The sequence below is a fragment of the Struthio camelus genome, chromosome 2 (assembly GCF_040807025.1).
Source record: "Struthio camelus isolate bStrCam1 chromosome 2, bStrCam1.hap1, whole genome shotgun sequence".
Classification (NCBI taxonomy): domain Eukaryota; kingdom Metazoa; phylum Chordata; class Aves; order Struthioniformes; family Struthionidae; genus Struthio; species Struthio camelus.
Window position 1 is genome coordinate 154235379 of NC_090943.1, and position 144179 is coordinate 154379557.

The 144179-nt window shown below is 37.9% G+C and overlaps 1 long non-coding RNA gene across 1 annotated transcript; it reads left to right on the forward strand.

Moving 5' to 3' along the window:
* Positions 1-16782: 16782 nt before the first annotated feature.
* LOC104144198 (uncharacterized) lies at positions 16783-114023 on the forward strand. Its single transcript, XR_694073.2, has 4 exons — positions 16783-16999; positions 18004-18221; positions 112095-112216; positions 113173-114023. It is a non-coding gene; the product is annotated as an uncharacterized lncRNA (long non-coding RNA).
* Positions 114024-144179: the final 30156 nt, after the last annotated feature.

A 144179-nucleotide genomic window follows, 5' to 3' on the forward strand; every position in this document is an offset into this window, starting at 1 on the left:
TTGCAGTATCTGTGAGCTCTAGGTACAGACCCCAGCATTGATAGTGCTGCACACTACGAACAAAGAATGCTCTTATAATGAACAGTATGCATGCATATATGTTGCAATGCTTGTGAGTGTCTTTTAATATTAACATATTTCTCCTATAAGGCAGGTTTTTTAAGCCTTACAGGAAGGTAAGTTTTATGCTTTAGATGTTGAACTGGTTTATGCTATGCATGCAAGAAAGAGGCATCCAGAGCAAGAAGAATCAAAGGAAGGGGTCATAGAAGAGAATTAGTGTAAAAATCAATGAAGCTTTCATCTATACTGCTTGGGTTTTGGTTTTAACTACTAGACACAAAATCAAGCTGATTCAGGTAACCTGCAGCTTAGCAAAATAAAAACCAAGTTTAATCAAGTCAGACCAAAGGCAAGCGATACAATTAGGAGGTGGAGGTCCTCACTAAGCATCTGGAGGACAAGAAGGTGATCCGGAGTAGTCAGCATGGATTCACCAAAGGGAAATCATGCTTGATCAACCTGACAGCCTTCTATGACGGAATGACTGGCTGGGGAGATGAGGGGAGAGCAGTGGATGTTGTCTGCCTGGACTTCAGCAAGGCTTTGGACACTGTCTCCCATCACATCCTCCTAGGTAAACTCAGGAAGTGTGGGCTAGACGAGTGGACAGTGAGGTGGATGGAGAACTGGCTGGATGGCAGAGCTCAGAGGGCTGTGGTGAATGGCGCAGAGTGTAGCTGGAGGCCTGTGGCTAGTGGTGTCCCCCAGGGGTCAGTCCTGGGTCCAGTCTTGTTCAGTGTATTCATCAATGACTTGGAGGAAGGGACAGAGTGCACCCTCAGCAAGTTTGCTGACGATACTAAACTGGGGGGAGAGGCTGACACACCAGAAGGCTGTGCTGCCATTCAGAGGGACCTGGGCAGGCTGGAGAGATGGGTGGAGAGGAACTTCCTGAAGTTCAACAAAGGCAAGTGCAAGGTCCTGCCCCTGGGGAGGAATAACCCCATGCAGCAGTACAGGCTGGGGGTTGACCTGATGGAAAGCAGCCCTGCAGAGAAGGACCTGGGAGTCCTTGTGGATAACAAATTGAGCATGAGGCAGCAATGTGCCCTTGTGGCCAAGAAGGCCAATGGGATCCTGGGGTGCATGAGGCAGAGTGTTGCCAGCAGGTGGAGGGAGGTGATCCTGCCCTTCTACTCAGCCCTGGGGAGGCCACATTTGGAATGCTGTGTCTAATTCTGGGCTCCCCAGTACAAGAGGAACATGGCACTACTGGAGAGAGTCCAGCAGAGGGCTACAAAGATGATGAGGGGCCTGGAGCATCTCTCCTAGGAAGAAAGGCTAAGGGAGCTGGGCCTGTTCAGCCTGGAGAAGAGAACGCTCAGGGGGGATCTCATCAATGTGTACAAGTATCTGAAGGGGGAGTGTCAAGAGGATGAGGCCAGCCTCTTCTCCGTGGTGCCCAGCAACAGGACAAGAGGCAAGGGACAAACTGAACCACAGGAAGTTCTACCTAAACCTGAGAAAACTTCACTGTGAGGGTGACAGAGCATTGGCACAGGTTGCCCCGAGAGGCTGTGGAGTCTCCTTCCCTGGAGATATTCAAAACCTGTCTGGATGTGACCCTGGGCAATATGCTCTAGAGGTCCCTGCTGGAGCAGGGAGGTTGGACTAGATGATCTCCAGAGGTCCCTTCCAGCTTAAGCCATTCTGTGTGATTCTATGTGGTTAACTTGCTATGTTTGCACAAATGCAATCAGCAGTTAGATGATAAAAGGACCCTTCTTGACAAAGTTGGGTTTCCCTGGCACTCAAGTCCTATTTCTAATGAGATGCTACTTCCAGATGTTAAGAAGTTCAGATTGGAAAAAGCTGACCATCTGCTAGTTGTTGTTGTTGTTTTTTTTTTTTTTAAATGTTAGAACTTGATATGTGAATTAAAATTCCTTTATTTCTGTTAAATGTATGCATTACTGTAGGCATAAACTTCTTATATACTATACTTCATTTTCTCCCTTTGTATTCAATATTTTCAGGAAAAATGTTTAATTCAGTACTCTGAGGTACTTGTTTACCTGGGACAGGCTCTTTAAACTTCTCAACTCCCAGATTGCAACTGTTGTAATACTCATGCAGCTGACAAAACTTTGAATAATGCAGCTTTTCAAAACAATTTTGAGTTTTTAGTACCGCCTATAATTTAGGGCCTCTAACATTAGCATCTAATATTAGCCTCTAAAGGCTTGGTATTTTTTGTATTTGTGCCTGTTAGAGGCCTACTGGAGCTTTTCTGGCAGGCCAAGGATAGTGGAAAGCAGAATAGCTAACACAAGTGCTCTTCCCAGAAACTCAAGAAAGGCTGGACTCCTTCACATAACAGATTCATATAGTGGCCTGTTTGGTCTATTTCAGGGTTTTTTTTTTTTTTTTTTTCCCCCCCCCTCTACCAGAGTCATGGAGTACAGTCAGTGCAGATCATAACTTAGCAATAAAGAGCCTTTCCCTTAATAATAACAGTCAGGAATTCCTCTGAATTTGTAATGAAGTAGTTCTGCATACAAGTTCAGAAGAGATTGTGCTCCAAGCTAGCTACTTCAATTGTAATCTAAGTGCTTGTAGGTGAAGTTAAGTCATCCATCATATTGCAGTATTCTGGCATTCAGATCCTGTATGGAAATCTCAGTGCATAGGAACGACTGTTAAATTAATAACTTAATCATGCCCTTAATTAACTCTGGCAATGTAATCACGCAATCATCTTTATAAATTTGTGCATTCACATTACTCTTTGCCTTATTTTAAATATTTTAATTTTTACTCTGAAAAAGAAAGATGAAAACAAAATACCAACTCACTGAATCGTGACCAACCTGTAAATGAAGTGAATGAAAGTTAATTGGAACTTTTCACAAAATATATTGCAATATTTCTTTATAAGACACAACAGCAAGATTATGCATGCCCACTTTGCTACTTAAAAATGGGACTTGATGTGATTAGCTTTTGTGCTGAGGAAAGTGATCAGAAAAGCTACGTCATATTCATTAAACAATCTCCTCAGACTCAACGTTCCTTAGATACCTGCAGTAACTAAGTAGCTCAGTATGAAGAGCCGAATGTTTCCCACCTAAGCTAAAGCATGACTAGTAGCCTAAGCGGAAGGACATTTGAACTCCTTCCAGATCATAAAGTGTGCCTGGCCATTAGCAGCTTCTTCTGCTCATCTCTTTTTAGATAAAATACCATATCAAATAAATTATTCATATATAAAGCAGTTAGAGCATCCATCCAGGTAGCAGAAGGTCTTGCTTAATTTCTCTGCTTAAGTCCCAGGAAAATCAAACTTAGAGCATCCTACTCATAAGAATGTACAATAGCATAGAGGGAGAACTGCCTGGGAGTAGAACAGAGAGAACATTTGGCAGGTTATCAGCCTATGCCACTGTGCAGGCGTGGATACCAGACTTTTTGGCTAGAGGGAAAGCAGGCGAGCAAGAGCCAGATTTGGTTGTCCAATAATCAGAGCATCATTATTATCATCGAAAAAAAAAAAAAAAAGAAAGAAAAAGCAGATCACAGGCTCCCTAGGTTATTCTGATTTTTTGTTTTGTTTTTCTTTTTCTTCTAACTTAAAAGGAAAAAAAGTACAGGTAGTCCTATGAATGAAGGCCAAATCTTAACTTCAACTACTAAGCTAGAGGACACGCACTGCTCAGTTACTACTTAGTCATTCCATGGATCCTGGAATATCTTAACTCTACGGAGCTGAGAGTATGTTACCCTGGAACAAGTGTCAACCAGCTGGTTACAGCTGAGAGGAAGGAGATGTTCCCCTCTTTTGGGGAAAGGAGGGCTCTAACCCAGATCTTCCACATCCTAGGTGAGTGCTTCAACCAGGAAGAACTGAAAAAAGCAAAGGAACATTTTCTGTTTTTGATTGTGCTGGATATGAACTCAGCACAGAGCTCAGCCCTCAGTAAGCAAAAGGAGGACAAGTCTGTTCCTAAAGGAACAGACAAAAGACATATTCGGAGACTTTTGTCCCTTTATCCACCTTCCTGAAGTAATCTCCCAGAACAATCAGATTTTCTTTTCTGTCCTCACACTAAACTTAATAAACCAAACTATTTTCGCCTTGTTCTGTAAGCTAAGCCTCTTCTGATCAACCTGGCAGTTCAGCTTCTTGTGTTCCTAATGAAATTCGTCTTTCTTAGATGGCCACAGTTGCACACAGGATTTCAAATATAGTCTTGTCTTTTACAGATGCCTATTAATACTTCTATTTCTTACTCGGAGCATTTTTTGGATTAAATTTTCCCTTTTCTGGCTATTACCCTGGGAGATCACTGTCATTCTGTGACTGACTAGCATATAAGGTATTTCTCTTCTGCTTTAATGTAATAACTCCTAGGTGAAAACAGAAGTTGTTTATATTACCTACATTTGTGATATTTCAATTTATAATAATTTAATCTCATCTTTATTCTTCTGCTCTTCAAGATGATCTAATTTTTAGTGTCTTGTGTAGCCCTCTCCATATTGACTTTTTTAAATAGGAAAAAAAAAATCCTTCATCATATGCCAATTTTATATCCGTTTACTTTGTAAGTTTTTTTAATGATTTATCAAGTCACATAAACTTTTATTTAGCATAGTCCTTTTTATTTACCATGTTAATAAGAAACATTTTAAGATCTCAAATACTTCTGAAATCTTCTTCCTAAGCAAACCACACTGTTCCCAAATAGAAACCACCGAGTGAATGCAGTAAGAGCAGTCTTGCAACACTGACCAGAGAATTCTGTCAGTACTCATATTGTGTATTCTTCTCAGCCAAACAAGGCAAAGCCATTGAACCTAGGACATATATATTTAAAAAGACATGCAATAGAATTAAAACATCCAAATTACAAGCATTTGTCAAATCTTTTAGCAGTTTGTTCCAAGGGTTAACCAGTGTTATTGTTAAAATGTTACATTTATAGTCAGCTTGAATGATTTTCCTATTAGCAGATACAGTTTACATATTTTCCAGAACAGTTTTCCTGTTAATCAGCACTACTAAAGGTTTAATAGATTATCTCTAAGAGTTATGGAACAAAAGCAAGAGATATTGAAGGCAGGTTTAGCAATAGTAAATCCTTGGGGATAAGAACTTTAAGAGCACATTTTAAAGTGTTTGGCGGGAGGGGAAGTGAACACAAGAAGGAAAAAAAAAAAAAAAATCTATTCTTAGTACTTCCATAAGCTGACAAAAAACTCTTTGTATTACTATGAGGTTTATTGTTCATTGTTTGACACTTATTTTCCTGTAATTCTAAACAGAAAAATTTCTTCTTACCATGACTAAGTTCTTGCTGAAATGTTTATTTACTGTGCAGATGTAAAATAGCTTTTAAAGTTGTTGTGCGAGGTTTGACTTTCTCTATGGAATGGAGACAAGCAAGTAATTTCCAATTGGACCAAGTGACTAGGTATTATAGACTCAAAATTCCTTAATTTAAATGTGATTTTAAAAGTTTGCCTTACAAATGTCTTTGGTTTTCATTCCTTAAAGGAAAGAATGAAGATGCTTATGCACATGCAAGAAATCAGGAGTTAAGATAAGAAAGTTATTTGTAGGGGTATAAAAATACTCTTACTTGGACTTCCTTTCAAATAATTGCATTTTATAGTAGAGAAAAATCTTGATGTATGCAGAATTGGAGAGACAGGAGTCTGCTACCAGTCCCACTTTGGAGATTGCATGACAGTAATGGTATAAAAAATATATTTATTTTTGCACATGCTAGGGGAAGGTCCATTTGAGGGTCAATAATTCTGATTCCGGGAAACTTACTTACAGACTTGAAAGAGCCTGTGGATTGTTTGATCCTGCTTGTTCTAGGTCAGGAGAACAGACCTAAGGGATCATACATAGATGATGAGTTCTTGCTAAATAAAGATGAAGAAGATCATGCATTGGTCTAAGAACTTTATTGACACTCAATTTTCTTATCCATTTTTCTTTCCAGTTCCACTGGAAGAATTTGGGTGACATACATTCCTCATATGGAGGAAAACTATTGCACTGAGAGGGTGCAACTCAAGTAATGAGACTTTATCAGGTAGTTTCAGGTGTTTGAAACTCTTATCAGACACTATTAATGTACCTATTACCTACAGGCTTTCATTTCTGATTTCTGCTTTATGTACTTTCATCACACACTCACATATACTTAAATAATGATATTAGCAGGCCTGATCCCCCCCACCACCTTTCTTTTCAAGTAGGTACAGGCAACATTTCAATGGCTATAATGTTGTAACTCATTCAGATAGTCACTTACCAGACCTGAATTAACACAGAAACAAATTTCACTGTTAAGTGCCATCACAAGGTAGCTTACTGCTTTTTTTCCTCCCTTATGAGCAGTACTGGGTCTCTATTCAATAGCTGATCCACATAACCAGCATCCCCTCTTTTCCTTCCTACCTTTTTTTTTTTCAAGTAGCCTTCAGGCACTTTCCAGCACCTATGTCTTGGTGTGTCTCCCTAAAGAAGAGATATAGAGGCCTTATGTGCCTCAGGCATCTTGTGCTCATCAGTGCTTACAGCTGTGCTGCTTCTTGACTCCACATGTGCCTTTCAACACTACAGACCATGGCTTGCATATATCCACAGAAACAAACAGATTCTGGCATTACTCTCATGTTAAATCCGAAAGCTTTCAAGAGCATCTTCCATTGAAATACCTCCTGGGATAACTCAGAGGGATATTTTGGAGCTACTTATCTTCTAATATCCTCAGTGCTGCTACATTATTTCAAATACAAAGTGAAATAAAACTATTTAATAGTCAAGCCCTTGCTACACATTTGCCAAAGTTAATACATTACTTTCTCAGTAGAAAAAAAAGAGCATTCCAATTAAATCCATTTTTAAAAAGTAATGTAAAAGCACAGACTGCTACTAGTTCACATTTATCACACATTAATTCAACAAGAAATGTATTTATAGCACCCTTCTGAAAACAATACCATAAAATCACTCAAGTTGGAATAACCTCTTTGATTGACTGTAGTGGGCTCTGGAGCAAGTTCTAAATGCATTGCTGACAAAGTAGAGTTAGGAAAAAAAAAAAAAAGAGAAAGAATTGGACTTGCCTCCAAGACTATCAGGACTCTGTTAAATGTACCATTCAAAATGTTTCACTACAGTAGTAAGAGAATGTCACTGTCAAACAATAATGAACTGTGTGACCAACCTGTTCTACTGCAAAGCTTGCAAGAGTGTACATGACCGTGCCAGGCATTCTGACAACTTGGTTTCATTGTTGTGAAACTAATTTCTTTGTACTTATAACAAAGGACGGCATTTGACTAATATCTGTCGAAGAGTAAAGCTCTTAATTTGTCATGTAGACAAGGACATATTTTAGAAGCAAACAAATAGCAACAAAGCAGATAGATATGTGTTTAGCAAGTCTGCATAGAAGCAGCAAAAAAAAATGCATGCTTCTCAGGGAATTGCAAGACTGTCATAGTATCTCAACCAAACTAGAGCAGAATATTCCAAAGCATTTAATCTGAAATTTTTAATCATATTTTGTTGAGATATTTTATAATGCCTTATATTTTTCTTATAGCTTCCTATAATATTCAAAAGAAAAAGTAAAACAATAAATTAGAATAAAAAATAAAGTGAAAATCTTCATTCTTTTCTATCAAAAATACTGAAAAAAGAAGTCATTTGTAAGAAATGCTTTGGTTTTATAGAATCATGAGTTTCTATAAAGTTTTAACTATCTTTAGTTTGCAGTTATTTTATCTTTGGAAAATATATGCCTTATTAAGGGTATTAAAAATAAAAGTAATTTGCTTTCAAGAGCAAACTAGCTTGCTTTTGGACTGTTAAAAATATGTCTTTTTTCTGGCTAATATGCTATATTGTATCACCTTAAGACCAATTTATAGCTTAATTGTCTTGTATTGGAACACTTAATAACAGCAAATATTTTGATCATTTTAAGTACTATATTGAGTCAATGTAAAGGAAATACTGCAGGATGTTTCCTGTAGGTTTTAAAACAATAAATATAGTTCATATTTTATAGAGACATAGCTAGGTTATCTTTTAAATAAAACTAAACCTGCACCTTCATTAAAGTAGGTATTTAACCACTTTTTAAATCAAAATATTAGAAGGACTCATGTCAAGTCTGGCCTTTAACTTGTATTTGTAGCCTCTATCTCAATCAATTAATGATTGTTTTCCTATGTATCAAGACAATTCTACCAATGTTGATCAAATAAACACCCTTCCTATTGCTCTGAACTCACCAGCTCACCGGCCACCCCAAAGACCCCTCGCTCAGCGCATCCATCCTCCGCTATTAAATAGAGGGTCAAAGTTGCATGCTGTTTTCCTCAGTTTCAAAGTCTCATAATTGACTCTCCTAAATTGTTCAAATGACTTCTATAAAGTTACTTATTACCTTTGCTTTTCTATAATGACACTACTGTCAGTCTTCAGAAGGACAGTTTTCTTAGTGCCCAGCCAGCCAGAATTTAGGAAATGGATGGTATGAATGCTTTCCCAGCTGCGTAACTTCATCACACATGCACAGTGTCCATGGTACACTAGAGAACTGAACCTGCATTTTTTCTTGATTAGTGGGCGTTTCTCTCTGCTCAATAGAAATATTCATCCCTATATTGTTTTTTATTTTTTAATAAATTTTCACCATATAGGGCAAATGGAGAACAAGATTCCACTAAGGAAAGCGCTATGCAAAGATAAAATTAAGAGAATCCCTGTCTGAAGAGCTTATCATCTAAACAATAATAGAAATACAAAATAGGATGAAGATATAAACTATAACAGCGCAGTAAACTAACTGATATCCCACTAATATCACATTAGTTCCTCAAGGCTTTTTGACTGAGGGAATGGTACAAGGAATAAGAAGGAAATGTTTTAGATGGAGGAAGGAAGAGACTGACCATGAAGGAGAAACAGGAAAAGAAGAAAAGTAAGGAAATATGGAAGAGAAGAGAGGTGGAATAAAGCAAATCTGGAAAATTTGTGACAAAGATGTCTGAGAAGACTGGGAGGTAGTGGTGAATTATACAAGGGAGAGAATTTTTCGTGTAAAACCCATAAATAACTGATGTGTTACTGATGGGAACAGAACACTCCAGCGGTATTTTGAGACTAGCTCTGTGATGTAATTCCGCGGTAGTTATCCTGAAGCATGTTCTGCTGTTCTCAGATCAAGTGGTCCCACAAGCTCAAGTTCAAACTGGTCAAGTGTCACGGCATTTATCCTATATCCAAAACAGTAGGAGCACACCACAGCATAAGAGCTTCCCCATAGGCCTTTGTATCTCAACAACATAATCCTCCCTTGTTCACTTTAACTCACTTGCCTCTAACACAGTTTATGGCCCAAGAGAATAGGATATAAGCAAGAGCAGGTGAGAACAGTATGTAAGTATGTAGGTGCTTAGGTCCAGCATTGCCACTTATCCTTGCCTTTGTACGTATGTAATATGGTCACATCTTCTGTTAATAACTATGGAGAAGATTGGAGTGTGGAGGACTGCCTTGGGGGTCATTCACTTGCTCTAAGATAGTGTAAGGTGACCATAATGGGCTAGGTACACCTTGGCATCAAAGACCTCTTTCCCATCCTAAGGCTGAGGACACGTACAGTTGGCTTTCTCAGTGCATAGCTTTTTACTTTCCTTCCTAGGTGCTGGCCAGGATCATAGCTGTGTACCAGTCTTTGGTAGTGTCTAGAAGAATAATACACTGAACCACACCCAAACTTAACTTCCAGAGACATATGCTGCACAAGGTGCTTCGCATCTTTCTAGGGGTATTTAGGCTATATCCATTCCTTCAAAAACTGTATTTCTGGAGAGAAGTTTGGCCCCTTGACAGTATGGCACAGCAGCTCCTAGAAAATGCCAGAGAACCTAGAAGAGATGATAGGGCCCTGAAATTAGCATCTTCAGATTTTAATATGAAACATAGGAGAAAGGGGAACTGAAAAACATTGGCAGGGGATCAAGAGAGAGGAAGAACGTTTTCCTGCTATGTTACTGGAACCTATTCCAAGCCAAAAGCAGCTCAGGAATTGCCTTTCAAGAGTCCCGCTGGAAGGTAGATGGGCCATTTGAGCTTTACTGAGTAGTTATTTCATGTTATTCTGCTCCCATCTGGATCCAAGTTAACCGTTGTAGAATACTACCAGGGGTCGGTGCCTTCACTGGATGAGAACTATCCAGAATGCCTACAGTATTAGGAGTCAGATTATATGTTTTGTTCTGAGAGGGATCCTATTACACATGTCGTAAGCAGCATTTCCGGGTAGATAGCCGAGATCCGGGGAATCTCAGAAAAGGTTATGAAAAAGTGTCCTGGCCATGGAAAGCTGTCCTGCCGCTTTGCCTTATGTCCTGATCCTGCCTGCATGAAGAAATCCCTCTCACTCTGGTATCAGCATGAGTATCTCCAGCTCAGACTACAGAGAACTGTGGACCAAGAGGATCCATTTTGCAGCCTGGCATGTAAAGGACAGCTGTGCTAGCTGTGGCTGTGGCTCAGGATACTGTTCCCCAGATGGATATGTCTTTTAGATTTTTAAAATTTGAACCATGCTTGCTAGTTTATATGGAGTTTGAATATACCGGGTCCTTTTTCTGTTTCTTCCTTATTACTGCTTGAGCAAGTTACTTTTGGGAAATGCTTGCTTGTGATTTCAGTTGTTGACCAGGTCAGTGGTCTTCTGTTCCTCTGATACATACTTTTGAAGGTGTATACAAATGGGAGAGATGTAAAGAGAGCTAGTTAACCACACAGAGGCACCCATGTGTGACCTAGTGTGCCTACTGTGAGGACTGAAATGCAGGAAAAAGCTGACTGTCAGCAGACGCAGCTGTGTCTGCTTCGTTCGTTAAGGTTGTCTGCCATTACTTCCAGTGCTGCTGCAGGATTTCAGCTGGGATTTTCACTGAAGTCTGTGCCAAGCCAAGCATTGAAAGAATAATATATTATATATTGTATCACCTGAAAGAATCTGATTCTATGCAGAATATAAAGGGCCTCTTATTCTGCTGAATATTCAAAGGTTCAGAAAGATCCTATGGTGAGGCCATTTTAACGACTGTTCCTTGAAAAGCAGAACTAACAAAACCCAGTTGTTCATAGTCTTTTTGTCTTATACTCCTGCATCAGTACAATAAACACATAAGCCCAGTGCTTCCTACATCTTAGCTCCTCCTTTCCTAACCCTTTGTGAACCCCTCCTCATAATTTCTTCCCCAATTTCATATTGTTTGTCATTTGCCATTGCAGAGTTCTTATCACTGAGGACATCAGTTTATGTCCCTCTATTCCAGCCATGAGAAACCCCTACTGTAGGCAATCATCTGACATTTCAGGATGATCTAGAGAGGCCTATTTCTCTTTAGTGACAATAAAGGGAATCTAGACAGCCAACTTTGATTTCAATATACAACTCCAGATGTCTAAATGGGGTGAGATGAAACCCATCCTAGGTTGAGAATGTATATATTAGCTGCTAAATGCATCTACTTTCAGTAATTTGGTATATTCTGCTGTCAGCAGTGAGATTCTTCAGTGCTTTGCAATTTAAGCAGCCATCTCATTTGTCAGAAGTTGCTGTGGGCCTGTTTATGATGTGAGCTTATGAGCCACAGCTTGATCACCCAGTCGTAGATTTTTAAGGGGGTGAGACATGTGATCAAGGGTTTCAGTTCTGTCAGATGGCACTTGTGCAGCCTGGAATAATAGCTATAATAATCTTAATAGATTCCCTTTAACAAAGAAATAAAAAGAACATTGAACACGCATTTCATAATGTGAAGTTTGAAATGGGAAAAGCACAGAAATAGTTTTCTGTCACAGTGTGTGGCAGAATGCTGTAAACTATATGAAATAGATGGATAATTACTGTGTACTACAGATGAATAACCTCTAATGAAGGGACTGTAGGTAATATTTCTATTTGGCTGACTGGATGAATAGGGTGGTAGAAATCTAGTTGCCAGATATAATTTTACCTGACACTTGTATTTTGTAATAAAAGCACCATTGTGGAGACCAGTTCCCTGTCTGCCAGCTAGATTTTTTTAAAGTTAAATTGAAGTGACTGACTCTACTGCAGATGGCTGCAGGCTCTATTTCTACTTCCTGCTAGAGGACTGAGAAGTATACACTACCACAACCTGCAAAGCAGCAGATTGATTACACTGGCAAATCAGTTGCTAGATTTCTGTTTGTACCTGAACTATTCTTGTTGAAGCCTCTTGAAGGAATTCATTTGAAATCCAGCTTTGTTTAATGCTGAAGTTTATCTAGCTGAAATCTCTGGAAAGAGTAACATTTCTTAACTTTTAATATTTAAATCAGTCAATCACCTATTTCCCCACTGCATTTTTGACCTGGAGATCAAAGAACAGCAGCTTACAAATAACAGCAAGTAACCTACATCTCCAGTAATGTGAAGTGAAGTAAGGCAAGTGCTCATTAGGCCTATTACCATTATTGACAATGAATTCTAATGCGTCTATGAGCAATGGTTTTAATTATAAGACAGTGTAGATTTCTTTCTAATTTTGGCTCCAAGTGTAATGTTCTCACTTATTAACTCTAGTATTGATCCAAAGCCCATTGCAGTATTTTCGCAGGAGTGATATATATCTGATATCAACTGCCATGGGTCCATTGACTTCCATGAAGTCATGATGACTCATCCAGCAGATGGGATCACTGACTTTCATGGGCATTAAATGAGGGCTAGGTTCTGCGACTGACAGTAAGCAAATGGCATCACATGGGCAATACTAATTACAAGATCAAAGTCAGGTACTTAATCATTCAAAATATTCAGTCATTTCTTTCTCTAGCACAACTGTTCCAGATCTCAAATGCACTTTTTAATGACCTCTTCACATCAAAATAGATCTGCAAATGTAAACTATGCAAAATGCCCAACTCTATCCCTAAATTCAAGATAACTGTGTTACCTAGCAGGTGATCTGATCTATAGGTATTGCTGTGCAAAATAGTTTTTCTTTGCAGCTCTTTCTTCTGCAATGCATTACTCAATTATATATTATGTTTTTATTATGCTATGGAGGAATAATTATTAAAAAACAATAATTCTTAGCATATTATCAATGTTCTGGTCGTATTTACTTGGCTCACAATTGTGCCAGTACTTCCATTAGCAATTATAGCTTACCTTGTTCTTTTATTGCTACCAGAGGTGAATGACTAAGTAATGATAAAGACTTACTTCACCTCAGCTTCCTAAAAAAGTCAAAGATTAAGTGTGGATGCTTCTTCAGCTTCAGGTTCTAACCTATAAGTTTAAATATTAACAGTTTATGTTTTACCATAGCCTGCATATCATTGTGTGTCACTCAATCAGAAATCCCAGGCAACTCCAAATGAATTCTCCTACAGTATCTTTGGCCTGATAGAAAATAAGCTTTATTGAAAATCTTACTGTTACACTAATCAGCCAGACTTCTAGATCAAAGATCCTCAAATAAATTAAAAGAAATACCTCTGGCTACTGGAATACTTCTTTAGTGCTTGCACCTAGTATGGTCATTTACATCTGAGTTAAAAGGGAATAAAGTGCTGCTAAATTAGTAACATTTATATACAGATATAGTATTTTATTCATATCTTGCTAATAGTATAAATTAATACTATGAATGCTTTCCAAGAGACTGTACGCATTTAAAAACCGCACCCACTGTCTGACAGTGACCAATGAATCATTAGGATTATGGAATAAATGTACCATGTCCATGCCTTATTTTTTTAGGAAAAAAAAACAGTGGAAAAATATAGCTGTTACACATACAAATATAAAGCCATAGAGGCTGACATTTCCAAAATGTTAAAAAAGGACGAGGAAATTCTTATCTGAATGATAGCTACTGATGTTACATTTGAGAATAACATGTCTTTTCCTTGGAGATCAAACTGAAATGTATCCACAACCCCCCCATGAAGTTCATAAGTAACTTTATATTGGCAAGGTGTACGCTTTGGAAATTTCTTATGTATAATGTAGCTCCTTCTCTTCAGGCTATGATGTCTCCTTATCCTTGATATAGTATAGCTGTGGAGGCTGATATATAATGGAGATATGATGTCTACCTCTTCCTTTGCCTCTTTTTTGCTTTATCATCAGAGGTACTACATGGGAAAAATCCCTTTTACCAAGAGAATCTGGTTATATAGCACATGTGGTTGCTTTCTCGCATCCTGAGAACAGTAGTACTTCTCTCCCAAGAGAAGTAACACACTTTCTAGATCTTGGAAAATAACGTGCCTGCATTCAATAAATGGTATGGATTTTAAAGAAAAGATCTAGAGAGAAATTACACTTTGCTTTAAAAAAATTAAAAAAAAAAAGTGGCCTAAGGAAAATTACCAGATGCAATAAACTTAATTAAAATAACGTATTTATTAGACTCTTGCTCTCATACAAAGATCTTGCACAAAATTAAATTTGGATTATATACGGACGGGCTGCTGTGGGATAAATAGCACAAAATTCCACTACAGATTTTCCCCAAATGTCCATTTCCACAGGAAGACAGAGAATACTGAGTGAGTGGTAGAAGACATATCATTAATGATAGAGAGACAACAAATAAAGATAAAAAGATACAGAGATGCTACTATATTGCCTGGCATTTTAAGCATCAACAGCAGCAGAAAATGCAAAGGGATCAGTAAGGATTAGCAACAGGGGAGCTCAAGTCAGTAGCTCTGGGAGAAAATGCCACCCGAAACACAGAGAGGAGACACTTAGGAACTGTAATGTCAGGAAAATCCTTGGAGCAATAGAGGCAATCAAAGTAGGTATAGGTCCAAGGGCTAGTGACCCATTAAGCTCAGAAATATTACCAGAACGTATGAAGTTAACATTTCCTTTCTTTGGGGTGTTCTGTATCTATTATAATATATACAGATTTACAGTACCTGCAATACCAGGTGTAACTCTGGGCACCTTATTAACACAAAATACAGATAAACACAATAATGATGGGTGATGAACAACAGTAATAGTGAAGGACTAGTTTATGAGAAAGGCTAAGTACTACAGCTTGGCTAAACAGCCACTAACAGTAAACACGCTAGCAGCCTATTTCTGAAGTGTGCAGTCAACCAAGAGCCCGGTCAAATTTCATAGCGTAATAAAAAGAGGTGTAAAAAAGAGCAGAGGGATGAAATTATGAAAGGGAAAATTTAGGCTGAATATCAAAGAAGAGATTTATTGGGAATAATCTCACAAAAAATGCAGTAGGAGCTCTATAGCTGGGCAAATTTAAATGAAAGTGGGCAAAATGCTAGTGCATATACAACAGAGAAAAATCTGGCAAAGAAATAGATTGAATAGCTTAAGAGGTAGATAACTCATGTTTAGATTCTAAATTACACTGGCATAAATAAGTGACTGTTCTGTGCCACTCTGCAGAACTATATATGTAAAACAAACTGATCAGAATCTATTCGCAGAATCTATTACTTAAACTAAAGTGGTTTTGCTAAAGAGTTTAATGGTAATCTATCACCTTTTGAATTTTTCTTGTCATACAAACAACTCTTTACGTTACTGCAGCAGAAAATCAACACCGAAAATCTCTGTGCATGGAATATCCTCACCTTTCTACAGAGGCCACAATTCCTTGTGTAGTTTTGAGGAAATAGATTACCTCAACTGTAAGAAATTTAACCTAGGCTTTATGAAAATCTGCCGTACTGTGACTATTGAAATGAAGTATTCTTTATCACTTTTTCACAACAGTCACAGCACTGGCATGTGCAATGTGTATGATTTTTCAGTCATAGAGATGTATTTTGCAAAGAAGAAATATGGTATTGGAAGAGGACTAGCTGAGCCGTCACGTCCCGCTCACTTCCCATGATTGCAAACTATAAAACAGACATTTTGTTCAGGAAATGCACAAAACATTTGCTCCAGACTCTGCACTAACCAATCACAAAACACTTCCAAAATTCGGTGATAGACTTTTGGTCTAGTAAGGAAAAGAAAGGTACTGGGGCAGAGAAAGGAGACCTGGGCCATTGCTGGTTTCTGTGGTCTCTGCTGCAGCAGAGCTTCCCAGACACTCAGGTCAAGAGAGTACAAATTAGTTCGGTTTGCAGGGGCTAGCTCTAAGCTTTCACTGGAAACAAAGATGGCAGATATCCATGATTAGGACTGGAATATGATTGCTTAGATAGCAATACTAATCTCTCTCTCTCTTTTCATGTTTTACCTAGACAGTGCAGCACCCTCATGTTATAGACAGAAAGCTGAAATATCCAAATTCACACACAGCCATTTGAAAGCATTGCCAGGAGTAGACTTAGGTCTCTTGGATCAGATTTGCAACTGTTGTAAATTGACGTAGCCCCACAGAGACAGAAGAGATGTAATAGAGATGCAATAATTTGTATCAAGTGAGGATCAGCTTCGGGTCTCACGTTCCATGCCCTGTTCACTAGCACATGTTGCCTCACTTAATGACTGCTCTCCTACTCTCTGCAGTATGTGTAGTCTCCAGGGAAGCAAGTGAAAAACATATGCCGGTGCTGCCTGTGCTATATTTGTTTTCTGGTCAGAGAACTGTAATCTTCAGGGCTGCCAAGGCTTATATAACGTCAAAATTCATGACAAGTCCCTCCTGCTCCCCCTTCTCCCCCATTTCACTCTCCCTATTCCTTTACTTGAAAGGGCAAATTTGAAAGGGCATTTTTTTTCTTTCTTTTTCATTTTATTCCTTTCAGCATGCTTTCTGTTACAAATACATCTGGAGTAGTTACATGGACACAGTGCCAGTAACATGCCCTATGTGGCTGCAGAATTAAGGAAGAAACATCTGGAATCAACTTCTATTTCCTTCAGTACTTCCAGAAATAACCATGGACCTATATGACGGCCAGAATGGTAAGGTACGTCTGCTAATTTACAGGATTGTTGTAAACCTTCAAGATAGATATTTCTTTTGAAAACATCCTATTTTCCCCGTGTTATGAACGTTAAAACCTTTGTTACTTATGAAAGTAGTTGTTAATTAGGTCTGAAAAATACTTAGCAACTTGTCTATGACTTTTTTTGACTGATGCTTGAAGTGATACAGATAACCCTGTTTTTCTTGCTGCAGGCAATTTATGGCACGAGGCTTTTCGGGCTCTTCAGCAGTGTCTCGGTAGCAAACACAGTTTATATCTTATATTTATTTTACCTTCTGACAACAAAAAATCTTCCTAGAGACATTTATTTTTAAGTCCCAGAGCCTCCCTTAATAAGACATAAAAAGATGTGCAAAGTCATATTTTTAGAATAAAACGCTTAATGCCTTGTTTAGGCAATACTGGGTCCTTAATCTTTGAAAAAGAAGCACAAATAATGACTGCTGTCATGATGATACGTTATCATAATTTTTGAGTATTATTCCACAGTATAAATGTTGTTGCTTGTAAGTTTTCATGAGATTAATCACAATAAATCTGCATAATGATACAGAAGAGGGTGGACAAAACTGTATCTCCCAGCTAGTCACCTGTAGACGCATGGTTTGATTTTGCTAGGCTTCTTGACATTGAAATACAGTCTGCATACACACCCCAGGGAGTGATCCGTATCAAGTATTTTTATGTTAATAAGACAGAAATATTTCAAATTAGAAGTATCAGACTTTTCTTCCTCGTTGCTATCACTACTTTCACATTATAGTTATCTGCAGCAAACCTTAAAATGAATTGTGCTGCTGTAGAAAAACAATTTATCCAGCAATAATGTCCCATCAAACACAATTGGTTGACAGCTCTTGAGCTATTATTTCAAGGACAACAAGTTGCCTGTGAATGGCATCCTGCCAGGTACTGTCTGAATGAGAACGAAAACTACAAATTAGTATACTGATTTCTTTATTGTTCTGTTCTGACCCGGTTAGGAATAAACGTAGAGAGCGGGTATAAAAGGACCGAGAGACTCCAGGAGTGAGCATGGGATGTGACTCAGAGGAAACCTGGCTGGGGATAAGAAAATGGGACATGGAGCCATTCAGTCTGATTATTTGGGCCTGCAGTCACCAACATAAGTGCTAAGGGATGGCCTTTCCCTGACTTATGTGAAAGAAATGGATGGACTTGGTAACCTTCTATTGTACAGGTAATTCTCTGGATCCTTAAAAGCAGTTGTGGAACTGGCATTGAAATGTTGGGGAGTGACCTATTTTTTTCAAAACCGGGTTAATCCAAAGCAATTTTAAGGTGGGTGACTCATGCTGGTGCTTGGAGGAAGGACAAAGCTTTTAGCAGTTTAGGGACGTGAAATTAGAAGGAAATTAATGAATCAGGTCCAGTGCTTACACAGACATATTATTTAGTCTTTGATAAATTTAATGGTGTTAAATTAATTCTCTGATTGAAAAAGTCTTAATTCTGACTAAGAAATTAATGAACGGGCACAAGCTATACATTTTTTCCTGCACATTAGGTCATGGAGGAAAGAATGTCAGTCATACAAAAAATATAAGGAGAGGAATCAAGCATACCTCATGATCCTTTAAACATTCTCCAGATCCTCTCCATTTTTAATGCAAGCCACCCTCTGCCAATAACATAGTGCGGTAGGGGTGGATTAGAGGGCACAGATCAATCTCTGACTGAAATGTTAGAAAACTGCTTCTGTTTGTTAGACTGAAAACAACAGTAAGACTTTTCAAGGAGACTACATCTGTGTCTTGCTCCCATTTACAACAGCTACTCAACATGAAAGCCTAGATTAAGCCTGATCCAGAAACAAGAAAAGTTTATTCTCTCCCTGCTTGTGACATTTATAATTTATATCTATATACAATCCATCTGAATAATTCCATAGATTAGTTCCTATTTGCTCTCATGAACATTTAATGGGTTATTTTAGTGTGGACAGCAAAATACTAGGGTTTATATCAGGATCTGCTGGTAGCTGAAGACCTGTGGCAGAAGCATCTCTAATAGTGGTGCCAATTCAAACAAATAGACTTCAAAAGTATGTAAAATATGCTCTGCTACATCATTTCCTGCTTGTAAAAATAACTGGCAATCCAGCTTCAATAAACATGTCTGTGCTCTCATAATGGTAAAAATACCTGAAACAAACAGTTCACTTTTCCACTAACTGTATTTTTGAAGTCAAAATTATATTTCTGTGATTTAATAAGCTGAGGTACCTTTCAATGTCTTTTGCTAATCAAGCACATTGCTGATCTCAGAGTCAAATATCAATTTATATGTGATCATTTGTTTAATTTGAAGACCATTAATTAATAAATTAAGGGATCAAACTGAAGCCTTATCAACTCATGTACCTACATGTAAATCTACTCATGTACATGTATCGTGAGATACTATGACTTTCTAAGCATAGGTGAAAACAAACCTAGGAGAATTAAATATCTCAAAATAATGTTAAAAGTATAGCTATTAGGGTATGTTTGAGGATTTTTTTATTTCAGCAGTGAAGTTAAATTGCTTCGCCAGAAGGTGCCAGTCTTGATCCATAAAACAATGCAGTAATTGCATTTCTGTAAATTCCATTATAAGGATTTCAGTGGAAACTAAAGGCACAGAGTTCTGGTGTCAAAGAAGAAAGCAACTAATGAACTCTGAAGGCGGAACACTAAACAAACTCCAGAACAACCATAACACGCCATAACAAAACTAGGAAAAAGATTAATCATCCTTTGCTGATTTTTTACACTGATGTAAAAGTAATATTGTCCCCATGAAGGAGAAGATGGGGGAAATGGTAGGTAGTAGGTGGCATACACCGAAGATATTTGTCTCTTTAACTTCATTTGCTTTTCATTCTTATATTTTTTATTGTTATATTTTGATGGATGTGGAAGAAATGTGGATCGTTACAGGCAAGATGGCATAGACTGTGAATTAGTGAATTGAAAAAGCTTTTAGTTCTTGATCGAGCCACCAGAGACATGCATCTAACTGTCCACTGCAATATATGTAAAGTGATGTATCTTCCTTATGGATCCTCTCTTTGTTTTAGGTCTGTTGAAATATATACCTCAGGCCTGTGTGTTCTAAAACTGTTCAAATGTAGAGTGAACCCGTTTTCAACAATACTTTACATTTATCAAGGGCTGTTTTCTAGCCATGCACAAAAAATGTTTATTATTGCTAAATTCTTAGAACTTCGTTTATTGGAAAGTCATAATGGCACTCTTACATACCACATTTATGCAGTGCAGTATTTGTACTATTTTACAGTGGTATAGCTTCAAGACCAATTGTTTACCATGCCAATGGCTTGCCTGCTTTTACAGCCTAAATTATACTCTGGGACTTGCTCCTCGTTTTTTCCTTTCTGTGGATCAGGAGAAAGCAGTCTGCCTTAATGCAAGAATCGCTGAGCTATTTCTTGCACTGCTACTTCAGTCTAAGTGCTCTACTACCCTAGTGAATCGTATAGTGAAAATACCTAGGTAGACAAACAGATGCCAGAAATTTCCTATGATTTGGAGTCCATCACGTAGGCTGTCACAGAGTCTGGCAAAGGCTGAGAGTTGCAGCATACAGTAACAGCTTCATCCTGAATTTATTCCAGTAATTAGACTATCACAGCTACCGCATGTCATTTCCCTGATTAAAAAAATAGGAGAACAAGGGGCTGTGAAGAGAAGAGGAAAAAATATATTCATCCTATTTTCTCAGAAACATTGAATAAACCATGAGAAAATGGATCAATTTTTGTACTCCAGCAGTAAAAGAAATAAGAGGCTGTGAAAATAGCTGCTAAACATTAAAAAAAAAAAAAAAAAAGCAAACACAAAATACGTATCTGAGTGCTTAGAAATAGAAAGGATGCAGGCTAGTCTGGAAAACTAATTTAATTTGAGAATATAGTGACGCTGAAAGCAGTGTATTTGTCCTAGAACTTTATGAAACCACATGTTTAAATACTTTCCTGTGTAAATAACCGGGGCCAGGTCATTTAACAACTTTGTTATGAAACATCTAAAGAGCAGCAGGTGGTACTTCCCTTTGTTAGTGCTGAACTAATAGTCACGGCATGGTGTTAGGGGACGTAAGGTGCCTGGAGGGGCTAACTTTCAAATGAGATGTAAAATTGAAGCCCTCAGTAGTTGGAGCTCTGAAAGAACTTAAGATCTTACAAATGGCCTAAACAAATTCCTTCTTGAGTTTTTTCTCTTGCTTTCCTTTGTAAAGACACAGATGTGTCTGTGCGAATCCCTGGGTCTGTTAGCCTGCCCCAAACAACTTCTGACAAATATCTGCTAGTAAATTTTGGCTAAATTTGGCAGAGCAGGAGAGGTCTCAAATTCCCTATGCATTTCATGGTAATATGTGTCCAGGTAAGGAAAGGAGATCTGACCAACACTTGAATGGGGAGAAGAATTTAGCATCAACTTTGGGCTTATTTGAGGGGTGAAAGAGAGAATATATACTCATATCACAGGTAAAAAAAAAATTCTTTCTTACTAGACAACAGAGAATCAGCTCTTTAGACAGTACTTCTTTCCTGCGTGGTTTCTCTAGTGTCTAAAAATGCATGTCTTCTCAGTGAAGCTTTTCCTGTGCTTGTGGTAATCGTAACAGTTTTCGCCTCTGCAGATTCTCTGACATCTAATAAGAAGTAAGTTCCAATAGCAACCTCATTATAATTCACTTATAAAATAAATCAACCACGAGACACAAATCCATAGGAACCTAAGCTTCATTAATTCCACTTCCAATAGAACTATTTGTTTGCTTACCATGATTTCCCTGCAGTTTCAGCCGCTTATAGTTTTTTGCAACTTCCTGGGGCTTTGGCACATTTAATTAAACTTTATATAGCTCCTTTAAATTCTGCAGAAATAAAGGATCAGCACGTAAGTATTGCTTTGCTACTTACCACTGATTTCAATGGGAAAATTCAGGCAGGAAAACACTACTTATTATCAGATTGGGGCTGGGATTCATCTCACCAAACTTTGTGCATTTACAGTATAGATATTCACATCTGAGCTAATTATCTAAACTCCCTTTATAGCCGGAGGGAAAAAATAGACACTTCCAGAGTGTGATTCATCTCCTCCCAAGGTTGACATTGAAAATAGGCCAGATGAATCACCCTTTGGAAGTGCTCTTTTCTCTCCACTGACTATAAAGGGAGTTTAGACAACTATCTTGGATACAGATGTCTGCTTCTGCAGGAGTCTAGAGTTAGGTGGCATGGCAGAAGCTTATATGTCTAACCCTGCTCTGAATTTTACCAGTACCACTGTGGAGTCTCTAAATTGGAAGTAATAGTCTGGAATAACGATTATGGATCTTAGAAAGCACCTAGCTCTCAGAGATGCATTTTAACTGAAGTTTTAATGCAAACATTTGTGATTCAAGAAGCAACATTATCCTGTGAAATAAAATGATATTTATATTTCATCCCTGTGGGTGAAATGTATGAGCCATCATGGCATTTCCCATCTAGGGGAATAATTAGGCAATTGGGTTTTGGACCTCAGATTTGGGAGAACTGATATTGAATTTTTTGATCTTCTTTCCTAGCTGATTTGCTATGACTCAAATGGTTCAAGCTCATATATTTCTAGTAGAGCTCAAACTGGGGCATGAGTCTTTGGTGGTTACAGTTACTATGAATTACTTTGACTTTTCCCCTGTATTTTTCCTGTAAATAGAAGCTCACTATCTGAAGAATACAGACCTCTGTACGCATAGCCTCCTAAATGTTATTTTCAGTCCCTCTAAAAAAGCACTAAAGAAGCACTAAAGAGTACCAACTCCCTCTGGAACTCAAGGAAACAACTCATTTCAAAGTGCTAAGGTTCCAGTAAAAAAATTAAATCCTTATCTTTCATTTAACTAAGACCCCATTTTACAGCAGTGAGCAGGGAGATGGCTCTGTTCTCTTCCTGCCGCAGCATTCATTTCTGTTTTTATCTACCATACCAAAACATTTTTTGCCTCAAAAAGTGTAATCGATGCTATGCATTGCACATACTTGAAAATCTACTGGGTAGTACATTTTTATTTTGGCTTTGTTTTCAGTAGTTATCTTTGATTTATTCATCTTTTATACATTTAGGTTTATATTTAATTTTTATTTCTCTTATGACTTATGGAAAATGCTGCGGCATTACAGAAATTCTAATACGATGAGGATAAATTGCACAAAATCTCCATGAGAACTGTGTAAACGTGGAGAATATAACTGGCCCAGTGAGCATCATTCTTGTGATAAAGTGACAACTATTTGACATAATGCTCACATAGGTCTTTTCTACTTCTCCTTTCCAAATTTAACATGGAGAAAGGGATATGACCATAGTTAGAATTTACAGCTCTTAAAGCTGTTTTCATCATGCAGCATAGCTTCTTGCCAGAACAATGCACCACTGCATTTTTAGTCTCCTAGGACCAAAAGAGATGGGCATATTTTACAGCGGTCTTCATCTACCTGAACATACAGATCTCTGAATCCCCTTTTTCAACCTTATACCCACCACATTCCTGCAGACTGAATGTGTTTATGTAGGCAGGAAGCAAAATGTATGCCTTATATGAGACAAAAGAAAAAAAACCCCTACAACCCTGAGCACGATTCTGTAGTATAGTACATGTGGGCAGACAAAGAGAATGGCAGACATAAGAACATCTAGTTAAAACAGCATCCTTTTAACACCCTGGCTTAGCTCATTGCCACGAGCATGATTGTGCATAATCCTATTGATAGGCATATACATCATACAACATTATCATTTCAAGTAATTCCGCAGCAAAGCAAAATGGCTTATAAAAGCAAAGTGCAGCAATAGAGCATGATATTGCTACTGCTTTACCTCGTTTACTCTTGATGTGGCAGTAAGTACAGAGGATAAAACTTTTCTCTTATGAGTTGGCACATTTTAACACTGGTGAAGAGGGCAAGGTCTGGCTTACTGCAAGCTTTTGGTGTCACTGCCCACTTCCAGACAGATACAGACCCTGCCATGGGGCTGGGTAGAGGTGTGCTCTACGCTGCGGCATGCAGCCACACAAATCATATCAGCTCATTAGGAGCCGGAGGTTTCGCAGAGGTGATACGCGGTCTCCGAGGCAGGTGACGTCAGATTTATTGCATGCGCCTAAAACAGGAAAGAGAAGAGCCCCAAATTTTCCTTTTGACGGACACAGTCACTTTTTCTCACATCACACCTCAAATTTATTTAATATTTGTTGGGAGCTGCTGAATCTGGTAGCCTGATAGAGGTGAGGCTACTGCAGCTCACTGTCCCCAGGTCCAGCCAGTAGTGAGGGTGAGCATGTATTCCCAGCAGGTGTGCGTGCACGCGCACACACACACACACACGCACAGACGCACAATCCCCCCAGCAGCTGGTCTCTGGGGGCCCTGGGCCTCCCCTTGCCTCCTGTACAAACATATACGCAGACAGGTCTCAGTCGACTGCAGACCCCACAGCCTCCCCATAGCCAGCTTGGACTTCCTGGCCCCCCCAGTACCAACCTGCAGACCCTCTGGTCTCTCTTGAATCCAGTAAAAAATTCCAGCTGCTTTGACACCTGGGTCCCAAATCTCTTATCCCATTAGTCAGCTCGTCCAGCGTGATGTTTGCCACTGACCATAGCGCTGGGGCTCTCCTGGGACCACCTGGGGGCTGAGCAGGGGCTGCTGGCTCTGACAGGGCTATCGGGGCTCCCCCGCCTGCCCCCGAGCCGTGGTGCTCCGGAGCTCTGGGGGGGTGTGTGGGGGGGAGCTTTAACCTATATCTTAAGAGAGCCATCTTAGAGAGCTGTTTTTAAGTTTATCATGTGAGAGCAAATGTTCATCTAGCATATTTAAACTCAGGTAAGGAAGGGAGAGACAGTCAAATAGGCTTCCTGCACAGGGCAAGTGCTGAACTCAATCCCGTGCTAAATCTGGGAATTTGTTACTGCTTTTCATTTTACTGCATTGCGAGGCCACTGTGCCTCAGGGCTCCTGTGCATGTGGGGTGTGAGCTTTAGTCACACACCATAACAATAGTCTTTTTTTTTTTTGGGGGGGGGTGTCAGACTAAGATATACCATATTATAAAATAAATTCAAAAAGAAACAATGTTAACTGTCAGAACTGGATTAATCTTTACTTCTCCTTCTATTTTATTTATCATCTTTTCTGTTGTCAGCATATATTACAATGATATTAAGGTCCAGAGTAGCATTTCAAAGTAAAAGAGACAACAAAATATAAGATAAGACTCTAAGATGCCCCAGCCACCCATTGGAAAGGTGCCATTAAACTATCTAAGCATATAGTTGCCAGCCCTTCATTGTGATTCACCCCCTTCCAGAAGTGTGTGGGATCCTTCGCATGATTACTGCTTTCCCCTCACTTTCATTTCCTGTAAAAGCTGGGTGCACATTAGGTAAAATTGTGTAGTGTTAAACACAGCTAAAGAATACTTGCTGAGCTACAAAACAGTCTTTAACAATGGGAACAGTGTCACAGAAAGTCGCGTGACATCCAAAGCCCTAATTACAGATTGAAAAATCTTCTGAAGTAAGAGCCTGAATGTCGAGTATCTTTATCTAATCTTAAGTAGATACAGTTATAGTTTAGGAGACAAATGACCAGTCCTGGTACCCTTATAATGTAATAGAAAGTTTAAAATAAACAATTACAAAGCATGGGGAAAGGCTGACCTTTGCATGAAGCATTGAACGGAAGGTCTGGTTTGCTCACCATTCAACCTACACTCTGTCCTTGTAGAAGGTTAACTGGTAAGTTTTTTTATGCTCAGGTTTCACAATTCAGTGTTGGGGAATCAAAGTATTCTACCAAATTGAGCTAATCAAAGAAAAACACATTTAGAAATGTCTAAAAACAATAAAACAGAAGGCAATCGACTTAGGCCTTAATTTTCACGGTGATCAGAATTTTTCGGAAGCTGTTCTGGATGCTACTGCAGGTTCTGAAGCATAAAATAATCTGACTTCCTATTCTAATAATTAAAAACAGTCAGTGATTCCTCTGGCATGCATGGTAGGAAAGGTTAGCAGATATACCTGTTTTGATGACGGTGGCTTAACATTCTATTTGAATAATAGTTTTGGCTACCAGAAAATATCCCATAATTGCCTGTGAAAAATTTGAATGCTGCTGTAAAACCAGAAGCCCTGGAAAGAACACCAAGACACCTGCACACAATGGCATATAATTCAACCGCTGCGTATTTTCATTTGTGTCATAGCTGAAGGGAAGTTGTTTGAACATTAACCATCATTTGCCTATACCGTAGCCATCATTTATCTATAGCTGCTTAATGATAGCAGTATAAATTACACCAGGGGGGAAAAAAAGAAAAAAAAAGAAAAGAAAATACAGACTTAGAAGTTAACTGAAACTTAACATGAGAAATTTATGCCTTGAAGGACATTATGGGTATAGGTATTGGGTGATGGGACGGTACATTGCGTTGTCTGATGGATGAGCCTGAGGACACATCAGGTCACGCATAGACAGATACAAAGTAGTAGGTTGCTGCTGGGGGATTTTTTTTTTTTTTTTTCTGCTGATTGCTTTATTTTTCTTCTGTTGCAAAAGACATGCTTTAGGTTGCTTTTAGTTTCAGGTGCCATGTGGGGAACATGAGGTAGAGACCCTGCAAACCTCCTTAGTTTGATACTTGACAAATCTGCAAATTGTGTGAACGAAGCTAAACATTTAGCTACTTCTTCATCTCTGCAAATCCCCCTGAATTTAGAGCTGTATACTTTTTCTACAAGTTTGCTCAGTTAAAATAATCTTGATGCCCAGTGCTGAGAAATTAGTGGAGGCTTGTTGTTCTTATGCTGACACTTAGTCTTGGTGTAACTGTCTTTCAGAAAACTGTATCTATTGCTTTTGGCTAAGTATACTGAAACTTTGGAGTACCTTTTAAAAATGCTGATCCTATACTTAACTCTGCTTGTGTTCTTCTAGTGTCATATGCTTAGATACCTGCAACCATCTGGAGAAATGAATGTGATTAAGCACTGTTTCATTGTAAAATTGTACAGTTCTTTTGGAGCACTTAAAAGCCTGCTTGAACCAACTGAAGTCTACATTAATGTGGCCATATAAATTACAGGAGAATGAATTAGCATTGAAGGCATTATTATTCACACTTTAAAAGTGTTCTTTGATATAATATAGGCTTTTTAATAGTTGCATGATAAAGATATATTTCTATTGCATTTGTAGTTTATTGTATTCATCCATACATGACTTATAACTCACCTTTGGGAATGGGTGAATAATTCCTCCTGGAAGCAACAAAGGTGGTTGGGGCCAATTCTTTTCTTCTGAGGTATGCTCCACTCCCGTGTTTGGGACAAATCAGAGCATGGCACGAACAAGGCATGTAGAGCTAGGCGTAAGTCATACTTAGCAGCAAAACAAGGCACTGAAAATTTAGGTCAGTTACAGTGCTTTTTGCTCTGATTCTCTAAGTGAGTGTCTTTATCACTGATTTTCCCATAAGATTTTGTGCATGTAGTTTGGGTAAGAGGTAAAAGCAATTATTCTATGTGCCATGTAGCGTTCTCTGTAACGTGACTCATTAGTCTACTGTGCAGAACAATGATAGCTCAACCAGGATGATATTTTTAAGGCTAATGAGCCACTGATTAGTATCTGAAAGACTGGAGCTAACAAGATACACTCTCTTCCAGTGATTCATAGTGATTAATTAATTCCAGAATTCCATCTCCAGCAAAAGATGTTCCTTTCCTGCTAGCTTTATAACATTGTGTGCAACTGCTGAACATATAGACTGAATATGAAGCTTTAGTAATGGTGCACCAATCTTCTTCAAATGATACACCTCACGTGTTCATGCACATGTACTTTAAATACAAAAGTGGATTAAAAATACTAGAAAATGAAAACTAGTAACTGGATTCTGTGTGCATGAAATGTGGAAGGACTACAGAAGTAATATAGTTGTTAATATATAAATAAATGATATATGTCCTTAAACAGTAGTGAATGGACACAATTTCTAACTTCCTCTTCCCTTAAAAAATGCTATTTTAAGAATGATAGTTGTTCAACCATTATTACTTTGAGCACTAGTATTATGCTCTCCTCAGTCTCACTGGGCAAATCTGGTCCACGTCATATCTGTTAAACCAGCCTGCACAAGGCAGGTCTGGAGACCGTTGCCAGGACACTCAATTTGCATGCATCCTAGCATTGATGTCTGTGCATCTCTCACCTGGTGCTGCTCTGACTACAGGCTATATGAAGTAAAGGCCACAAAGCTTTCACCCTAGTGTGAAAATAACATTGAGAATGTGAACGGGAAGAAAGGTTCTTGCTTTAACAAGTGTAATTTAAATTATCACTGATTCTTTTTTCCTTTCTTTTTTTTTTTTTTTTAATTGCAGGCATGTAGTTGATAAAGGCATAGCTGTTTCATTCCTAAATTACTGCTGCATCATCCCCAATTTACTCTGCAAACTATTGTGTGACACATCATAGCATGAAACTGAATATGTAGACAGAATACAAGCTAAAAGGACTCAGTGTGCTAATAATATAAAGGTCTAGAGATGGCAATACTGTTTAAAACATTTGAAAGAGGGAGGGCTGCTCCCTCCCCCTTTAAATACTTTGCAGTCTTTTGCTTTATTTTTTCCAGGAAGAAAAAAGTATTTTCATAGGTCACACAGCATTTTATATTATAAGCATAATTCTGAAAATATTTATGCTTTCCATACCTCTAAACTGATGTCCTTATGGTATTAGCAATTTGATAAAGCCATTCATCTTGCAGGCCACTATGAGGTTAATACAAAAATATCACAAAAAATACTGAACAACATTCATCAATTACTTTGGGATTTTGTATTAGTTGTACAACTTAGCTCAACTTTCTGATTTCCCGTACTTGACTATTCATTGTATTGCAGTACTTTGAAAATGGTATTTACTTAAGCTATGATGCTGGAAAATATAGTCATGAACAACTCAGTATTAAGCATCTGATTAAAGTAGTTCCATTTTTTGTCTCCTCTGAATCCAAGATTAACTGGAACATTATGGATGATTGATCATGGTATTTTTCATACATAACTTGACAGCATCTGAATGAAATTGGATATCCTTTATCCAAAGCTTTTCTGCATAATTATAGAATTTTTCTATAGCAAACATTCTAAGGGATTATTTCATCAAAATTCCAGGGCTGCTCTATCACAGAAATTTATCAGGAGTTTAAATTTTAAGAGTATTTTCTTGCTTTACTTCTTAGCTTCTGGTGCTGAAAAGCCAGGCATGAATCTAAACTTTCCCTAAAGAATTTTCTGGCTGTCATGATTCTAGAGAACAAATAGAAAAAAAGATGCCTAATACACAAAATTAATAATGAATTTAACAGATGGTATGGTAATTTAGTTTAAAAAATGAGGTTTTTAAAATAAATCTCTTGTTTGTAAGATTTCAATTTTTGCATATTTGGAATGGAAAGGTTTGAGATTTAATTCTGTGAAATTTTACTTTTCTTGTTTTCACAAAGTTAGTGATAGCTTAAGGTCTTAAACTTTTTTTCCCATTTATTTCTGGATCTGTTAAAATATTTTTCATGAGAAATAAAATTTGTTGGAGAACAGTCTGTCAGGCAGACACCTTCCTATCTTTAAAATTAACTACATCAAAATGAAATGTAGATGCAGGTAAATATCCATGTACGCATGTACGTGGACACTCTCCCCTTTATTTCAGAAAATTTAAACAAAAAAAATCCCTAGTCCAAGCAATCATTGCTCTGTATTGGGAACAGAAAGTAAAATAAAAATCTCTTGGTAGACATTGCATTCTGTAAGGTGAGAAATAATAAATCATTTGGCAGATGTGTCTCATGACTCTGAACACTAACATGAGTGAAAGAACGCCCAGTTAATGCGGTGTCTTGCTGAGAATTAGCTATTTTAAAATAGATGTAACGGAGACTGGATTTTATTCTGTCTTTTCAATGGGCAAAAACAAATAAATAAATAATTCAATTTCATTGAATGTGGACACAGACACGAAATGCCAGGAAGCCAGTTATTCCCTAATGTGCTTTAATTACAAACTAATCTTATTATTTAGTTCACTGAAAAGCAGTGAACGTAAGTTACTTAACCTTTTGCGATATAGTTTGGCTGAATTCCTTCCCTCCTCCCTCTTTTAAGATAAATCGTTAGGATATTTTTCTTTCTTTTAAAATGTTACACTTTGAACGGGATTACGTTAATTAAATTTACAATGCACAAAACAAAAATTAATAAGGCTGCCAGGAAGCCTACAATAACTTCTTTTGTTCTTAATTCTTTCTCCCTCCCAATCCCCTTTTAATGTTTTCCATTTTCCCCCTAATAAATTCTCCTCTATATCGTTTCCAGGATCTTCGGCATTTTGTGAGCATGACAAAAATTAGCAAAACAATCCCTACTCCTTTTTACCTGATCATTAATGCACCTAATTAAGTTGAGTTTAATAGATTACTGTGAAAATTTATCCCCTGAAGCTTTTTGTATTAAAAAATACACACAGCCCCACTTTCCAATTCATTTGAGCTAACGAGGTCAGAAGATGTCTCACAAAGGTCAGATATCTGATTGCAGTTCATAAGTAATAACAGTTAATGTTCCTCGGAAATAAAGAGTTTCCTGAGAAGACAGCCCTTGGACTTAACGAAGTCTACTGAAGGTGTGGACACTGCAGTAGGTTTACTCTGAAATTGTCCCACGAGTTCTAGGTAAAATCTGCCCCATGGATATCACTAGCTTTTTGCTCTGAACCGTGTCAGAGTAGAATATCAGCCTCCAAATAAAAGAATTAAAAAGTAAAACTAGCAAGTTACAAGCTGCTTGATTCAAGGAGTGAAATTTAATATTTACATAAATTAGAAGTAAGGAATTTCATTGCAGATTTCGGGAGATGTATCTACTCAGAACCCATTATTAAAATAAAGCAAAAAAGTCTAGATTTTGGTCACATCGTGCTTGATTAAAAGTGAAGAATTTCACTGATATCAGAATTTCTTTGAATTTATACTGACGTGAGGGCTTGTTCGGATAAGGAAATAGAAATATATGAGACTAGACTTGTGATCTGTGCAAGTGTTAAGTTAATTTTAAAACAAAAATCTTGGATGAATTTGTCTTTAATACAGTTACAAAAAGAATGATTATGTATGTCTGTGTCTTAAATTAAAGTAACATATTAGGTTTGTTTCAGATTTTCAATGAAAGAAAAGCCAATCTTGTATCTACTTTTAAAATAAATGGAGAAATAACTCTGGATAGGCAACTTTTCCTTGCACTTTTTGTTCAACCTAATTAAAAAATGAACTACATGCTTTAGCTGTACTGGAAAAAGCTATTTTTTTTTAAATAAAGGAGGAATGATTGAAATCTGTTTTTTTTCCTTCACTCCTGCATCCTTCAAGAATCTGCACATTTTGAAAGTGTAATCAAAACCTTATATAGACAGGTTGTACTCTTCTTTTTGTTACCATATTAAAATATAGGAAGCAATGTTAGTCAAAAGGTATTCATCTGCGACGGTGAGTTGGCTAGCCAGTGTCTTAGGATGGAGCAATTATGAGATATAGCAATTTCTGCACAAGACTGCTAAAGTGCTGTCAGTCCTATTCTTTCAAAGAAAAAAAAAAGATTGCAAAGCACCTCCATCTTCTCCCATTTTCTTTTTTTTAAGGAAGTGAGCAGCAACTACCTTTTTTTTTTTGCTGAGGATGCTATAAACAACAGAGATAATCTAATTATTTTGCATTAAAATGAACTTTTTGAATATTAAAAAAAGAATGTCAAGAATAAACGGCAGTAATTAAAATCTGAAAGAAATAATCTTTGAAAATTTTAAAATATTTTCAATTTATTGAAATACTGAGCACTTTTGCTGTGGGAAAGAGGGATGTTTGTTTTTCAATAGCTGGGGCATAAGTGATACTTTAAAAGGCAGAGAGCAGTGATGGGGAGGGTGCCTATAACGTATGCAGTCTTTAATTGCCTCAACTCTACAGGCAGGCAAAAGAAATTATTTGAAAATTGGATTAGGAGCTGCCTTCCACCTTCTCACGCCTTGGGGCACGGCAGGCTAGTGGATGTGTAAGTCTTCCTGAGCAGAGAGTCTTGACTTAGGCTCTCATAAAAGGCTGAAGGGACCTGTCTATAGCTCACATAAATTACTGAGCAAACGTTTCAGTGTACTCAGGACCATGAAACTAGATTTTCTAATTCTGCAGGCATTACCAGAGATATGCTGAAAAAATACAGATTGGTATCTTGATAGGACATTTTTGTCCTGTTTCCTTTGGCCTAAAAGTGTTTTTGTATTTTTCAGTGCAGCCAAGTACCTTTCCGCAGCAATTCTGAACTAATATGTCTAGCTTAGGTGTTAGATCAGTCCCTAATGCTATCAAACACTGCTTCTGATACTTGTAATCCATTAGCATGAGTAGGTCAAATACACCGTTTTTTTTTCACAAGGATTGAAGCAAAGTGTAAAAATCTTGAAAAAAAACATTCAAGGGGCTCCAAATGTGAAAGTCACTATTCTGACCTATAAGCTTGTTTTTCAGCCTATGTCATCCCACCAATACTTGAAAAATCCCAGCCAAACCGAATTTACTAACGTTGTGGTTTTCCTAGAATCAGCAGCTGTATCAGTTTGTATCATTTTTCCACACTATTTTTAAAGGAGTGAAACTGGTAACTTTATATTATGCCATCACCGGTAGCTAATATCTTTTCCATTTTCCACCCTAAAACGCTGAGCCAGTGCAATTCACATTGCAGGCCTTAGTTGCATTTTACTTTTCAAAAAACTAGAAACAGACGCCTTGGGAGTATGAAATATTTTCATCTTCCTTTTTTACGCTGAAAAAGTATTCCACAAAATTCTTGTTTGTTGAGGTGTTTCATAATTTGTTGAAGTGGAAGATGGAGTTATGCCACGAAGTTACAGTCAGGCATAACCTTTTTTTTCACTCCTTTTGTTCTCTTTCTTCGATTTTACACAGAGAATCCTCTAACGAGTGCAGAATAAAGAAACGTTATTACACTGACGACCAATATCAGCTTTTATGGGAAGACAAGACATACACGTAATGCATTGTTTTATTTTATTTTTGTACTTTATAGGTGATAAAGGTACATACGTTTTTGATTTGTTCAGTCAACAGAAGTGGCAAGGGAATACTTGAGTTTGGTGAAGTCAGTGGAACTTAAACATGTGAATAAGCATTCTGTAAAACAGGACAGCTCACAGACTCCTAAAATTGCTTTTATACTTCATTTCTAAGTGACATAATAATAAATGAAGCTCTCTAATGAAATTTCAGAGCTCAGCAAACAGATTTATTAAAAAAGCATTATGATTGCAAGAGCCTGAAACAACAGAAGAACTTATTGGCAGAATAATTTTTTTTTTCTTAAATACTTTTTAAGAGGGAAAACGACAACTACGAAAAGGAATGAACATGTAGAAGAGTAACAGAATCATACATAAAGCTAGAACATGGTTTTACCTCTATCCTAAGAATTCAGAATGGTTATTTTCTTAATAGGAAAGCTCACGCACACAACAGTTAAATTGAATAAACACACTTTTCTCTGTTTTGGAAAGAAGGTAATATTTTCTCTAGTTTGGTTTAAAAAATAAGGATTATGTTTAAGGGAAGAGAACGATCCTTACTTTACAAATCAGATCTTGATATTCTGTTTCATACAGCATGCCGACTCATACTGTAAGCTTATCTGTTGAAGAGACGTTGATAATTTTATTTCTTTGATTTTAACCGCTCAGAAAAAATACCCCCAGTAAACAGCACAGGTAGTTTTACACATCTAGTACTATTTTTATCCCACTTAGGCTTTGCAAGAAGGTGAATAATACATTTTTTGTAAATGAACTTATTTTAATCTAATCTCTGGAATCTGTTTTTTATTGAAAAAAATACCATTTTGTATAATGCAAGAAAATTTTGTGTTTTTTTTTTTTCTTTTCAGTCACATTTCTTGCGAAAAAAGAACAGAATTGAATAACCAACTAACTAATTTACTCATTAAGACTCTGGTTGACAGGCTGGCAACATTTTTCCATTGAGATGATCCACTGAGAAAATAGAAAAAGCTCAAAATCTGACAAAAACTACAGAGTAAGCAATCATATAGATAAACCTAAATCCTTGCAGCACCAAAGGCATATTTTCTGTAAAGAAGAAAACAAAATTGTCTTTAGTAAGGAAGAAAAGCTTGTAGTTCTTAGGTACGTCTATTTTCTGTAATACTTCACAGGAAACATATTTTGAGGGTAGAAAGATCAGGTGGCACAATGACCTACGGGAATTTACCCAGTCTTTGTTTACAGAACACGTACTCCTAAGTTCAGATACTATCAATATCCTATTAACTTATGTCCTGAAGCAAAATGAACTAAAATGTAGATTCAAATAACAAACATTAATCTGTCACATATTCTATCACTGCAAAAGTTGTTGCTATTTTTTTGTCTATCATTGGCATAATAACTTGAAAAAATGTGATACTTCTACGACTTTTTTATTGTTTTCTTTTTTTGAATATCTTAACTTTATGTATATGTTAAAAAACTGCAAACTTTCAATTTAATGAGCAAAGTAAGTGTATCAAAGAGCACTTGTTCTTTTCAAGCACATCTTTAATGCCTTTCCTCCCTGGATGTTTTATATTTCCAACAGGAAAGGGAAAAAAGAAATATAAGATGAATGAACAGATAAACTATAAATGACAAATTGGTCTCTGCTGTAACAAATCTCAGACAGTATTATATAATACCGCCACTTCTTACTAAAGTACATAATCCAAAATTTAACACATTAGGCGGCTTCAGAAGTGATGGAAGTACTATTTTTTTCCGTCTTGGAATTTCAGCCTTCTCCATTGCGCTCTTCTGCAAGCTTTAAAGAGGGGAGTGGTGAGTTAAAACTGTGAAGCAACAAGAGACAGAAAACAAAAAGTTCTGCCAGAACTGCACAAGTCAGACTCAAAAGCCATAAGTTCTTCTGTTCTCTTTCCATTTTGATAGCTATTGTAACATACAGCGTTTGTGAACTAGAAGCTCAGCACATGTTTAAAATAGATGTAGCTTTCAAACCACGAATACTAAGGGAGAGTCTCTATGGAGTAACAAACCTCATGAAAATGGTGGGGATAAAAATTTCACAACTGACAAAAGTACCAATATCTGTGGTACAATCAGGGAGTGCCTCAAGGACTTAACACAAATCATACAAATGTCATTAAAATTAAAGGTACTCATAAGCCATTTGAACGAGAAGGAATTATAAAGATCAGACTACAGCTGTGTTAATGTAGGTGCGTGAGAAGCAGGACAAGCATGAGAAGCAGGTATAACGGTCCTAGGGCATTTTATGAATGCTGAAAGGTAATGTGATTGCTAAAAAATGAATATATCTAGGAAGGGACAAAATCATATATACTGTCCTTAGATACCTTGAAGGAGCAGCCCTTTGTCAAGAGCTGCATGGAGGCGTAACTAGCATTGTATAACTGGAAGCTATTAAACACAAAAGACAACTCCTGTTGGTCTGGATGTCTCTGAGCTACAGATTACTAGGGGCTGGAAAATATTTCAGGAAAGTGAGGAATCAGCCCACTCTTGCCCTATTCTGCAGGCACCTTCTGTTATTCTCTCTTGAGGACAGACTTCAGAAACAGGTAGACCTCTGATCTGGCATGACCAGATCAGCATCAAAAGCAAATCAGAAAGATCTGGGCATACATACCTGGATAAAAATGGCCTAATTATCAGTTTTTCGTTTTCACGCAGACTCTGTGCAGGGCTGTTCCCCTTACAGTACTTAAGAATTTCTCTTCATCTTTGTTGTCACAAACAGCCTGAAACATGAGGATTTAGGCTGCTGTAATCCTGTATAAAGGAAACATTTTTGCACAGAAACAGTATTAGGAATGATGGAATGTCGCCTTTGAACATACAGCTCCATTCTCCAAGAGAAATAGTGTTGACCCCAGGATATAGCCCACAGATGAGGTCCAGGTCTTTGTCATTAAACTTTAACTAATCTTGATGGTTGGTAGTCTGTTGGCAGACCCTATTTGACTCTTTCAGTTAGTGTTTCCATCTAAATGACTGCTTGTCACAAATGGACATGATTTTTCTTTTTCCAAATGATTTTGAATTGTTAGGAGTAATTGTCTGCTTACCAAGGTCAGCTAAGCAAGAATACATTCAGCAACCCTGCAGCAGACTGTGTAACCAAATAGCTGTACGCAGCTCGGTAGTTTATATATTTAAAACGCGTAAGCATTTCTCAGTTACATTTTTATAGGAATATTTCAATAATGTTCTATTTCGGTTAAATCAGAATATCCTTAAAAATATTTAAAGTTCATCCCCCTTCTATGTTAAGCATTGAAATATTATCTAAGGTACAAAGCACTCTAAGAACTTCTTTTTTGCAAAAGAGATGTTTTATGACAGTAAAATCCTCAGAACAGGAAACAGCTAGAGACAGGATTTTGTATACAACATTCTACTACTGCAGCAACTGAATGAAGTTAAGATTACCACCTTTTTTTTTTCTTGTACTCATGGTGTTGTATTTGTCTATGTTGGAACACTTAACAAAGTCCTTATAAAAAGATATCTTTTTTACCTCTTTCTGTTATTATGAAGAATCCAGGTGTATTGCCTGGGAAATTCCAAGATAATAGGAATATAGATTGACAGCTACCCGGCAATAGTACATGAATTAAATTCTTGCATGTCGGTAGGAACATGCTGTAAGGGCACTTAAAACCTGGGCCTTTTACCTGTTTCTAGTGTAGGCAACTAAATGGCCATTATATGTTAAAAAAAAAAAAACAACACTTGAACATCCTGAACAGCCAAAAATACCTAATTTACACACAGTCTATGTCTGTATTATTTCCATTTCTGAGTTGTATGGAAATGTCCGATGTTTTATTTGATATCTGATATCTTTATTTGAAAAATAAAGATTGCTTTAAAATTAGGTAGTCAAATGTAACAGGACCTGTAAATGCATATAACGATGCAACAGACTTCCTTGTAATTTAGGTTAGGATCATAATAAGCAGTGATGGAAGTTTTAAGAGAGCATTTCCTGAATAAGGACTGAATAACAGTTTTACCCCATAAACTGTACATACACTTTCAGTTTGAATCATAAAACATCACCATTTTTTTCCTAAAGTAAATTCTCTCATTTAACAGGTAGTGGGGAAAATCTACGGAGTAAAGAAAACCTTTGGAAGAGAAGGTTTCAAAAATAGCTATACTCTCCACGGAAAGCAGGCTGCTTAAAAAAGGATCATAACTGTGAATTGGAATAATTGTCAAATCCTTCAGCTTCAAACACATGCACTGCTATCTTTCATACAGTTCATAGATCTAGGCTGAAACACTGGAGGAAATATAAACTCACACAGGTTATCAACCTAAATAATTACACTTACACAGAAGACAGGGAGAGTGTGAAAGCAGTTCCTCAATGTCTGGCTCCTGATATAGTTTTGACTAGTAGCTATAAAATATGACTTTTATATATGACTTACCAGATGAAATTACCTAACATAAGGCTTCAGTTCATATTCATTAGACTGAAGTATATGTTTCAGAACACCTGCCATGGATGAGGCAGTCCATTTAAGCTGGCTGTGCCCCTTCCTCTGCTGTATATAAAACCCTCCATAGAGTGAACTACTTCAAGTCCATTAGGTGACCACTTCTGCTATGGAGAGTTTTAGGGAGCTACAAGAAATGTTAGATATCTCTACCTGTTTGAGAATTAGCCCACTTGCCCTTCCTTTGAAGATGAGATTGACAGGGCAGAAGATTGATGACAACTTTGTGTCTGGACCCAACAACTGAGGATATATACGAGTTATCATCAGTAAAAAGAAAGAAATAGATGTTCTGTAGGCAGGAACCAACATCTAGGGTAGAATTCAGCTTCAAGCTAGATCACCCAAATTAGATGCTGTTCTACTCAAAATCTTGTTTATGACCAAAGAGAAAATACACCCTATATATAAATAAAGCCAAGAATTTATTGTTAGTATGGCTGAAGTCTTAACAATATAATTCAAGAATCATTATGAGTCTAGTTCTATTTATTATAGAAAAATGAAGAATAATAATGCAGTTAGAATACATCTGTATAGAAGAAGTCCCAATAATAGTAATAATAAAATGAAAATTTTAACACACACACTTCCTATTTTCAACCTCTTTGTGTAATGCTCATCCTTCCCTTGCTCCTGCGGATCTAAAAGTTGCTAACTTTGGACTGCTGGAGGGTAGCACCGTAGATGATTGGCTTTTGGAGCTCTTTGTTGAGAAGAGTAGGATGTTGGTGTTGCTGGGTTCTTCCACACTCCAGGATCCACTAGGGGTCATTTTTATGTTTGTCAACACGCTTTTACACCTTTCTCTTTCTAAATAGGTCTACAGGTCCGTGTTACATCCAAATTTACTATATATGGTGCTCTTTATGTAAGTTATATGCTATTTATTTATTTTCTTTGTTAGCCTTAAAACTAGTTTTATCTGGCTCCGGCATTTCTTTAGCTGACCTTGAGTGAGTTATTTACAGTCGTGGAGTCGCCAGTGCCGAACCTGTGCCCCATCTCTTATCACTCCCTGCCTGCACTCCTCTATGCTGCATCCTCTCTCCACTTCTCAGGCCTCTGCTGTCACCTCAGACATGTATTTCTCTGCGCTACATCATTACATTAGGATGATAAATACCTCGTTCTACATAGAATAACTGCTTGTTACTGTTGTCTATATAAAACCACGATTCTACCATACAAAGACAAACAAAAGTAAAACAAATTAGCTTTAGATATGTAACCAATAAGTGAAATTGCTGTCACAGCTAAACCAAGTAAAACAAAGCTGCAGTCAGGTCAAGAAAAGTTCAGACAGAGGAAGCCTGGCAAGCCTCAGTCCTGAGGCCTTGCCAGTTCAGTGCAAAGCTGGTGACTTGTTACTAGCAACGGCAATATGGTGTTACAGGCTGCATAGGTATAACACCTATGTGAGCACTTGGAATATAAAATCCTACTGCAGCCCGTGGAGAAGTAGTCAGTACAATCAGCGGAGCTGTGAAAATGATTCCTCTCATTCTACAGCAGACATCTTAGTGACTGGTCTGCTTAGCTGCTTTTCACTAAGTGTATCAACTAGATCTCCATAGGCTATAATGGAGCTTAGACAGCTGGCTCACATACGGACACAGACAGCGGGATAAATTTAGACGTCTCAAACTGAGCCTCATCTCTTCTGATGCAGCTAAAAATTCTAACTCATGGATTAATGTCAGGTTCACTTTTTCCCTTTCTCCCTATGGTCTAGGAGTTTTATATTCTTAGATGCTCAGTGTTCAACTAGATGTCCTAGACATTCAGCTTTAACAAGAACAGTGAAGAAAGGAGGTACCTGGGATGCACTGAAACCTGCTAGTAAGGGAAGATATAAGCAGGGAAGATATAAGATATAAGCTAAGATATGAGCAATTTAGAGTTAAACTCCTTCAGATAAGTAGTCCATACAGTTCAGAGTATTTACCTTTTGAAGGCTCCAGACAAGAGACGGGCAAAAGAGGGACAGCTACAACATACAATTTCGGCTGAATTTAGGTGTACTGAATCCCGAGAGGACTATTGGTTTCTTAAACTCTTCACAGGGGTGGACATGGCCACTTACGTGAACTGATGAGCCTCTGAAGATGCCTCACTTCATCTTCTGTGGTGCTAAAACAGCCCTAAGAAGCAACAGGCAAATGAGATTAAATCCTAAATACATTGCACAAGTTCCCATGGGAAGTCAGTCTTGGGACAGAGGCTTGCCTACTGTCTTAATCACCAGAGAGTTTTTTTCATATTATTATACCTGTAGTATACAGCTTTGTGGAGAGAGGGTGAGTCTCGGCACCTAAGTCAGCTTTCCTCTTGGAATTAGACTTTATCTTTCTACGGTGAATTTCCTGGGAGGCTAGTCTTCTCACTAGGCATCTGAATTGTGAGACTGAATGTAAGTAGGGTGAATGCCTACTTTTACCCCACACCTAATAACATTTATAGGACAAATACCAAACTTTAAGCTGCTACACAATTAGCAAACACATATCAGCCCCCAAATAGATTATAACTTTTAGTCTTGAAAAGTGATATGGTTTATGGTATCCAATATTTGCTGGATTTTTGAAAACTGTCACTTCCTAAAAACTAAAATGTAAAAGTATTCCGAAAAAACAAAATTTCATTGTTTTAGTCACTGTAAGAAACTGGTATAGACAACAGGTTTAAAAGTTTACTGTTACCTCTGATCAGGTCGTTGAAAGAAATACCATTGGTTTTCAAAAGAAGAAAGAAATAAATATTAGAGCTCATATGTTATCCTACAAGAGGAATTTTGTTTCATTGCCTTGACCATATGGGGATATTAAAAGGTTCATGAAAGCAAAGAGAATAAAGTTTAAGAAAAGGAAAGAGGAAAAAGGATGTGAAGAGTTTATTTCAGTGAAACAGAAAGATAGAAAAAGATCATTATAAAAAAATCAATTAATAGGTCTTACATAAAGAAGGGAGCAGATTAAGATTTGAATCTTATCAGCTATGAAACTTCATAAACAATTGTAAACTTTTGGAAAAGCTTAAAATCATTCAAGCAATCTGCTAAGAGGCTTGATAGTCATGACTGAACATTTTTAAAGAACTATAGTCTTGTTCTGAGATTGCCTAAGGTTTTGTCAAGTTACATCAATCAGTCTGAACCTCAAACCCAGCTGAACTGAACTCAAATTTAAATAAGGAGGTTTTTCTGGGAGTATCTCTAAATGACAAGAATACCTGTTTCAACACAACCACTTTAAACTTTATATTCAGCTAATTTCCTATGAATGTTATAATACTTAAAAAATATCTCATTGTGATGGCAGAGGTACCAGACTTACTTTGCTTAAAAAATCAAGGAACAGTATAAAGAAGGTGTGTCATGATTTCCATAATTAAACCAGTATTTCATTTTGTCTTATTTTCCATGTATCCATCATTCTAAAATAACAGTAAATCCTATTGATGATTACTCATAATATAACTAATATCTCTTCAAATTTAAATTTCAATCTTATCTAAATTCATAGTATTGTTAAATAAGCTTGTAAATGTAAATACATGTATGTAAATACAGTTCAAAATTTTTGAATAAGGTTAATACAAGGTTAATCTATAAGGTATAGATTATACAACCATATAAAAGACTTTGTATGGACTATAAGAGAATATTGGAGTTGAATGAATTTTCAGATAATTTATATAGCATTAAGTGTAGCATTGCTGGGAAACATTTGGGAATATTTTGCATGCCATAAGCCATAAAAGGCAAATCTGCACTCACTTTCTCCCAAGAGGGAGGGGAAATAATCATCCAGGATAGTAATGAACATGAGTTCAATTCATTAGAAATCCAAGAAAAAGACTATTAGTTTGTGAGTTATCAGAAATTAACATAGTAATCAGGTATTGCCAGATGAAATCTTTAATTACTGATTTATGTGACTGACAGTTTTGATCCTTATGATAATACTTGATTTTACATTAAATGTTTTTCTTAGCAAAAAAAAAAAAAAAAAAAGCCAAAAACATTAAAATCATAAGGGCATTTCCCAAAGTGCTTGCTTTGCAGTTGTTATATTCCAAAGATGTCTGTAAAATAAATTGTTATTCTAAGTGTTTCTGTTTTGATAGCCTCAGGTTATTTGAAAGCTGGCCCAACAAACAAGCATATTACATTTCACCTGAGTAGGTATGGCAAGATAAGCAAAACAGGGTTAAGCAGCATAAACCTGCACGTTATCCTTGGTACATTTAAAGCATTTAAAGCTTTTCTAAAGTAGGATTTTCACAATTTCATCCACAACATTTCATTTTCTCTTGTTGTTTTGAAAAGTGTTGTGTCCTTAACATCTCTTTCCTCCTATAGATATTAAGCTACAGCCTTTGTTAGAAGAACAGAGAATCTCTTTGATTAGAAATAAGTATAAGCTTTAGTTTTAAAACTATTCAGGTATGGTGGGAAGAGTTTTATAATGTTGTATGTAGATGGCACTGTGATTTGTTTTACTCTTCAAGAGCCCTCATATGTGGTATAAAAATGACAAATGAAAAAGCTAATCAATATACATATATACTTAATTGTTTTCACTGTTCTTGTGTTTCTGCACCAGGAACTAAAAATCATTTAATTCTTGAATAAAATGAGGCTATCCACAGAGAATCCTTGTGCATACACTAGATAAAACTGCCTCATCACCTGTCCCGCACCTTGACTGGAATATAACTTAAAAAGCACGTACAGGATCAAAAGCAGCAAGTGATCAAAACAGAAGACGATCACAACTCACTCATGCTCGTTAGGCTATGAGGGACCACAGTCAACTCTATATTGGCTACTCTAGCTCCTGTAAATACATTTTTTTCTTTTTGCCTTTTAGGGATTTAATATTCTTGAGATGGATTCCTTATACTTGATAGCCTCTAATATTAAACCAGTATGCTATTAGAATAATGTTTATCAGATAGCTACAGGGCACCCTCTACTCCATGGTATGTGAGCTCCATAAGCCAAAAAACAGATTGCATCTCATTCAGAAAAATAAAGGTTACTGAAAAATCATTGTCTTATTCCTTATATACTTTTCTGTAAAAATTTAAAATAATCTCTACCCAGAATTTTTTCTACAGTAGCAAATCTTGACTTTTTTTAAAAAAGAAACATTGAGAAGAGCCATTAAATGAAAACAGTACTGGGACAAGAACAATTAAATGTAAAACTGCTATGGATTAATATAGGTTGGAAATAGGAAGTAGATAAACATAAGTTTCTTAGACAACTTTACATTAGGGCTGTGAAAGGGAAAAGATCCCCGCTGCATCTGAAGTTGTGCATGAATGGTACACATTCACATCTGTGTGTGAATGTGTACCACATTCTATGCTTCTTTTTGATTGGTGTCTCCATGTCACTTCCACAGTGCCACACAGATTCTGGTCTCCTGGATTTGTGCATCATTTACCTGTGTAGGCTATTCACTAACACTTGAGCTCAAATCCTGGAAAGAGCGCTTGTATGAATGGAAGCCAAAGACACTAAGATAGTATATAAAATGGTGCCCTGTTTAAATGTCTAAATGTAACACATGGGAAATCTACTAATTTTTAAAGGAAACATTTTTCAGAGGCACTTGTTACTAAATAAAGGATATTTTTAGCTTGCATAAATTAGAGAAGTCAAAATGAATTTTTATTGGAAATCTGAAAGGTATTTTTGGAAGTAATGGACCTTATTATGGCCTGATTTCAGAAAAGTTCTGTATGAGTTAGAATTTCTTTGAACAAGGATAGCAATTCTCAGCATTTTACTTTCCACCTGGAATATCCTTGGTATCAAGAAAGTAGAAGAAAATTACTTGTAGACCAAGATAAGAGGTCAGATGAAAATTAAGTTTGACAAAAAATAAAATATCTGGAAAAGATATCTGGAAAATTAAAGAAGTAATTCCATAAATAGAAACAATTATGATCCTAGTTTTCAATGACTTTTCAGGATTCTCCTACGTCTAATAGAATCACAGAATCACTGTGAAGCACTGTTCCAGTGCTCAGTCACCTGCACAGACAAAAAGTTTTTCTTTAGATTCAGACAGAAGTTCCTGTGCTTTGGTTTGTGCCCACTGCTTCTCATCCTGTTGCCAGGCACCACTGAGATGAATCTGGCCCCTCTTCTTTACACCCTCCCGTCAGGTATTGATACACATTGATCAGATCCCCCGTAAACCTTCTCTTCTCCAGGCAGAACAGGCCCAGCTCTCTCATCCTCTCCTCATAGGAGAGACGCTCCAGTCTCTTAATCATCTCTGTGGCCCTTTGCTGGACTTGCCCTAGGAGCACCATGTCTCTCTTGCAGTGCGAAGCCCAGAATTGGACGCAGTACTCCAGACGTGTCTCCCTAGTGCTGAGTAGAGGAGAAGGATCACCTCTCTTGATCTACTGCCACTGCTCTTCCTAATGCAGCTCAGGGTACCACTGACCATCTTTGCCACAAGGACACACTGCTGGCTCGTGGTCACCCTGTCCATTAGGACCCTCTGGTCTTTCTCTGTAGAGCGGCTTTTCAGCCAATTGACTCCTAGCATGTACAGGCGCATGGGGTTAGTCATCCCCAGGTGCAATACTCCGCACTTTCCTTTGCTGAACTTCATGAGGTTCCTCCCTGCCCATTTCTTCAGTCTGTAAACGTCCCTCTGATGGGCAGCACAACCATCTCAGGAGTGGTGTATCACAACGAGTCTTTTTCCCTTTGGGTGTAAGTAGGATATTTTCCTTTTAAAGATCACTTGTCTCCTCTCACCTGCTTTTTTACAAAACTCGGAAGAAGTACTTACTAGAACTTCTAACAAAGGATCACATTTTGCAAAAGCCCATCAAAAATTCAAAGTTTATTAGGAATACGTTCACTAATATGAAAATATATGGAGTGATAGTATAAAGCATCATTAATAAAACAGGCTAAAAACATTGAAACAGATCCCAGGAGTGGATTTGCTAGGGTGACTAAGGAGGCTGGAGTTCCCGCACATCAAGATCATTGACATGTATTATGATCTTGGTCATGTATGACACAGAGGAGGACGCATGCATCTACAGCAATCCTTATCTTCCTCATCTGCTGGAGCATCACTTCTGGTTGCAACGTTTTTCTAGGTTCTTTATAGTAGTGACTATAATGCAATGTCAGAACACACTGATAACACTGTGTGGTATCTTATGAGAAAATTACAATGCAAACTCAATGGACAGTTAAAGGCCATATTGTAAGGTACCACCTAGACACAACAACTCTTCCTATGTAGCTGTGACTTAAGTGACCTCCGCTTTTTTTCTGAAAAATATTAGTATCCTGGAAAACCAGATTTTCTTCTACTCCTGTGGAAGAACTTTCAATATGTTAAAATGTTTATGTAATGAGGAGTATGATGTGAAGGGAATGACATTTTATTTTTGAAAGAGAAGACAGTTATATGAACAGAGAGACATGAAAGTTTGACAAAATAAAGCATCTCTCCTGCCTCCGCAAACAGTATACAGACCTTGTTAGTTCTGAGAATGTAACAGGTACAATGTATTCAAGAGAAAAATTAGAATTTATATTTTCAGGGAGCTGAGGATCTGAAGATGTTCCAAAAAAAAGGATGTATGCCATATTTTCAAGCCATGAGGCTTTCTGTTTCAAAACTTTACATTTGATCATGTTTGAGATTTTTATGAAACTACATTTCAGAAATTGCCCTAAAAGTTGTTTATATTTGCTCAAATCTAGTTTAAAAGATTGAACCCTAGAGGTTGCCTGCTTTTAATTGTCTGTAGAAGTTAACATAACTTATTGGGTCTACTGTGAAATGGCTAACTTACACATAAGTGAGCTCTATTAAATACACTTCTATTGTCAAAGTCAACTGCTTCTGGCAGCGCCATTCCTGAGAAGTTACTGATCAAAAGGTAATGAGAACTGACAGGCAACATCACAAACGCTCCGTTGTAAACAGAATGTTAGACTAGGAATTAAGGGAACGGTGCTGATTGAGTGTTCCTACATCAGTGACATCTAGCAGAAAGAATAAGGATTTCTGGCATTTGCTTATGCATCAAGATAATCCTGCACATTAAAGCATATTGGAAATAGCTAGCTACTCTGAAGTGTGTGGCAGTGTGTATATAAATTGCCTTCAGAATGAATCTGAACATTATGGGACCCTAACACACAAAATTCTTATGAGCGATTCCTTTGCTCATTCAGTTGCTACTATATCTGCAATCAGTTAGAGAACCCTAAAAGAATAAAATAACGGAAATAAGAGATTTGCCAGATGAGCCAATATCTGAGTTCAGCGCAACACTTTCCACACTGTGTGTATATTGGTCTGGCCAATGGTTACAGATCCAGTTTGTTGGTACCATGCTATATTCTCTATTTGTCAGAAAACAATAGAGCTCTAACTTTTGGCAGTGTATCTCTATAACTACAGAGATCAATAGAATCATTTGAAGTGTATGTGCTTGGATAGGTCTGTGACCATTACTTTTTGTCCTATTCCTTGTGGACAGAGCAGTCTATTTTCTTCCTAGTGACAACCTCTAACACACCTGACAATCATTATCAGGTCAGCCTCTCAGTTTTGTCTTCTCTATTCTAAACAATCCCAATTTTTTCAACATTTTCTCATATCTTTGAACATCCTTGTTACTCTTCACTGGACTATTTCCAACTCATTCAAAGTGCTTGAAGGCCCAGTGGTTTTTCCTCCATTTTCTTATCCTTTACAGCTGGTTAACATTTTTCTCTTCCATTGTCCAAATCAATAATTACTAGCCTATAATACTGGCTGGTAGGACATCTAGGACAGACTCTTTGGCTGTCCTGCTTGATGCAGCCTTCCAGTTTGATGATAACCTGTTCGACATTGTTTAACTATCTGTGCACCCTTCTACTGTGGTTTCGTCTAGCTGATGTTTGCCTGACTTGCTTATGAAAATGTTATAGGCATTCTGATATCTGAACCTGTAATTAAGGCGTATGACCCTTGCTACTTTTCTCTTGTCTACAAGGACTTTTATCCTGTCAAGAAAAGTCCTAGATTGGTTTTATTTCTTTTGTTCTTGACAGATGCATGTTGATTGCTACTCATTTCCTACTTAAAAATAGGTGATTTACTTTTTTTTCCCATGATTTGGGTTTTCTGGATATTTCTGTGTGCTGAAGCTAGGCTGACTTGTCTAATATTCTTAGCCATCTTTGTTCCTCTTTTCTTCTTTAAAGACATTAACTACATTTGTAGCTTTTTAATTTTCTGGAGTTTCTCTTTTCCTTCACAAATTCTGAAAGATTTTTTTTTTTAATATCCAAGGATTCACAGTTCCTTAATTAGCCCGTGTGAATTGTTACAGGCTCAGTTAATCTGAGAGAATCTAATAAATCTAAACATTTTCCAGCTGGCATCTTTATTTTAGCTTCTGCATTTATATAGGCCATTCATTGTACGAAGCTTCTCATCACAGCTACTTATGTTAGTATAAACTGCAGCAAGAAAAGCTTCAAGAAAACATGGCTTTCCTGTCATCATCTATCATCAGCCTTCCATTCTCATTGAGGTTCTGGCAAACGCATTCCTTTTTTGTTTCCTCATTAATTTATATGTAGCTTTTCTTTTTTGTTACAGTGATTCACAGTGGTTTGTTCTGTGCCTTATCCCTCCTGATTTTGTTTTGTCCTGCTACAGCAGCTCTTTCACACTAACCCTTAGTAATTTGACAATTTTCTCATGTGTGTATGCTTCCTTTTTCAGTTTCAGATCATTGTAAAGCTGTATTTAGCCGGACTGGCCTTTTAGTACATTTTATTCAATTTAGCCTGACGTTTGGTTTTTGCTCCACCCAAATTCCTTTCTTCTGTTTGTTGTTTCGGTCATGGAACTAGAAAATCAATTATCAAAAAGCCTCTTCACAATGCACATGTAAGAGGCCTAATTTAAGTTATAAAAGAAACCATAACTATGACATTTTCAGTATCAATTCAGTGGTGGCAATAGACTTAGAAAGAAAATAAAATAATTATGTTAAAATTAATTCCCCCTCTGATATATCTCTTTGTGCATAACCTGAAGTTCTCACACTTATAATGTCATTCCAGTTTGCTCTCATTTGTAAAAAAACAATCCTTCTAGCAGTACTCAGCTGGCTTTCAAATCAGACTTCACCAAGTTATTCTATGTCAAATATATCATTTCTCCTTTTAGAGGTGTGCTCCCTTTTCAGCTTCAGCAGCTTATACCAGATGATTGCATAATTAACTGCCTTTCCCTGTATTTCATTCTAATCTTCAGTAGTATCTACACTTTAAGCAATATAAGCCCATTTTCACATACAACAGATTAAAAAAACCCAAATTTATTTACTATTTGTGGAATCCATATCCATCTTAAGACCAATTTTACATTTATGGAATAAATGGGATTATAAACTTAAGTAGAAATATTCATTTTAAATTTAAAAGACAGGCCCAGCCCTGAGGTTTTTAATATCACCATGAAACATCAGTATGATTATATGCAACCAAAAAGCGTAATTTCAGCTCATAATTGTCACCTGCATTATATACTAGTGCAGCTGAGGCAGATAAATATGGAATTCAATTTTTCCCACTTGGGACTTCTTAGATTAAAGTAGCTGGAATAAGTTCCCCCCTCCACAATGAGAAGAAGATTTCTGCTCTGTTTAGGATTTTCCTGGGCAGTCTTAACAAGAGATGGGAGTGTGAGAGAGCTTCCAGAACTCTCTCTTTGTGTTTTGGTAAATTTCACTTATAATAAAGCATAAATTCAATTTATTAAATAATTTTCATCCTTGAAAAATGTTAAATTTAGTGGAGAATACCTGTCCAGAAAACTGCTGACTTTTACTGCAGTATACAGGTTTACGACTTTGAACATGGAATAAAACTCCTGGGGTTTCTTGGCAAGCATTCCTTCTGGTTTCTTGGAAACCTAGAATATATGTATTTGAAATATTTATTTCACCATAGAAGAAGTTTTAGCAAGAACTATCCTCACATTCTCCTCATTCCCCTATCTCATTAATAGCTACTGAACAAGTAATATCTCAGAATTATGCATTTTTCTACAAACATGGTAATATGTCTATGTGGCTGTATGGATTTTGGACTGATTTAATTATATTGTTAATTACTTGCAGAAATTAAGTCCTTTCAGAAACAATTTAAATAGCAAGTTCATTAAAATGTTACAATTTTCTAAATTTTTTGAATTTCAGTTTGTGGAAGCATATTTTTGAAGAGAATGCTGTGAATACAGCTAGCATGAAAGCTGATTTCACAATGAACACACAATTTACGCTTATCTACATTCACTTGGAAACTTATATAACCACAAGGCTTTGAGCCCTCTACCCCTCCCCCCCATTGGTGAACAAGGACTTGCACATATTTTAATTTTAAATCTTTACTGTTTAATTCGACAACGTGAATAGCAGCCACTGAGGATGATGGACTCAGTCAAAATGAACCACTTAGGGTGTTATCTTGCACCATATCAATCAATATAATTTTATACTTGTGTAAAGCAAATATTATCTTTAGCATTGATTTACTGTTTCCTCTAACATCTCTGAACCAACATTCATGAGTGACACAGAGCATCCACTGCCTTATACTGAACTTTGTCACTTACAGCCGCTCTTGAAGGCACAATGCTTGAGCATGCTGCTCCCTGAGAAAGCAAAAATTGATTTGAGGTGACTGTACTTTCTCTTGGTTTACATGGCAATACAGACTTCTAGATAGTAAGGAATTGTTTCTGGACTTAATGTGAATTTTATCTGGAAGAAATGCAACGTCATATCCAGTGTGTCACACTGTTGTAGGTTGCCTTGCCCTTTTTTGAGCTGAGTAACAGATGTTTGCTAAAGACAGGCAGAAAAAGGGATGAAACAAAGTCCTGGGCAGAATATGTCTCTCCAACTTTATAGGAGATAGAAACTGTTGCATTGGAACTCTGATTGCGTTAAATATTTGATGAATCACGGAGAAGTGCTATCACTTCATTCTTTTGATACTTCTGAAGTTATAATAATACATTATGACTAAATGGCTAAATAACCTTCTTATTCTTATTTGACAGAATGCCATGGTAAACTGTGGTGATGATCACATATCTAAGGTGAGACAGCCACTGAAAATTGCATTATCTGTTTTTATCTTTGCGATTACAGATAATGACTTCTGTGACTCACATAATAACTTAAAACTTTCCCCTTTACTCTAGCACCAATTGTATTGCAAAGCTGTTTACTAGGGGAAAATAAGGAATCTTTCCCGTTAAAATAGGTGCTTCATCAGACTGGATTTTTCAATTTATCTAGGGGCACTGTACATTTTACTGAGCTAACTTCTGCAACAAGGAAAATATTTGATGCTCAAACAGACCATCACTCGTTTCCATGGAAATCATAACCCTTAAGTTCAAACAATTTCGAGAGGAAACTAAGCATTGTATTCCAACTGAAGAACAAAACAGTCAGAATACTTTGTTTTGGTAAAATGCTTGTATAAATACACATTCCCACCTATAGACAGAAATAGACTTTAATATTTAGCTTAACTAAAAATTCTATCTCAGCTTAAATTAGTAAAATATAGCCTACGACAGTGTACCTCAGAATCTGAAGTCATATCCGTAATGTGCAAACTAAATAATTTAAGGGAGTTATGAGTAGACCAAACTTAAAGAATCAGATAAAGTGGTCTTTGAAAGGCCTAGGATGTAAACTACATTCAGAAAAAGGATTGTGAAATCTATAAAGAATATTAAATAAACATGTAAGGACATTTAATCAGGGCAGGAGAGGAAGAAGAGCAGAGTATCGGTCTAGAAGAGAAGGGAGAAATGGGAACTGTGGGGAGAGCAGGAGAGAGAGGTATAGCCGTGAACAGTGGGGAAGAGTGATGGACACAGACTGGGACTATGCTGGGGAAGGACAATCACTTTCATCCCAAAGGAGTTACCAGCATCCTTAAAAACCAATCACAGCAATTGTTTTCATGGGGTATTAGATATTGACATCTGTTTTCTTCTGTAAACTAAAATAACACTTTGTGAGTTTAGCGCAAGAGAAACAGAAATCTCTATATTTGTTACATAAACTCTATTCCAAATCCATTTTCTCTCTTTTTAAACAACTCTATTTTGTGCAGATTATTGTTGCATGCGCAATTTCACACAGATTTAAACACAAAAGTAGTTTTTGATATACAATGGCCCAGTAGTGTACTGGGAGTTGGTGGAGGTTATGCATATATTTCCACATGGACACCTCTTTCTGTAAAAAATTGATCCTTATTTTGGATATCTAGACCCCTGTCAGGCATGGTCAAAGAGCACGACAAAGCTATTCTAACCAAAAGAATCGCTGCTGTCACACCGCAACAGTCAAGTGTAGGGCGAAGGCCAGAACACATAAATGGCTGTGAAAAATAAGTATTAGTATCAGTCAGAGGACTGATCTTCTGCTCCCTACAAAAAGATTTTTTTCTCTCTCTACATTTTCAGTAGGCAGTTAGATTTTTTTCCACTAAATTTATGTGTATCTCTATTTTACCACTACTAGTGTATGACAGAATTTTAACTAGCGCTGGATGAGATACAGTGATCCCATTGGAAACACTGTTTAGGAAGACTTCTGGAATTTCATAAAACATGTTTTATCTTGGAATAGCCAAGAGCTATAGGTCCACTACCCCAAAACTCAAAAACCCCCGCTTATATCCATCTTTATTTATGATCAAGACCATAAACTTTGATATCTTAGATCTCAGATAAATTTTCTGTCTCCTAGATTAGAGTATTACCAACTGAGCATTTTTTAATATATATGATGTTCTTGCACTTTCTGTTTGAAAGGCCTAATTTGCTTTTCTAGGGTGGCAGTGGCATATGTCTCACTACCTACTCCTCATGATAAGTACCAATAGCTTTTATTGAAGAAGTTCTGAGAAACTTCTTTATCTAAAAGTCCAAGGGATAGTCTGTGCCCCACTCCAAATCTACTTGACCAAAAACCCCCTCAAAAACAACAACAACAACAACAACAAAACCAAAAAAACCAAACCATGATGCTGAGACTTGGATGAGATGTTAGTAGGACAACTGAAAATTTCTAGGCCAGGGAAATAAGACGTAAGACCCATATGGACAAAGACTTGGAGGACACTGGAGCAGCTAGTGATTGCAGCTTAACAGGGTTATTCATCCCAAAATAAATGCAACAATTCCTATATAAAAAGAGGAGTATAACACTCAGTTGAACAACTGCACAAAACATTTATTCTGTCAAAAGATTCTACTTCTAGCTGCTCAGTCTTTACAAACCACTAAAGATGTCTCTCTTCTTCCAGCCCAAGGAACTGGAGAATATATACATTTAAAAACTCACATTTATGAGAACTGTTGATCTCCATATCTTTTGTTCTCTTTTGCTTTAGTGTTTTAACAATATTCTGAACAAGAATCCCTGTGCCTTTCTAGTTTGAAACATTGTAGATAAAACTGTTATATTTTTGAAGGAGTGACTGTACTGAGAACATATTTTAAAGACGAAACATTCTTTTATTTCTTTTTTGTTCTTTTTTTTTCTCATTTACAAGTTGGGAAAGCAAAATAAAACAAATAAAAAACTTTGAGTACACTATCAGTGTCTCACATTGTGCTGACACATGGATATTTTAAGGCAGATATTTAAAACAGAACACAGTCAACCCCTATACATGAGTAATACTGTTTTTTTGTTTTTTTTTTTTTTTGAGGCTAGAACCTCTCTATGGGTAAGAAGGTATTTGCAACTATCCACAATTCCAGGTGCTAGACAATATCTAGATGTAGATGTAGACATGATGTGGACCGTGTCAGCTCCAAAGTGAAATTTATTGATGGGATCATACAGAATCACAGAATCACAGAATGGCAGAGGTTGGAAGACACCTCTGGAGATCATCTAGTCCAACCCCCCTGCTCAAGCAGCGTCATCTAAAGCACAGTGCACAGGATCGCATCCAGACGGGTTTTGAATACCTCCAGAGAAGAGGACTCCACAGCCTCTCTGGGCAACCTGTTCCAATGCTCTGTCACCCTCACAGTGAAGAAGTTTTTCCTCAGGTTCAGACGGAACTTCCTGTGGTTCAGTTTCTGCCCGTTGCCTCTCGTCCTGTCGCTGGCCACCATGGAGAGGGAGGCTGGCCCTATGCTCTCAACACCCCCCCTTCAGATACCTGTAGACATTGATGAGATACCGCCTGAGCCTTCTCTTCTGCAGGCCGAACAGACCCAGCTTTCTCGGCCTTTCTTCATAGGAGAGATGCTCCAGGCCCCTCATCATCTTTGTAGCCTTCTGCTGGACCCTCTCCAGTAGTGCCATCTTTCTTTTGTACTGGGGAGCCCAGAATTAGACACAGTACTCCAGGTGAGGCCTCCCCAGGGCTGAGGAGAGGGGCAGGATCACCTCCCTCCACCTGCTGGCAACACTCTGCCTCATGCACCCCAGGATCCCATTGGCCTTCTTGGCCACAAGGGCACACTGCTGCCTCATGTTTAACTTGTTGTCCACCAGCACTCCCAGGTCCTTCTCGGCAGAGCTGTTTTCCAGCAGGTCAACCCCCAGCCTGTACTGGTGCATGGGGTTATTTCTCCCTAGGTGCAGGACCTTGCACTTGCCTTTGTGGAACTTCAGGAGGTTCCTCTCCACCCACCTCTCCAGCCTCTCCAGGTCCCTCTGAATGGCAGCACAGCCTTCTGGTGTGTCAGCCACTCCCCCCAGTTTAGTATCATCAGCAAACTTGCTGAGGGTGCACTCTGTCCCTTCCTCCAGGTCACTGATGAATGCATTGACAAAGACTGGACCCAGGACTGACCCCTGGGGGACACCACTAGCCACAGGCCTGCAACTTGACTCTGCGCCATTCACCACAGCCCTCTGGGCTCTGCCATCCAGCCAGTTGTCAAGCCACCTCACCGTCCACTCATGTAGCCCACACTTCCTGAGTTTACCTAGGAGGATGTGATGGGAGACAGTGTCAAAAACCTTGCCCTTTTTGAAGCCAAGGCTGCCCCCAACCTTCACATCTCCAGCCAGACCTTCTCTATTTGTTACTGCAAGGTCTAGCAGTGCACCTCTGCTTGTTGGCTTCTCCACCACCTGCGTCAAGAAGTTATCCTCAATCCTCCGCAGGAACCTCTTTGACTGTTTGTGCCTAGCTGTGCTGTCTTCCCAGCAGAGGTCAGGGTGGTTGAAGTCTCCCATGAGAAACAGGGCCTGTGAACATGAGGCTACTTCCAGCTGTCGGTAGAAGGCCTCATTGACGACTTCCTCCTGATCAGGTGGCCTGTAGTAAACCCCCACCACCGTGTCACCCATGTTAGCCTGCCCTTTAATCCTTACCCATAGGCTCTCAACTTGCTCTTCATCCACCCCGAGGCAGAGCTCCATACATTCTAGTTGCTCCCTCACATAAAGGGCAACTCCACCACCTCGCCTTCCTGGCCTGTCTTTCCCAAAAAGCACATAGCCATCCATGACAGCATCCCAGTCATGTGAGCTATCCCACCATGTCTCTGTCACTGCAATGAGATCATGGCCCTGCGACCGCACACAGATCTCTAACTCTTCCTGTTTATTCCCCATGCTGCGTGCATTGGTATACAGGCATTTCAGAGAGCCAGTCAAGCATGCAAGCTTCCCGGGAGAGGTGCAAGAGGACCCTCCATAGCCATGTCCCATGCTGTCTCCTCCGGCTGCATGCATACCTTCTACAATGATTTTGTGCAATGGTCTTCCTTAGGCAGAGGAGGAATAAAACCAGAACCCATTTCCCTACTCACAGCTTCAGATCTTTTAAAGCCCAAATCCGCACACTGCCACTGAATATCTCTGCTTCTCAGACTCTGCGGAAGCTTTCACGTGTGTGTTTTCTTCTTCTCATGCATGCATTCCCCAACATACTTTAGCAGTTTACAATGGAAGCTCCACTGCCCCGCAGCACTTAAAACTGCTAAATACTGTAAGTGCCTTATTCTTTCCTCTTCTTGAAAAGCTGTGGTTAACAGTAATTTACAGTGATCTTAAATGCAAAGGAAAAAGAAGGTCCCGCATGACAAAGTGGTGAAATTGCTGCTTTTGCCACTGTGGTGAGGTGGGGGACAGGCTCATGGTGTGGCGCTTCAGATGATGAGAAGCATCTGTTCCCCTCTCCCCAGTGAGTACAGAGGGTTGATAAGGCAGAGGAGCAGCCGTGGCGTTGCACTGCTGAATAAGGTCCATCCTTCCTCCATAAGAGAAGGAGTTTTAAACATTCTGTCAATACCTGAAATCTAGCAGCAAATTTATGTCTGTTCAGGGATGAATGGAGGTCACAATCTCTTTGTTTCAATAAGGCCTAGCCTAGCTTATAAATATCAAAGTTTACATAAGTGGCTACTGATCTGACATTTTATGTTTACTTATTTCACTTACTCAAGAAAAGACTCTTTTTGGATTCTCATTTTGGATCACATAACTTTTCCAAGTGACACAGTGGGAACATGTTCTGATTTTATGTGAAGATGTTAGGGGAGATTTCTATGGCTACTTATTTGTTAAAGAACTTGCCAGCTATTTCTTGCCTAGTGTATTTCTAACCCTTCAGAGTTAAAATTCAAAATAATACAGTCTACATTCTTCCTGTCAAACAATCTCAAATGTATCTTTGACACTAGGCAGTAGAGAACAGTAGTAGAAAAATAAATCATTTTAGTTATGCCCAGACTGTTCAAGTCAGCAGTGAATAATGCAATACCTGAATATTTCTGCCTGTTTGATTAAACGGAAAATATCTGTTCAGTACTTCTGATTTGCTTTAATGATGCAGCTGGAGTCCAGAATTTGATACTGGCCAACACTGCACCTGCTGTGTCAGTTGGCAGATTACTATTCAATGAACAGCAGTAAGTAAAATAAACAACCGAACTCATGCCATGCTACTAGCAATTGTATGAACCATCATATTGTGGCTTTTTATTTACATTTCCTTCCTCACATGACATCTCTTCAACATGTAGAAAGAGGCTGCTGGAGCAGGGCGGTCATTGTTAAAGGTGACTCTACAGTTAAGCCTATTGCTAACATGTTGGAAATCATACTTCCACTGAATTTAGAAAGAATGACAGTATCACAGTGACAGTTATAGTCTTTGGATATAAGAGTGAACAAGGAGGCTTTGTCATCCTTTGTTTAAAAAGAAGGCATTTAGTAGAGAAAGGGTGAGATGAGAGACAGCTCAAGGAAACAATAAAAAAGAAGGAGACACTGACACATGGGTGTGAATAACGGACTAGGGTTAAGATGCTGACTGAAAGAGATTTAAAGTCATTATAAAGGGCAACTGTCCATTATCTGTGTTTTATGACTAGAAAACAAGACTCTGACAATATTTTGTTTCTTTATGAGAATAAGAAACACTAGGCTGACCAATTATCACTATTTCCCCCAAAATAGGCTTTTGCCTTCTGAATTTCGGTAATAAGAGCAAGCCTGTGTTTTAGGCACAGCATTCAGTGGAGAAACTCTAAGTTTCCATTCCTATTGAAAGCTGAGAGAACAGGGGTTGGAAGTGCACAAAAATTTTCAGTCAGGCAAAAGAATTGAAAACTTAAGTGCACCACAAAAAACTGCTGATTTTATAGATGTTATTAAAACAAAGCCTTTAACTGCAGCTAGAAGTTTCCCAGAAAGGATCAAAAACTGAATACAATCAAAAGTTATATCTTTGTTGGGCCAGCAGCTACAAAATGTTCATTTTACAGAGCTATCCCATTAAAATCCTATTCTTTCATGGTGAAAGATGTCAAAGAGATGAAAGGTTGACTTAAACTGAAGGCTTTCCCATAAAACAGGTAAGAGAGCAGGGAAACTGTGCTCAGGCTGGAACCTTCTAACAGAGATGATCTGCACCACAGATTTAAAAAGCCAATACTTTAAAATTAGAGTATAAGATCATAAACCCCAATGGAATTGAATAATCACGATGAAGAATAGATTAGAAACCAGAGTTTTAATGATTTATTTGAATTGTTCACCTCTGACAATTCCATGAAATTTATTCTCCAAAATGAGGTTTCTTAATGAAACTGGTACAATCCTTTTGCATGTACTTAGAAGCTAACTACTAGTATGATGAACAAAACATAGCAACAAGTTAGAAGAAGAGAACTTGTCCTATATCTCTACGTCAGATGAAGAGACATACATTTTTGGGATATCCAAACACCTTCATTTACCGTGGAACAAGAGACTTTCCTTGAAGGATAACCTTAAAAGATGAAGTTAATGCTCACTAGAATAGAGGGGAAACTACTTTCAATGAGATTTATAGTAATTACATTTCTATATCTAATAAAGAACTTGGGAAAATGAATGCAGTATGTTCTAAGTTGCTGAGTAACACTGGACAGGTGATACACTTGTGCAGAATGACAGAAATTGCCAATAATGTATCCACATCCTATGGAAAATTGACTTTATCCAAACCGGTACATCCATCCAAAAACTATTGTACAGAGCTTGAAAGCATTTTAGAGATTCAAGTGAGAAGCCCAGGTGTCTTACTCAAGGGGAATTAATTGCTTTAAATTTCGTTATAGCTAATAATTTTCAAGTCAGTGCCAGGCAAAGTTGTCTCACAAAAAGCTTTGTCTAGGTTGTAACCAGGGGTTAAAGAACAAAGGGTAAGGTCATGTCTCCAATCAGAAGTAATGTATACACAAAGACATGATCTCTTGCTCGTAAAGTCCTTTAGCTAAACATCTCTGAAGGATGAGTGAATATCACTGTATGCTTGTACTGTTCCTGCACACTTGCAATCAGTATAAGCCACTGTCAAAGCCTGGGTAATCACTGAATGGGCGTTTAATCTAACTGAATAAGGACATTCTTATTAAAAGTGGATATGACATGCTGACACCAGAACAACTAACAACTTCACAAAGAAAAAATCTGGAAAAAGACAGTAAGAAGCTGGAACGTCACTTGGCAAAAGTCACCATTGTGCAGCACCATGCATTTTAAAGGAATCAATCCCTATGTTGGTGAGACATACTGACTAGAATTTTCTGAGTTTAGATGCAACAGACCAGGTTTTTATTATGTTGATAACCTATCATGTAATCCCTTCCACAGCAAGTGAATGAGGGTGAGGGAGATGTTGTTGTTTTTTTCCTCCTACTGTGCTGTTAGAAGACTCTTACTTAACAGACTCTAGAAGATTTTATCTTAACAGAAAGTTAAAAGCCTTTTTTAATTTTCCAATTTTACTTTATTAATGACCAGTGTTATCTATGTGGGCAGTGACCAGCATAGCTAGGATTCTAGCAGAAACCTGAAGAGAGCCTTTTAGATCAGGATGCTAGGAGGTTTAGAGATACCACCAGGGGGTAAACAAATCACTTGTTCTCAGAAAACAAGTATATTCTTTGAACCTTTGTATACTTTTAACGTATTCGTATACTCTTAGAAAGAAATAGACTTGAACTATGGCCAGCAAGTTTCCTTTGTCAACTTCTTCTCCTAGAAGGAACATGAAAAACAATACATGTTGTCTAGTCAGTCAGGCCAACAGGGTAGCAACATGCTATTATGTAATTATTTCTGAAGCGTCATAAAAGTACATTACTGATTTTGACTGATATTCTGCAGATATTGAAAAAAATGTGTTTCAGACTAATAATTTGAGCGATGCAATACACATTTGAGGATAGGTAAGAGTCAAGAGAAAATCGAAAAGGCTCAAAGTCTGCAGACCCCAATGAGGAAGCAAAACCCCAGTGAAGAGAATGGAACTCTGCGTAAGTACATGAGCCTCTGGGAATTCAGTACAGCTGCAAGGTATCAGATTAATCCTACACGGGGATTTATTAGGGCCGTAAGTATAATATTATCTTACTACTTTAAAAACAATTTCATTTATCTTTAAGTACAGCACAGGAGATCTAATTCAGTGTTTATTGTAAGTGTCACAAATAAATAACTTATGAAACAACAGTTCCGAAGGATTTGTGCAATGTTTAGTGACAACTCTAGGTTGTAATCAAGGTCAGTTGCCTACCTTTTTTGTTCTATTTTGTTTTGTCGTTCTCTATTTGGACATTTTCTTTCCCTTCAATGACATTCAAATTAGCCTGTAATTAGAAATGCCAGGAGCATTCTTTGTTTGGTTGGATCATATATAGAACATCAGGAAAGTTAAGAGAGGATTAGGTAGCCTTTTCTAGCAACAAGTAAGAGTGCCTTTTATGATATTTATAGGAAGATAAAAAACAACTGACAATTTAAAATTTATATTTTCACTTGGATACAAAGGGAAATAACTTTGAAATACTCTCTTGTTTCCAGTTAATATTTCAGCAACACAGTTTCCTGGAATACTCTCAGACATGCCTGTGCTAAGGTCTGAAACTGGGCACAATGTTGCCAGTTATTGCAAGAGCAATAAGAGTTTTGAAAGGTGGATTCCTAGCTTGTGGAAAAGTGTTAGAATTTGGCTGAACTGGCTGTGACAAATCTTTTTAATAATGCTTTTCTGTCAAGGTATATGTTTAAGCACAATTTATTTGAAAGAATGAAACTAAGCCTTAAGTCCACTCTATTTCCCACATCTACATAGTCATTTTCTCATTTTTAGAGAAGCATTAACCCTGATTTCTATGTCTGTTTTTTTAAGCATCTTAAGAGCATTCCATTCCATGTTCTACTTCATTTATCATTTTATATATATATATTTTAATTTTTATATATTTATATTATAAATACTTTTTAATATCTATCTATCTATCTACCTATAAAACAGTGACCATCTCCGTGTGTTCCACTAGTTCTCAAATATTTTTTGAACCAACTTAGTATCAGCCTGCAAGATTACTTGAATTTTTCTCATCAGATACTTAATCTTGAAATATCATTGTCTAGTAAAGTTTAGTATACTTTTGCAGAAATAATTGCCATGGTCTTATGACTCATCAGTACTTTCTAGATATTTTGGGGCCACAGGAGTTCTCAAGTACAGTTTCAGATATGTGTTTAGTTAGTATCAGAGAGAAAATCAAGTTGAGCGCAGGCAGACAAAAGGGAAAAGAAAGAAAATAAGTCTTAGATTTAGATCTCCTGAGGCATTATAAACACTTAATTCTCCTTGATTTCATATTTATGCAGAATGACACAAAATAATAAAATGTTATATGAAAATGGCTAACAAGATTCCAGTGATAGTTATTTTAGCCATTTTCCCAAATTCTCCAGATGTGCATTTTTGTTTGTCATACTATCTCACGTGGCTGCTGGCTAAATTTCATGTTTGATGAAGGAAGCGTGTTTCAAACTTGTATCAATCCTGTGTGAGTATATGCCATGTCCTGGCAGTCAAACACTTTCAATTTCTTTAAGACTTCAGTAGCAAACGGGGATATATTACAAAATGTTTTAGTTGAGATTTCAATGCACAAATATTGTTTCATTTTAAATTTACGATATGAAGTTAATATGATTTCACTTCTTGAGATATCTCAGTTTCCTTTATGATTCACTTGAACTCACTGGGAGACCTTAGAAGCAAAATTTTTCAAGGTCGTGATTTCATTTGAATATGCACATCTTTTGAGTGCTCTCTTCTCTCTTCCCAGAATGCACACGTCTATTTAATGAGGTTTTTTTTTAAGCTTATTAATATTATCTGACCTCAGAGATGTCTGTGTTCTGGATGAAGACAATATTGGTGACTGAGGCAAAACTAAAACTGTGCATAAATCCAGCATTTACAACCAGATAGACACCTCAAATTAGAGGCAGGATAGCAGCTGAAACAGGTACATCTTAGTAAGCATGAGTTTTGACCTCTTCTTTGTTCTTCAGAAAAATACTTTGGAGACATACTAATTAAGCCATCACTTCCTTAGGTGATATTCACCTAAGAGAAGCCAATTGCTTCAGAAACTAGCTTTTTACTTTCTATCTGCTCATTGTATTTTCTTATATAAGACTGACAACAGACTTCAGATAGAGTAGTTAGGGAAATGCACAAGAAATAAACATCATTTCTCTTTTTTATAGATGAAGACATTGATATGCAGGGATTAAATAATTCCCAAGCAATAGAGTGAAACATCTGGGAACCAAGCTTGTTCTGACTCTCTTCAAGAGAAACAACTTTTCTAGAAATCTTGTGTCCTGATCCTTAATAAATATACACAAAATCATAGGGTCAAGCATTTGTTTTGACTCTCCTTCGTATAGGCATCATGTAGCAACAATGCAGGCAACTCATTTTATCTATGTGTCTTTATACTCACTTCAAATGTCAGCCATCCAAAGAAGTTCAAATGGGCTCTGCTGTCCTTAGCCTGATAAAAGTAAACAAAGGAACAAGGGAAAAGGTGCCTTAGGAGCTCTCCCAAGCTATTCTTCCACTGTGAAGCACCAACAGAATTATAGTTGTTAATATTGCTGCACAAAGACCTTTCTCTAGGAGATAGTGATTCAGGTTGTTTTAAGCAAAGTACCACGTATACCATATGTTAAGGGTAAATACAAATCATAAAATAAGGGGCTTCATGCTAGGCATGAAGGAACTTCTCCCTGACTAGCAAGGATCGATTTGAATTTTTTCTCTAAAATATTTTCTGTAATTCAAGCTATAATTATTTTAGGGAAGTGTTAACTCTGTGCTATAACTGAGTTCATAATAACACATTACTCTTCTGGCATTTTAATCCATGGGATAAGTACATACCCCTTTATGTTAAAAAATTCTGTTCTTTTTTATGTTTTCTCTGTGCACAGAGATGTAATGATCATGTAATTAAAGTCCATTCCATAATTCTTCTCCTTCTTCTCACCATACAACTGCACTGGTAATTTCTGGTGCAATCAGTTAATAGTATTCTGGTGGTAATGTGAGCTGGGCCTCAGGATGTTAGGATTTCTGTAGTGTCTACTACATTTTTCACAAGAAATGCGAGTGGTCAAATAGAAACGGCAATTCTCATAAGATTTTGCTTGACCAGAGAATAGATGGCATTTTATATTACAGGGAAAAAAAAATTGTCTGTAAGACACTCCCTTTCCAAAAAGCAGAGATCTGCTTCAAGCAGAAGGACGAAAACATTAATCGTTATGAAAAATATTAGGCAATAGAAATCCAGAGGTTGCTGTTAGCCTCTTTCATAATAAAGAAAATGACTCCAAGACAACTTTGTCTCAGTGAGGCAGTTCTGCCTAGAGCCTCTCAGATCCTCCATTCCTGGGTTCCTTCTGCCAAAAAATTGAACAAATGGCTTAACCATTCCAATTATGATCCTCCATTTTAGCACAAATAATGAAATAATTTTCATTTGATGGAATAGTCATTTACCAGGGGCTTTCTCTAGAAAAAATCCATTCAAAGTATGTTTCCAAAGGAAAATTCAAAATAATATGATGGTACAAATCCATATATCCAGCATATGAGGTACAGTACTTGGCCCAGACACTACATTGTTCAACTGCTCCCATTTTCTTCTCTATAGGAAACTCCAGATTCTTTCATCATTCCCATTTTTAAATGTTCTTGCGATACCATCACCATTTACAAGGATAATACATTTGTAGTTTTCAATATACTGTATATACATATATGTGTGTGTGTGTGTGTGTGTGTGTATTTACAGAGTGTTTATACCTTCTTTCTGGGATAATACACTATATTTTCCAGTTAACATTTATGCAATTTATTTTCTTATTATTCTCTGAGCCTCTCATTTTTACATTAATAAATTAATATACTTTTTCAAAGCATATCATTCCACATGACATTTTCAAAAAATAAGGATAATCCAACACTACCTAACTCAAAAAAATGGGGGACAGGTTTGATTGTATCACTTTGACAAATTAATTATTTTAAGCACTCACCCCACTCCTTGTATGATCAACACTGTAAATGTGTGTTCTTTCTGGAAGTATGAACTTTCTGTTTTTCCCTGTGTGTAAATTTTGCATTAGCTTTTGCTAAAGCACATTACTTTTTTGAAACAAAAGTAGAGTGGCTTACTATTACTCCTCTGAAGAAGTGGGAAGCAGGGTATAACTACCTGCTGTAGAAAGCAAGTATTTGCACGCTTATTAGTTAACACAGTTTGGAAGGACTGACTGATATCCTTATGAATAGTTTTTGCTTATCCAGTTGAGAAGCACACACTGCCTCTCAGATCTTTGGGAAATCAGATAGTACCCTATATTTCGGCTGACAGCTCCAAAAAGAAAACGGCTTTGATTAGTGTAGGTTGCTAGCAACTCTAGAGAACGCAATAGGGAAATAAATAAAATAATTTAAATATTTTAGAATTGCCTCCTAACTGTGCACCTATTTCTGACACTTTGAAAGTTTACGATCTTCCATAAATTTGCACAGAATTCAAAGAAAGAAACTTCAGACTCCCAAGATCAGCGTACGCCCCAATCCAGAGACGGCGACTTTAGGATATGTGGTCCTTGATGGATTTTTCTTCCACGATTTTTTCTGATCACTTTTAAAATGCCTATAAACTTTCAGTACAGACCATCTGGTTGTAAGGAGTTCTGCAGCATAATTCCTGTTGTGCAAAGAAGTATTTCATTTTAATTTTTTTGAACTTATCATCTTCTAATGTCCTTTGACTGTTCACTAGTTTTTCAGCTAAAGGCCTATCTCCACATCACAATCCATGTTTTATACAAGTCAGCGACACTCTCTTCTTACTTTGTCAGATTGAAGAGTCCTGGTTTACTTAGCTGTTCCCAAGAACTATATATTTGATCATTCTCACTGTTTGTCTGTTTTTCTAGTCTGACCATCTTATTTCTGGTATAAAGGGGCCATATAGGTAGAGAGTAGTCAAGAGGTGGATTCCTGTTGATTTATATTGTGTTCTAGTGATTTTCTAACATATAGAATTGAAACAGCTTGCACAACCGCCTCCATCTTTTCTGTAAGAACACTTCTTGTATAGACAAGAAGCTAGATAGGATCTGGTGAGGAGATTGCAAAATGGAGATGACAATTTGATTTGAGCCTGCACACACAATCAAAAAAAATAAAAGTAAAAAAAATTGTGACATATAGATGAGACCAATCCAAAAAGAACAGAGAGAAGGCTGGCATCTTTTTTCTTCGACCAACTTCAATGAACATGGAAAGAATGCAGACATCAAAAATCCCTCCCTTTTCAGAATCAAAAGATATCTCCAGTCCTTTGATATGCAGGATTAGATTAGCATCATGTGGTGCTTTCCTTAATGGGGAATAAATGGGTGCAAGAGTTACTTAAAGATGCTTGGTAGGGCTAACATGAGGAAGTACAGTTTAGCTTTGCATAAACAAATACAAGTAAATATGTAGATGTCTATTATGTGAAGTCTATTAGACTGTGAAACAATGCATGGAAGTGACCGAGCAAAGCAACTACAAACAGAGATGTAAAAAACCAATCAACCAAATGCTTTTAAAGATTTGGAAAAATGATTTTTTCCCCATTTTTTCTATCACAAATTTCAGTGTTTCTACGAAACAAGAATAAAAAGGCAATTCTAAACACTCAAACTTCTTCTGTTTCAAAGTATGTTTTTATTATTTCTCTCTTTTATTAGTATCCCTCTTCTTTGTCCACAAACTAAACGTGTAAAGTTATAATTAAGTTATTGAAAAGCTTTTTGAAAATATATTCCCTTCTGACTAAAATGCTTAAATCTTTCTGCAGTTGTATTTATTATCCTTTAGCTTTCCATTCAGTGTATTCAAGGGGAGAGATTTTTGTCTGTTTTGCGAGAGATGCCAAATTAATACATTCTAAGGAAAACATTCTCAGTTAAAGTGTTTCTAATTAGCCAGTCAGACTTGATTTCATGTTGCTTTTTTTTTTTTTGTTTGCTATCACGTTCTCAAATTGATCAAGCAGTTTCTTCAAGAATTGGAGAAATTTTTGCTTATTTGACAAGTTATAGCCTCTGGTGCATCTCTGGTGCATTGTTGGTCTGTTTGCTTCTGCTCTTCGTCAGAGCTTTGAATCACTGTATGACTGTCACTTTCTCTGCAGTAACTACAGATGGATCTATGTGCAAAAAGGTTTCCAATATGCCATGAATCTGAACCTTACATCTAGAGCTAACAATATCCTAAAATGTATGTGCCGTCCACCCACACCATCAATAAAGCAACTGAGGAGATCAGTTCCGTAGTTTAAGTACTCCCTCAGGCTAACTTCTCTTCTTAGCTTCTTCTCTTAAAGTTTATGCTTCCCTTGATCTCCTCTCAGACTCCAAATATTGAATACCCTTTTTCTTCCTCCAAATGACCGCTGGAAAAATAGAGAAACTTCTTTTTTCTCCTCTCTTCGTGTGATAGACTCTTAGCTATCCCTGCTTCTTATGACCACCAGTATCAGGAGAGGAGAGGTAATCCTGGAAAGAAGTGGAATTTAGCACCGAATAGACCTTTAAGCAAAAAGTATTGGTGACATCAGTGTTTGAAGAGGCAAGTTTCAGTAAAGTAATAAAACTTATACCTGGTAGGTTAATTTACAAAAGGCTTTTGTGACAGAAAGTGTTCTAATTTTTTAGAAGTGGAGGAAATTAATACTGGATAGAGTTTACACTGGGAAATGTTAGGAGAAAGTAAAAAATTATATGGGGAAAGGCAGCAGAAAATCTACAGGGATGTTCCTCTGGATGAACTCGTTAGCTGGGGAAATAATTAGAATTCAGTGTATTTAATTTTCTGCTCCTCTCCCTTATGTTATGATTACAGAACATGGAAATTGCATAAAAGTAAGCAATCTTGCAGGGCTTTGCACAAGTGAGATATAAACTTGTATTACAGGATCAGGGTCCCCCTCGTCTAGAAAATTAGAAGTTTTTTTGGTTAAGTTTAGCTGTTTCTAAGTCTAAGGCCAACTCTTTGCAGCAGCTGGCCTTGGTGTAAATGTCTAGGCTATGTAAGACTTTATTTTTATCACTGCAAACTGAACTGAGGTTTGAGAACTCAATTTGAACAGTGAAAAATATGTTATATTCCTTCCATTCATGCCTGAGTTTTTCCAACATTCCATCAGGGACATTAATTTGTGTTAATTGATACAGTTTTTTCCTCTTCAGGATTCACTCATTGTGAATCTTCTTGCCAATCAAAAAGATCTTAGACCTTAATGAAAGCTTTACTCAAAATATCCAGTCATTCCTGCAGTTAATATCAACAACATTTTCCTATCACACATTCTTCCCTATGATGAACTCGAAAGCTACAGAAGACTCCCCAGGAGCATCTATTTCAAGAGGGATTTCACAAGTTCAGTGGGCGAAAGAAGAAATGTATTTGTAATATATAAAACACATTATTGAAACGGCATCAAAAGCAAGCCAAAACACAGGAGATGATTTGTAAATGTGGTTGACTTTACATAAAGAAATAGAGCCATTGAAACTATTCAAGTGACTGAGTAATACTATAAGTAATAATATAAGTTCAAACAGAAGCTCACTGAAAAGTATGAGAGCTGGTAGGATTTCATAGCTTTCCGTGTTTGACTTTCCTCTCTTTTCTGTGTATTTTAATGCTGCGCTCTGGAGACAGAACACACTTTGTTCATTTTCTAGTAACTTGTCTGCTGTGAAATGGTAATTCCAAGAACACTGCTACCTTCCAGGAAAGTTTTTAATGAACTCGTGGTATATGTGCATCCTCTGATTAAATGCTGTTGACATGCATACTAGTGTGATACTGAAAATCAGTGTTATAATTCCTGCCTGCACTGCATGGGTTCAGGGTCCTGATCTGTATCCCCAGTGTGTGATATTAAAAACTGTGGTCCAGCTCTGGCTTGGGATGAGTAACAACACAAGAAATTTTGCCGTATCTGAAGATATCTTCTCCCTTTTCCTAAAACTTATAGTGTAACCGTCCACCTCCTGATGACTGCTATTATAAAAATGACCCTCAATCACAATCTCACATTTATTATCCTACTCCTATGTATTTCCTCCTGAAGTAGAGCCCTTCATCATTCAACTACATTTGACCACCTTACTAGATACAACATCTGCAGCAAGGTCTTATAGATATATACCTTATAGCTATTCTTGGCCTGTCTAATCTAAACTATTAAGTTATTCCACTAAAAACCATATCCCTTCCCTGAAATACAAATACCATCATTCAAAAAACCTCTGCTGTTTTCTCCCGTTTGAATTCCCCCAGGTTTTAGCAAGGAAGGAATTTAAGAATGACATAACATCTTCCTGTGTTTGTACTCTTAAAGAAAATAAAATGCCTCTTGGAGTCACCTAAAACAAAATGGTATGGTGAGCACAGGTATCTTCAAAATGTTCTACTTTTTCTAGAAACCAGAGGTCAAGTTTACAAGATCATACGTTACTCATCATTTCTACTCAACTCTATACAGAAGATGAGAGGTCATCGTCAGAGAATACAGGCCCATGAAAGAATAAAATACTGTGTTCCAGCTGCTGACCCATAGCCCTTCCAAAAAGCATGCCAAAAAAACCCTGTAAAAACCAGAACAAAGTTGAAGCAAGACAGTCTGACTCACTTATTTAGCTACCAAAGCTAGAAGGATTTGGAAGGCCTTTAGTATTTTTTGATCTTGACCTGTATAAATCCTGGACTCAAAAAATGCTTCATATAACATCATGACAACATCAAATGCCCCAAATTAATGATCTGACAACAGTAGATAGGGTTTTTTTGTCTTTAAAGTTGTGCATTCAGACATAAAAGTTCTACTCCAGGGATGGTTGTGGGTGCACAGGCACACGAGCCCTCTTAGAATGGTTGTAACAGCAGGAGAAAAGAGTTTGAACTCTCCATCCCTGATTAGTTTTCACAGTGAGAAGAGAAGCGTTTGAAACAGTAGGGAGCATGAGAGAAGAGCAGAGAACTGGATGAGGTCACAAAAAAACTGCCAGATCTCTGTCATTACTGCTGTAAACTTTTGCAGCTGCTAGGAGCAAAGAAAATAACTGATCAGCTGTCTGCTTCCTTCGCAACTCCCAGAGCAGCCTGTTGGGCTGACATCCGTGCAAAGAAGATGACGGCTTGAGTGCCCTCTCATTAACCATCAAAAAAGTGTGAAGTGGAACTGGCTGAAAATCTTCTACAGCAACATCTTTCTTCTAGAAAATCTCAATCTGGCAACATTCTGTATTTCAGAGGACTGAAAAATTCAATATTTGACAAAAAAATATTGACGTGAATTAGAGGAATGTGTCACCAGTGCTAACTCGTTGTTTTCCTGCCAGGCTCTTGGAGATGAGTATCACAGGAAAGCAAGTGCTCAGTGGGCTCTACAGCTCTTTCACTTCACTCATCTGTGTGATGAGCAACTCCTAGTGAGGTATATGGAACTGTATTGTCGATGCAATTAGTCAAGTGTAAGTCACCAAATACCTGCAATAGAGAGGACCGCGGTCTTATCCCCAGTGCCTGAGAAATAGGAGATATTGCTATCAACAAGAACAACATGGTAATTACAGACTCTCTAAAGAAAAGAGTACCTGCAGAAGTGCTCACTTTGCTATAGGTAAAGTTACAAAAGAAACACTACAAATAACGTGGGTAAATAGAAAAACACTATAAAAATAAAATAAAACAAAAAACTTGACATTTGCAAGCCATCTTATTGCTTGCTCTTTCAGGAGATTGGGACTACTATGTAAAATCTTCTGAAATACTCTTGTTTGTGACACTCTTGCTTGTTGATGTCAGCAGCCATGAATGAAGGCCACTGAAATCTTCTCTGAAGTTTGTTACTGGACTGGTTATACCTAGACTTCACACAGCTGGAGTATGTACTGAACTGGCACTTGTATTCACCATATGAAACACCTTCTTACTTCCACTTGACAATCTTTTGGGGAGTGAAAGATTTTGAATCTGAACTGTAGCCTTAGCACCAGTCTAAGAAAAGAAGAAGGAAAAAAGAAAAGATTTAGAAGTACAGTGGACATTCTCCAAAAGTTCCAGCTGGATAGAAGAATTCCGTAACATACCTTGTTGTAGGCCTCTTAATAAGCGTGCACCAACCCACAGAGATGCTTTCTCCATAGATAGTTTAATAAGAATGTTTGGGAATTAAAGAAAGTTTTGTTTGTTCTCAAGGGCGACAATCCTTCTCAAATGGTGTAGGACTACAAGGAGATGGGAAGTAGCTAACAGAAAATTCTTGATACTAAAGAATCAACTTTGCTTTTTGATATAGGATATGCCAATAGCCAAAGAGGTTTGAGGGTTAATTGTGGCCTATTGGTGCACTGGATTTTGGGGAGATATTTTAAAGGTCACATACATACTTTAAGAGAGAGCAGAAAAAAGAACATAACATAACAGAAACAAAAATACTGCATGCTTGGCAATACAGTAATATGTTCAGGGGTATCAGGTTACTGATAGCTAATACTCTGCAAAGCATTGTAAACCACAGCACGACGAAGAGTCATCATGTCCAAATTAAATACTGAGAAGTTAGCATAAGCTCTTACTCAAGAGAGCAAGCAAAGCTGGATGTGGGAGGACCCTTCAGCTCACCTCAGAGTCAACATAAAACAGTTAAACCAAGAACTTATTCAGAAAAACTGCAGATATTGTAGGAACATGCCAGTGCCGGATCTGCCAGCCTTTGGAATAAAACATTATGCAGTTTCTTTTTTTACAACTTTTTCCATGTTCAGAGTAAAATTTGCAGAGGACAATGTCACAAATGACTTGATGAATTTGAATGTGGTCAATTCAATGCAGGCAGTATCAGGAAGTAAGAAAAACTATAACGTGCAGTCTGGTAGAAACTTGATATTTCCTATAGGTATGTGTACATTCAGGCTTGATACGGAGATAAAAGCTACTTTAATAGTTCTAGTTTTGAACCTGATATCTGGTCCCATCCAAATGAAGGAATAAGGTGTTGCATGTGTAGCATAAATCAGTTTCAAAGAGCAAAGTCAGTTTCAAAAGCAAAATATTTGCAGTGGCCAAGAATTAATATTCAGTTCTTTGACACTAACACAACGCAGTTGATAAGCAGATGAGCAGAAGTGCAGAATTAACCTTGCGATCGTCCCCAGCTCTAAAGAAAAAGCTGATTACAACAACACCTAGAAGCAATCCTGGGAAGTTTGCAGGGGAAGCACAACGCATGGATGACGGCATGATGAATGGATGTATATAGTCTTCAGTGATATACTCAAGAGTTTTACCCAGATATAAAAGAAAGGATCTTACCTAAAATAAATTTGCCTGTTCTGTGTATTAACAGAGTTGAAAGTGAAATTTGGATTTCTTTGACTTGTAGAGAGTTTAATAGATTATTGGGATGGGGCAGCAGCAATTCACTGCTGTGCCTGCAGATGTTCAGACTTGACTAACTAGTAAAACTATATTCATTATTTTAGATGAGAAAGAACAATACTAAAAAAATAGATTTGATGAGGAGGAATTTGAACACAAATTTTCAATGCAAATTAGGAACATAATAATCTGTTTCCATTTTTGTACAAAATCAGAAGAGCTGAAGTACAACAGTGGACATATAATGTGCCAGTGCAATACCAGTTGAAGACCTGAAAGTAGTAGCATAAGTTCAAAATGAATATGATCAGCAACTGAAGAAAGTTATGGCATTACTCAGTCAAAAAAAAAAAATCAGTCAGTCAAGATGCAATCTGATTCATGATAAAATAAAAATTTTGGGGGATACATACTCATTTCAAGGATTCAAGGCAGATGACAGAAATCTAAAGTCTTAGTCATCTTGTAACCTCCACAGGACAAGAAGTATTACAGAAGGTTCAGGATATGATTACATTTTGTGCACAGTATGTGTTTTGTGAAACATCATTGACTGATCCGTGGAGACAACTGCTACAGAAGAACATGACTTGGCAATTTATTACATGAAACTGAAGCACTACTCTGTGAGGTGTCTGTGCTTAGACTCTCTGACACTTACATGCCAGTCACCATTCAAGTATGTGCATATAGAGAAGATTTCAGAGCTTGTCTGTAAGGCAGAAGTCATCTTACGTGCAAGACAATTTCTGAATCAATTATGCCCAGACAGAGAAGAACCACTTACTACGTTCTCTGTCGCGAAAGGTGTGCAGTGGAGTACAGACTGCAGAACAAAGCTATGTAGCTATGTAAAGCTACCTATTGTATCTCTAGCTATGCAGAGCAATATAATCTGGAAAATCTCATGTAAACTGCATCGTATATTATTTTAGGTGCAAAATTTTTATCTGAGCATCTCATTTGTAAATGCATGTTAATACCAATATAGAAATGAAAATTTTACTGCTACTTAGAACTATAGTGAAGAATATCTCAAAACTAGTGGATGAAACTCTTCCTCTGAAGAGATGCAAGCCTGTATAAACACTTTTGTATCTGTAGCTTTATGAAACTAGAAGATAATGTAATTTCAACTTCACATGAAATTGTTTGCCAGCGTTGCCTTCACAGAACGTGATGGCAGTAATAGTAGACACAGGAAGAAGCCCTGCCATCATTTTGAAAATGTGCCAGTTGGAGCCTTTAAAAAATGTCCACAAAGATGCTGCTTCCCTTTGTAAAGACTTTCAGGATTTGCTAATGACAAGTGTTCTATTACATTTAGGTATAGCACAAACGATTGGAAATTTGTTATCCATGGTAGGAAGTGAATTATTTTTAATGAGCAAATCAGTCCTTTTTTTGGATCTACATATTTCCTGTTCAGCTAGTTTACAAGAACTATAACCTTTCATTGTAACCCTTGGAGAATATAAACTTAGTTGGCAAAGACCTGAAGTAACAAAAAAGTAAGATACAGAGCTACTAAGAATAAAAGCAAATACAAAAGTCAGAGTGAACAGGAGAGCTGTAACGGATGTAGAACAAAAGGCAGAGCCAGAAAGAAACTGGATAAAATCAATGTTTCCTAATTATACTGTTTTGGTCCCAAGGTTTCCTGTATGAAAAAAGAAAAAAATTGGTAGATCACACGGGACTTACATTGCAAATAATGCTGAAATAAGAGTAAATAGGAACTATTTTGAAATGTAATAATAGACAGGTTTATACGTGTCCTTGTCTCCACATGGCAAAAGCTCAGACAGGGATTAGAGTTAAGCTTTGTTTCGAGTAAAAAAAAGGTCATACTAAAACTTTTTTTTCAACACATGATGGCAGAAGAATGAATGATTAACTGGATCATGACTTAGATGTTCATGTAAACTAAATGACTCTCCTGAGTGGCTCAGCCTACAGAATAGTTTACTTGATGTATCTAGTGATGAAATAGTTTTCACCCACTCACCAATTTTCTCCTAGATTTTGTGCTCAACTGTCCACAGTTTATGCACTCTGGTTCATCCTAGGCCTCCCTTTAAAGGTAAGACAACTAGGTCATCTAGTGATGAAACCTAGGCTCCAGCTGATTTTAATTAGACTAACAGTAACTTTTTGGCTATATGTATATAGTGTATTCCCTTTTGCATGTACTGTTTCTGAATGCAAGAGAGTGAACAAGGAAAATATCTTTTTCATAGATTTCATGCTAAACATATAGAAATGTAATAAATTTATTTGTTTCTTTTTGTAAGGAGGAAACATGATACCTTTTTTGCAAATTAGCTCTGATATTGTACATAGGCTGTCAAGACACTCATACAGAACTAGAATCACTTGATCATTAGATAATTTAGGCAGGAAGGGACCCCTGAAGGCCGTCTACTCTGATGCTCTCCTCGGAGCAGGTCCAACTACATCAAGAAGCTTGTTCAGCTTAGGTTAAATCTCCAATAGTGGAAATTCCACAGCCTCTCTGTGCAACCTGTTCCAGCTGCCCTCCTAATCAAAAAAAAAAAAAAAATCATAATTTTTCATTGGAATTTGCCTATTTGTAACTTGTGTTCATTGCCTCTTATCCTATCATTGTGCATATCCAAGAAGAGTCTGTTTCCATCTTCTCTAAAACGACCCATTAGGTAGTTGAAGTCAGCAGTACCATCTACCTTGGCCCTTCTCTTCCTTAGACTGAACAAACACAGCTCTCTCAGACTCTCCTCTTATGTCATGTGCTCCAGCCTCTAACCATCTTGGTAGACCTCCACTGGACTCACTTCAGTATGTCCATGCCTTTCATGTGCTGGGGACCCTTAAACTGCGTGCAGTATTAAAAATGTGGCCACATAGGTGCCAAACAGAAGGAAAAAAAAAAAAAAAATCACTTCAACCTGCTGATTACACTCTTGCCAAGACAGCCTAGTATGTGGTTGGCTTTCCTTGCTGCATGGGCACACTGCTAACTCACTTTCAGCTTCTTATCTGCCAAGACCCCTAGGTCTGCCAAGACCCCTAGCTCCTTTTCACCAAAGCTGCTTTCCAGTCATTCATCATCGATCCTGTACCTTTGCATGTGATTATTCTTTCCAAGACTAGAACTCTGTATTTCCCTTTGTTGAATTTCCTGATGTTTCCATTAACCCATTTCTCCAGCCTGTCAAGGTTCCTCTGAATAGCAGCTCTGTTCTCCGGTGTATGAATGACCGACTGTAATTTGTTATCATCCTTGAATTAGCTCAAGATGTATTCTGTCCCATTCTACAATATGCTAATAAAGACACTGAACAGTATGGGCCCCTGTATTGGCCACTCAATTACATGTGTAAATAAGTCATTTTGCCTTTCTTTAGAGTCATATGAGTCCAGACCACTTACAGTAGCAATGCCAGGATTAACACAGAGAAGCTGGAAAGTACAACTAATGCCTTAAGGAATGGTTAGTAAGCATGCATGCACAGATTGCATGAGGAACATCAGCTTACGAAGACCTTTGCAGCATTTGAGGTGCTGGCATCTGGGTTACAGCTCCTTTGGTAGATTTAGCTGGCTACACACACACACACACAAACAGAATTCACGACCCAGCTGAGGTATATATAGATTTTTCTTCTCTCCATATAATCAAGTGACAAAGAGATTAGTGGCTAAGTGGCACCTGCATGAAACAGAATAATTCTTTGACCCCACAAAGGCCAACAACCTCTTAGGAAAAGATGTCTTGTAGCTGGCACCTGAAGAAATGAGAACAGTTTCTGGGTGGCTGGTCATTCTTTCTGTGAATCCTCCAGTGAACTGCTAAGGACTGCAAAATGAGGTGATAGCTTGAGTATTTGAAGTACTATTAGAAGTCCTGTGAAGAACATTAAAAAAAAAAAGGTTGATCTTTGCATAGTTGAGGAACACAGAAGGCAAAGGCTCATATAATACTGGGAATATTCAAATTTTGATAACTTCTAGATAGGTGTTCTTGCAGAAATCCACTGTAATCATTCCTGCAGTGGACTTACTTGGATATTTGGTCTTTTGGCATGCTGCCAAGCCTGTTACCCAGTAAACGGTGCAAAGAGGGACATTGCTACTGTGGAGAGCAGTAGTGGCTCTACTTTTCAGGGAGAATAGTTCTTTGATGTGAGGTACTTGATAACACTCTTGGTAGAGTGCTTCAAATATGCCCTTTTCATTTGAAGTTTTCTGTCCACTGCTAGTCTTCTAGTATTTGGGTACAGTTATGGCATCCCGAATAAAAAATGGCATGGCTATATTCCTGTGTTCTTCATTCTTATCACTGACGCAAGTTTTTTCCAAATATAAAAAGTCCAGCAGAAATGTTTCCTCAGGATGTTATGATGTGTGTTTGTGGCCCTTTCTGGAGAGTGATCCTGGCCTGAGCAACGTCCCTGAACGTGAGGCCTTGCAAGCACAAGAAGGAAGTCTGCAAACAGCATGAATAGCATGCTGCCACAGGAGAAGACACTGATGCTAGTTGTGTAAAATTCCAGCTTGCAGGTCCTGCTGGCATCTCATGTGAGGATCAAATGACTCTCCCATCATTTTCATGCTCCTTGTTTAACATATGTGAAGGTTAGCAGGATGTTTGGTGAGCCAGTTTCCTTCTAGGACTGTGAGGCACAGAAGCAGGTCAATGCTAGCTGGCATCAATTGGCTCAAGGGGAAAGGCATCAATCCCTTCAGGGCTCCCTGTGACAGTACTGTCACTGAGTAACATGATACAGAAGTTTTTGTTACTTGTAAATATTTGTGTATTTCTGTGCATAATAGCACGTAACAACAATAACAACAATCTAGAGGCACAATAGAATCTTGTAAAATCTCCTGAATGAAGAATCTTCTCTTCTGATACTAATCCATGGCAGCAAATACCTTTAAGAGAGATCTCCGATGTATAAGTCTTTTCATCAGGAGAAGACCTGCATTAATATTATTTATATTTAAGAGAACAAAGTGAGAAATAGAGGAAAGATTTTTATAAAGAACAAAATACAGATATAAAAATGAAAAAAAAAAAAAAGTAAGACAGGTAATATCTGACCTTGCTACTTCTGCAAGTACCCAGGAAAACATAGCTGTCTATCTCGTAAGAAAATATGTATGAACATAACAAAATGAAACAATTGAACAAAGAGGGAGAAATCTTTTTTCCTAATCCCTCCACCAATCGGTTCAGCAGGAGACTACCTCTTTCTGCCTCCTCTCATCCCCTTCCACACACATAGTAATTATTTTTAGGCAGATTATCTCCCTGAGCTGGCTGAATGTGCACTCTCCTCCATGTGAGCAGCAGCACAAATCCAGTATAGGGAAGTGAAATTGCAGAAGCCCAAATTTAAATTGGTTTAAACTGCTACGAAAACCCACCCTAAGTGCTCTGTGCTGCATACTTAGAGTAAACACGGTAATACCAGTGTTGCCAAATTTCTCCTTATAATAATTTAGTTCATTAACTTGGCCTGTTTTGAGTACTGTCATCTGCATTTAAGCAGTATTAGCTGGTACAGTCTTGCCTTAGAACTAATATTAAATTTAAGGCTTGATATGGATACTTCTATTTCAAAATAATCCATACTACATTGTCATTCCAGTCTATAGATGCCTCAACTCTAATTCATCTCTTTATTTTTAACTTCAAAAATTCTTAGGCATCTAGAACTGTGCCTCAGCACGTGACTAGAAACGTCCCAGCTTTGAAAGGGCTGGTATTTAGTTAACACTCATCTTCCCTGGGATTCAAAATTCCTCTTGCTTGAGGAATTGCTTGAGCTTGAGCTGACAGGCATCTCAGAGCACTCTTAGTACAAAGTTAGGCTCCTTGCAACAGGCAGTGGCAGGTGCATTTAGGAAATGTGGAGTTTGATTTAGTCTTACAATTTATATATGCGTACATATACGTAAACATATATGTATATAATGGAAATAAAATGTCTGACACTTTTCCTGGAATCCTAAACAACATAATCCTATTCTGCTTTTCCCCTCTTTCTTTCTGTTGCACATACCTATGTTTCTGCTCTGTCTTCTGTAGCGCAAACCTCATTGCCCTGTGCACCCCCTCCCGAAATTCCAGTAGATCCCCAGTAAGCAACAAAACAGGCATGGAAGCTGCAAGCTTTTGCCTTATACATGAATGGGAAGAAAACCCTCTTTTGGGTCAGTTTATTTAGATGTACGAGTAGAATGAACACAATTTGGAAGTATAAAGCAATTACTTTTGGGCTAACATGCAGGAAAGGTAGGGTTTAATGAGTTGTCAGGCTAAGCTTATCACCTTGGTGTGGCACTTGAGGAGCCTTTTTTTGGCCTCCCAGGCACAGATGGGGAGGGGACACCTGGCATCGGCAACTCCCAGGCAAAATCCAAATTTCAATTATCTACCATGCTGTCTTTTAAAGGAAAGAAAAGAGTTTTTCTCAAGTGTTTAGAAAAAAACCAAAGAATTGTAAATGCTTACTTGCAGAATAGCTGTACACTATGGATACAAGAACTGTACTTAGCCTTGGGGAAGGTCTTTTCCCTTCAAAGAGCTCTTTCTATTCTTGGTGTGTTTTATCAATTATTTCTCACTGCCTTGTTGCCTTGTAGATCTTACTGCAAGGTGCTTCTTCTCCCCATACACTGAAGAGGGTGTCTTGACACTTACTATTCCTTTCCAAACTACGGTGGGGGTAGGTTGGCACTATGACTAACTCTTTTAATGCTAAGCATACTCCTAAGTCCAGATGTAAGTCCTGGCACTGTTACATTTTTTTTTTTCTGCTACAAGCACTGCTGATGATAGCGTCGTTCTTGCGATCTCTAAGTTTAAATTACTTGTGTATTCTTCTCACATAAAAATATAGCTTCACTCCTCCAAGTCTAAAACTGTAGAATTTTGATCTCAGATTGGCTGCATATATTTCCAGCATAATGTTGGAATAACATAACATTTCTATTTTTGACTTACAGACAGGTAAATATCTGCTTTTCTCTTTCAATTCTGCTTCATCAAACCATAACACATTTAAAGAAGTGTATATATGGAGATTTTATTGGTCTTTATGTTAGTGTGTATTTTTGTTCTTTTTTTTCTTTTTAAGTAACACTTCCGTTATGGAAGTAGGTGATAGGTCAGTCAAAATTTTAAAAAAAGCTTTTACATGTGCTTATCCCTCTAAAGGAACTTGTTCTTTCTAAAATCATGTTTAGGGTTTTTATTGTTTTAGAGTAGCAATAATTCTCTTGTGGCAAAGAGTGACAGCCTAGCTAAATATAAAAGAGCTTCTGCATATATTCATATTTTTTAGGAAGTTGTGCCTGACTTTAAAAAGTCACATTCCAAGGTGTTTGGTTTGTTTATTTTCTATTACCTCTTGATAAATATTGATGACATAAGTTCAAAAGCAGGTGTATGTTAACCAGAAGACTGCTGGGTTAGATGCTGAGAGAAAATACAGTCAAAACAGAGCAGTCAGATTATGATATAGAAAATCTTAGTTTACCTTGAGAATTGGGAAAAGTACAGAGTTATCCTGAGTACCGATGAGCTGCCAGCTGATGAGCTGAAAGCTACCCATTTAAGCCTGGATGTTACTTACTCAGTAGGATGCTTATGATTCTCCCTAGTGTGAGATTACAGCCAGGAAAATGGAAATGAGATTTGAGGTTTTAACATATGAGGTATTTCTAGGACAGATGAGAACGTTATTGCACAGGACTGATCTGAAATCTTGTTGGCATACGGTACAGATAAAATCAGCTAGCATGTATAGGGAAGGATAGCTACAATTAAAATGAAAAAGCAGAGCTGCTCATATGAGGGAAAAATAAAAGGCCTTGTCTTATTTAGCCTGGTAAAAGGAAGAGGAGAGGAAACACAATTACTGTTTGCTTATACAACAGAGGCCTATTGAAGCTAAAAGGTAAAAGTGGCAAAAGAAAAAGTATAATGTGAGCATGAACAAATTTATGTTTCTAATTAGTAATTTCTAACCATCAGAACAATGAAGTATTGGAATAGCTTTTTATTACGAGCATTGAAGGACAAAAATCTAACTACTCTTGAGATAAAGGTTAATATATGTACAAAAAGGTTTATATACTATGGCTGCCTTCAATAATAGGGGCTCAAGTCAGTGACCCAGCAGCCTTCTAGCCTAGAGCTACCAAATACAAACATATTTTAATTTTAAAGTTAATATAAAAGAAAACACATTTTGCTCCTGGTCCTATAAATCAAATTTTAATATTTGTCTGTTTTATAACAACAAAAATTTCCTTTAAAAGAGTTGTTGCTCTGGAGATATTTAGAGATTTTTGCAGCAACTAGTGATAAATTTGACTTCCCCTGATTGATGTACTGAAAGTGACCACATAGTACATGCTAGTTGGAGCTATTTTCATCTAATTATCACTATGACATTTTTCAGAATAACACTACTTGACATTTACAGTGAAATGTGCTATTATGCTTCTTTATATTCATTTTCTTTATAGCCATTTTAGTCAGGCATCACAGTAAGACACATATTATACCTGAACTTTCACTGGTACTGTAATTTCCTTTAAATTTGATAACTTTTGCAGTAATCTTTGGTAGTAAGGAGGACAGAATTTTTATTAAATCTAGTCCTCTGTCAAGTAGTGTTTCATTTTCTCAGTATGTGTACAAAATTTTCCTTTATATGCGTTATTACTACTGCACTGAAGGTGCCATAATAAAAGAATGATATGAAAAGGAGAAACAGTTTTAGAATTCTACCAACAAGTGCTACAAATAGAAATAATTTGAACTAATTTACAATTTTATAAGATGTAAAACCTCAAAGTTAATCAGTATTTATAAAATTTATATTATTTCCTTTGTTCTTCCTGATTTTTAAGGATCAGAAATAGAAAATCCCTTTGGAAGTAGTATTCTGAAGGATTGGGACAGTATGACAAGAGGTTTGTGGGTGTTTGTTTATTTGTTTGTATTTATTTACTCGGTGAACAGACTTATTTTCCTATCTAGCAGGGCCCAAATGTTTATAAATGTACAAATATTAGCCAGAAATTTACCTCTTTTAGAAACCAATTCTATGTAATTTGAAAGCATCAAAAACCTTGTATATTTTTGTATACAATGTATTAGCCATCATAACTTTTTAAAACAAGGACATGATAAATATTGGTGTCTTTTATAGATTACAGTTGCAGGTTTATTATATGTCCAGGAGCTATACACATTTACTTGTAATAACCTATTTTTCTTGAAGAGAAATACAGCACTGAGTTATACATGCATTGCAAGCAAGCCTAACAATGTATAGTTATTATCTTTACATCCAGAAAACTCTTGGATGTCCTGTCTTACATAGGGGTGTCCAGCAAAAGCCTATATGCAGTATCTATCAAAGGAGAAATAATTAGCCCAAAGGTTTTCAATGCAAGAATAATGTATTTCAGATTTTCACTTGCTGTTTCATCTTTCCCTTAGGATATCCTGAGGTATTTTCAGTTATCATCCATCACTGGTAGTTGTTATCTTTTCCTGGATGTATGACTCATAGATACAGGCATAGAGCAGACTGTGCAAAACCCAGTTGAATAAATGTTGAGCCAAAGTATCTGCTAGCATAACTCTGCTAGCTGCAGCCTCAACAGACACTTTCTCCCTTTTTTCACTTTCAAAGACATATAATGAATTTCAGTAACAGAATCCCTTGGTTCTGTTCATGTTTCCAGAGGCTACCCAGTATCCAGCCTAGACTTAAGGCCCCTCCATTCCTTGGCTCTCAAGGGTCTCATTCTACTCACTGGCTAGTCCAGCTTGAAGTTTGCTGGTGAATTACGTGCACACCCACGTGCAATACTCACACACTCCTGTCTCTGCTGTTGCTGGCACTACAGACTCATGGTCCTGTGACCCTAGGTACCACTCCAGCGGCTGCATTCAGACCTCCACTCATATGTGCACCAGAAGAGAGAGCCTCTCACCCAGGAAGATAGTTTGAAATGGAGTTTAACGAGAAGAGGGGACAGACTTCACTGATCAACCACATGGCATGGCCAGACAAGCACATGGACCAGCCCGTGTTTGCAGGCAACTGGACCCTTTTATTCCCTTATCCCTCTTTTTTCCCATACTTATTCCTCCCTACATCCACCTCAATCCCCCCCTTTCCTTATCTCTGGTCCCTCTCCTCAACATCCCATAACAAGTCTTGTGCCGTCCTAGGAAGCTCTTCCCCTGCATCCCATAGTGAGCCCCACACCCCGGCAGTGCCCCAGCCTTCAAGGGTCCTGGGGACCCTCTCTGCTGGCCACACAGACGGGTCTACCCCTGGCCATGGGGCTGGGGCTCTCCTGGGACAGCCTTGGGGCCAGAGCAGGGGCTTGTGGGGCTATTGAGGCTCTCTCGCTTGTCCCTGTGCCATGGGTCTCCTATGGGGGGGGGGGGGGTGAGCTTTAATCACATATCTTAAGAAAGTAATCTCAGAGAGATGTTTTTAAGTTTATCGTATGAGAGTAAATGATCACTAGCAACCTTTTTCATCCATCCATCCAGCACATTTAAACTCATGGAAGGAAGGAAGAGATACTCAACCAGCTAGAAGTCAGGGTTCCTGGGCAGGGAAACTGCTAATTTCAATCCTGTGCTAAAATCTTGGGATTTGTTACTGCTTTTCACTTTCCTGGGTTATCCAGACATCACATACTAAAGAAATAAATTTCACATGCTGAGAGTGCTTTTTAGATCATCCTTTTTGGAAATCAGCTTTCTTTTTATCTTACATACACTGAGTATTGTGTTTGCAATATGATTAAAAATCACAGCATGTCAAAACCTGTTATTAGCAACTGTTCCTTATTAGCTGCTAGTTTGAAACAGAATAATTTCAGTAGCTACCTATGGTGTATACATATATGTGGCTTTCATCCTACATATATGTGACAGAAGATTCTGCAAAAATGTAAATATGATCTCAAACACCTCTCTTAAGACTCTCTTCTGCTTTTTCACTAAAGTAGCAACTACAAAAATCTTGTGCAAATACATTTTTTTCACATATGCAGTTAAGTATTTGTCTTTGCAATAAAATTTTCCATTAAAATAATTTGAAATTTCATAACGTGGAGGTGCAACTCGTGGCTTCCATTTTTCTACTTTGTATTGTATTTAATACAGAAAACACAATATGTAGTATAAACTTAGAACATAGAATATTTTAATAACAACTGCCTTAATAACAACAACATCTCCTCCATCTTTTCACCTGTTCATAAGTCTTTGAAGTTAAGAACGAGATAATTTGCGACTTTTTCTTCTAGTTCATTCTTCTGTGGTGTTAGCATCATAATTAAAGATTTTGTAGGTAGGAGAAAAAGTTTTATTTCTCTAGTGTACTATACTTAGCTTGTTGAAGAAATTAAACAATTAATGAGAATGTAAGAATATGAAGTGGCCTTGTGTTGTCTTAATAGCAGAGCAATGGGAAATCTTTTTTTGGTCAAAATTTATGAATCAATTTTAATATGCAAATACAGTTTTCATGCTGTTCTGAGAGTCATAGAGACTTGACTCAAAATTTCAGGCAAAAAAAAAGATTTATAACTCTTTTTTAGTGGTTCCTTCTCAATGATACATGTTCCTTATGGCCTTGCCATCCTTATGCTATGCCATACAGTTTGAAACAGCTTTTGAATTGAGCTTCATATTAGCATAGAAGATATATGGACAGTATCAGGAAAGCCATGCTATTAAAAAGATTTGTTGTTAAACTGGAATTATTTTAGTGATTTAACAGCTATCCTGAACCAGAGAAAAGAAACTATCAGACTTTCTGCTAAACATTTACTGATAGATTTTTGAAGGATTATAATTTATTTCTTTGGCATCCCTATAACTCCCTCAACTAAAACTAATTAAAGAAATTTTCAGGTGAATTTTTGGCCTGAAAAAAGTACCATGTTTGCTTGTTTAGACATTTTAGGAAATAGAAAGTATAGAATATAATTTTATTTTGAGCTTGAATGCGAATTTCTTGAAAGAATGAAGATATTTCCACTTTACTGTCTAGCAACGTTGATATTAATGGAGGTACTAGACATTTGCCATGTAGCTGAGAGTGGATTTTACTCTCTATTGTCATGTACAAACATTTAGCATTTATTTTGGTTAGCTGAAAACACTGCTGCTATACAAAAAAAATCTTAACTTCACCATTTTGCGATTCATGCTATTATGTTGCATTTTTGAAGGATAGTTTTGACTATCTTAAGAATATAACTTCTTTTTCTTCATAATCCTTTGCTCACTATTCCCATGGGATACTAAAAAGGAACTAAAAAGTACCAAATTGTTATGTTTGTGTAAAGAACTGTAGGAGGAAGGGAAGTCAAGGATTTTATGACCGTCATGAACACCCATGAGGGAATAAACACCAATAAACAGCATGGTCAATTGAAACTAAAGAACAACGAGAGCTCTTTTTTCTTTTGTCACAGCACACCGCATCTTGCACTACCCACTGAACAGACCACGTTCAGGTGTATAGAAACATAATAAGGCCTAGCTGTATCTCAGTCCTCCTACGTGACACTGTTCTTGTACAGGCCTTTTATGGCAAACCAGAATTCTGAGAAATAATGGGAGCCCTTATGTTGCCTGTTGAGTCTAAGAATTAATCCCTTGCCAATACTATGAAATAAATTGCATTACTTTCCCAGTAAAACAGGGCATTTGAGTCCTCTACTAAGAGATTAAGAAAAAAAACTGTAATACTCAAGTGCATCTGGCAAACTGATCGAGGGAGTTTTACGAGAATGAGACAACACTGATACATAAATCTCCCTCTTCTTTCACCACCAAATTTTATCTAAACATTTCCTAATGATTTTATAAAACTAAACTGTAATTATTACTGTCATTCCAGTGTAAAATAAAGGTTAGATTGCCTACGTATTAAAGTGATGATGCAGAAATCGTGTATCTTAAAAGTAGCTCTGACTGTCCCTGTCCTTCATTACATAATTAAGGAATAAAGCAGTGTACGTATCTGTTTGTTTCTAGGCAGGAGATATCTTTTTGGAAACCCAGGGAGCATCTCAGTCTTTAAGATCTCTTCATGCAAGGTCTTTCTATTAGTTCTATTTTGAGAATAGACATAATTAAAGTGCTGATAAGAAATATTAACGATTATGAGTCTTGCAAAGTAATATAGACACTTCTGGTACCTCTACAGATCATTAAGCACCAGCGCAATAGAATGTTCATAGAAAGAAGGAAAAGGTTATCCAAATGTACAAATCATCCAAAAGCTACTTCCAGATAATGGCAGAGACTATACTGGTCCTGATGAAGTTTACAACAAGTAATGAGCACAACTATTCAGCTATTTCCTACCGTGTTGGCTTAAGGAATGGTCTGAACCTCATTCAAGAGGTCTCTTGAATGCAAATGCTACAGTGAGGATGTTTGATCGGAGTTATGTGGGTAATGACAGTTTAGGTTTGAGACCCTCAACTAATCAGGATGATATGAAAAGGAAATTAGCACAGCCCTGAAATTCAGAATGAAAGCCCTAATCAAAACTGTGAGAGTACTAAAGAAGAGAACAAATGGCTTTCAGTGAAAAAGTCCATTGCTGAGGAAAAGTCTTTCCATTAATTAAAGGTCCAAATCTGTGCAGTTGCTGAAATAATATTGCAAAGCAGATGAATCAAAACTTTTCAATAGCAATTACTTCTCCCTGCTTCATTCTAGTATGAAAACTGATGCCTTGAATTACACATACAAAAGAGATAAATGTACAGGAAGATGAAAGTCCAAGGCTAAGATAACAAAGCCACACAGTCCCTTACATCAAGGAGAATTTGCTGGTAAACACTGAAGCATTTCAACTTCAAGATTCAAAGACAGTTTATTTGTTTGGTATCTTGAAAATAGTATTTCAAATAATTTGTATTATTGCACTCTGAATGCAAAACTAAAATGTTATGTTTTTGAGCCATGAAACTTCTTTCCAAGAAATTGCTTCACTTCCTGTGCTATGCTTTGAATGAGCTGAGCTTTACTTTCCTTTTTACCTCTTATTTTTCCCTTGCATTAGTTATTTTATGTGGTCAAAAAAATTGCATATTCAGCCTAAACCTTCAAAAGAGGGTTTTGTACAAGTGATTGATCCATATTTTTTATATTTTCAAGATGTATAGGTTAAACTTAAATAGAACCTTTCATGCATCTTCTATGTAGATCATCCACTATGTTCTAATTTGAATCAGTGGAATTATATTAATTTTCCTACGCTGCACAGATATAATTGAACTGAATTCATAGAAAATAGGCTTTAAGTGGATGAGCAAGTAGAATTCTGTTGAAAACTCAGTTATTTTGGTGGATGAATAAAATATCACAATGTAGCTATTCAAGATTCTGTTGGATTTGTTGAACTGAGATTCGTGGAGCTTTGTGGTTGAGCAAAGATAAAATATTGCTAGGAAAAAAGTGATTGTAGGGAGACAAAGAGACATATTTACAATTTAATATTGCAGTCATATCATGAATTTCATGATTTATGTTTTAAAGCCGCATTAATGCTATGAATAAACATACTTAGTATGTGTGCGTGATACAACAAACAGTTCTGTAATAACAGACATATTTCTTTCTGATAGTGTGAAGCTATTGTAAAGATTTATGATAAAAATAGTAATACAGAGTTGATGTAATGATGTTCTGATGTTCACCAGATCCCAAAACTCTCTCTTCCTGAACTCTCTCCTACTTCCTATGAATCATTTTCCCTAGCATAAACATTCCATACTGATAGCCTTGCTTCCATAATAAATCTTTGTGCGTCATATACCATGTAATCTATTCCTGGATTATATCCACCCCTAATTCCAAATCTAACATTTATTAATCTAAAATCAGTATTCATAGGAAAGCATAAACTTAATGAGATTTAATTTAAGAAAGGTGTAGAATACAGTAGAAATAGTTATTTAGAATTATCTAGAAGTTAAAAATAACCAGGAAGAGAAAAACACAGTCAAACTCTTATGAATTCTCAGATATCTTAAAAATATGTTTAGATTTGGGAAAGTGAGATGGGGAAGGTCTTTCCTTTCCCATTTGTCAAGTGCATATTCAGGATGTCACTTGCAAGGCTGAAATGTTTGTCTGAGATTAGTCTGTGCAAGGCAAAGTGAATACTGGATTACTTTCTAAGTACACTGGAGTTTGAAGTTCAGAGAAAGTGATATAAAACTCAGTTGAACATGTACTGTGCATTATGCTAAGTAAACAACATACATAATCTTTATCAAACACTCCTTTTTATGCAGGAGCATGTATAGTTGACTGATGGAGATCCATGTGACTTTTATCAATGTGTTTTTTTCTTTGCTTTAATTTGTTCTAGAAAGTGCCAAACTTATTTTCATAAAGATACACCAAAGTAATTGGTTTCCTAACAGACTCCTCAAGATATACCATGATTTTATGAGTGGTGATCAAGTGTTCAGTCAGTCACTTCTTTCCTTCTTCTCAATCTGCTTGTTTATTTTTGCTTAGGATGTTGATTTTTGAGTAGATTTTCACAAAAATGTGTGACAAAACTCTTCTCTGCTCTCCTTTCTACTGATTCTAGACACTTGCTGCAGGAAAGTTCAGGATCATAGGATCATAGAATAACTGAGGTTAGAAGGGTCCTCAGGAGGTTTTGAGTCCAACCTCTTGCTCAAAGTAGGGTCAGCTGTGATGTCAGATCAGGTTGCTCATGATTTTATCCAGTTGGTCTTGAAAACCTTCAAGGACAGAGACTTCACAACATCTCTGGGCAACCTGTTCCAATGCTTGATTTATCCTCATCATTTCCTTATATTCAGTCTGCATATCTCTTGTTCCAACTTATGACTATTGTCTTTTATCATCCCACCATGCATCACTGTGAAAAACATGTCTCCGTTTTCTCAGTAACCTCCTCACAGGTACTGGAACTTGCTATTACGTCACTCCAAAGCCGTCTCTTCTCCAACATAAATAAGCCATGTTTCCTCAGCCTCTCCTCACAGGGCAAGTGCTCCAGCACCCCAACCATCTTGGTGGCCCTCTGCTGAACTTAATCTTGTTGCTGAACATATTTCTTGCATCGCAGCGTCTGAGACTGGATACAATACTCTAAATGTGGTCTAACAAGTGCTTAGTACAGGGGGATAATCCCTTCCTTCAATCTGCTGGCTGTGATCTTGTTAATAAGCAGAGGATACTGTTAGTCTTTGCCGTCAGGGCGCACTGCTGCCTCATGCTCAGTTTGCTGTCCACCAGGACACTCAGGGTGTCTTCTGCAGAGCTTCTCCTCAGTCAGTCAGTCCCTACCCAGGTGCAGGACTTGGCATTTATTCCTGTCTATTTTCATAAGGTTCCTGTTGACCCATTCTTCCAGCCTGTCTAGGTACCTCTGGATGGCAGCTTTCCTAATATCGTCCCTATATGCCTGAGCAATTTCCTAAATTCTTCCTTTGTAACCTGTCCCTGCTTCTAGCCCCTGTTATTACCTTTTTGCTTTGGTACTTAACCATGAGTTCCCTGCTTAGCCAGGCCTTATCTCCTAATACACTTGCTTGTTTTCCTGACTACCAGAATGAACTGTTCTTGTGCTTGGAGCTTGGGTTAATTTCCTTTGATCACAGAACAGTTAATCTGGTCTTAGGTTTGCTTATATTATCCAGCTTTTTAGTGCTGCAGATTTCAGGCCTGGCCATAAGAGGTACTTTGTTTGAGACTCATTTTAGACTGTTTAAATTCCATTTTTAATTGTTTTTAGCTTTCTGAAGCAGTTCTTTTTATCATCAAATTTTCTAAGCTTCTCTGAATTCAACATTTTCTTGTAATTTTTGAAGAAGCATTTCAGTAATATTTCAGTGAGTATAGAGATTAAAAACATGCTTTTATTTTTGAAGAATAAATACTCTGCAACCTTTGAACTCTTCAAAAACCCAAAAAATAATGTTTGGAAATTGCCATTTGACATATAAAATTACTATTACACTAATCAAATTTGTAAAAAAGATCATTTCTTCCCTTGGCAAACAGAATTGTGAAGACACTTGGCTTTAAACCGTGGATTTCCTGGCTTTTGAATATTTCATTTTGTGAATCAAGAAATGAATTCTGCCCTCTCTCCTCTCTGTCCTATACTTTATCCACTCTGTCCTATACTTTATCCACTCTGTCCTATAAACATCCTATAAAGTTCAACAGCACTACACTAAGTGGTGGAATGGTAAAATTAAGATTTTGGTTTCCAACTGCTACAGGAGAGTTCCACTAATGTCATCATTAACTTAAGCTGATCATTGACTTTTCAAAAATAATTTTGAGAGATACACAATGAAATGAATCCTCTAATATTCTTCTAAAAGAAGCAGAAGTTTGCTATAAGTTAATTCTTTGAGGGTAGAGTGGGTTTTTCCAGTCACAAGAGTAAGTTTTATCACTGCTGGAAGCAAAAATTCTGGGACTGTATGTTGTAGTGTTTAATGTAAATTTACTTTTAAAACGGTAGAAACATTTCACTTATTGCAGAGAATTCCAATAATTTAGGTAGTATAGTTGCAGTAATAGATTCAGGAAACTCTAGATTGCAATTTATGCTTCTAGTCTGATGGCTGAATATACATTTATTTATGATTTAGGAGATTCTCAATCACAGCGGAGGCGTTTTTCAGTTCACTGCTCTTCCTGTTGTAAATATAACCTGTCTTTCTTTCATTTCCTGACAACAGTGTTAAAGGAATTTGAATTAATTATCAGCAGCTTTTGGTAAAGAGGTGCAAAGATTCATATTAAATTGTTAATTTCTTTGGATGTCTACAATAAAGTGTGAAGATAAATAAAGAGCTATGTTAGTTACCAGGCAAGTACAACTTAATCTTTTGGAACATGCCTTGATTCTTTCCTCAGTATGTGGCTGTTTGGTATTATGTAATTAAAAAGTGGTAAATTTCCATTCAGTCAAACAATTACACCAAGTTTATTTTGCATTTTAATTTTATTTCGTTTACTTTCTTTTTTCATTTATTCAATTTACTTCAATGGAGATGACTTCTGATTTACAGTGCTAGAATAGGAATATATCCACTTCTATACTTGTCATGAATGTCTAAGAAGTGTATAAAAAATGTAGCAATCACCTTCTCCTGACCCTCTCCCTTGTTATACTATAGATTTAATACTCAGAGAGAGATTTGGTCATTGAGGAAAAACATTTATAGAAAAATAATGTTACTTTCTTTAGCTTTAAATATTAGTTATATTTCATTATCTTAAAAAGTTACATTTTGTAGGCTGTTCACTGTATCACTCTCTTTCTTTCCAACAAACTTAATAATGAAATTACCATAAGCTTAAACAGCATAGGAACCAGACCAATGCAAAAGCTCTGAAAATATTACTACTATGCTGTAACTTACTCCTTTTATCTCTCTGAGCTTGAAGCACAGTGTAAAGAATGATTTATTAAGTATTTCCAAATTTAGATTGCAGTTAGGTACCCGAATATCAGTTCTAGAGATCAAAATATAAAATTTAACAACACAATTTTAGTTTTATAATTTGGAAAATCAGTCCCCAAACAGTATCTAGGGCAATATTCCCACTCATCTCTTTTTTTATCTGTGCGAAGCCGACTTGCTGGTCCTTTGTAAGAATTATTTTACATATGAAATATAATTTTTTTTTATTTTTTTCTATGAAACATATCCCAGCTAGCTTTTCTTTTCTTTTCTTTTTTTTTTTTTTTTTTGGTATTATAACCTCTTTCAGTGAAGCCCTTGTGTTGAAACCATGTCCTCTCTTCTATTTGTTTATTTATTAAAAAGCTTTTAGCAGAAATGAATAAGACAGAGTTCAAATGCTGCTTGTTAAAAATGATATCTCTAGTGGGACAGGATAGGTGCTCTTGAATCTGATGAATTCCTCTGTGGATGAGAAGAGATGAACTTGGCTTCTTTACATAATGATCTCTTTCAGGATTACCCAGGTTTCCAATCGGCTTCTGTAACAGTCTTAGACAAGTAAAGGAAACTACATGGACTGCAATACATCAGAACACTAATAATATGCAAGTGACATGTCTAATTGGCCTTTTATGTTCTATTTCTTACTATTTCGAATAGACACAGGTGATTAAAAGTTAAGTATATACTGAGTTATTACTTGAACTGTAAAGAAGCATTTTCAGGAATGTAAATTGTTTACTTTGTGCAGATATCATCAATGTGAGAGAAGGCCTCTATAACTAGAAACAACTTATGCATAATGGCCACCTGGTTTGTTCGTATAACAGCCTCAATGTCGTTATAAAATCTGCTGCAGCTTTTTTAACTGTCTCTGTTCTGGACCCTCACCAGAATGCTGTATCTGGGACTCATGCCGCAAACTTTTGTGCAAGTAGCTTTGTTTGATTGCAGGAATCTGTGCCCTTTGTCTCAGTTTCCAAAATATTTCTTATGCATTGGCTATCTATTACAATTCTGTGCTTCTGAGGCCTTACTGCAGTTCCTCTTCAGGTAGGCAATTTCAATACAGATCTTCTAACAGATTTTTTTGAGTTCAGTCTCGAAAGCGCCCTGGAGCATACTTCACCTTCAGAAGTTTGCCTTTGGGATTAAGTCCTCCAGTCCTCAGTGGATAAGCTAGGTGCGGATGCATCATTTGCTTCATTCCTAAGAAAGATTACTTTTGATTCAGGAAGAAGATTAGTCTCTGTCTGCTGACTCTTGATATGCTGTTCTACTGGCCTACAAGCACGTATGAGAGAGAAACTGTGCTGACTTGGCACTACAGTGATTTTTTGTATCAAATTTTCAGAAAAATGCTTTAGTGTTGCCATCTGAGCAGCAATATTAATCATTACCTGCGCATCTTCACAGTTTTCTTTAACCTTATTAATAATTAATGTCATTTTTTCGATAACTCCAAGATAAGGTGGGAAAGATTTAATAACTTTTCTCCAAATGATCTACAGAGGTCTAAAAATCTATTATAATAATTAATGCTTAGTTGTGAAGTTGAACATATTTCACATGGTTTTTTGATGTGTACTTTGATAAATATTGTTTACAAAATCAGTGATTAATCAGTGTTATACCTACATGTCCATATGCATAAAGGAGAAGCTCCCTAAATGAATTTAAACTTTGCTTTTACTGGAGCTAGATAAGAGAACTGTGTACTATATATACCAGATAAAGGGCAAGAATATTTGATAGAACCGCCTTCAGAGCAAAACTGACACAACTGCAATGATATATTTGTATCTTTAGGGCTGAAGTCTCACCATTACGATGATATAAGATGCACTCCAGGGCAGTATTCATAAAAATGCATGGATACGATACGGCTTTCCAAATAGGGCTGCTAAAATCAGTGGTGCTGCTCATGGTATTGCAACTATAATTGTCTTTTGAGTAGGATTCCTTTTGAGTACGATTATGCAGCTGTACCACCCAAAAGAAGGTACTTCCTTGACTGAATTCTAATTGTAGATACATACATCTCTAGGGTACTTACTCTTCATCTCTAGGGCAGTATTCATTTTTCTCATTAATGTATTTTTCTTTATGTCAAAATCTTTTTGATAATAACTAATATACCAATAATATAACGAAATACTCTTCTCATTCATTCCAGTATGAAAATTCCAGATGTGCCAATGTTTACAATGTGTGTGTAAAATGATAAAGAATGACAACTTATCACTGATATAACTCAGTGATCAGTTATTTCAAATCAGTGATTCCCGAAATGCTTATATTTTTTAATATCTTATTCAACAGTTTAGGACACAAGGTTCTCTCGATAATGTTTTAAAATAATAATTATCTTATAAAAGAACTGTGCTTTTCTTAAATATATTGTGAAGGTGTGCATTACGGTAGACTTACAGACACTGAGGCTAGAACTACATTTATGATAGAATATTCATCATCTTTTTCCTGTAATTTAGCTTCCACCTTTAAATTCTAGCTTTTGCTCTTTGTTAGCAAAAAATAATAAAACTAAAGTATTGCCTCTAGAAGGATTTGTTATACACATTTCCCTTCCTCCGAGGAAAGTTAATGCTTTCAGGACATGATTACTACTTCAGAATATAGATCTAACTCCAAGGCAGCATCTAAGTTAGAAACAAATCATGATGCCATCATGTAACAATTTTTCTTTAGGATAAGGCTAAGCGAGGTTTCAGTCTGCAAGATAAAACTTTTCTAAAACACAATTCTTATTATTGGAATTATATGCCAATAGGAACTTTCCTGGGAATTTTTAACCTCATAAAGGCCATTTGTGAAGAGATACTACATGTTAAAGTTATCTAAACCTAATGCCTCAGGGGTCTTATTCTAAAGTATGAAATTCTGAAAGAGATCAAATATTCTTCAGATATTATTTTGAGACTTGTTATTCGAGGGAACTGAGACCTTCTGAGAGGGCTGTCACAGTGCCATGCAGCATATCAATGAACCTCCAGCACAGCTGACTAACAGTACTCTTAAGATCCACACTATTCACATTAACCATAGGTGAATGGCAAGGCAAAGAGAAAAGGAAACTTCAGTGTTCCCTTCCCTTCTTATTTTTCCCTAATTTCTAAAAGCAAAGAGAATATTTCAGAAAGTACTATAACATTTTGCTAACACATTTTGCTATATTATTTTCTCTGAATTTCTCGGTTTTGTATGTGATGTAATTGACACACTATTTAACCTTAATGGTATTTTTAAAGGTCTGAAAGTTGCTGACACTTTTTCAGTCTGAAACTCTGTATTCATTTAAACTAGTATATTTTTCTAGTTTTATCTATTGATTGAAAAGAAGAAATTAACTCACCCTAGAAACCTTGCCTTGCATACATTTTACAAGACTAAATGTTACTATTGAGGCTTTTCCAGCCTAATCAAAACCAGAAAGTTTATTTGCATTATGGTATTATCTAAAGATCTCCCAAAGTTTCCCTGTCTAGTAAGCATAATACATAATATGGATATAATTAAAATGTAGTTCATTTCTCTCCCCGGAGGAGCTTAAGATGTGAAGAAGCCCCTGACCGACACTGGCTAAGAGGAAGGTAATTTTGCAAGTATACTTGTGCCATGTGTAAATCAATAGTTATCCATTTCCAGAACTTTCTGTACAGCGGTTATTTTGCTGCAAAATCTGTAATTCTGGGAGGATAAAGACTTTGTATTGAATTCTTCCTTTAAGTAATAAAAAACACTTATATTTTAACATTCCCTGGATCACTAGTTGCATATAACTAGTGACTCAGTAAAATCACTGGTCTGTTTCAGTAATTATTCATGAAGAAACTCAGCCTGTCTGCCAAGTTCAGTGCCTCAAGGAGTGTACTTCCTTGGTAAACCTTACCAGAAAGCGGGAAGTGGGATCCCTACAAAACACTGCAAGTTCTAAGCAATTGTATTTGATTTCCCTTAATGTTCAATTTAAATTCTAAAAGTAAATACATTTAAAGTGATGAGGTGAGGTATATGTCAAGGGTACATATCTGATGATGTTCTGATCACTTGATGTCCTTTTGAACTATTAAATAATTAATTTGTGTTTAAATTCTAACTTTTGCTAGTTAATTGAGACCTATTTTCCTCTTTTAATCCTGAAGTGGTAAAGGCAGTAGTTGGAGAGAGGATTTTATCTACTGTGCCTCTTTATTCTGGAGAGAGGTGATATCCCTTGATCAGGAGGAGCAAGGCAAGATTATGCTTTATTAAATTTCTCTTTACTAAAGACAGAGAGTTCTTAGCAAATATTCTATTTCTATGTATACTGTGTTCTTTTTATCTCATCTTTTCCTTTGCTCAAGTCATTTTCTCACTGTTATTTTTTTGCTTAACATCTCAGAAGTTCCAGGCAAAGTTGATAAGATATGAAACAAAACAACAAGATTACCAATATTGTTGGAATTGTAGCGTTTCCCTTTACTATATTGGTTCTATGATGCATTTCTATGAGTATTTCACTTGGAAGTGACTCGCTCATGGTATTTGGAACTATAGCATCCTTAATTAAAAGATTTTGTGACAAAGATATTAGTGGCCAGTACTCCTTTTGGAGACAGGTTAGTTCCAGCTGGTTACCAGCTGTCTCTATGTAAACAGTGAAAGAAGAGGGTAATGCAGTTTATACCTTCTCTACTCTTCCAAGGTGTCTATCCGATAACAGTCAAATATGTTATAAAGAACAGAATACAGTAGTGTGATAGAACTTTTGAATTGCCTGGTGAGTGTGGTATAACCCAGCTGCATCACCTATGAACATGTAAGAGAAATGGATGCATTATAACAGCAGGTTTTTCATCTTGCTCTTCTTATCTAAGGAATATTAAAAATTCAAATTGTGCCTTCTGTTCAGGGCCAAATACAGATAATTGTGAATCTGAGTCGTGCCTCCTGTTAAGTCATTTTTCATCCCTCTTTCCTATTCCCCTTACCTCCTGAAATATTTGCTTGTTTCATCGGGTTAAGGTTTAAGTGACTTTCTCTGTCCTTTCTTCCACCGTACAGGTGCTGCATGATATTACAGAAGAGAAGAGAACACTATTGGCACAAACTTTTTGCATCAAAATCTATCTATTTCAGTGAACTTCTGACTGAAGCTTCCCAGTAAGGAAAGAATGGGAGCAACTTTTAATACTAAATTATTTTATAAACTAGTGAAGAATGTGTATCAGTTCTTGGAGTGCATCTTCTGAACTATCCTTAATTCAGAAAATGTGCTATCTCCCACTGGCAGAGGGGAAAGGACAAGGATAAGGATAGTTTTGACAGCATACCCTAAGTTAAGCAGAAAGAGTCAGGCAGTCAGCATCTAAGCATCAGCTACCTTGATCACTGAAAAGTGACGCCAGCGTGTTTATACGCTACATTCCTTGGGGTTAATCCCTTCATTCTTGCAGTTCCATAAAGTTAGGTAGTTTTCTATGGTGTCTTGTAGTACACTTTGCCTGTCCAGTCTCTGAGGGCACTTCCACCCCTGCCCTCATCCCTGCCCACCCCCAGGCCCATCTCAGCCCAGCCCAGGGACATCAGGGATCAGGGTCCCTGATCCCTGCTGCCGTAGTGGTGCCGGCTCCAACTCTGTCACAGCCCTGCCCCTCCATGGGTCCTCGACCCCCACCCTGGCCCCAACCCTGATCCGTGGGTGCCTGCCCAGCCTGGTCTTGACCTGTCCCGGTCCCCGTCCCTCTCCCAGTGGCGGTGCCTGATCCTGGCGCTGAGGCTGCCCTGGCTGCCCCTGGTGCCCTGCTCCCTTGGGGTGGGAGGACAGGCCCTGCACCACTGGGAGCACCCAGCCCTGCAGTGCCCTGACATTGCCCATCCTTGAGCGAACACAGTAAAAATTAAGTATAGGAAGCATTGCTATTATTTGAGTAACAGAGCCTTTCCAATTTCAAGATATATATATCCTGGAGCTGCCAGGGGATGGGGCAGAAAGTGCTTCTGAATGTGGAAGGATCTGTATGGCATCTATAGATGGAAAGATAGTTGGGTAGAACTGGGAGAAAAGCAAAGGAAGTAAAGTCAAGCCCTTGCATTAGTGTAAATCTGAGTTAGTTCCACTGAAATAAGCATCCAGTGTCCTGAACAGTTCACATAAGTATTCTGACCAGCTGGCCAGCCCGAGTCACTCGGAAAGAATTGACCAAAATGAGCATGTAAGTAATAGGGTTTTTTATTAGATAGGTCTGAGGCAAGAAGAGAGATAAACATAGAACAATGATTCTACACACTTTCTGTGTGGCAAGGTAATATACACCACTGATCCAATAACGTGGACGTTGGAGCATTATTTTTTCCAAGTAACTTCCTTATATTCTGATGTTTACTTTCAACTAAAATTAAATATTAATATTACAGTATGTCTTTGCAATTATGTTGCCTATCCTACTAGAGTGGAAAGTGTACTGTATGTATAAAATATTAAACCTTTACTCTTCATTTAGGGAGCAGGTCAGAGCAAGGAAAAAGGGAGTATCTTTAGTATGTAGTAGTACCTGTAGTATGCAACTTTTCTGCTTTTAGAAGTTTTGGCAAAAAAATGAGAAGGGTGAATTATATTTATTCATCTTGTTTTCCTTATAGAAACAAGTATTAGATAATAATACAATTTTGCTTTAATTGGGAATGTATGAAATGGGAATGCAGTTACATTGACTAAAATTAAGCTATTCTTCATTTATGGTCTTGTAACTTTAATATAAAGATGACCCAGTTTACGCACTGTGTTACCGCACTGTTTTTCCCCTTAGTCACATTGCTCATCTTTATCAGTGGGATTAGGATTAGATGGTACACATACCTTTATAAGATTCATATATCCATCAAATTAAGCTAATTTTAGGCTCAAACATTTAATTTTAAGTCTTCTTTTTAAGACTGACATTGATATCCAAGTCTAAAACAAACATGTCCACAATGTATTTGAGGTCTCTTTTGTGTTTCACAGGAGTGTCCAGGAGCAGGGCTGTGCTCCCAAATTAATTGTATTGGTTCTGGTAGTTGATTCAGGAATGTAAATTCTGGGTTGAAAGCTTAAGTGGAAAGGGAAATTCTCATTTAATTAAGTTTAGGAAGAACAGATCCTAGGAGAAGGAACACTTGCAGCAAGCAAAAAGTTTGCCAGAGGCAATTTTTAACATCTAATTCTGTCACAGTTAGCTGCTTTTAGGACAGCCTTGGCTAGAAGACTAAGGATCTTATTCCCTGATCTGCCTTGTATTGCAAGCCTGAGTTGGTCACTACGCTGCTCTAACTTTAGCTAGAGGTCTAAGTTTGCAGAAGCTGGTCCAGACTGGGAGGAAAAAAAAGTGCTTGCAGCTGATTTTCATATCTTCTCACAGCAAGGTAGGAATGGCTGAGACTGGGTTTCCTGGCCCCATTTAGTTACTCTTTAACATCTTGAAATTCCTATACTGCCCTCTTCATTACTTTCTTTTTTCAAGCTGTTGGATTTCCACGTTCCCCAGTGGCTGCTGGAGGTGCTGCATCGGGTGTGTCTGAGGCTTCAACCCAGACAGGTCCTCAGACAGCAGATGCAGCTCTGCAGGTGTCAGGCTGCAGGGAGTGCCTGGGGCCTCTCCGTGAGGCCTGGGCTGACAGTCAGCTCTCCTGCAGAGGGTGTGCTGTGGTTGACCAGTTGCATCACCAGATAAAGGAGTTACGGGAGGAAGTTAGTAGGTTGCATAGCATCTGAGAGGATGAGCAGGAGATTGACAGGGTATTCTCAGAGACTGTGCAGCTCCAGGAGTCCCCAGCCCGCCAGTGCAGCAGAGTTGTCAGAGGGCTCTGTACCGTGTGTAAAGGTGCATCATAATGCTGTTGAAGAGGGCTGGAAGCTGGTGACCTCTCGTAGAAGGAGAAAGGCTCTTGCTCCTCCTCAAGACTTACCCTTGAAGAACAAGTTTAGCGCCCTCCAAGCTGAGGAGGAGCTGGGCATGGCTCCAAGGGAGGCAACTGGCCTGGCAGACCCTGTGCCGTGCAGGAACCCCCAGAAGAAGTGGCGAGTGATTGTTGTGGGTGACTCCCTGCTGCAGGGGACAGAGGCACCTATCTGCCGACCTGACCTCTTGTCCAGAGAGGTTTGCTGCCTGCCAGGGGCTCGAAGAAGAGATGTCCTGGAAAGACTGCCAAGGCTTGTCCATGCATCAGACTACTACCCTCTGCTGATCTTCCATGTGGGCGCTAACGACACGAAAAGCAAACTGGAAACCATCAAAAGGGACTTCAGAGCTCTGGGAATGGTGGTGAAGGGTCTGGGAGCCCAGGTCGTTTTCCCCTCAATCTTGCCTGTGAGGGGAAAGGACGGGAGGAGGAGTAGACGAGTTTTCCAAGTTAACAACTGGCTGCGCCGCTGGTGTTGGCAACAGGGCTTTGGTTTCTATGACCATGGGACCCTGTTTGAAGATCAACAGCTGATGGGGAGCAATGGGATCCACCTTACCAAGCGGGGCACGCGCGTCTTTGCCAACAGGTTGGCCAGCCTGGTAAGGAGGGCTTTAAACTAGGCAAGATGGGGGAAGGGGAGTGGTATAGTGGCAGGGGAGTCAGTAAAACACCGCCCAAGTCAGAATGCCTCCAGCGGGTGCATACAGCCAGGGGAGACAGCATGGGACATGGCTATGGAGGGTCCTCTTGCACCTCTCCCGGGAAGCTTGCATGCTTGACTGGCTCTCTGAAATGCCTGTATACCAATGCACGCAGCATGGGGAATAAACAGGAAGAGTTAGAGATCTGTGTGCGGTCGCAGGACCATGATCTCATTGCAGTGACAGAGACATGGTGGGATAGCTCACATGACTGGGATGCTGTCATGGATGGCTATGTGCTTTTTGGGAAAGACAGGCCAGGAAGGCGAGGTGGTGGAGTTGCCCTTTATGTGAGGGAGCAACTAGAATGTATGGAGCTCTGCCTCGGGGTGGATGAAGAGCAAGTTGAGAGCCTATGGGTAAGGATTAAAGGGCAGGCTAACATGGGTGACACTGTTGTGGGGGTTTACTACAGGCCACCTGATCAGGAGGAAGTCGTCAATGAGGCCTTCTACACACAGCTGGAAGTAGCCTCACGTTCACAGGCCCTGTTTCTCATGGGGGACTTCAACCACCCTGACCTCTGCTGGGAAGACAGCACAGCTAGGCACAAACAGTCAAAGAGGTTCCTGCGGAGGATTGAGGATAACTTCTTGACGCAGGTGGTGGAGAAGCCAACAAGCAGAGGTGCACTGCTAGACCTTGCAGTAACAAATAGAGAAGGTCTGGCTGGAGATGTGAAGGTTGGGGGCAGCCTTGGCTGCAGTGACCATGAGATAGTGGAGTTCGGGATCCTGTGAGGAGGGAGCAGGGCAATAAGTAGGATGGCAGCCCTGGACTTCAGGAGAGCTAACTTTGGCCTCTTCAGGGACCTACTTGGAGGAATCTCATGGGGTAGGGCCCTGGAGGGAAGAGGGGTCCAAGAAAGCTGGTTAATATTCAAGCATCACCTCCTCCAGGCTCAAGATCACTGCATCCCTCTGAGGAAGAAGTCCAGCAAAGCGGGCAGGAGACCTGCATGGATGAGCAAGGAACTCCTGGCAGGACTCCAGCAGAAGAAGGAAGTGCACAGAATGTGGAAAAGGGGACAGGCCATTTGGGAGGAATACGGGGACGCTGTCAGAGTGCGCAGGGATGCGACAAGGAAGGCTAAGGCCCAGTTGGAATTAAATCTGGCAAGGGATGTCAAGGACAACAAGAAGGGTTTCTTCCAATACATCAGTAGCAAAAGGAAGACTAGGGAAAACGTGGGCCCGTTGCTGAATGGGGCGGGTGACCTGGTAACAAAGGAGATAGAGAAGGCAGAGTTGCTGAATGCCTTCTTTGCTTCAGTCTTCACTGCTAAGGCCAGTCCTGAGGAATTCCAGACCCTGGGGACAAGAGAGGAAGGCTGGAGAAAGGAAGACTCTCCCTTGGTGGAGGAGGATCAGGTTAGAGATCCTTTGTCCAAACTTGACATCCATGAATCCGTGAGCCCTGATGGGATGCACCCACGAGTGCTGAGGGAGCTGGTGGATGTTATCGCTAGGCACTCTCCATTCATCTTGGAAAGGTCCTGGAGATCAGGAGAGGTGCCTGAGGCCTGGAAGAAAGCCAATGTCACGCCAGTCTTCAAAAAGGGCAAGAAGGAGGAGCCAGGAAACTCCAGGCCTGTCAGCCTCACCTCCATCCCTGGAAAGGTGATGAAACAGCTCCTCCTGGAGGTCCTCACTAAGCATCTGGAGGACAAGAAGGTGATCAGGAGTAGTCAGCATGGATTCACCAAAGGGAAATCATGCTTGATCAACCTGACAGCCTTCTATGACGGAATGAGTGGCTGGGGAGATGAGGGGAGAGCAGTGGATGTTGTCTGCCTGGACTTCAGCAAGGCTTTGGACACTGTCTCCCATCACATCCTCCTAGGTAAGCTCAGGAAGTGTGGGCTAGACGAGTGGACAGTGAGGTGGATTGAGAACTGGCTGGATGGCAGAGCTCCAAGGGTTGTGGTCGGTGGCAGAGAGTCTAGTTGGAGGCCTGTGGCTAGTGGTGTCCCCCAGGGGTCAGTCCTGGCTCCAGTCTTGCTGAATATATTCATCAATGACCTGGAGGAAGGGGCAGAGCGCACCCTCAGCAAGTTTGCTGATGATACCAAACTGGGGGGAGTGGCTAACACACCAGAAGGCTGTGCTGCCATTCAGAGGGACCTGGGCAGGCTGGAGAGCTGGGCGGAGAGGAACCTCATGAAGTTCAACAAAGGCAAGTGCAAGGTCCTGCACCTGGGGAGAAATAACCCCATGCACCAGTACAGGCTGGGGTTGACCTGTTGGAAAATTAGCTCTGCCGAGAAGGACCTGGGAGTGCTGGTGGACAAGTGAAGCATGAGGCAGCAGTGTGCCCTTGGGGCCAAGAAGGCCAATGGGATCCTGGGGTGCATTAGGCAGAGTGTTGCCAGCAGGTGGAGGGAGGTGATCCTGCCCCTCTCCTCAGCCCTGGGGAGGCCTCACCTGGAATACTGTGTCTAATTCTGGGCTCCCCAGTACAAAAGAAAGATGGCACTACTGGAGAGGGTCCAGCAGAAGGCTACAAAGATGATGAGGGGCCTGGAGCATCTCTCCTATGAAGAAAGGCCGAGAAAGCTGGGTCTATTCAGCCTGCAGAAGAGAAGATTGAGAGGCGATCTCATCAATGTCTACAGGTATCTGAAGGGGGAGTGTCAAGAGGATGAGGCCAGTCTCTTCTCCGTGGTGCCCAGCAACAGGACAAGAGGCAATGGGCAGAAACTGAACCACAGGAAGTTCCATGTGAACCTGAGCAAAAACTTCTTCACTGTGAGGGTGACAGAGCACTGGCACAGGTTGCCCCGAGAGGTAGTGGAGTCTCCTTCGCTGGAGATCTTCAAAACCCATCTGGATGTGATCCTGGGCAATATGCTCTAGAGGTCCCTGCTTGAGCAGGGAGGTTGGACTAGATGATCTCCAGAGGTCCCTTCCAACCTAAACGATTCTGTGATTCTGTGATTTCCTGCTCCATTTACATAATGTGCTTATCAGAATATTTGAAATAAATTTTTGAATCTACACAAATTAGATTTTTTCTAAAGTTTGTTCTGTGAAAAAAACAGGTTTGACTTAAGATGAATGAAAATGCTACAATTTAAGCAGCATTTTTTCTATATAGCAAAACAGTGCAGCAGTATCTTTTCTCCATGACTACAGAATCCCAGATCATAAGTCTGACTACCTTTAGCTGCACAGCGTTTTAGCGAGGCACCTATTTAGCGTTATCGAGTTATCAAAGATCCTTAGAGAAGTAACAAAAGACTTTAAGGGCTGTATTTTCTCTTTTCTTGTTCTTAGTATCAGTCTTTCTTACGCTGAATCTTTCAGGAGAAATTTTATTACTCTGTAGCTGGAAGTAAAGAAAGGGTTGGTATGGGAAAATGAACATCAATATGTTATCTATGGTCTTCAGCTTGAGTGATAAAGAAATGTAGCCGTGAATACACATTTGGAATGCCTTGTCTGATGTAAATGCAAAAATTCATATTGCTGGTGCATAGTTATGCAAAATAATAATATATAAATTTAAAAAATGAAAAAAAAAACCCGTAACACTTAATCCTGTTTCCTCTGAAGCATCTTCTAAGCCGGCACTTCATTTTAACTTTTTGGTGTATATTGGCCAATTATTTTTTTTTTATCACCAAAGAGGACACGTTAACTAACGTTATAGTTGGAGTGTTGTATTTGTTTCTTTCCTGGGGTTTATTTGTTCATTTTTCCTAGGAGAGACTGCTCCTCCATGATGATTATTATTATAGATTCATTCTATCACATCAGGTTTCTGTGCTTTCTCCCGTGAAACAGGAGACTGAAGCCCCGGAGCAAAGTCTTTGAGCTTCACAGCATTGAGCTCAGAAGCCTTAAGAACATCTGTTTTGTAATTATTGCTATTTCTTCATAAAGAGTTTTTGTTATTATCTAGAATTTCTTTCAAAAAATCATTTTTTTCTAAATGTGAAGTCCTAAGTTTTAACCACTTAAATTTCCTAGATCTTAAGATAACAAAAATAAGAATTTAAACAAGGAACAAATAAATAAGTAAGACCGATATAGAGTAAAGGGAGAGAGGGGGAATGCAGTGCTTTTTCTGGAGAAATTTTTCTTTCAGTTTTCCTGAATGACTAGTAACTATGGAATGCTTCAAGTCTGAGCTGTCAATTTAAGATAATTTATTGATGCAGTGCATATTATCAGTTTACATATTTTTTAAAATAATGTCCATTTACATTTTCTTAAACTGAGTAACATGAAGCAAAAGGAGTCCAAATCAGAAGATACTGAAAGAATCATTGTAGCCATTCAGTTGGTTTGGAAAAAAGAAACTCCTGACAAAATAAAGAAAAGTATACATAGCATTTCTGAAAGAGTGAAAAAAACAAGTAGCATGCTTAAGTGCTATATTTCTTCATTGTTACATCTGAGGAAATGATATTGAAGGGAAAAAGCATATTACAATGTATCTTTGTTAAATTTCATCCAAGAATCTTCATAGATTCTAAAACCAGCTAAGGTTGACAGACTTCTATGTTTCTTTATTGTTATGACTTTTATTTTTTTATCAGGAAATAATAGATGAAATGTTTTGTCAAAGGTTGTCAAAGAGTTTAAAACTATAGTTTAGAAGTTATTACTTGTTATTAAAAATTGGTAGAATATAATCCTACTATTAATATTGATCTTAAAAGTTGATTTCAAGATGCATGATATGCTTGGATACCTCTGGAAATAGTGGCATAAACAAGTATGAAACAAAGTCCTGAAAGATAAGAAAAAATTGCAAAAGCAAGTCAGTAGTGGTGTATTTATTATTTAGGTTAGTTTGCAAGCAGCATATTGGTATCTAAGGGTCTTCGAATAATTATTGATTAAGTGTCTTTTTTTGATATCTGTTGGTATATTCCCTACTCACTCTATTCCTTAGCCTCCCCTCTGCTTTGAAAGAGTACAGCTAATATGTTTCAACTAATATTTTTAAAAGGGCAAATCTCTGTAATTCTATTTTTTTCTACTCCTGAAATGTATTCAGAAGATATGCTTAATGTGGGAATAGTATTATGATATTTAGCAACATATGATATACATACGATATTTAGCAACAATAAAAACTTTCCTTCATTTCAATTTGTTTATAAGGTCATTGCAATAATCTCATCTGGTGACTTAATGCTTGTATACTAGAATTTCAATGTAATCAGATTCAAGTTTCTAAATAACTTAATATGATCTTTTAATCCATCAGACTCAAAGAGCATGCCTTCATAAACAGTGTCTGAAAGCTGTCCTGCTTTTTCCTTACGCTCTGTTAGTGTGCTAAATACTTAGTAAGATAAGCCTAAAATGAATAGTAATAACTAAGGAAAGATACAGAAGAATATAGATTCTTGAATGTTTGATTATGATTCTAACATGGTGGACTACTTTATATTAATAAACTATACATTTGAATCCTTTCATTGGCTATCATATCACATGAAACAGCACTTTAGTATTCACTTTTTTTCTACAGATTTTATGTGTTCTAATACCAGCTATTTGAATTCATATTTTCCAACCACAGTTAACATGCACTGCAGTAGACAAAGTGTATATTAGATTGTTTCACATAACCTGGACCTTGAGTCTATTTGCAACAAATAGAGGATGAATTACATTTCTCCATAATCAAGTAAAAATCAGTTTTGTTTGTTAAATTACTTGAGCATTTTGTACTGCAGAAAAGTTTATATTTTTCATATGAGTAAGGAAAAAATATTGCCTATTTAGTTTTATCTTGAAATTACACTGTCTGTTATAGCCTAGTGAATTACACAGTACTAATTCATCATTAAAATGTACATCACTTTTTCCAAGTAATGTTAGACCATTGTTAAAATAAGACCCAGGAATTTTAAAGCTATGATATTACTTGCAATAGCAATAAACGTTTTCTTTACTTTCTAGTCAGAATTTACTACTGTAGTCTCGTTTTTGAACACTTAAAGTTGGAACACTGCTCTTACAGATTAGCAAAAGCCTAATTCTCGCACTGAAGATGAAAAAAGAAAGGAAATATTATCCAAGAAAGAAAGCTTTCTGAAAATAGTATATAATAAAGACTTACTTATTTTAAGACTTATTCAAAAAGATGACAGTGATATTTATGTCTAAAGCTATGTTTTTACTACTGCTTTTATATCAGGGTGATCAATGATAGTCATTTCGTTGTAAAAGTTTAATAGTAATGTTTCATTACAGCAACGGAAGCCTACTTCTGCAAAGAGAGTAGAATGGGAATACAATGTGGAAGCTGATTATTTATGCTGTGATAAATGTCCGGAGATTCATCATTAATGCACTAATGTTCATTTGCCAAATCAATGTAAAAATCCACCTAATTTGGAAGTACTCTTTCCTGTGTTAGGAGTCCCATCTGTGTGTTTGATACATTAACTTTTGCAATTAAAAGAGAAAATGTTTGAAATGTCTAATTTACTAGTATATATTTTGTTCTTGTGATGTTGTACTTTTCATGAACTATAATTAGTTCTGTCACCTTAAACTGCTGTGATGGGGCCAGAATTTTAGAATCGGACATGAGCTCAAAGTTTTCTATTGGCTTGCTTGAGAGCAGAAAGTTTGGTTAGGAAGAGGAATTGAGTATTTCCTTCCCTTCCCTTCCCTTCCCTTCCCTTCCCTTCCCTTCCCTTCCCTTCCCTTCCCTTCCCTTCCCTTCCCTTCCCTTCCCTTCCCTTCCCTTCCCTTTCCTTTCCTTCCCTTCCCTTCCCTTCCTTTCCCTTCCCTTCCCTTCCCTTCCCTTCCCTTCCCTTCCCTTCCCTTCCCTTCCCTTCCCTTCCCTTCCCTTTTTTCTTTTTTCTTTTTTCTTTTTCCTTTCCTTTCCTTTCCTTTCCTTTCCTTTCCTTTCCTTTCCTTTCCTTTCCTTTCCTTTCCTTTCCTTTCCTTTCCTTTCCTTTCCTTTCCTTTCCTTTCCTTTCCTTTCCTTTCCTTCCCTTTCCTTTCCTTTCCTTCCCTTCCCTTCCCTTCCCTTCCCTTCCCTTCCCTTCCCTTCCCTTCCCTTCCCTTCCCTTCCCTTTTGTTTTTGATAGAAAAGATTTCCCAGTAACAGAAATTTTTAACTGCTTCTTCAGAGCTTCAGTTCCCACTCTGATGTTACTAAGTCGTGCTCACATTCCTACTTATATTTGCGTCATAGTACATACCTGGAATACCTGACACAACTCTGTTTCCGTCATAAATTAATAATGAATTGACTAAAACTAAAGCTGGTCAAAATGTATTCTACTTCCAAGAATGCAGAACTTCCAATGTACTTCCAAGAAAAATGAACTGCAATTTATTCTGATTCAAATCTGGACAAAACTAAGATTGTCCCAATGTTTTATGAAGGATAACAAAGAGATAATATTCTCACACTATCCAGGTGTCAGGACATCGATAAAGGAAATGCGGGCTCAGGTTCAAATCCCTGTTGTGCAAGATGCTGAGTAGGAATTCCATGCTGTCTCTCTCCTAAACAAATGCTACATCCAATTATTAAGGAGAGATGCTCCATTATCCCTCCTCTCTCTTTCCCTTGAATGAAAATTGCTGGTAGAATATACAAAATCTTTCAGATAAACGTTGTAACTGACAAGTATTAATAATAAGTAAAAAAGTTGTAACTGCAAAAATTCATAGTGGTAGTCAAGAAGAGCTTGGTTTAACACTGGTTCTTCAATGACTCACTTTTGCTATAAATTATGCAACATGTGGTTTAACCACTTATGCTAAAAGTCTAACAAAATTAAGTAGTAATTAGCCTGTGGGTCAATAAAAAAAGAAAGAGTAGTTTCTGTCCAGTTCGAGGCTCCCCAGTACAAGAGATGTGAACATACTGGAACAAAGTCCAGCAAAGGGTCAGAAAGATGATGAAGGGACTGGATCATCTCTTGTATGAGGAGAAGCTGAGAGTGCTGGGACTGTTCAACCTGGAGAAGAGAAGATTGAGGGAGGATCTTACCAATGTTTATAAATATATGACGGGAAGCTGTAAAGGAGATGGTGCCAGACTCTTCTCAGTTGTGCCCAGGTACAAGATAAGGGGCACAAACTGAAATGCAGGAAATTCCATCTGAATATAAGAAAGTATTTCTTCACTGTGAGGATGACTGAGCACTGCAATAGGTTGCCCTTACAGGTTGTAGAGTCTACATCCTTGAAGATATTCAAAACCTGACTGAGCATGGTCCTCAGCAACCTGCTGTAGCTGACCCTGCTTTGAGCAAGGGGGTTGGACCATAATCTCCAGAGGTGCCTTCCAACCTCAGAATGAGAGCAACTGATAGGAGATATGTTGTTATATTTATCTTTTTGATTAGTTTAGGAGCTTGGAATTTGGTAATACACGGAAGATGCATCTGCTAGTGCAGACACTAACAGAGACCAAAAGTCCTGAGAGAGTATATGCTACTACATAGCTGATGTTGTTGGTTTATTACACACACAGGTATTATGAGAGGATTCAGCCTACACATGTGCTAGATGTCTAAGCTGCTATTACAGTAACTGGGTAGTTAGTCAATGTGGAGCCTGGTGACACTATTAAAGGACAGCGGAGTTTCGAGTTGAGTTCATCTGAAAGCAGACATCTGCTAGCTGATCGCTGAACAGTGCTGAGTATATTGACCTAGAGGCAGGATTCAGTTCCGTAAATATAGACCCCTAGTACCATCTCACATATCCCAGGGTTATCTGAAACATCTTTAGGGAGCTGGCATATTGACACACAACTTAAGAGACAAGTGCCCTTATGGAGAGGCAACCGGAACCAGAGAAGATATCCCAGGTAACTCAAATGGCACTAGATACCTACGTGCAGGGTATTGAATTAAGTGCTGTGTGTTCCTATAACCAAGACATTACATGTATGACTCTAGACTATATGTATTTGTCTAAGAGTTCCTGATGGTAACACTGTTATAGTAATTATCATATAAAGACAAGGGTGAGATCATGTAGAGAGAATATCCTTTTTCATCTGTAGAAACTGACAAAGTAAAATAGACTAGCTTTCCAACATAAAATCCTTTCTTTGGATCATTGCTTTTATTTCCTGGACAGAAATATATGCCTTTTAGTGCAAGGATGAGAAAACACGGTGTATAGTTTACCTGGGCAAGTAAAGTAAATCTGAAATATTTGGAATGTGTGTGATCAACAGAACGGGTCAGGTACTTCTCAGAAATGCTGGAACTGCAGTTCCAGCTCACAATGCCTGTTGGACTCCTGCTTTAAACTAAGATTTTGCTTGTTCTTTGATATGTAACTGTTTGGCTCTTCATATTCTAGAGAATTAAAGTCTTCCTTTGACAGTGTCTTAAGCACTGCTTTTCCAAAATGGCAGCAGCCAACACAGCCAATGACGCTTCCAAAAGCCAAAGTGACTCATTATTTGGTGAGCAATATAAACTACAGTTTTTAGGCAGAGAGGTTAGAGATCACTGAACTATTGCATTTTGCTGTTTTGTGCAGGCCTTTATCTTTCTATAGAGCGTAATCTTTGTATCAAACTCCTCTAAACTGAGATCAAAAACAGTAACTAGTGTCCCCTGCACTAGAGTAGATTTCAAAGCAATCCGAATAAGAATATGCATTTTAGAAAAGCATAGGCAGTTCTTAAAAGGAAGTACTTCTTACTTTCCATTGTGGGGGGCAGTGTTTCAGTATCATAGGGGTGTGTGCACCTAAACAGGTTGAATCAGCATGCAGTAAGATGACAGTAGTATGGGCTGCAGTCAAACTGCTATTTGCTATCAGCAATTTATGATCATCTACTCCGCTAAGTGCTAGTTTAAAAGTAGCATGAATTTGCCACACAGCGGAAATACAGTGCGACGTAGAAGTACATGTCATTCTAAAAGTATGAAAAGCTTGTAGAAATTTGTAGAAAAGTTACAGGGCTTGACAATTTGTCATAAAATTCCTGTAGACTATGTACAACTTAAGACATCAGTCTAGAGCTTCTTATTGGAGTAGAGGAATGTTTTTGGGTGGCTAAATCTTCCATTCCCTATTTTGGCATAGATAAGAAGTTCTTAAAACACCCTTTCTGAATCTCAAGTGTTGAATCAAACTTTCTTAGCATTCTACTTTCCTTTTTAAAAGATGATTGCTTCAGTGGCACTGACAGTTTCTTGGCATCTAGCTGGCAAGGGGAAATGAGACTGATTTTAGTATTTGAAAGATGTGGAACACATGTATCTTCTTTCTAAGAATTTGTGTGGTATTAATTTTATCCCCGTTTACTTTCAGGGCTGTTTACTTTCCCTTATAGCTTTCAGGGCCTTATGTTAGAATAGAAGCATGGTAAAATCATTATTAGATATTTGAAATGAGCTCCTTTCATTTTTTTGAAATCAAGAAGGAAACACAGGCTTTCCATATGAAAGTCTGAGAACGAATAGTGTTTGTTACTTTCGTTTCTTCCTTCCTACTCTGCCAGCAAATCAGGAAAGAGAAATTTGGCTCTTTTAAGAGGGTTAGTTGATCAAAAAGTCATAAAGCAATAGGAATATTTCTTTAAGGAAATTATACATAGCTCTGTATCAGGATCTGACTTTCTCAGCCTTTCTAACCATCATAAGCAAGCTAAATCGCTCTATCCGGTGAAATGCCTACACTCCTCCTTTTCACACTTGGTGCTTGTTCTTTCTTTTTCGTTTAAATGATTTTCATATTTCTTGTGCATGTAATTACTATTTTTTCCTTCCTCTTCCTTTTCACCTAAAAAACATTGCAACTCAAAAATTAACCTTAAGAGGCTGAGAGAAGCAATGAGAGAATTGGTAAGTAAAGAGGTCATAAGCTATCTGCATTCAGATTATCCAGGCATATGCTTAAAAAAAAAAAAAAAAAAAAAAGAAGAAGAAGAAGAAGAAGAAGAAGAAGAAGGAGAAATAAAAGAAAAGAAAACCACTATGGACAATATAGATAGCAGTAAAACAAATTGAATTAATTAATCATGGAAAAATAATCTTATTTTCAATATAAAATGTCACCAATTGAGATATACAATATTTAAAATAACCTTACTATGAGAGCTGTATTAATCGATGTCTTAGAAATACTACAGATGCTCAGGGAGAGTAGTCTATTATTCATTTGTAATGAAGTTAAGATAGTAGGTATACAATATTAGAATGTATGTCAGCTCTTAATTGCCCCATTTTGAGTAGGGGTGGGGAGAACACCAGATGACCTAAAGAAGGCTTCCAACCTAAATTATGTTTTATGATCCTAATATATATGGGTCTACTAAGCTCTGAAAGTTGAATATTCTTAATAGAAGATATGAAACCAAAACGCTACCTTCAGCGGAACAAAGCAAGCTTTATAAAATGTTACTGTTCCTTAAGTAGAGTCTAAAGCTATTTTCTGTGAGGCGGTGTTAAATAAGGCTGATGCTGTGACTTCAAATGACATCTTTGACTAAGTTTTTGAACCCTTGCTCAAAAACAAGGGGTTCAGAGGGATGCAGTTCTTTCACTAGACTAACATTGGTGGCTTTGCTAAATTGTGTTAGGAGCTATTTTTAACGTGAATCCTAGATTTATTTTCAAGTTTCCAGTCAGCTGATTTATTTATTTAAATTTATTTACTCCTTTGATAATTTCTGCAAAATGATTCTGTGTGTGATTACTCCTCCACTCCCGTGAAAACATATATTGCCTTGCTCCAGTCCAGACATATGCATTAATAAGAACAAATAACATGCAGATTGTTAAGCAGTTTGTGATTCTTTCTGATGTATTTAGGGGTGGCTATGATGGTACACTCCAAGGGAAATAAAACACTTAGTACCTTTAGCCCTGTAAAAACTGATACCAAAAGACCTTCTATGATTTGCTCGCTCTCTCTCTGTACCTGGAACTGTTAGGTTTACCTTCCTGATGGGATGCTCCTGAAGCAGGCCTTCTTATTTGAAGTAATGATAATGTAGATCACGTCTAATGCCAGAAATAAAATGTTTCAATGTTTCAGCTATTACTAGCTTCATATAGTGGTAAGGTTATATATAAGTATTGCAGTAACATGACTAATTCTATGCAATATCCAGCATTTCCAAATTATTATGCCGTGCAACTACTGAGGTACTTATGATAGTCTTGAAGTAAGTCTTGCTGTTTATACTATTCTATACTACACAGCCATATCTGATCCCCAGCTGCACTTCTTGCCCTAGTATGCTTCTGTTGATAGCCAGTAGTCTCTTCTGCATCCATCTCTCTTTGACAGCTCTGTTTTCCAGTTGAATGTATTTTATTCTTTTGTACTCCACAGGTACTCTTTCTTTCCTTTATACCATTATATTATTCTTAGCATATTACCAGGGCAAAGCTGCCATACACGCACATCAGTAAAAGCAGAACGCTGCCATTTTGGTTTGAAAGCATTTTACACCTGCTGCACATTGAAATAATACTTTGTCTGGAAAGAAAGTCTCTCTGGCACCTTATTCCAGTCCACTAAATCTGAGCTGCACTCTTTCTCTTCAAGTGGCCAGACCATGTCTCTACCACTCCTGTGGGTGACACTATGATCTAATCTGACTTCGACTAGACTCACGCATTGCAGCTCTTACTCCCTGACTGCCAACTAAATAGCAGATTTGACATGTACAGAGTTTTGCTTTTGGAGCTTGTGGGCAGTAAGAATGCACAATGACAGAAGAATGATTTATGGTTTATTTTTTGAAGGAGAATAGCATTCAGCATGTTTATGACATACTGTATTAACCATATCTGGCATTTCAGTGAAGCCTGTAGGTAGATGTATTATAGCCTTGCTAAATCCTGTAATTTGTACTACACTCTATTCTCTTGGGCAACAAAGTGCAGCATAATTCACATTAACCTCACTATTTCATTACTCAGATTATAGAATCTGCAAGGCAGATCTTTCAGCTGAGAAGTATGCATTCTTTATTTAAATCCTCAAGAATAAGAAAGATTTTTTAATCTTACTGAAGAATTATATCTTCACAGCTTTAAAATGGAGGAGATGTTGAACAGAGTTCTGTCTATCTTCATTCTAGTCCTCCTCAGTATTCATTTATAGCATGGATGGCAGCATAAGTACGCCAATTAAAATTTCCATAGGACACAAAACTGGGAAGGCCCTCAGATACCTAAAAGAAAAGTACTGGATTTTTAAGTAACCTTGCATGACTGCTGTGGAGATGACTAGGATGCTAGTCAATAAAAATAATTGCAAGGTAGCATATTTAGAACAATTATTTGCATAAATACAGGGAAACAATACATTGCATAAGCAGGTCTGCAGAAAAGAGTTAAGATGGATCACAAATGAGATAGGACTCAATACGGTGTCACCATTGTGGTACACATTGTGAGTAAACAGAACTAAAGCCAAAAATGCATGTGAATGTTGCTTCAGTTCTTCTTGAGAGCTGCAAGATTCCATTAAGAAAGATATGAACCTGTTAGAAAAAGTCTAATGGAAGGAAACAGGAATGATCAAAAGTAGCAAAAATGAGATCTATTAGGAAAGATAGAATTAATCCTTCTTAACATACATATGAAGGGATATCTGAGGGAGGAGAATAAGATAAAATGGTCTTGAAATATAAAAAAAGTTTCTGCAAACAAAAGGGAAATATTCTGCTTATTCCTGGTGGATACTATAGGATGTGATAGGCAAACATTACCGATACGAAGGAAATTTTTCTGATAATAAGGGAAGTGAAGCAGTAGAACAAAGGCACAGAAAGGCCTTGGAGTCTTCAAATGTATAGTTTATTGAAAACTAGTTGGATAAACATCTTTCAGGAGTGACACAAGTACAACTCTGTCCTAAGAATAAGACATTTCCTTTTTCTTCTTTTTGGTCTAGGACGGCTGTACTTTCCACTTCCTATTTGCTTAAGATAGATATTTGTGCCTGGCCAAGGCACAATGTAGCTACATTGACTGCATTAAGCTAGTGGTATCCAACCTTTCTTATGGAAGCACTGAAAGAACTTACATTTGTCAGTACTCGGCTACATGTGGGTCTCGTTTATATTAAGCGGTACAGACTACAACATACCCAGATGTGCTACAGAAAGCTTATCTGAAGACATCACACTCACAATTTGGCCTTATCTACCCTGTTAATCGTCAGAAAGAGTCCATCCTTGCATGGCAAATATTTTCTCTGTACTGGATCTGCCCCAAAGGTAAGGCAAAGTCTTGAAATCTTCAGTGAATTCTCCAGATCTCTCCCAGTGAAGAAGGCAGAGGACCAACAACTTCATCATGTAGGTTTCATTAGCTTGGTGCTGAGGATGGTACACCTGCTACCTTTCCCAGCAGCTTGGAAGTGGTGGGCATCCTCCTGCCTTCAGAGTGGGACTGGAGAACCCCACCATATGGGAATACATATGGGAAAATAAGTGTAGAATTGCTACAAATTAGGACCTGCCGGAGTAGCTAAAGTATTTTTGCAATATGTGAAAAAAACTCCTCTCAGACTTAAGATAAGTCCTACAAACATTATCTCATACAAGAATAATGTCTGTGTGAGAGAATGTTTTTTGCCCACCTATAAATAACTTTGAACTGAAATACAGGAGAATAATTTAACATAGATATAGAAAAGCTATCCATAGGTACATTGCTATCTGTGCTTTAACTGCAAGGTATAGAAGTTGGAGTTATGGACTATCTGTTTTTATCCTACTAGAAGTATAACTGTTCTCCAAACACTGACAGCTTTGTCATGAAAACTTCTTATTTCAGGCCCAAGGAATTTTTCCTAAAGGTTTATTTCATGTCCCATAAGGATAAAAGATCTGCACTGAAGATTTTGGAAGACAGATGAACCCTTTAAAGGCTAGTACCAGGAGCCTGCAGGTCTGAAAGTAAGTGTGATTGTGCTATTCGTGCCATCATTATCATCATTGAATCACTGTTCCCAGAAAGTAAGTGCTTTAGCTTGCACTGTCCATAGTTTAATAACGGCTTGAGATTGAAATGGCACTGCAAGCAGCATTAAAACTGCATGTTTTAGCAATATGTGAATAACTGTTGTCAAAGAGGTTATTTTCGCCCACCTGAAAATATCATGATATTTTTGTTGAGTTAAAGGGTAGAATTCATGTGCTCTTGTTGTTAATTTTCCTGTTTATATCATATTGGTAGACAAATAGAAGAATCTGTTTGTGCACATGACTAGATCATGCACATAATATTGTTTACCGTAAGCAGATGTTTAGTTCTGCAGGATCAGAAGTAGGAAAGACAAGGTTCTGAAAAGACTAGTTTAAGGAAAGTACAAGAATAAGTCGGAAAATTTTATAGTGACCTGATGCTACTTAACTGAGAGAAAAAAAAAAAATGGTTAAATTTATTTGGGTCACTTGCTAGAGATGTTTTCGTTAGCAAGTAAGTACAAGATGAATCTGTAATAATGATATAACTATTTTAACAGGATAATATGTGTTAATGCAAATTTGATGTCTGGGTGCTCTGTAGCAATTTACTATCTTAAAATACAGATCAAACATTTAGGAGTGCTTGGAAAAATAAATACATTAAACAAAGCAAGCCATAGAGAAGCATATTTACAAGGACGGTTCTCTTGGACTTGCTTTTCTAGAGTGATGCTTGTGAACACTTGACTGCTTTGTTTCATTAGTCCAGTTTTTACCCTTGTTTACACTTGAAAATGAGGTGGTAAAGTAAATGCAATATACCTATTGGCCTAGCTGCTTTTGTCCTGGTTTTGATGAGATATCTGCATTGAGATTTAATAATAAGGGGATATTAACTCATGATTATTTGTCCTGTTGAGTAACCTGTGACTTTCTATTTGCAGGGTGAACAATCAGCAGAGGAAATCAGTAATGTAACAAGAGTTTAATTAACTTTACCCAAATGAATGTTAACTTACTTGTTCTTCTCCTTTGCCTTTTTCTATATTTAACATATCTTTCTCTGTCTGGTTATTTATTAGTTGGATAAATCTTAAAAAGAAAAAAAAGAAAATCTTTATTTCAGTAAAATCCTGTTTTCATTGGAGCAGCTCTAAGTCTGTCAGGAAGAAAAAGCTCTGGTCTTTTATGGTTTTGTTTTGCCATACTTACTGCACTGGGCTTCAAGTCTGTCTTGAGTCCATGAGCAAAATGTATCTGATGGCAACTAATGTTATATGGGGTACGGTCTTTGTCATGCAGAAGAGCTAAAACACAAAAAAAAAAAAGAAAAAAAATCCTGGCTAAAATAGGTGACAATGACTTGCACTGTGTTGAAGCCAGACATTTATTCTGTACACACAGGAGATTATATTCCCTTGTAAATAAACACACTATAACATATAGATGGCTCATGCCCTCTTTTGCTTGATGAAGGAAACTTCTTTCAGTTCATCTACATTCATATTGCCTCAAAGCCATTGGCATCCAGATGCCCTTTTGAGGACTGTGCTGTTCAAAATGAACTAATGGCAGGACTCAACCAGCCTTGGTGAAGGCAGCTCATCATGTAGTAATATATTTCAGTGGCTCTTCTAGCACTACTGATGTCACTGTCTAATTCACTCTGATGGGCTGACTCCTCTGCAGTGATATGCTGATTTTGGTATGTTACTGAAGTCACCAAAGAGCACGTAATAAATGTGACATTTTGTGATGAAATTATTTTTTTGTTAAAGACACTTTTTAAACTGAATTAATCTGACACTTTTATTCAATATTAAATTCACATACAAATAAACTACTGTGTGCTTTCAAAAAGGATGACTATTTCATAAATCTAGAAGGAGGACTTTTTAAATTGTTTTTCCAAGGCTGCCTTAAAGGCATTTACTCTCTATATATGTGTGTATATATATATAAATTTGTGCTATGGCAGATAAAAACATTTTCACAACAAGATTTCACAAAAATTTTCTCTTGCACATTTATGGATAATCATACAATGACAAAGCCATCAGTGGATTTAGAAATCTTTAAATTGTCACTGACCCCTAGCCTTTGATTGCATGAAAGGCATCCCTTCAAAATGTCTCCAATTTATGCAGTAATATGATCACTCATAATAGCTTTACCACTGAGCGGACTCATCCATAAATTTCTCCTAAGTCAGTAGAGATTGTAAATGTCTTTATGGTCTTAAGTAAAACTTTTCCCCCTTGTTGATATTTTTCTTTAAATAAATGAGCATTGAAAGGAAAGCATTTTACACCCATGTAAGGTCTATGAGAGTGATCTAGGACTCACTGAAATCAGTAGGAGTTTATGGTAGGTTTTTATTTAGACTACATCTTTCTACTGCACTTCTGAGTAAACTGTTTCTCTGGTGTCCAGGAACCAGTGAGCAGGAATCAAAAATCACATTGATCTTACTACAATAAATTTTGTTCTTGATGTCCCCTTCAGCCCTGAGGCTGAAGCCAGCTGCACTGCACTTAGTGTAAAGTTATCATTCCAGGGACTGCATTTTCCAAAGATTCTAGACGCAAAATTGTGAACCATTTGTTATGTTAGTACAGTCCAATGGAACGGCACACTGGGTAAAATAAATCTCTTTCAATCATGCAGTAAGCTCTTAGCGAGTATCACAGCTGCTTGCGCGTGCTGTGGTGGAGCACATTTGTATGAAGGTGGCGATTTAGTGCCAAGGAACAGCCTCTGATACTTTGTATCTGTCCATGTCAAACATGATGTCTACAACACCACATAAGTCTGCAGCATTCCTATGATGAGAAGCAAGGTTTTTACAGGCATAACACATAAATGCAAGTGGTGTTCAGCGTTCTTTACACCTAAAATCATTTACTGTTTGCTCAGTTTGCTCATGGCAGTGTAGATATTTCACTTCTAAGGACAGAGTTCTGCACTTGGGGGAAAATGGTATTGACTGGACTTTGCAGACATCTAAAAGATAGTTTGAGGCTTGATTATTTCTTCCAAGATCTGAACGCAGTGGCAGACAGGGAGCGTTCCTAGTTGTCCCCTTTTAGCTGTATATTACTCAAGAGAGTTATCCTAGTTTCCCTGTTCTGTCTTTGAAAATCAGTGGGCTTTGGCACAGCTGTAGGAAATATTATGAATCATTGTATTACATGTTTTTTCTCTTTAATGTAGAAGATGAAGGTTTACTGAGATTTACCTTGTGAAAGCGGTCAACCAATTCACTGTAAGAAAACATATACTTTTTTTGTGAAAATGCATTAAGTCTAGATTTTGTTTCCTCCCTGGTTTTGGCCTATGTACGTTTTAATGATCTAGTGAACAGAAGTATAATATGATAATGAGACATTACAAACTCACATCCTTCCTAGGTTCTCAGCGTTTCAGAGGCACATGCTAGAGACCTTAGCATTAATAACTTTTAATAGTGTTTAATAGTACCTGCTGAATTTTATTTCCAATTGTTATTTAGTAGTTACCACAGTGCTGCATAAAATAATAGAGACTCTCGTTCCAGGCTATTTAAAGAGCTCTAGTTTATAATTCAATACATTAACTGAAGTACATTTATTAAGAATGGCTGGATATGATGTCTGGATTAGAGTGTCATTTACAAAGGACAATAAACTAAATTTTTGCCCGTTATTAGAGGATAGCGTCCAACACTAAATTTTGCAATAGTAGTCAAGGTTTATTCTTTGGAATCTTATGTGATATAATGTTTTCTAGAAGTATTTCATGCACAGTCACTGATACTTGAGCTCATTTAATTCATCTACTTTTTCAAACTCCCACCCGCTGCCAGTTCCCAGCATTCACCTTTTCAATATCTTTCTTTTTAACATTATTATTTCCTTATGCCCTCTTTGTCTTTCACTTTTATCACAAAACCTTAGGGATTTATGACATCAGAGGAATGAAATCACAGCCATTGCCATTTCTACTTTCCCTTTAATGGGATGTTGTCAGGGAATGTCTCAAACATCTTATATGTTTTACAGAAAGTGTAGACTGCTTGTCCCACTGAATTCAGTTTCCCATTATTCACTTTACCTTACTGTCATATACCACTTTTTATTAGAACTCTTTGATTAGTGTATCTGTGATTAATCTAAAAATCTCTTTGCTTTTTACCCATAGTTATTTATTTCCCTTAAAAATATCTTACGAAGAACCTTACAAAAAATCTTTCAGAATACCACATATAAATGATATATAGGGGGTCACCTTTATCTCCTGTCTTACTTCTGTTTCTTCTTACTAGAAAATCTTTATATCCTGCCTAGAATCTCTCAGTATCACTGATTAAATCTGAAATTCATGATGGTTATAATGAAGGTGGACACTATTGGAGCAGACATTGACTATGTTTGTGGTCACTACTAAACTTTATCTGTTCTACAGAATTTACCATGTATGTTTATAAACATTAAAAACATTTAAAATCATGTAGACCTTTATCCTGCTTTTTTAAAAAAGAAGTCAAAGCCTTTATTTCTTTTTTCCACTAGCTGTTATTGTTTTATAGTTTTTAAAAGAAAAAAGATAATATAAAATGGGTGAATTGCTCAGATAAATGGAAGAGCAGGCTACACCTCTGTTGTTAAAAATGCAATCATTTTTCTAAAGGTGTTAAAAAAAAGAGGAAAATTCATATCCTGCTTTTTGTAAATGCTGCCAGCATATAACAGCAAAGAAAAATAATAAGAGGTAGCGCTTATAATTTGAAAAAGACAAGCACCTAAAAATGATATAATTAATTAAAAATACTTGCTGTTCATTTACATAGAATATATTTGCTTTCATCTTGGATCTTTTCATCTTCCCTCCTCTGCCATCTGTTTTGGTCACTATGTGTGGCATCTACAAAGAAGGATACTGCATATTAATAGGTAGTTTATTAACATTTTTCTTGGTAATTTTGTCATATAAATGCTTAAGAAACGTACAAAATGTGTGCTTTTTTATGACAGCATTAATCCTAATCTCGGCCATCAATGGTCAACAGTGCAGCCACACATACGCAATTGCAGTTTCAGGTATATGTCTTCCAAACTGATAACTGTATCAATGACATCTCTTTGCTTGTGTATTATTGCAGCTTTATTAACGATTGACCAGAAATAATTGAAAAAGAAGAAAATCAGCTGTGCAGATGAAGCTCTTCCGAAGCTCTTTTTTTCCTCTGTAAAAGGCATGTTTCTAACTGATAGCACAAGTCTCTAGAATTGGGTGAAAAATCATTTTGTTATTTTGTGGAATCCTTCTAGATTTCAGTGTTTTTTCTTATTTTGCACGGTGAGCTTATCTGTTAAGTCACCATACAGTAAATAAGCAGTCATGGAAAGTTCCTGAGAAGTGGGCAGTCCCACTGTAAATTTCTATACTCGTTAGTTTAGCATGAGGATTCAGACTTGGTCTTCCATGGGAAGGCTGCCTTTAATTCTGGGAAGAGATGTCCAAAATTGCCACCATGGACATAGAACTTTTGCTGTTGAAAGTGTAGTCAGTCAGTTTTTGATCTGTAAAGCTCTGAACTCAATTAACAGGTATTTTCTCATAACAAAACCTTTCACTGAACATTTCTAATCAACTCTGTCCATTCATGGCGTCAGAGAGCACCTGCAGTGGTTTAACTGTCCCAATTTGTGCCCTTTGACACTTAAATAAACTATTTTTAGATCAATGGGCACAAAATGCCATTGCTAAAGGTAGAAGAAGCTGTGAAAGGGACTTAAGTAGAGTAGAGCTGGTGTTTAGGATAGGTAAAACTGGAACCAGACTCTAACAGGAAATGGAGGGGTAACCGATGATCACCTATGAATGTAGTCTCCCACCTAATTTCAAATGGGAAAATGAAACTAAACCTAACTTTAAAATCTTAGTTAACTAAGAATAAGGACACGATGTGTTGTTGTCTTCCTCAGTTGTTGACCCAGCAAAGAACATACTTCTTGAGTTAGATCTCATGACCAGTATTAACAATTAAGGCTTCTGTTTCCTGCATTCGCACAAGATGAGAATAAGCAGGCTCCTTCAGGCTGTTGTTTCAGGCAGAAAATTATATCTGATTTCTAAAACTCAGAACAAAACACTTGTTCGGATCACAGGACAGGGGGTTACGTTCATTCAGTTCACTCCAGATCTCCCCTTCCAAGGTTCCTTCATTTAATGATGTTTAATTTTTCTGCTGCATGAATGTCTTTACCGCATCTACCATCTTCAAATCATAGTTCTCATTAATCACCAGCCAAAACCACTGGTAACGAAGAAGAATATGAAAGTAGCAAATAACAGGTATTATGCTGTAGTGTTGTAGCAATAACACTGCTGGTAACATAGCTATCAAGCAGTCAGAACCAAGTGCAAAGACAACATAGCCTTTGTCAGAATATGCTTGCCTGTATTCTCATCTTGCAGTCTGCAAAACACACAGGGACTATTACAGTCTTCCTGGTGCATTTTATTGGAATATAGATTTTCATTTTAATTTCCTGAATACTCAGGAGCTAGAATAGCTCATCAAGTCATGCCTCTTATCTAAAAGGTTACATTTTAAAATAGATTATTGCTATAGTAGTCCTGTTTGAAAAGGATAACATTAAAGACAATTTTAGTTAGAGACCTGGGGTTAAGGTATTGAACTTTTCCTGCTTTATGAAAGATGTCTCACCAGGCCAGGTTGCTTTTGGCTAGAGTGCATTGCATCAAAAAATAATTTATGGTTATTTTCTTATAAGCTAGAGAGGCTATCAACTGAATTCCTGCTTTAAAAAGAATTCACACCATGAATGGATATAATTTTAAATAGCTCAGTCCCAGAATTGTAAATTTGTTGAAGGATAGTCTGGTGATGATTGAATTGGACTGCATCTCATGTGTAAAAGCTTAAACTTCTTGTTTTATTTCCTGTGGAAGCTGAGACAATGAATAAAGTACCTAGTTCAGGCTAGTATTTAAGCATATGTCTAACGTGAGCCAGTAGGTATTTCTACTTGGCTTTAAACTGCCTATACCAGGGCCTTGGTTACTCTGTACACCATTTTTCATCTGTTAGACTATGTGTGTCAGTCTTAAAGCCTGTGTAGATATATATTTCATCCAAACTCAACATGTCATATGAAATTCAGAATCAAACTTCCACAGCTAAACTGTTATTTCACTGCCAAAATGCACCCATTTTTTAAAATAGATTTGTGTCCCAGGAACAGTTACTTTAAAAAATGTGACTACAAATATCACAAAAGAAGTTATTGTATTTTATATTTGTTTTCTTGTATTTTGTGTAAGGTAGGAATATAAATGGGAGACCTACTTTTCAAAAACGTAGTCTAGAAAAAAATGCTCCTAAGATCTTTTGAAAATCTGGCATCCCTTTTACTACCCCTTTACTATCCTAGGTACCTGTAAATATGATCCCTCTTGAACTGTTCAGAGGAGATAATGCTGACTATTCTTCCAATCCTATGGTTAGTAATATAGGTATCCTGAAGAGACATTACAATATTTCCATATATAAAACTATGATCTGAGATATTTGAGATCTTGTGTGTGTATGAACACTCAGAATTCATATGCCTTTAGACATTAGATTAATATGATATAAGAGTAAATTTTCATCTATTACCTGTCCCTTATCATATTTCAAAGGCTTTATGGCTAAAGCATATTTTACTGTCATCTGTACTCTGAATTCCTGGTAATTTATTAGAATGGTTTGCAGTGATTATTCCATATGAATTTCAGTGACTGTTAAATCTGAAGAATTTTGCTTTTATGGATAAATGAAAAACATCCCACTAGTACAAGTCTCCTACCAGAGAAAATCCCATTGAACAGCAGAGTCCTCATTTTTGTTGTGTGTGAGGTATTTTCCAGTCATACATCATTTAAAATAGTGTACTTTCCTTATTTGCTGTGGCAATAGAATATTCTGCAATAGATTTATATACGTTTGAATGAATAAAATATACAGCTCTCTAGAATTCTCTATTGTTTTAATTTCTACTGAATGATTTTATCATTTTATTATTAGCGCTATGAACTTTCAAAGAAATAGTTGGTATATTTAAGAAGATTACTTTGGATGTAACTATAAAAATAATTCCTATTTTCAATAAAAGATCACATCACAAATTTGCCCAGTACAGTTGGATAGTACAAGAATTCTGCAGTTCTGTGCCTTCGTTTCTCTCTGAAGAAGAAATCACTAATAGATTCTGGGTAAGTAAATTTTTCCCCCCCTTTTCTTGTAGCTCAGCCCAATTTCAAATTAGGTTATTAACTCAGTCCTTCTTTCGCTTAAATCTGGATAGCTCCATGGGAGAACACTCAAGTGTTTTTAAGCCATCTTCCCAGTGGGTCATGGGAGGGCGTTGTTAGTTTAGGAGCACTCCTGTGCCTGACCTGGTCTGCAATATTTTCATAATAATATTCTAAAATCAAGAAGAGATCTACTACAACATAGAGCTCGAGGAGCATAGCATAAAGACACCCCAGTGCCTCAGCAGGATGCAGTCTTGTGACATGAAAGCCAGCTTGAGCTGGAGATAAGAAACACCACTGAATCTGTGTGGAGCGAATCAAGGATTCTTTGCGGAGGAAACCAGCAAAGTTTTGCAGCTAAGAAAAGTGATGCAGATGCCAGATCAGGTTCAGCAAAGCCACTTGGTTTCAAATGGCTTGGGGTTCAGATTCTTTACTGTGCAGAAAGAGGCTACCCTGTTTCCAGGTGAAATCTAGCCCTAGGTAGTTAAAAGCTATGTTGGAGAGCTAAAATATGTTTAACTAAGAATTATCCCCCTCTCCTCCCCCTCTCCATCCCCACAGACTAACCATGCAATATGTTATGTAACAGTTATCTGTTATTTTCTATAGTAACGCAATCAAAGATTAAGATATATATATCTCCCTAATTGCTTTTGAACAACATGCCTGCCATCTAAAACATTATAGGTTATAAAAAACAAATATCTGTGACTGAACTCACATTCTAAAGCATGAATTCGTTAGAAAGATGATAGGAAGTGGTCGGAGAGAAGGAGAAAGCGAAAATACTATTGACATGCCAATACAGCACACTGTATATTCTTACATTGGATCCCCTTGGGGTAAAAATGCCACAATCCCTTCAGTGTGTGTTTAGGCTATTCAGAAATAAAGTCAACAAAGCACTCAAAGTATACAAGGCTAACGTTGGATAAAATTTAAGGTTTGCAAAACTGATCTAGTTCTCTGAACCACATAAATCTGCAATACAGCTCAAGAGATTTGCTCATCCCTAATGATTTTACAACTCAAGAAATGATCTCGCTATCTATGTTTCTAAATAGCTTCTGAAAAGTTATGCCTGTTTGTGCCAGTAAAATGCAATAAGATAAACTCTGTGAGGAGAATCCAGTATTTCTGAGCTATGTAAAAGCTTGTTCTTTGTCTGGGGTTGAGCTCCTTTTATGTGTATTTTATTTTTATCTGCCATCAAATGCGTACTGCCCTGCAAAGATTTAATGTGCACCTCCTACAGCAGGACTCTTCGGATGTATGCTGTTTCTCCTGCTGCCATGCCTTAAAATAATAAAAAAAAGCATATATCTTGAAAAGTGCGCATCCGTGTACCTTAGGCAAATGCTGAAGCACACAATTCACCGGCTGCGCAGAATCTTGAAGCTAAGGCAAAATAAGATCACAGCTACAGATTTTCTGCAATCTTTGGAAGTAATAAAACTCTCCTGACGACTGGCAGCCTTACTCTGCAAAGACAGATTTGGGCACCAATAAGATTGCCTAGTTTTATTGGTTTCATATATCTCAAAGATACCCTGCCCTGTTATACAGTCCTTATGGGAGCTAAAACATGGGATTCTTCAAGCCATTACTTAAAGTTTTATCATGAAGGAAGTTGGCAGAAGGATGTATACGTGTCTATATATTGATACACACGCTTACACCTCAACACCCTATCCGGAGAGAAGGTTCCTACTGTTTCTATGCAGGTTTTTGAACTCAGACATAGCCCAGGAAACAGCATTTCTGCCCCATTGTGGCAGAAATTGTGCCGCATTGTGCGGCCCCAAAGTGGCCGCAGCGGGGGCAGGAGCCTGTCAAGGTTGGTTTGGGCCGGTCTGGGCCGGTCTGATCCGGCTCCCGCTGGCACCGTGGGGCCTGGCCTGGTGGGACAGCGTCTGTGCGACGCTCCCCGGCCGGGGGAGCCGGCGGTGCCACCTCCCGGCGACGGCGGTGGGCAGCCCGCCACGAGGAAGCGGGCGGCAGTGAGAGGAGGTGTTAAAATAACTCCAAGCGTGAGGATAAAGTAACGCCACCCTCACCTCTGGCGACACAGAGCCGGGGCGCCGAAGAGTCGTCGTGGCGCCCCATGAGCCTTGCTTGGGGAGCACCGGCGCCTCCGACCGGAGGCCCCGAGGGGCACTGGAAGGGTGCACCTAACACCGGAGAAAAGGGTAGCTATTAGTATGTATTTGTCTTTTAAGCGTGTCATTGTAAAAGAGTCTTTTCTATATTTGGTCTATAAATATTATTGTAACTGGATTAATGTTAACTATACTGTCACTGCTTCCTGTATTTTAATTAGATTAAAATTTTAATGAGGCTAGCATTAAATTCTTGGCTCCATGCAAAAAATGTGTTCTAGCTTTACTCATAATATTTTGAGGGTAACAGAAGGCATTGTTAGATCGTTGACTGGCTTTTTGTAATTAAGTAGCAAACGGTTTTATAATTAGCCCTCATCTGAACTACGTCTTAGTCAAGCTGTATCCGTACCTAGGCTCGCTCGTAAGGCAGTCACGGTGCCCTGCGGCGCGGGGTTCGGCACAGATAAATGCTTGAAGGTCCGTCCAGCCTTCTGGGCAAGTTTTGTGGATTTTTACCAGGTTTATCCAAAACGTGTTGAGCCTGCACGCTCGGAGGTGTTTTCCACGATGTAAACTGAAGTGTGACACGTGGGGATGCCTGGGAGAAGTGCTTTGATGGCGCGCGCCCAACTGCAAGCAGTGCAGACCCACCCTTTTGTGAGGGGAAGGTGAAGTGACATGTAGGAGGGGAGTGTGGAGCGTGCCGAAGTCAGAATGAATTATGTGTGGGGGACACTGAATGATGCATTTGTGATTCCTATGTTTTTTGTTATTTTACACTTTAATTCTTTTAAATCTGCTTAGAACGCAGATAAGCACATCATACTGCACACAATATAGTACAATAAATAAAATTTGAGTATTTATAAATATTCAAAGTAGTAATTGAAGCATTGCTTTTGGTATATATATTTTTTAATCTGGTGATGATTTTAAAAAATATGTTTATTTTGAAGTTATCCAATTTGGAATTTGCAAAACTGAACACTAGCTACTGCTGGCTACATAAAGTACAACTGAAAATCTTGGCGATCTCCTGTGAGTTAAGTCCTACAGGAGCAAGGCAATAAGGAGGGGTTAACTTTATTGAAATACATCTTTTTCTTTGGCATTTCTCCCACCTAACCCTTAAGCAGCCAAATCACATATAGATAATTTATTTTAAAAATGGACACTGTATTATTCTTTTCTGTAACTATTTTTCTGTGGCAAACTGATTTTTCTTTATTTTGGCTTGAATCATAGGTTACAATCTTTAGGAAATAGAAAAATTAATGTATAGTTATAATCTATGGGTTAGTGCAAATCAACATGGGAGTTTAGCTTATGGAATTCTTGGAGATTCAGTGTTTCATAAAACCAACATTCATAAATCAAATTATTGCCCAATTGTGAAGTCAAGTTAGTTTGCATGCATAATTATATATGCATTAATAAAGTATGAATTGGATGTTTATTAGAATGAATTAACCATTTGTTAAGATTATATTCATTATGAATATTTGTGCTCCAGCTCTAAAATAATTGTTAGTTGTTAATGAACACGTTTTTCTCATTACTTCAACAGTTCATTACTTTACCTTAATGTAACAAGGAGTTAGCTGTTGCAAGAAACTTTGTCTGTGTAACTCAACAATCCTACAGAAAATTAGTGTAACAAGTTTTTGACAGGTGTTATTTCTCTCTCTTGTTTTAACAGTTGTTGAATCCTTTTATGCCTCTTTTAGATCAGAAAGTCTTCAAGTATTTGTTGTATTAACAATAGTGGTATATCTGCTAAGTTATCTAAATAAGGTCTGGAGATAAAATTTGAGGAATCAAGTGCTTCTAGAGTGAAATTTACCTCTCTGTGAAGGAGTGTGATTTGAGATAGTCCTGTTCTTAATCCTTATTTTACTGTAGGAATCTTTTCTCAAACACCGTAGTGCTTCAGGCTTATGCTATCTCCTGTGCGAGCCAGAAGTTTGGTGCTTCCATGATCTAACACTGGTGGATTTATTTATTCTGTCTTTCCTAGACATTTGTTGAGGGGCTTCTGAGCATTAAAGGGGCTCTGCTGCTGCCAGGATAGGAATGCCAGGTAAGGACAGCCACAGGCAGTCTTGACTTCTTCTGAGAAGCTCTAGCAAGCTCTAGCAGCTGCTCATGACCTCTGTTCGCTACCCCTGATCAAAGGCGGTTAGGAACTTTGTTCCAGCTGACTCCTGACTGGGGAGGGTCAACATCCTTTTAGCTTATGCTGGGGAGAGGTCTCTATAAGAGCCAGGCCTCACAGCTCCTAGAAGCAGCAGTTTGTACAGCAGAGTGCAAAGAAGGCCTGGAACCACTAATTAAACCAGTATATGTTTTAAGCTATAGTGGTGACATGCCACAGGGTATGGTTGCCAGCAGCCATTGGAGCAGCTGTCCCTGCAACATCAGAGGCTTCAACCCAGATGGAGCTTCAGAAGGAGGACGCAGCTCTGCAAGTCTTGGGCTTCAGGGAGCGCCTGAGGCCTCTCACTAAAGCTAGGGCCAATAGTCTTTTTGCCTGCAGGAGGTGCGCAGCAGTTGAGGAGCTGTGCTGCCAAGTCAAGGAGCTGGAAGAGGATGTCAGCAAAATGCCCAGCATCAGAGAAGATGACAAAGAGGTCAACCAGATCTTCTCTGAGATTCTGCAGCTTCAGGAGCCTGAATCTCCAATAGCAGCAGAGGGGGCAGGCACAGTTAGTGCATATTGTGTCAGAAAGTGGAAATTGTCGCAATGGTGAAGGCTGTAAACTAATGATTCCTGGCCCCAGGAGGAGGGCTTCTGCTCCACCAGAAGACTTGCAACTTCAGAATAGGTCAGCTCCCCTTGTAGCTGATGAGGAGCTGGGAACCCTGTCAAATGGAGCATCTGCACTTTGTGGAGCCTCCTCCACACATGAACACTAGGAGGAAGCGGCAAGTGTTAGTGGAAGACTCCCTGCTGCAGGGGATAGAGGCACCAATCTACCAACCTGACTTTCCATCTAGGAAGCTTTGCTGCTTGCTGGGGGCTCACATTCAGGAAGTCATGGATGGAGACATTGCCAATATTTGTCCTGCCCTTGGGTGATCAACCTCTACTGCTCTTCCATGGTGGCACGAACAATACTGCCAGGGTAGATGTGAAGAGTATGAAATGTGACTGTATGGCTCTGCGGGTAATGGTCAAGGGCATAGAGGCCTAGGTGGTGTTCCACTCAATCCTGCCAATGAGGGGAAAGGGCCTGCAGGTCAACGGTTGGCTGGCAAGTTGGTTTTGACAACAGGGTTTGGCTTCTATGACCATGAGACCCTCTTTGAGGATTGACAACTGTCTGGTACAGATGAGATCCACCTGACAAAGTGAGGCAAAAGTATCTTTGCCAACAGGCTGGTCAACCTGGTAAGGAGGGCTTTAAAGTAGGAATGACGGGGGAGGGAGAGAATTACCAACAATCAAGAAAGGACGTGGTGGCTGGGGTTGGTGACCAAAGGTCTGGTGTGGTGTAAATGGTAGGGGCCTCTTAATCAACAAAAGAGGCTAAAATGGAATCACCTCAAGCATGTGCATATAAATAGGGAACTCCGGGACCACGTTATGGGGAAAGCTCTAATGCCCTTTCTATATAGTCAGCATACCAGGGTGCCTCTCTGAAGGGCCTGTACACTAATGTATGCAGGGGGACAAACAGGAGGAGTGTGCAGTTACAGGGCTATGATCTCACTGGGATCACTGAGACTTGGTGGGATAGCTCACACAATCAAAACACTGCAACAGACGGATACAGGTTGGATAGGCCAGGAAGGTGAGGAGGGGGAGTTCTTGATGTGAGAGAGTAAATGGAATGCAGAGAGCTCTGCCTAGGGATGGGTGATGAGACAGCTGAGAGCTTATGAATCAGGATTAGAGGGTAGACCAACATGGGTGTGTTGTAGTGGGTGTCTGCTACAGACTACCTGATCAGGTAGAAGGAGATGAGGCCTTCTTCAGACATTTGGAAGAAGTTTCATGTTTGCAAGCTATGGTCCTCACGGGGGACTTCAACCCCCCGATATCTACTGGAGGGACAAAACAGCAGCAAGCAGTCCATGAGATTTCTGGAGTGCATTGTTGCAGGATGAAAAGTACCCACTCTGTTATAGAACTATTAACCAATTTATTAACCAGCAACAGTGTTCAACAGGTTTTGGATGTCAGTATAGGAACTAAGCTATTGCACTGTGGGTTTACCCGCAAAATATCCCAATCACCCTTGTGCACAGTCACTCACTCAAACTAGGGAGAGGACTCTCAACCTTGAGGAGTTATCTCAGGCAGTGTCCTGACCTGAGGGGAGAGTTCTTCCCCTGCAGACCTGCTGCTTCCAAGGAGAACCTGTCTGAAACTCAGAAAGCCTAGGGCTAGTTTTATACCCTAAGTTGAATCGGGGTGTGGTCAACAATGTCTTGAGCTGGAAAGACCCCAGTAACAGGTGATGTAACGGCTCTCAAGAATGTTCTGCAGCTTTCAACTCTGACTTCTCAGCACTGTGTCAGCAGCAAGAAGACATTGTGTACCTGCCAGCGAGCATGTACAGTGGGGGGGAGGGGTCATCCCACTGGGAGCTGACCCAATGATCCAGGTCTCACTGGGGTTCATTGTGCACTTACCACATGCGTTGATGACAATTTCCTAACACAGGTGTCTGAAGAGCGAATGAAGAGATGCGCTCTGCTGGACCTTATGCCTAAAAAGAAGGAAGGACAAGTTGGAGATGTGCAAGTTGGGGGCAGCCTTGGCTGCAGTGACCATGATATAGATATGATGGAGTTCATGATTCTGTGAGGAGGGAGCAGGGCAAAAAGCAGGATCAAAACCTGGACTTGAAGAGAGCAGACTTTGGCCTGTTCAGGGATCTGCTTGGAAGAATCCCATGGGAGATGGCCCTGGAGGGGTTTAAGAGAGCTCACTGATATTCAAGAATCACCTTCTTCAAGCTCGGGAAGAGTCCATCCTAACAAGCAGGAAATCAACCAAAGGCAGCAGGAGGCCTGCATGGATGAGCAAGGAGCGCCTGACTAAACCCAAAGGTAAAAAGAAAGTGTGCAAGAGATGCAAGCAGGGACAGGGGATCCGGGAGGAGACACTGTTAGAGCATGCAGGGATGGGGTTATGAGAGCTAAAGGCCAGCTGATGTTGAAAGTGGCAAGGGATGTGAAAGGCAACAAAAAAGTACACAAGCAGCAAAAGGAAGCTGGGGAAAATATGGGCCCTACATGGGCCTATGGGTGCCTGCTAAAAGGGGCAGGGGCCCTGGTGACAGAGGTACACAATGCCTTATTTGCTTCAGTCTTTACTGGTAAGACCAGCCTTCAAGAATCTCAAGCCCCTGACCAGAGGGGAAGTCTGGAGAAAGGAAAACGTACCCTCAGGGGAAAAGGATCAGCCAAGGGAACATTTAAATAAACTGGACATACCCAAGCCCATAGGCCCTGACAGGATGCACCCAGGAGTGATGGGGGAGCTGGCTTATGTCATTGCAAGGCTGCTCTTGATTATCTTTGAAAGGTCATGGTGACTGGGAGAGGTTCCTGAGGACAGGAAGAGAGCCAGTGTCACCCCTATCTTCAGTAAGGACAAGAAGAAGGACCCTGGGAACTACAGGCCAGTGAGGCTCACCTTGATCCCTGGGATGGACAAAGTAATCCTGAATACTATTTCCAGGCACGTGAAGAATAGGAAGGTTATTGGGAATAGTCTGCATGATTTCCCTTTTGTACAATGCATGCTGAACAACCGTGATAGCCTTCTATGATGAGATGACTGGCATGGTGGATGAGGGGAGAGCAGTGGATGTTGTCTACCTTGACTTCAGTAAGGCTTTTGACACTGTCACAAATAACATCCTGACAGATAAGCTGATAAGTGCAGGCTAGATAAGTGGAGCTTGAGGTGGATTAAACACTGGCTGAACGGAAGGGCTCAGAGGGTTGTGATCAGCAGCATGCAGTCCAGCTGGAGGCCAGTCACTGGTTGTGTCTGCCAGGGGCTGATACTGGGTCCAATACTGTCTAACATCTTCATGAATGACCTGGATGATGGGACAAAGTTCAGCCTCAGCAAGTTTGCAGATGACCGAAAACTGGGAGAAGTGGCTGTGACGCCAGAGGTTTGCACTGCTTTTCAGAGGGACCTCAACAGCTTGGAGAAATGGGCAGGGAGAACCCTGATGTTCAAGTTCAACAAAGTGAAACGTGAAGTCCTGCCCTTGGGAGGAATAAGCCCATGTACCAGTAGGGGCTGACGGCTAACCAACTAGAGAGTAGCTTTGCAAAGAAGGACCTGGGAGTCCTGTTGGACAAACAATTGAACGTGGGCCAGCAATGTGCCCTTGTGGCAAAGAAGGCCAGTGATATCCTGGGTGCGTTAGGCAGAGCGTTGCCAACAGGTTGAGAGTGGTGATCTTTCCCCTCTACTCCTCACTGGTGGGGCCACATCTGGAGGGCTGTGTCCAATTCTTAGTTCTCCAGTATAAGAACATGAACAATCAGCTACCGATAAAAAATACAACATACTGGTAATGATCACATTAGTTGTCGTGTGTTTGATTAGCACTGGACTTTAATTATAAAGTTTCACAAACACATCAGTAATAATTATGATTTAATTAGCATGTTTAGGCACTATGTTTTCTTTGTTTAAAACTTACTTCTACCTCATTTGCACCCCACTGTGTAGAGGTGTGGAAACAATTCTCCTACACATGCCTGCCTTACAGCAAAATATAATTAAGGCTTTATCATGTGCCAAAGCAACTCAGTGTCCAGTTAATCAGAAGTAAATGGAACTTGAGCTCTTTAGCTAGTACAGATGACTTAACAGCTCTGGATATCAGAGCTAGAGAGCAGGAAGCTCTACCATTTTTTATTTTTGTTCTTCCATCTCAGGACAACCAGTGAATTATAGGAGGCACAGTACAGTAATGATCTTACTTCAGTTGCTCAGTACCTGCTAAAAAAAATTATTTGCTTTTTTTTTTAAAAAATAAAACACTTTTCCTTCTGAGTCATGATGGTGGGGAGTATGAAACCTAGAATAAATATCTAGGAAGATGAGTTGCATTACTTTTAGACTAGCTTGCTAGCTGCTAGAGAGAGGAGGGACTGCTATGCTATTCTGGAAATTCAGACTGAAAAGTGCTGAAGAAAATGAAATTGAAAGGAATTGAATAGAGAAGACAACTTACTAGAAGACCAAAATGGAGGAACCTAAAGAAATTCTGGGAACGGTTTAATGAGAAGCCTTTTCAAGTCACAGCTTCAAATAATTAGATGCATTTATGAATTGAAAGAACCCTCAGGAGATCCATCTTCATACTTTCCTTTTTGATGTTGCTTGCACTGAGATAAAGGAGGAAGCCAGTACTGAGCAAACATTAAAATATACTCCCTCCCTCCTTTTTCAGCGTTAATAACTTGAATTAAAACACAGTCTGTAAAAGCGCCTAAATAAGTTTCTCATTAAAAGTACTACTTCTTTCTAACTGTTAAGGAAACTGGGTTATAATAAGAGTCAGCTTTGAGAAATTTTGAATGGTTTTATATGAAGATTTTCTAAGTATATTGTTTAATCCAGTTTATACTTACCTTCTTAAACAAAATAATCTCTAATTAAGCATTCTTTTGCTCTTTATACATGGATAAATAATACTCAGCATAATCCTCATGTGACAGGCTTTATTCAGGAATAGTTCCATTCATTCAATACAATTGTTTCGTCTTATTTCATGAGGGCATTGGAGCGCTGCAGAAAATTGTTATAAAATGAGAGTAGTTTAGTAATATGTACTATTTCAGGCAAAGAATAATAAATGTTTAGAATCTGAGATATCTGCAGCAATCTGAATATTCCTATTCATGATGCCAGGAAATCCAGATATTAAAAACATTCACTCAAGCAGCCTGAAACCCTGCCAACAGCAATTATACCCAATAGCATTCCTCCCAAAAGATCTCCTCTCTGACGGCTAGCAGACATTAGATTATCTCTGCAGGTTCTGGCTATAGACCCAACAGGATGCTGTCTGGCACATAGTGTGCTGTTAGATCCAGAAGGCTAGAGAGCTGTGTGACTTAACTCACTCCTAGACAAACCTGAATGTCAATCTTTAATGCAACTTTTCCATTTGGAAAAAAAAAAAAACAGTCTAAGAACTGCTCTTTATTGTTATGAAGCAAATGTACGACCAATGTCATTTACTCTTTGTACTCTAGAACAAGGAAACAGTTTTGTTATTCTGAGGACTGGACATACTAGTGCAGTTCCTTCCCTGCAGTTCAAAGCTTCATCAAAACAGCTAGCTTATTTGTGTCATTGCAGCAGAGACCATCCGGTCAGATAGGTCTAGTTCTAGGCTGCAGATGTTGAGGATAGTCAAGATGAGCCATGATAAGTGACACAAGGGATCCATTTTATTCTTTGCATCAAGGTTCTTACTAATGAGTTCTTGTTTCTCAGTCTTTAAAGGAGTAAGAAAACTTGTGATATTTTCTAAACATAGTCTACACAGAAAGAAAAGGATTTAGTGGAAAGCAAGGCATATGTGTTGAGTTAGCCATAAATATGAATATCAGCTAGGAAGAATATAGACCTTTCTAGCATTCAGGGATGGAGAATAATGATTTGTGTGTGTGTGTGTTTTTTTTTCCCTATAACCTAATACTATTCTAATATGAGTATTACATAAGCAGCTTCCCATAATTCTTCATCCTCAGAGGGCAAAGAGATAAAGTTGCTATCAGGCAATGAGCTTTCATCCCATCTGAAACAATTTGTCATACAGTTCTTTTTCCACTTTTTCAAACACAAAACTGATTCTTTTAAGAAGATTGCTCATGGAACTCAGAAGAGAAGGAAGTTGCAGGGAAGAAACTTAACAGGATATAGTACTTACCCTTGAGTTTTCTTTTCCATCCATGGCAAACATGTGCAACATGTCCACATTCAGAAAGTCATGCACTTCCTGAAAACATCAGATTTCCTAGGCAGCACTATGTGACCTCTTTACAGGAACTATTGTGAACACACTACCACTATGTAGCACATCTGCAATATCATTTGTCATTCCATTAAGAAAAGGCATATCAAAAAGCTGAGAATGCCAGAGGAATTCAAGAAAAAAATCAAATATCTGCCTGAATAAAATTTCCAGGATGAAAATCTCATATATTTAGGGAGACAGCAGGCATGTGGTGGCCTTCAATCTGAAGAAATAGGGAGGAGACTTCAGGAAAAAAAAAAAAAAAGATTCTGCAAGAAGAGGACTTTATTGCCTTCATCACAATGAAAATAACCTCCTGACTGGCCTTATATTCTGGTGAGTTTGTCTTATGTTAGTGGTGAAAGCCTTAGATACAACTTTATGTACTGCCAAGCAAGGCAATGATGGAATGCATAATTTTACTTGGAATTGGATAATGATGATTAATTAGGGTGAAAAGACACATCATTTTTGATCATACAATGGGATCATACAATCACACATATGTGGTGAGTTCAGTTTTACCACTTACTTGGATGATAGCTTTTTTTTTGTTGTTCGTGAATAAATATGGCAGTGATATGTTATTAAAATATACTGCAAATCTGTTTTCTGACCTGTCAATCCCGCTTTCATCTGGTGCCAAAAATACAGCATGAAGAATCATATACCTCTTTTTGCAAGTCTGGTGAAACTACTGACTTTAGTGAGATGCTTCCAGTTCTTAAAAGGGTAAGAAAGAGCAAAACCAAACAGAGTATGTATTTACCTGGACCTTCTTCTTAGATGCCATTGTTTGATTTAAATATTGTAGCCTTTTGTAAGTGAAGGTTTCAAAACCTTTACAAGTAATAGTGACCGCAAGAGTGCTAGCTTGTGTGTCATTTACGAGTAATTTAATGTAGGGCTGTAACACAGCAGTACTAGTAGACTCTGTTGATTTCCATATTTGGTATATATTTCAAATTTCAATATGATGTTAATTTGTAGTAATTAGAAAGTTGGTTTTTTTTTTTAAATTTCATATGCTTGAAAGCTTTGCACGTTTTTATTCGGAAGTGAAGTAACATCCCTACTATTCTATTTCATTAACATGTTTTAGGCTAGACCTTTCTCTCATTTGATCTATTTATGTATCTGTTTTTACTTTGAGCTACAACAGCCTCAAGTACATTGATAATGTTGCATATCATTTAAATATACTTTTTAGGAATATTGTATGTTCATAACTGTTTAACCTGGTGGTTAGGATCTCAGTTTACCAACGGGAAGAACTCAGGCTAAATTATACTCCTTCATGAATTTTGGACCTCAAAAAGTGTTTGAAAGATGTTTTGTGACATTGCTTCCTTGAAGGGAAATAAATTGAATGACCTAGATAATCCGTTACGTTCTGTTATTTCTGTTTATTTGCCAACATGGAGCAAGGCTTTCTCATTTACTAGTACCTTAAGGTGTATTTATTTGATTTTACAGCTAATTGTATGTGATTTAGTTTAATATGTAAAAATAGAGGAAAAAATATTATTCACCTTTTTCAAGATCTATAAGAAATGTGCAGAAGGTTCCCTATCTGAGGTTGATACTAACTGCATGGATCTTCCTTGAATAAAACTCATTTCTTGCCTTTAATTAGTTTCTGAGATTTTTGACCTAGACCTTCTTGCTACTTTCGTTAGTGCATATGCTTCGCTTTAAGTTCCCCTGGGAGATGCTGATTAGTAGGATTCTAGCATCTGAGGCACTGAAAAGCCACTTTAAAATGGCTTCCTGGGGATGTGAAAAAAACTGACTAATCCTCTTTAGATGGCAACAGGAATAATATTCTGCTGCCAGGACTAACCAAACAATCACCTGTCACTTGAACATTACCATGGTTCTTCTTTCTGTTGAATCTCTGGTAGGACCTTTCAGTTTCCTGTCCATTGTAGTGGGGATTAATAGTATTTCCATATTTGATAAAATAAGCCCCTGGCTGCAAAAGTATTATATCAGTAAATAGTCTACAGCATAACAAAATAGATTTCTATTTATAACAGCAGACAGGGCATCTGGTAAAAAGCCACAACCACTCCCAAATTGCTTGCCTGAGCAACGGCAAAGCTAAGGTGCTGCAGCTGAGGAATCCTGTATTATCTCATTTTTCTTTCAGTCATATCCTACAACTCACTGTTAGTAACTGAATTAATGCAGACATAAAAACCGCACAAGAGGTTCGGAGAATCAGCTTTTGCAGAAAACCAATGAGAAATGCATTTCTAGCCCACCCAGGTGGTTTAGAAACCAAACCAACCAAAATAAACCAAACCACACCACACCACTTTTTTATGTCAGACAACTAATTCTCACTCCAAAGCTGAATCTGTAAGATACCGTACAAATCAGTCAGCTTCAGTAATATAATTTACAGTATTGAAGAAGGTGTATTACCTCATCCAATCCCCAGTAACATCACAGCAATATTGACTGCCACTGTCTTTCCTGTCATTGTTCTCTGCATCACTTATGCGGGGTGCATTTCTGTACGTTTGTCCTTCATTATCTACTTATTCTCTCAGCTAGTCCCATGTCAGTCTTTTTTGTCATATTAAGCAGCACCTCCTCTGATAACACTGTTCGCAACACTACAAATTCTCTATTTCTTAAACTGATACACTTTAGGAGTACCCATTCAGTATTTTTGCTTTATTTTAATTAACTTGATTTAAAAAAAAAAAGAGTTGTATCATTTAGTTCAAAGTACATATTTAAAACTAGTGAGATGTACCTGTCGGAGTAAGATGTAGAAAATTTTATCCACTGGATTAAAAATGAACCTGCAATACATATGTCCAATACCCTATGAATGTTAAAAGTTATAAAAACTGGCTAAAAACCAGTTATACATTAGAAGACTTACTTGAAGGAAACATCACTATAGCAGGTGTGATGGCATGCCCAAGAGCTGTGTCTACTGAGTTAATTCAGGACTGGACTATTTCTGTATTAGCGATTTGTGCATTCCATCTTTTTTTTTTTTTTTTTAATTTCCTACTTTCTTTCTTAATGGATTAATTCTAGATTTGATTTTGATCCCATGGAAGTTGGTAACATAACTTTCATTCACTTCAGCACGAATATAATCTTGAAAAACTGCTTTGGAATGAGCGAAAATTTACAGAACCCAAGATGGTTCTAATGAAATGTTTGAGAAAATCCAAAAAATGCATTTTGCCTAAAGATTTGCTCTCAGTGGCACTTGCTCCTGGAGAAGGAGGTGCTTGCTGTACAGGGTATGGCTTCAAGGCCACGCTATGGCTGAGTATCTGGAATCAGATCAGATTAGGGAACTCAAATCATCTGTGTAACAGTAAAATCGCTACAAACACCATCCGAATAAAAAATAACAGAACCAACAAATATGATTCCAAGTATGATTGTTAAATAGTCCTTTAACCTATGTTAGGTATACATATAGTATATCAGCCTCACTGAAAAGAAATTATTGCTATAGACTTCAGGAAAGTAAGGTTTTCTTTGTGAACTAATAACAATCACTTTAAAGTTTTCTCAATGGTTGCTAATTGTTGAAATGCTGAAGTATTGGAGAGTTAAGTGAAATACTACCATTTTATGAGATTCAGTAGCTATGATAACTAAATTATCATCACCTACCTTGCTAGTAACAATTATACCTGAAAGCAAAGAAAAATATTTATTCAATTACAACTAATGGTAGAATTCTCTGAGAATTTACACTTCTTTTCCTACATAATCTGTATATTAAAGCTTTTAAGTTATCGTTAACACCCTCGTTAAGAATACCCTACTTTTTGAAGAATAATGAAAATAAATGGACTGTTGGAGAGTAACAAGCTGCTTATTGAAAATCTATGGCAAGTATGTTTATCAGTTTTTTTTTTTTTTTGCTATTAGAAATGATTAGATTTCTTTATAGTTTTTAGAAACAGAGACGGAAACGGTGTTTCATCATATATGGAAAATGCTGCTAAACATGAAAACTGCTATACTTGGCCAAAGCAAAGATTGGTCTAGCCCAGCAGTGGCCAGTAATGGATGCTTTCAGAAGAATATAAAAAAGCACAGAAAATATAGAATTATCTGATGGATATCCCACGAGTGGCCAGCACTTGGCAATTTACAGCCTTTCTGAGCCAAAGATTACATCTGGACTATTGTGTTTAGAAGATAATGAATTGCTCTTCAAGCCTATTTATACTTTAGTTCCTACACCATGCTGTGGCAATGCAATCCCCCATTTCATTTTTACTGTTTTACTCTGCTGCCTGCATTAAACCCATCAAAGTAAAAAATGAATACTCCTTTTATATATGGCCGTTTGAAGACAATGAAAACATTTCCATATGTGTCCAGAGCAGCAGAATCAGACAAAAATTCTGAAAGATGGGTGCTTGTTTATCTTCTAGCAAACATAAACTCTATAAGTAATAAAGCAAAGGAATTTAGTTATATTTATTTACCTTCCCACAATAAGAATTTAAAAATGATTCTAGATAAAAGTATTGGTAAAGAGATGGCATACTAAGTTTTGCTCCGGATGAGTTTTCAACTGAAACAAGTTATAGAGAAGAGAAAAGAATAATGAATTTGAGTCTTTTATGCCCAAAAAAATAATTAGAATGAAAGAAATTAGGTGAAAGCACATTGGGCTATGATATGGAAAACACAGAAGTAATAAATTAATGTCACATAGACTTCCGTTCTGGTGCTTTAAGAAATGTGGCTGAGATTTTAGGGTTTTAGGATTATTCACATACAGATTTGAGAGGTTTTCCTATAGCATGTCATATTTAATTGCTTCCTACAGAAATATGCATTAGCATTCTAATTATACAAAGGACTGTGAGTTATATGTCATCATTTAAACAGGAGAAGTTAAATACTTTTTCTTTCAAACTCACAGCAAAAGCGTTGTAACCATATTTCAGGTAATATGTTCTTTAAGAAATTGTATTTGTTTCTATTTAAAACCTTTTTGAAAATAAATATATATACAACTTTAAAAAACAGTTGGCTTAAGACATCATAGTCCACTTGGACTGGAACTTCACCTTTGGTGGGAACTATTATTGGAAAGCAGAGATGCTACGTAAGGAGTACAGTTTGTAGAGAGGAACAGGAAAGAAAGCACTGACTGACTCTAGGAAATGTCAGCTTGCTCATCTGCAGTCACTTGCAATCTGAACATCTAAATTAACCTCTGTAATGAAGAGATAAAAGGAGGCACATATTTCATATGATCTGTATGGGTCTAATTAGTTCTTTGAAAGTAAACAGTTAATAAAGTGCTAATTTACATTTCCACATACTGCTGTACTGTGTTTAAGTGGAAAAATCTTTAGAGAAACAAAACAGTATTTCCTTAAACATTTAAGGAAAATATTTCAGTTGTAGTAAGTGTGTTTCTAATAATATGTCTCCTCATTTGAATTATTCCAAAGATATGCACAGTGGCATGTGCAAGAAATAAATTAGCTTTTGAAATGCAATGGATAGAAATAAAGGGACAGGAGGACAGCAGTGGGGATGAGGAGGGAGAAAAATATTATTCATGCAATCAGGGTGTGTACATTCTAAAGCGAGTAGCTGCAGGATATTACTACAATCCTGGATCTTCTGCACTCAACTTTGATTTATAAGTTATTATTTATCTTTTCTTAGTTATCGCTAAAGTAATATTAGTTCCAACTACTGTAAGCAATAGCATACAAGACGTCAAATATACTGGTGGCTGTACTAGCACAGATACCCACTGGGCTTCCTGTATGATAACATACCTGGGCATATTAATTGTGTAGAATATGTCACCCTTTGATAGAGTATCCAGAATTCCTGTATGGTCTATGGTTAGCATTTAGGTTAAATGCCTGATGTTAGGTGGGTGAAATTCCTATATGTAATTTGATTCCCTGATATTCACTGGAATAAGGTCAGAACTATCAAAATCAACACAATTTTCAGAAGTTCTTTAATGCCTTTCCTCTCCTCACTAAAGCCGGGAAGGCAAAGTAACAGACATGGGGAGGGAGGGGGATAGAGAGAAATAAACACATTCCTATTATTCGATGATACCTGTTTTTCGATGATACCTGTTTATAGCAACCATATTTGAGAAGAAAATGCATTTTTCTTCAGGGCAAAGGTTTGATTCAAAGCACATTGCAATCAGTAGAGGTCTTTAATTACATTAGATTTAAATACAGAAAAATAAATCATATAAAGGATGTTTTGTTCCTTGCAAAGTCCAAATACCCTATGTATTTCAATTTTGCTTTAGATACTCAGTGAACATAAGAGCAAGTCTACCAAATACTTTTCAATATTTATCTTCTAAAGTTTTCTTATATTACACTACCATATTTTTATTTTTTGAATTCATATTTATAATTATAGGTGGTCAGCATCACAATAATATAAGCATGTATGACACAATGCATGACTCTACTAGAGAATATATTTGGTACACTGCAGGATCAGTAATATGTATTAAAATGACCTGTGTTTTAAGTAGCTTATTGTTTGACAGGCAATGCCTTCTGATCAAATTAAGAAAAAAGTGAAATCATAAACAGCACAGTTTCTAAAGTACAGCAATCTGACTTTGAAAAATAATAGTAAAGTGAGATGACAAGCTGCCTAACACTGTGCACTTGGATTTACTTCACTGCATAGAGTATTTGTGTTCATATCTGTACTGTGATCACTTGGAGTAAGAAGTGACTTACTGTGTTACTGCTTAATCCTTTCCACGCTACCAAAACAAGTAGTAACATCATCCTGGAATGACATCTCAGGCATACCTCATCATCCCTGTAGTGATAGGAAGGGACAAATCCTCAACTATTATAAATCATCACAGCTCCACTTAAGATAATTAGTGAAACTGATGTGACAGGCTTGTTGGATTGATATTAAAAAGAATTAATTTGAATAGTGGTAGGTATGTTTGTCATTTCAGCTTTGGAGACCCTTGAAATAATGTAATTTGATGTCATCACTATTACATCATAAGACTATGATGCTATGTTGTTTTGTTTCTTTTTTTTGTTTTACTTTCTGCAGAAATTGAATTTCTCAGCCATGTTTCAGCATTTAAAACAAGTTTCCAGTATCTCTTATATTAACTAATAAGCAATGAGTAAAAGCAGTAATTATTACAGAATATTCTGACTGATGTAAAATTTTACATATTTTACTCAATGGATCTGTTTTTTTCTTTGAAAAATTGTAATACATACCTGTATTACCCCCAATATCCTTTTTACAAATTTCAGGAACAGATACGATTTGTGATTCAAGTTCAAGGTATCATTATAATGGGACATCTATAATGTATTAGCAACACAGCGGCAATTATCAGTGTAGTGACATGCAGCCGTGGTGTATAAACTATTCTTTAACGAACTTTATTGCCACTGTCTTTGACAAATAATCCTAGCTTTTGGGGATAGAATACCCATGTAGGCTGGTATTTCACATCAGTACAGTAAGGGAAAACTTCTTCTGTCAGCAGTCACCTTGTAGGGCTGTTCAATATGCTGCATCACTAAGACCTTGCTGCGCAGATTATTTTCAGTGGTTCTATTTTCATGTGAACATTAACAGAGCTGATATCAGTCAGCACAGTGAAGAAGGCAAGGTTCACCTTGTTAGTCCTTTATCATGAGTAATAAATGGATCATCCATTAGAGTCAGTAACAAAAAAGAAAGTCTTTGTCTCCTTTTTTTTTTTTTATTCTTTCTGTGAAAAATGAAACATGCTTAGTTTCACTAAAACAGAAAAGCGTCTCACTAGGTCAGCTTTCTTTGATTAACGAAACTAGTACATCATTTACATTAATGAATAGGAAATACTTTTCTGTGCCAAATGTACTGAAGAGAGTTTGAAGTTTACCAGCTTATGACTGCTGTAGTGCCAAGAACATTTGCCGACTATAAAAATGTATACAATACTATGATTGTGTATTGTCTCTCCTTGGCATGTTCAAGAATATCTAAACCTTCATGATGAGATAGTAATAGCGTATTTTTATCAGCTCTGACCATATTAGCCTTTGCCTAGGAATAAAAGTACAAAATTTGTTTAAAAGGGCTTTGTCTTATTATTCTGAGAGATAGCTAGCAACTTGGGACTTTTCTGATATCCTTGATTCATTCTGAAGACATCCAACTGCAGTGTGTTCTGACTTTGAAGAGAATCCGAAAGAGCAAAAACAATACTAAGCTTTGATTTAATAGCCACTTTTTACAAATGTGCACTGTTTGATGCATCTCTGAAAAGCACATTAATATCAAAGGTAGCAAATATTGATAACTACTAATATAAATACCTGTGATATGAACCTGAGATAGGTAACAACTGTGATTTAGAGCTGACTTAATTTTTAAGGGGCTTTATGAGAGTTATCTAATCTTATTTTGGTACTTCTAAAGATAGTTGATGGACAGTACAGGATCTCATGATTACAGAACTTTTTACATGAAGCAAACAGTTCAGTAATAAAGGAATACTTTAAAATAAAACTAGTCTTTTTTTTCTAAAGTTCTTATGGTAGCAGTAGTAGTAGTGTTATGGAAGCAGAGTCAAGCTGAGCAAATTGCTTCTAAAAAATGTACTCAGATTCACACTTTTTTATAGCAAAGTTGCTATTGTTTCTAGCTAACATCTTTGATTAACTTTAAAATGTATTTGCCGAAGTGTTTGGTGTTGAGAGTGACATAAGACACTATTCAAGCTTCCAAAAGTAGATTTTCCAGAATAGTTTATCCTAGGTATTTGAGGCAGTTTTCTTAATATGACACACAACCTCAGACATTTTTATCAAAGAGGAGAGAATAAACAGATCTACCTTCAGCAGAAGGCACACTTGAAAAAAGTACTTTTCTCTGTATTAGTAATACCAAAACTAGGTGTCATTTCTCTGGAATTTGAACATCCTTTAGTGACATGTGAAACATTTCAAAGCCATTCTAACACAGCTTAATTGTATTGTAACAGATAAAACTTATGCCATCTCCATTGTTAATGAACAGATTACTTTGAGTTCCTCTACTTTGCTCAACAGAGATGAAGAAATCACAGAATCACAGAATCGTTTAGGTTGGAAGGGACCTCTGGAGATCATCTAGGCCAACCTCCCTGCTCAAGCAGGGTCACCTAGAGCATATTGCCCAGGATCACATCCAGACGGCTTTTGAAGATCTCCAGGGAAGGAGACTCCACTACCTCTCTGGGCAACCTGTTCCAATGCTCTGTCACCCTCACAGTGAAGAAGTTTTTGCTCAGGTTCACATGGAACTTCCTGTGGTTCAGTTTCTGCCCATTGCCTCTTGTCCTGTTGCTGGGAACCACGGAGAAGAGGCTGGCCTCATCCTCTTGACACTCCCCCTTCACATACTTGTACACGTTGATGAGATCCCCTCTCAATCTTCTCTTCTCCAGGCTGAACAGGCCCAGCTCTTGCAGTCTTTCTTCCTAGGAGAGATGCTCCAGCCCTCTAATCATCTTGGTAGCCCTCCGCTGGACTCTCTCCAGGAGTGCCATGTCTCTCTTGTACTGGGGAGCCCAGAACTGGACACAGTACTCCAGGTGAGGCCTCCCCAGGGCTGAGGAGAGGGGCAGGATCACCTCCCTCCACCTGCTGGCAACACTCTGCCTCATGCACCCCAGGAGACCATTGGCCTTCTTGGCCACCAGGGCACACTGCTGGCTCATGCTTCACTTGTTGTCCAACAGCACTCCCAGGTCCTTCTCGGCAGAGCTACTTTCCAACAGGTCAGTCCCCAGCCTGTACTGGTGCATGGGGTTATTTCTCCCCAGGTGCAGGACCCTGCACTTGCCCCTGTTGAACTTCAGGAGGTTCCTCTCCGCCCACCTCTCCAGCCTGCCCAGGTCCCTCTGAATGGCAGCACAGTCTTCTGGTGTGTTAGCCATTCCTCCCAGTTTAGTATCATCAGCAAACTTGCTGAGGGTGCACTCTGTCCCTTCCTCCAGGTCATTGATGAATATATTGAACAAGACTGGGCCCAGGACTGACCCCTGGGGGACACCACTAGCTACAGGCCTCCAACTAGACTCTCTGCCACCGACCACAACCCTTGGAGCTCTGCCATCCAGCCAGTTCTCCATCCACCTCACTGTCCACTCGTCTAGCCCACACTTCCTGAGTTTACCTAGGAGGATGTGATGGGAGACAGTGTCCAAAGCCTTGCTGAAGTCCAGGCAGACAACATCCACTGCTCTCCCCTCATCTCCCCAGCCAGTCATTCCGTCATAGAAGGCTGTCAGATTGGTCAAGCATGATTTCCCTTTGGTGAATCCATGCTGACTACTCCTGATCACCTTCTTGTCCTCCAGATGCTTAGTGAGGACCTTCAGGAGGAGCTGTTCCATCACCTTTCCCGGGATGGAGGTGAGGCTGACAGGCCTGGAGTTTCCTGGCTCCTCCTTCTTGCCCTTTTGGAAGACTGGCGTGACATTGGCTTTCTTCCAGTCCTCAGGCACCTCTCCTGATTGCCATGACCTTTCAAAGATGATGGAGAGTGCCTAGCGATAACATCCGCCAGCTCCCTCAGCACTCGTGGGTGCATCCCATCGGGGCCCATGGATTTGTGGATGTCAAGTTTAGACAAAAGATCTCTAACCCGATCCTCCTCCACCAAGGGAGAGTCTTCCTTTCTCCAGCCTTCCTCTCTTGTCCCCAGGGTCTGGAATTCCTGAGGACTGGCCTTAGCAGTGAAGACTGAAGCAAAGGCAGCATTCAATAACTCTGCCTTCTCTATATCCCTTGTTACCAGGTCACCCGTCCCATTCAGCAACGGGCCCACGTTTTCCCTAGTCTTCCTTTTGCTATTGATGTATTTGAAGAAGGCCTTCTTGTTGTCTTTGACATCCTTTGCCAGATTTAATTCCAACCGGGCCTTAGCCAAATCCCTAGCCTAACTCACTGAATGCACAAGGGCTTGCTGGTAGAGTAACATGCCCTGTCCTGGCACCAGCGCAGTGATATGCCTGGCGTATATACCACCTTGATAAACAGTTTCTTGCTGTCTCCCTGTCCTTTCTAGTGGCTAATGGCACAATTTTCTCCAGGCACGTAGGAAAAAGCAGTATAGATAGTCTCCTACTAAGCAATCTGATTATGCTTTTCTGTTTCTTACAATAAATCCAGGACTGCCACATTTCTACCCAATCATTACTCTCAAAGACATGCAAGCTTCTAAGAAGCCTAATTCTATACTGTAGAACCAAGTATCTGGTAAAATAGGTTTCACAGCATCGGAGCAATTCAGGGAGGGGGATCCTCTTTGATAAACTGAGAATGGAAACTCTATACTGTGTATAAGAAAAAAAAGAGTTACATGCTATGGTTAGAAAAAATAATTAATGTGTAGAGCCACAACTTGACCGGGCCTACGGCTGAGACATTTTATGCAGACTTAACCTCACAAACAAATGCTGTAGACAGACACAGGCAATTAAAGAGAATGAGGAGAACAAAATGATTTACATCTGAAAGTGTGCTGTATTACACACTGTTCTTCAGCTGACCAGTTTAGTATCAAGACTAGAATCCACTACAGCTTGACAAACATCTTGATATTGTAACAAGGAGGGAAGTTTTGCTCTTTTTTCCATAAGTGTAAATGGCAACTTAAAGTTCAAGGCTCTGAAAAGTGAACATTCAGTCAGAAAATGGAAATAGAAACTTTTGGATTAGTGTGACAGGAATATTAAGAATTAACATGCCAAATTCCTGCCGTTTTCTACTCTGGCTAGAATTGGAAGAGTTATCTATATGCCATGTATTTTTGGAGTCCTTGAAGCTATCTATCCAGTGTTAAGATAAAGAAACTTGCTATTAAAGGCGAATTCAAACCACTAACAACAGGTCCTTTATTTCCTATTCACAGATCTACCTCAAAGTAATGACAAGCTCCCTAGGACTCTGGGGTGTAGAATGGAAAAACAGTAAGTATAGAGAATCTGTCACAAAAAGACCCAGTTTTGTAATGCTCTGAAGGTTCCCCTGTCCCCATATATTGACTATGAAGTTCCTTTCTGACACTACCATGGCTTACCTAACATTAAAAATAATAGAGAATGAGGCCCAGAAGATATTATTTCTTATGTTCTAGTTTTAATAAATGTGACTCATCTGTAGATATAGTCATACTGAATGTAAAGAGTGACTTCATTCACAGTATAAAATCTGAATCATTCCCTTCTTACACTCATAAGCATTGTTGCAAGTGATCTGGCATTAGCAAATACAACATTTGTACGTATACAATAAGTCAAATTCTGATGATGTTTATGAAAGCTGTACTGTAACAATTAGTAAAACTATATTAGGCAAACAAAATCCACCATCCTACAACTTATTGTAGGAATATTGTAATAAAAATCTTAACATGGTAACATGGTAAAAATACATTTTTCTTCTGTTCTGTTAAAGTCAAAGTGCTTTCACTTCTCCCCTACTGCCGTTTCAGTCTATGCATTACAGAACA